The 122065-nt window shown below is 48.2% G+C and overlaps 6 protein-coding genes, 1 long non-coding RNA gene and 1 pseudogene across 21 annotated transcripts; 2 read left to right on the top strand and 6 right to left on the bottom strand.

The window, feature by feature from the left end:
* Positions 1–378: 378 nt before the first annotated feature.
* Positions 379–1544, bottom strand: LOC149343129 (uncharacterized). Its single transcript, XM_089542300.1, has 2 exons — positions 908–1544; positions 379–784 (listed from the first exon to the last, which is right to left on the bottom strand). The coding sequence occupies exons 1-2, from the start codon at positions 1507–1509 to the stop codon at positions 721–723; spliced, it is 666 nt and encodes a 221-aa protein (XP_089398426.1). The 5' UTR covers positions 1510–1544; the 3' UTR covers positions 379–720.
* Positions 1545–4021: 2477 nt separating this feature from the next.
* Positions 4022–17108, bottom strand: LOC149343127 (uncharacterized). 2 transcript variants are annotated; one of them, XR_016282697.1, is made up of 2 exons: positions 16160–17108; positions 4022–4119 (listed from the first exon to the last, which is right to left on the bottom strand). It is a non-coding gene; the product is annotated as an uncharacterized LOC149343127 (long non-coding RNA). The 2 variants fall into 2 exon arrangements; XR_016282696.1 differs by lacking the exon at positions 4022–4119 and adding an exon at positions 15696–16036 and having other exon boundaries at positions 16160–17001.
* Positions 9191–13271, bottom strand: LOC149343128 (uncharacterized). The gene is made up of 3 exons (XM_089542299.1): positions 13112–13271; positions 9958–10721; positions 9191–9837 (listed from the first exon to the last, which is right to left on the bottom strand). The coding sequence occupies exons 2-3, from the start codon at positions 10575–10577 to the stop codon at positions 9774–9776; spliced, it is 684 nt and encodes a 227-aa protein (XP_089398425.1). The 5' UTR covers positions 10578–10721; positions 13112–13271; the 3' UTR covers positions 9191–9773.
* Positions 17109–17726: 618 nt separating the features above from the next.
* LOC149343126 (uncharacterized) lies at positions 17727–19731 on the top strand (annotated as a pseudogene).
* Positions 19732–38247: 18516 nt separating this feature from the next.
* Tm1 (tropomyosin 1) lies at positions 38248–58324 on the top strand. 14 transcript variants are annotated; one of them, XR_016283096.1, is made up of 10 exons: positions 38248–38457; positions 41769–41894; positions 47761–47894; positions 48597–48714; positions 50782–50852; positions 53316–53391; positions 54265–54327; positions 55509–55578; positions 56175–56308; positions 58101–58240. XR_016283096.1 is itself a non-coding variant. In XM_089545648.1 (9 exons), exons 1-9 carry the CDS (start codon positions 38344–38346, stop codon positions 58181–58183), a joined length of 855 nt encoding a protein of 284 aa, XP_089401774.1. In that variant the 5' UTR covers positions 38249–38343; the 3' UTR covers positions 58184–58324. The 14 variants fall into 14 exon arrangements, 10 of the variants coding, with proteins under 10 accessions (XP_089401774.1, XP_089401776.1, XP_089401775.1 ...); XR_016283094.1 differs by lacking the exons at positions 48597–48714; positions 50782–50852; positions 54265–54327 and adding exons at positions 48785–48902; positions 50467–50537; positions 54425–54487 and having other exon boundaries at positions 38249–38457; XR_016283095.1 differs by lacking the exons at positions 48597–48714; positions 50782–50852 and adding exons at positions 48785–48902; positions 50467–50537 and having other exon boundaries at positions 38249–38457.
* A 12944-nt stretch (positions 58325–71268) lies between these two features.
* LOC149343124 (uncharacterized) lies at positions 71269–79204 on the bottom strand. The gene is made up of 6 exons (XM_089546893.1): positions 79167–79204; positions 77036–77336; positions 75075–75557; positions 73940–74167; positions 73151–73540; positions 71269–71456 (listed from the first exon to the last, which is right to left on the bottom strand). The coding sequence occupies exons 1-6, from the start codon at positions 79202–79204 to the stop codon at positions 71376–71378; spliced, it is 1521 nt and encodes a 506-aa protein (XP_089403019.1). The 3' UTR covers positions 71269–71375.
* Positions 79205–95189: 15985 nt separating this feature from the next.
* Positions 95190–101534, bottom strand: rod (kinetochore component rough deal). The gene has a single exon (XM_089545647.1). It carries the CDS (start codon positions 101430–101432, stop codon positions 95364–95366), a length of 6069 nt encoding a protein of 2022 aa, XP_089401773.1. The 5' UTR covers positions 101433–101534; the 3' UTR covers positions 95190–95363.
* Positions 101535–105483: 3949 nt separating this feature from the next.
* On the bottom strand, positions 105484–112759 carry LOC149343122 (lysine-specific histone demethylase 1A-like). The gene has a single exon (XM_089545646.1). It carries the CDS (start codon positions 112380–112382, stop codon positions 109983–109985), a length of 2400 nt encoding a protein of 799 aa, XP_089401772.1. The 5' UTR covers positions 112383–112759; the 3' UTR covers positions 105484–109982.
* Between the last annotated feature and the right edge of the window lie 9306 nt (positions 112760–122065).

Genomic DNA, 122065 nt, shown 5'->3' with positions numbered 1-122065 from the left:
TGCGACGAGCATTGCCTCTCCCATAGCATGTCCTGTGTCAATGGTACACACATTACTTGTTTCGCCATGTTAGTCTCAGTCAGAACCAGATGATACAAGAAAAATTTCACCTCCATCATTAAACGTACAGTGGTGAGCAGCCTTGTCTACAGCGCTCGGGCGGTGCACTTCCTTGCAAACAAATCCAGATTTTGTGGCAGCCTCTAGGGTCCAGCTGCAACGCTTGCACGGAAGTAGCGCCAGATAGCCTCGTAAACAAAGCAGGCACGAAAACTTTGCCCTGTAATGAGGGGCTGCTCTCTAATTTCGGTTTTTGTTACCAAGTGCGCACTGCTCAAACGCTCTAGACAAGGCTGCTCACCACTGAACAAGCACGAGAATCCAAAAAAGACGTGCAGAGAAGTTCGTCCGATAAGACATAGGAATCTGCCATCCATAGAGATAACGTTTAATCAATTTTTTATTTGCGAAAATCTATGCTTCTAAAAATAGAGCAGTAAAGCTCAGAATAAAAATAAAGCAATTGAAATATTGGAGCGCTCGTGTTGCCCCTTTCTCCGCACTTCAGGCCCCACGCAGTCTCCTCAGCATCTTGCGAAGGTGCAGTAGCCTGTCGGCAGCCCACGCCGCGAGTCGTGCGCGGCACCGCCGAGCTCTGCTCGGCACTCGCAGGCGACGCGCTGTCCACCGGCTACGCTCCTCGCAAGTGCGCTCGCTCTCTCACGCCTCCGCCAGCGTAGCTCCTGGTCGCGCACCGGGCAGACGAAGTCCCATCTGCCTGTGGCTGCACGGGGTCAAAGAGTACAGTGTAAGTGCTGAAATCCTCCGTGGCAATTTCGTTTGCGACCACAGCTGACTGATAACTTCATTCAGACGCGAGAGTGGTCTTAGGGATATCTGCACTTACTGTTCGACGATGTAAGCAAGCAGTCTCTGGCGGGTGAGGCGGGACCCCGGTACAGGCCGCAGCAGAAGCCGGTGGGCCACCTGGGGCAGCCGTGGCGGTCGCTGCGGACAGAGCGTCCGCCGCTGTGGGTGCAGGCATCCGGGCCAGATCGGCGAGCGGTGAGCGGTCGCCAAGCGTCCGGACGCCGGCAGCCTCGCTTTCCTGTGGGTGCTCCGCGATTTTTCCTTCCTGGTACCCACTGATGAAGGCCAGTTTTCCAACAGGCGCCTTTGTTTCGTGGACATTGAGGTACCGTGATCCTGGGCTCCTCTGTTCCCCTCGAAACCGGGCAGAGCGGCGTCCTTCCGAAGCCAGCGCCTGAGACGCTCCTCCTCTCTCGGCGATGTGGGGTCCAACTGGTCACGAGGCGACGAAGATTTCAGCTCCGGCAGAGTGGCCGTTACCATCCCCATCGAATCATCTTGGGAAACAGCCGCGTCACTCTCCATGCCCGCAGCCTTCCAAATTGTTGTGGCGCAGCCGGGCAGACTCTCGAATGGACGAGACAAAGCTACGTGGGAGGCACCGTCGGTGTCTCGTGGTGCGCTGCCCGGATCGAACATGGCTCCTCTTCCAGGTCAGCAGGCGCGTGACTAAACGTTCTATCCTTGCCTTCGTCACGCAGCGCCCCTGGCGGTCGCTGTCTGCGATCACCTGACCGCCGACAGGAACGTGCCCCGTGCTGCCTTTGCCGTCTAGGGGGTGTCCGCGTGCTCGTCATCCTCGTGCTCTGCGATGACAGCGAACGTTAAAGATTCGCAGGCAGTCGAAATTAATCCGCAGGCCTCCATTACGGCACCTTTTTCTCTTTCGCTCCCACCTTCCTCCATTCCCTCACATCGCGTTTCAGGTGTCCACCGAGAAGTGCGACAGCTACTGCGCCTTCCATGTCCGCTAAAGCAATTTTCCTCTGCCAGCTATGTGTATAGTTCTTAATCAGCGGTTACGTGACCACCACGTGAAGGTATAGGTAGTACTTCGAGGATCGCGCGAAGAGCGATCGCAAGGCGCGGCCAAACGCATTCAACTGGCTCACGGACGCTCTGTGCGCGTCTGTGTAGGGTTTTTGATAAAATTGGTTTTTGAGGAAAGTTTATACCCGAACTCCGGAGTCGTCACATAAACGGCGAGGCGGGTGGTTGCTTGCCGGATTACTCGGTAGACTGACTGACGGAAAAATTTTGATTTAGAACATGTACAGGGAGCGGGTGGAGCGGTCCGTAAGGGGCCGTCCCTTACAAATGCTAGGTGGGCTGCTCATAACAGGAGCCCATTGGCTGTAGCTGCTGCTTGGGCGCGCCTGACCAGGGCCTTTTGGCTCGCCAGGTCAGAACAGCCGAGCAGGGCCGCCTCCCAGTCGTCCCGGATAGGGTTGGGGATAGGGGGAAGGTGCAGAGTTTATTGGCATGCCCACACCATGTGGTAAAGGTCCGAAGACGTTTCCCTACAGTGCAGGCACTCCCATGTGCACGCAGGGTCGAAATGTTTGATGACTACCGGGCACAGCAGTGTTTTAGTATAAAGCCGAAGGAGTAAGCTTCCTCCGCCTTCGTGAGGCCCATGCAGGGCTTAGGAAATATTGCATGGCCGAATTGGTAACATTGGATGATTTCCTTGAAGGTAAAAGCCGGATTGGGGTCGGAGTCCCGATCGGGGTGAGGCGAGGGCGATGACCGGAGAGAGAGCGCGCGGGCAGCGGCGTCGGCCGCTTTGCGCTTTGCGAGAATGCGTTTGGCCTATTGAAGGGCCGGTTCAGGCAGCTTCTTTACCTCGAGCTTCGGGCAGTGAACAAAGCAACACTGTTTATACTTGCGTCCGGTGTACTACACAATCTGTGTATCGAAGCAGGCGACACGGACATTCATGATGACGGTGACCTCGACAGCACAAGCATCATGAATCAGCAGTGTTCCGCAGTGGTGCCAGACTGCACGATAAAGGATAGGTTCCTGCGGCAGTTGGGAGAAAACAAGCGCAAGTAGATTGCACACTACCTGTTTTCGCTCATGTAACCAGCATCCTTTATTGAATTCTCGGTGCAACGTGATGGTGGCACTTGTGTGCAATAAAATTCTTAGCTGTTCTGTGCCTTGATGTGAGTACTCTGAAATCCTACGTGAACGATGCTGCATAAAACCGCATATAAGTGTCCATTTCAATATATTTTACATTATATGCAACGAAAAGAACATTTGACACGCAACTGCAACAGTTTTTATGTACCAGATATGACATTATATATGTATATATATATATATATATATATATATATATATATATATATATATATATATATATAATGTGTGTGTGTCGAAGCGTAAGTCTTGAGACCTATTCGTTTCGTTGATCTGCGTTCGCCGCAGCAGTTCCATTTTTTCTTTATGGCGGCGCTCCCGCTGCTCCTCTCTGTGCATGTGGATTTTCCACATTGTTTCGGCCACTGACTCTGCGTTCCGCCTCTTGGTGGCTGATGCTTCAGTCTGCTCGGTTTCATTGCGTTGGGAGGGCGCCTTGCGTTCTACACGACCCGGTGCTCTCAGGAGCTCAGGTTCAATACTGTCGTCAATGCTCTCTATTCTTCGGAACTCTTCATCGCAGGGCACTGGCGCAGGATCAGCTCCGGAGGAGCTGTTGTGATTGTGACTTTCGGTTCGCCTTTTCTTTATTGTTTTGAACCGGTTCTGACATTGCTCTGGTGTCTTTTTCTGCCCGAGTTGATTATGAATATCTGCAGATACTGCTGCCCACATTGCCTTCTTGTTTTTGAACCGCATCATGGGCCCTATCTGCTTCAGATAAGTCTTGTACTTGTCGAGCAGAAAGGAGCTTTGTCTCTCCCTCTCACTCCACTGGCTTTGAATGGCTGCAGGGCTAGGGGCAGGGCAAGGGCTGTCAGGCCTTCCGAGGGAGTCACCCTGTTCCTTCTCACCGCCTGCAGACCGGAAATGAATTCGCCAACACCGAAAGAATTAAAAAACACTGCATGAGCTGCAACAGCAGGATGGACACTGTTCGCATTGGCATCGAATTGTACATTTTCTCGTGCATTTATTATTAATACAAGAACAAATGCGTACCACATACTGTCAACACCTTTACTGCAGCAGGGACAGCTCTTGAAGGTCCTTCGCCACCATTAAGGGCAGATCCCAAAGCTTGGAGCTTTGCCGGATCTATTCAGGAAAAAAAATATCGTGAAATGATTCGTTTGTACGTGCACAGCTGACCCGGTCCCTATAGCAGCAGCTTGGCTACGCCGATTTTTTGAAGCCTAAGCTCGAATACCCGCACACGTAGCATCCACAGTAGGATAAGTGTCGGCCGTTCTTCTTAAATCGTCACGTTACTTGTAAATACCTTCTTTCAGCACCAGCATTCTAAAAAAAATATGCAGCTACAAGCTTGAATTGAGACATAAAGAGTAAAGCAATCAAACGGAAATAAAATTAGAATGCAAATCCTTACTTAGAACTTCTAGGACCATGCAGCTGCGACGGCGGTCTATTGGAATATCGAACCACCGCAAGTAAAGCACATATACGCTCGAGATGCGCGGCATTTGCTGCAGCGCGTTAAAACATATATGGTGTTGCCGTATGCAATCTATATCATTTTCCTTGCATCATTAAACCTAGGTACACCTACATTCATAAGCTAGATGGCGGATTTCAGTTATCTTGCAGCCACACATTGCGTAGCTCGAACCGGAATACGAGCGTGCCGACCTAGGGCGTACCGCGATTTTCTTGGACCAAAAGCGACTCATCAGCCATAAGCTCTTCTAAAAGCTCCTTTGTCATGGTAAGACGATGCGCCTTGCCATCCATAGCGATATGAACGGTTACCGTTGCCATTTCCGAAGCAAAAGTTCCCTCAGGCTGTTGCTGCAAAAGCTCGAAGAAAGCAGACGACGGTATTCGCAATTCCGGGCCAACGCCACCTACGCACGCAAGGCGGCGCTCGGAACGGGCACCGGCGCGATGCAGTTTGTATTCGATGTTGCCCCGGAACGGTGCTCCACTACCGCGGGTCCTTGAGCACCGCAGTGGTTTTGGGGCAATTCTGGCATAGAGTTTCTTACTGTTACCTGGAGGGAAAGCTGGCGGCGCTGCACTTCAGCCACCATGGACGCTCAAAGCATCATGGGGCGGTGAGCTACTTGTTGCGGTACAGTCGTAATTTTTCGGGAACACGGAGCGGCACTACTGAGACGTTTCAGTCCGAAAACGCTGTTCGTGTGTGCGCAGACGACTTTCGCGCGAACGCAGTGTGCAAAACCTATAGTAGTGAAAACGCAACGACACACGAGGCCAATAAAAGGTTTTACTTTTCTGAAATGCCATTAAAAACCTCTTATAGTGTTTAAGCAACAACATTTTTTTTAAACATATTTACTTTTAAAAGTGCGCCTGTTAATTACGAAATATTAGCTTTTGTAGTGTTCATTACTGAGCCAATAGGAGAGCTAGCCATCCTTATTTTGGGCGAACTTTGCACTTAAATGCTTTTCTGCTCGTTTGTTGCAATTTACAGACAGGATATTGGATGTTAGGACATTCTTGATTATCGAATAGCGCTTATTTTTGCATTATTTTTTGGCCAAAAGTGTAAGTTCTGCAGTCGGTAGCTCACCGCCCTATGATGCTTTGAGCGCCCATGGTGGCTGACATGGTGGCTGAAGTGGTCTCGAGGGGTCCCCATGCAAACTCCCATAGACGGGCTGCCAGCTTTCCCCCTAGGTAATAGTAAGAAACTCTATGAATTCTGGTACAGTTTCCAAAGGCTTCTAGTGCACTGTAATTCTGGTGCGAGTTTATCCAAGATGCCACAAGGGAAGGAAAATGAAACGAAAATTGGTTTTAAGGAAAGAAAACGACGCCTGTCTCTCTCATATCTCGGTGGATACCTTGAGCCGCGCCGTAAGGGCCTTATCGAAAATGAAATGAAATGAAAATTGGTTTTAAGGAAAGGAAACGCGTTTCTCTCATATCTTGGTGTACACCCGAAAAGAGTGACGTCACAAGCTGCGCAAATAAAAAAATAAAGAAAAGACAAGCAGTGCGTGAGGAACCTCTCATATCTCGGTGGTCACACGAACCGCGCCGTAAGGAAAGGAAAATGAAAACAGAATTGGTTTTAAGGAAAAGAAACGACTCCTGCCTCTCTCAAATCTCGGTGGATACCCGAACCGCGCCGTAAGGGCCTTAAGGAAAATGAAATGAAAATTGCTTTTAAGGAAAGGAAATGCCTGTCTCTCATATCTTGGTGTAAACCCGAAAGGAGTGACGTCACACGCTGCAGAAATAAAAAATAAAGAAAAGACAAGCAGTGCGTGAGGAACCTCTCATATCTCGGTGGACACACGAACCGCGCCAAAAGGAAAGGGAAATGAAAACAGAATTGGTTTTAAGGAAAGGAAACGACTCCTGCCTCTCTCAAATCTCGGTGGATACCCGAACCGCGCCGTAAGGGCCTTAAGGAAAATGAAATGAAAATTGCTTTTAAGGAAAGCAAATGCCTGTGTCTCATATCTTGGTGTACACCCGAAAGGAGTGACGTCACACGCTGCAGAAATAAAAAATAAAGAAAAGACAAGCAGTGCGTGAGGAACCTCTCATATCTCGGTGGACACACGAACCGCGCCAAAAGGAAAGGGAAATGAAAACAGAATTGGTTTTAAGGAAAGGAAACGACTCCTGCCTCTCTCAAATCTCGGTGGATACCCGAACCGCGCCGTAAGGGCCTTAAGGAAAATGAAATGAAAATTGCTTTTAAGGAAAGCAAATGCCTGTGTCTCATATCTTGGTGTACACCCGAAAGGAGTGACGTCACACGCTGCACAAATAAAAAAAATAAAGAAAAGACAAGCAGTGCGTGAGGAACCACTCATATCTCGGTGGACACACGAACCGCGCCAAAAGGAAAGGGAAATGAAAACAGAATTGGTTTTAAGGAAAGGAAACGACTCCTGCCTCTCTCAAATCTCGGTGGATACCCGAACCGCGCCGTAAGGGCCTTAAGGAAAATGAAAAATTGCTTTTAAGGAAAGCAAGTGCCTGTGTCTCATATCTTGGTGTACACCCGAAAGGAATGCACGCCACAGTACATGTCTCTAAAGCAACCTTCTAGGACAGCACCGTATTCACTACACGCGCGGCTCCTCCTCCGCCTTGCCCAGCTTTCCGTTTCGAGATATACAGGCTTAACCTTAGCAAAGCCACAGCCAATTTTTTTGAGGAAAGGAAATGGCGCAGTAATTCTCTGTCATCTCGGTGGACACCCGAACCGCACCATAAAGGAAGGGAGGAACGCCACCACCAGTTCGGCGCTGTGCCTTGCCCTTTGAACGCGAGGGTTTTTGAGGAAAGGAAATGGCGCAGTAATTCTCGGCCATCTCGGTGGACACCCGAACCGCACCGTAAAGGAAGGGAGGAACGCCATCATTCGGTTCGGCGCGAAGCTACCGGCGCTTGTATGCCGGTCCTGTAGGATGGCTTAGAGAGTCTCGTTAAATCTCGTACGGTGCCCGGATGCTCTCCTTTCAGTGCCCGAATGAGTGGAATTCAGTGCCCGGATGTTGGCTCTCGGTCTCGGCGTGACGTCACCACACTGCAGACAACGAGAGCTAAAAGCATTTCACGTTTAAAAAATACCACTTTACCGAAGAGCAAGGCGTAGAGCCGAACGGGCGATGGCGTTCTGTAGACTCCCTGGCAGCATTGCAAGACGCTGTCTCGTTCCACTCCGATGCGAAGCTTAACATCTTAACCACACATCAGTAACAAAAGCAGCAACACCGAGCCTAAGGCTTTCCCCTCACCACACTTTAGGTCAACAAAGTGCCTCCCTAAATTTTTGGTATATCTTTGTTAAGCATGTCGTTATCAGCTTGCTTTCCTAGTAAAACCTTGAAATTCCGGTACGTGTAACTAACTAAATTGATGAGACAATGAAGAGTATCGATAGTGAAGCGTTTCTTCATTGAATGTGGCTTCTCTTGTACTCCTCGTGGGGAAGCCACATGCCGTCGGCGTCGCTGAAGCCATGGGCCGTCGGCGTTCGTTGTGTTCATTTTAAGGAAAGGAAGTGCGCATAATGGCTCCTTCGGTCAGTGGACGCCTGAATCGTGCTTATAGGTGCATGGAGTGATGATAGAGGGATGTGGCTTCACTCATTGACAAGGTTGTGCCAGAAACGCGGCGCTGAAGCCGTAGGCTGTCGGCGTTCATTGTGTTCACTGCCGTCGGCGTTTTTCCTCCATGGAACACTGCGCAGTAGCTGTGCATCCCCCCACATTTATGCACGCGGAGCAATCTTGAAGCGTGCTCCATCAAACATCCTCGTCCATGTTCATGTAACAAATTTGTACTTACTCGAAGCCCCCTTACTTAATGGGCGCCGTGGCTCACTATACCTTGATAGCTTTCCGAACACACCACGAAGCTCTGGCTAAACACGTCGGAGCTGTCCTAGCATCATTGCTATTTGCGCTTGGCGTTCCGTTAAAGCCGTTAAACCTCTCGCCCTGTGTCACTGGTGGACGCTCCGGTATCCCTCGCTTCGCCTTCAACTCGCCTGGAGGTTTGGTTTAGGTTTGGTTTATTAGGGTTTAACGTCCCAAAGCGACTCAGGCTACGAGAGACGTTGTAGTGAAGGGCTCCGGAAATTTCGACCACCTGGGGTTCTTTAGCGTGCACTGACATCGCACAATACACGGGCCACTAGAATTTCGCCTCCATCGGAACTCCGCCGCGTCCGGGATCGAACCCGCGTCTTTCGGGTCAGCAGTCGAGCGCCGTAACCACTGAGCCACCACGGCGGGGTTCAACTCGCCTGAAGAAAAACAAGTTCCACACCCTGGTGTGTGCACCAGGCAAAATGGCAGCAAAAGATGAATGCAGCCAATCCATATCGATCCCGGCCGCGGCGGCTGAATTTCCATGGAGGCGAAATTCTAGAGGCCCGTGTACTGTGCGATGTCAGTGCACGTTAAAGAACCCCAGGTGGCGGACTGGCTGACTGAGAAAAAAAGATAAGGAAAACTGCACGGGCATGCCGACTGGCTGCAGCTCAGCCACCACCGCTGCCACGTGCAGACAGATGATTGAAAGATACGATAGCAAGACAAAGACATGCGTCGCAGTAACCACGTCCGCCGAAGCGGAGACACTGGTTGCAACAGATACTCCAGGTGGTCGAAAATTTCCGGAACCCTTCACTACGGCGTTCCTTAGCCTGAGTCTATTTGGGACGTTAAACCCCCATAAATAAAATCAAATCAAACCGATCCACATCGTTCAACAGCTCCTTGACACAGCCCGTAAGCCTCCATGAATTTGATATATGCGGCGAGCACTGCCTCTCCCATAGCATGTGCTGTGTCAATGGTACACACATTACCTGTTTCGCCCTGTTGAGTCTCAGTCAGAACCAGGTGATACAGGAAAAATTTCACCTCCATCATTAAACGTACAAGCCAAAGTATCCAGAAAAGAAGTGCAGGGAAGTTCGTCCGGTAAGACATAAGAATCTGCCGTCCATAGAGATAACGTTTAATCAATTTTTTATTTGCGAAAATCTATGCTTCTAAAGATAGAGCAGTAAAGCTCGGAATAAAAATAAAGCAATTGAAATATTGGTGCGCTCGTGTTGCCCCTTTCTCCGCACTTCAGGCCCCACGCAGTCTCCTCTGCATCTTGCGCAGGTGCAGTAGCCTGTCGGCAGCCCGCCCCGCGAGTCGGGCGCGGCACCGCCGAGCTCTGCTCGGCACTCGCAGGCGACGCGCAGTGCACCGGCTACGCTCCTCGCAAGACGTGCGCTCGCTCTCTCACGTCTCCGCCAGCGTAGCTCCTCGTCGCGCACCGGGCGGACGAAGTCCCATCTGCCTGCGGCTGCACGGGGTTAGAGGAAGTGTAAGTGCTGAAATCCTCCATGGCGATTTCGTATGCGACAACAGCTGACTGATAACTTCATTCAGACGCGAGAGTGGTCTTAGGGATATCTGCACTTACTCTTCGACGATGCAAGCAGGCAGTCTCTGGCGGGTGAGGTGAGACCTAAGTACAGGCCGCAGCAGAGGCCGGTGGGTCATCTGGGGCAGCCGTGGCGGTCGCTGCGGACAGAGCGGCCGCCGCTGTGGGTGCAGGCATCCGGGCCAGATCGGCGAGCGGTGAGCGGTCGCCAAGCGTCCGGACGCCGGCAGCCTCGCCTTCCTGTGGATGCTCCGCGATTTCCCCTTCCTGGTACCCGCTGATGAAAGCCAGTTCGCGAATGGGCGCCGTTGGCTAGCGGACACTGAGGTACCGAGATCCTGGACTCCTCTGTTCCCCTCGAACCCGGGCAGAGGGGCGTCCTTTCGAAGCCAGCGTCCGAGACGCTCCTTCTCTCTCGGCGATGTGGGGACCAACTGGTCAGGAGGCGACAGAAGAGGTTTCAACCCTGGCAGCGTGGCCGTGTCCACCACCATCGAATCATCATCTTGGGAAACAATCGCGTCACTCTCCATGCCCGCAGCCTTCCAAATTGTTGTGGCGCAGCCGGGCAGACTCTCGAATGGACGAGACAAAGCTACGTGGGAGGCGCCGTTGGTGTGTCGTGGTGCGCGCTGGCCGGATCGAACATGTCTCCTCATCCAGGTCAGCAGGCGCGTGACAACGTTCTATCCTTGCCTTCGTCACGCAGCTCCCCTGGCGGTCGCTGTCCGCGATCACCTGACCTCCGACAGGAAAGTGCCTCGCGCTACCTTTGCCGTCCGCGTGCTCGCCATCCTCGGGCTCTGCGATGACAGCGAACGTTAAAGATGGTTTATGGTTTATGGAGGAGGAGGAGGAGAAAAGCATTTATTTGGTAATGTACAGAGAGGTGCTCGGGGAGAGGCCCCTAGTGGGTCTCACCCCTTACAATACTAGTCGGAGTCCCTCATTCCGGGATCCCGTTGGTCGAGACCGCTACACAAGTCCGCCGAACCAGGGCCTGCTGGGCCGATAGTTCCTGGCAGCTGAGTAGGGCCGCCTCCCAGTCCTCTCGGGTAGGGGAAGGGGTGATTGGGGGGAGAGAAGGATTTTTTCTGCATGCCCAAACCATGTGGAAGGTGTCGGCCACCTCCCCACAGAATGAGCAGCGGCCGTCAAAAGAAGGATTAAAGTGCTTGAGAACCGCCGGGCACAGCAGGGTGTTTGTAAAGAGCCTGAGGAGAATTCGTTCGCCAGCTTTACCCAGTCCTTTCATAGGAACTGGGTATCGCCGGTGTTCGGCAGGATAGTGCTCAGTAATTTCTTTAAAAGAAAGGAGAGGGCTGTGATCTGGGTTAAGCTCCTCCCAAGGGACGCCTGGTGCCCGGTGAGTGAGTGCGCGGGCTGCCTCATGGGCGGCTTCGTTACCTGGCATGCCTTGGTGGCCGGGGACCCATATGATTGAGCGATGAGTTGGATCGCCGTCGCGAGTACTGCGGTGCAAAATTTGGTGAGCGAGTGGAGTGATCCAACCGAACTCAAAGTTACGACAGGCTCCTCGAGACTCTGTGAAGATGAATTTAGAGTCGGGATGGGAGGCTGCGAGGGCGATCGCCACCTCCTCCGCATGCGTTGAGTTGGGCGCTCTGAACGAGAGGCCGTCCACCTGTTTTCCCTCGTGTATGACTGCAGCCGTGTACCATTCCCCCCTGGAGCGGTAGGGGCCTGCAATGTCGACGTAGAAGACGTGTTTCTTTGAGCCATAGTGGCGGTGCAGGGCATTCGCCCGCGCCTGGCGCCGGCCATTATGGTCCTCCTTGTTCATCTTAGTCGGAAGGGGTCGAACGTAGAGGGCGCTTCTCCACAGTTCTGGCACTCGAACCCGTTCCATGGTATGGTGATCATGTCTGATATGTAACCGGTCCAAGAGGCGGCGACCGGACACGGTCTGGGCGAGACGCGTGTATTGGTTAACGAGATGCGCCTCGCGGAGTTCTCGATAGGTGTTCACCACCCCCAACGCGAGAAGTCGCGCGTTGGAAGTGAATATCGGGAGGTCGAGGGCTCTCTTGAAAATTTTGCGAAGTACAATCTCCAAGTGATCTTCGTCATGTTTCCGTAAGCGGAGGTAAGGAGTCGAGTACAGTACTCGACTTGTTACGAAGGCATGCGAGAGCCGCATCGCATCCTTACTTCGCAACCCTCCTCGCTTGTTGGAAACGCGGCGAACCATTCGGCCCACCTGGTCGCCGACTTTGCATGGTTTATGGGGTTTAACGTCCCAAAGCGACTGAGGCTATGAGAGACGCCGTAGTGGAGGGCTCCGGAAATTTCGACCACCTGGGGTTCTTTAACGTGCACTGACATCGCACAGCACACGGGCCTCGAATTTCTCCTCCAAAGAAATTCAGCCGCCGCGGCCGGGATCGGAACGTTAAAGATCCGCAAATGGTCGAAATTAATCCGTAGGCCTCCATTACGGCACCTTTTAAGGCGACAGCTTTTAATGTCTCATACTGTCGTTAGCAGCTGTGTCGGCAGCCGTGTCGACAGCCGTGTCGGCAGATGTGTCCGCGTTTTGACGGGTGTCTACCGAGATATGCGAGGCAGTTACTGCGTAATTTCCTTTCCTCAAATGCAATTTTCAAAGGAAATGGCGTAGTAATTCTATGTAATCTCGGTGGACACCCGAACCGCACCGTACAGGAAGGAAGGAGCGCGACCACCCGTTCGGCGCGATGCCTTGCCCTTTGAACGCAAGGCTTTTTGAGGAAAGGAAATGGAGCAATAATTCTCTGTCATCTCGGTGGACACCCGAACTGTCTGGACACCCGAAGTACAGGAAGAGAGGAATGCCACTACCCATTCAGCGCGAAGCTACCGGCGCTTGTATGCCGGTCCTCTAGGATGGCTTAGAGAGTCTCGTTAAATCTGGTACGGGGCCCAGATGCTCTCGTTTCATTGCCCGGATGATGGCTCTCGGTGTCGGCGTGACGTCACCGCACTGCCGGCAACGGGAGCTAAAACTTTGGAGAAATTCGAGGCCCGTGTACTGTGCGATGTCAGTGCACGTTGAAGAACCCCAGGTGGTCGAAATTTCCGGAGCCCTCCACTACGGCGTCTCTCATAGCCTTAGTCGCTCTGAGACGTTAAACCCCATAAACCAACCAACCAACCAACCTAAAAGGATTTCATGCTTTAAAAACCACTTTACCGACGACCAAGGCGTAGAGCCGAACGGGCGATGGCGTTCTGTAGACTCCCTGGCAGCGTTGCAAGACGCTGTCGCAATCCACTCTCAGAGGCGAAGCTTAACATCTTAACCACACACTAGTAACAAAAGCAGCAACACCGAGCTTAAGGCTTTCGCCTCACCACACTTTAGGTCAACAAAAAAATTGGCAGAGGCTTAGCTTGGTTAAGCCCGGAAGGTTGCGAAAGCAAATTACGAGCAACTTTAGCGACTAAAGTAGTGAAAGGCGAAAGCCTTAGTGCTGCACGGAACGCCGGAATTAGCTTAAAGTGGTATTTAGGTGTCCACTAGTTGGTAAGGCGCCTTCTGGGAAGGCACCTTTCCTATCCTCCAAATCAACGCAGTCTACAACGCTGTCTATTTCAGAGCGCTTCAATGAACGCCGGAATTAGCTTAAAGTGCTATTGAGGTGTCCACTAAACCACAGAGCTGTTAAGGCGCCTTTCCTTTCCTCCAAATCAACGCAGTCTACAACGCTGTCTATGTCAGAGGGCATCAATTAACGCCGGAATTAGCTTAAAGTGTTACTGAGGTGTCCACTAAACCACAGAGTTGGCAAGACGCCTTTCCTTTCCTCGAAATGAACGCAGTCTCCTCTCTTACTGCCTAGGATCTGCGGCGCTCCGTGGCTACCGCTGGCACCGCGCCGACGAAGGTAGCTGATTTTTCACCTCGGTATGACGTCACAGACGCGAGCGCCTCGCGTCATCAAACTGGAGGCCGTCTAAAGGTCAAACGTAACTACCGCCGGGACCACGCTGAAGGCTCAAAACCTAGCTTAGTATTGTTTTCGCAATAAAAGTGCCTCCCTGAATTTCTGGTATACCTTGTTAAGCATGCCTTTATTAGCTTGGTTTCCCCCGTTAAACCTTGAAATTCCGGTACGTGTAACTATGACTAAATTAAAGACGACACAATGAGCAGTATCAATTGTGAATCGTTTATTTATTATGGTTTCTCTTGTACTCCTCGTTGATGAAGCCACAAGCCGTCGGCGTCGCTGAAGCCATAGGCCATCGGCGCTCGTTGTGTTCATTGGCGTTGGCGATGACGTTTTACAGTCCGATCATATTAAGGAAAGGAAATGCGCATAATGGCTCCCTGGGTCAGTGGACGCCTTAATCGTGCTTATAGGTGCATGGGGTGATAAGAGAGGGATGTGGCTTCACGCATTCACAAGGTTGTTCCAGAAACGCGGCGCTGAAGCCGTATGCTGTCGGCGTTCATTGTGTTCATTGCCGTCGGCGCTTTTCCTCCATGGAACACTGCGCAGTAGCTGCGCATCCCTCCACATTTATGCACGCGACTCAATCTAGAAGCGTGCTCCTTCAAACATCCTCGTCCATGTTCTTGTAACAAATTAGTACTCGAAGCCACCTTACTTAATGGGCGCCGTGGCTCACTATACCCTGACAGCTTTTCCGACCACACCAGGAAGCTCTGGCTAAACACGTCTGAGCTGTCCTAGCATCATTGCTATTTGCGCTTGGCGTTCCGTTAAAGCCGTTAAACCTCTCGCCCTGTGTCACTGGTGGACGCTCAGGTATCCCTCGCATTGCCTTCAACTCGCCTGGAGGTTTGGTTTAGGTTTGGTTTATTAGGGTTTACCGTCCCAAAGCGACTGAGGCTACGAGGGACGCCGTAGGGAAGGACTCCGGAAATTTCGACCACCTGGGGTTCTTTAACGTGCACTGACATCGCACAATACACGGGCCTCTAGAATTTCGCCTCCATCGGAACTCCGTCGCGTCCGGGATCGAACCCGCGTCTTTCGGGTCAGCAGTCGAGCGCCGTAACCACTGAGCCACCACGGCGGGGTTCAACTCGCCTGAAGAAAAACAAGTTCCACACCCTGGTGTGTGCACCAGGCAAAATGGCAGCAATAGATGAATGCAGCCAATCCATATCGATCCCGGCCGCGGCGGCTGAATTTCGATGGAGGCGAAATTCTAGAGGCCCGTGTACTGTGCGATGTCAGTGCACGTTAAAGAACCCCAGGTGGCGGACTGGCCGACTGAGAAAAAAATATAAGGAAAACTGCACGGGCATGCCGACTGGCTGCAGCTCAGCCACCACCGCTGCCACGTGCAGACAGATGATGATTGAAAGATACGATAGCAAGACAAAGACGTGCGTCGCAGTAACCGCGTCGGCTCAAGCGGAGACGCTGGTTGCAACAAATACTCCAGGTGGTCTAAATTTCTGGAGCCCTTCACTACGGCGTTCCTCACAGCCTGAGTCTATTTGGGACGTTAAACCCCTATAAATCAAATCAAATCAAACCAATCCATATCGTTCAACACCTCCTGGACATATTCCGTCAGCCTCCATGAATTCCATATATGCGACAAGCATTGCCTCTCCCACAGCATGTGCTATGTCAATGGTACACACATTACCTGTTTCGTCCTGTTGAGTCTCAGTCAGAACCAGGTGATACAGGGGAAATTTCACCTCCATCATTAAACGTACAAGCCCGAGTATCCAGAAAAGAAGTGCAGAGAAGTTCGTCCGATAAGAAATAGGAATCTGCCATCCATATAAATAACGTTTAATCAATTTTTTTATTTGCGAAAATCTATGCTTGTAAAGAGAGCAGTAAAGCTCAGAATAAAAATTAAGCAATTGAAATATTTGAGCGCTCGTGTTGCCCCTTTGTCCGCATTTCAGGCCCCACGCAGTCTCCTCTGCATCCTGCGCAGGTGCAGTAGCCTGTCGGCAGCCCACCCCGCGAGTCGTGCGCGGCACCGCCGAGCTCTGCTCGGCACTCGCAGGCGACGCGCTGTCCACCGGCTACGCTCCTCGCAAGTGCGCTCGGTCTCTCACGTCTCCGCCTGCGTAGCTCCTCGTCGCGCACCGGGCGGACGAAGTCCCCTCTGCCTGTGGCTGCACGGGGTCAGAGGATACAGTGTAAGTGCTGAAATCCTCCATGGCAGTTCCGTTTCCGACAACAGCAGACTGATAACTTCATTCAGACGCGGGAGAGGTCGTAAAGATATCTGCACTTACTGTTAGATGATGCAGCAGGGCTGCCTGTGACAGGTGAGGGGAGACCCCGGTACAGGCCGCAGCAGAAGTCGGTGGACCAGCTGGGGCAGCCGTGGCGGTCGCTGCGGACAGAGTGTCCGCCGCAGTGGGTGCAGGCATCCGGGCCAGATCGGCGAGCGGTGAGCGGTCGCCAAGCGTCCGGACGCCGGCAGCCTCGCCTTCCTGTGGGTGCTCCGCGATTTCCCCTTCCTGGTACCCGCTGATGAAGGCCAGTTTGCCAACAGGCGCCTTTGTTTCGCGGACATTGAGGTACGGTGATCCTGGGCTCCTCTGTTCCCCTCGAACCCGGGCAGAGGGGCGTCCTTCCGAAGCCAGCGCCTGAGACGCTCCTTCTCTTTCGGCGATGTGGGGTCCAACTGGTCACGAGGCGACAAAGATTTCAGCTCCGGCAGCGTGGCCTTTACCATCCCCATCGAATCATCTTGGGAAACAGCCGCGTCACTCTCCATGCCCGCAGCCTTCCAAATTAGTGTGGCGCAGCCGGGCAGACTCTCGAATGGACGAGACAAAGCTACGTGGGAGGCACCGTTGGTGTCTCGTGGTGCGCTGGCCGGATCGAACATGGCTCCTCTTCCAGGTCAGCAGTCGCGTGACTAAACGTTCTATACTTGCCTTCTTCGTCACGCAGCGCCCCTGGCGGTCGCTGTCCGCGATCACCTGACCTCCGACAGGAACGTGCCTCGCGCTGCCTTTGCCGTCTATAATAGGGGGTGCCCGCGTTCTCGCCATCCTCGTGCTCTGCGATGACAGCGAGCGTTGAAGATCCACGGGTGGTCGAAATTAATCCGAAGACCTCCATTACGGCACCTTTTTCTCTCTCACTCCCACCTTCCTCCCTTCCCTCACATTGCAATTCCCTCTCAGGTGTCCACCGAGAAGTGCGACTGTTACTGCGCCTTTCATCTCCGCAAAAGCAATTTTCCTCTGCCAAGTACGTGTAGTTCCTAATCGGCGGTTAGGTGACCACCACGTGAACGTACAGGTATCGCAAGACGCGGCCAAACGCATTCAGTTGGCTCACGGACGCTCTGTGCGCGTCTGTGCAGGGTTTTAATAAAATTGGTTTTTGAGGAAATTTTATACACGAACTCCGAAGTCGTTGCATAAACGGCGAGGCGGGTGGTGTCTTGCTGGATTACTCGGGAGAGGGAAACCTAGAATGAGATTTCGGTGGCGGAGGTGGAGTTTGCAATGGGGCAGTTTCGTACTACGTCGGCAGCGGGTCCGGACAGGGTTACTAATAAAATGCTGAGGTACCTGGATTTCAGGTCAGTGGGGGCGCTCACGGACTTGAACAAGGGCGACCGGAGAGAACCCGGCAGAGTGGAAGCATGCTAGGATTACATTTATTCCTAAGCCAGCTACGAAGGTCTGTATAGAGTATCTGCGTCCCATCTCGCGGACGTCCTGCTTGGCCAAATTTATGGACCATGTGGTCCTCAACATTTTGCAAGGATATGTGGAGGACAAGGATCTGATACTTGAAACAATAATTGGCTTCAGAGCTAATTTATCAACGCAGGACGTCATGATACAGCTCAAAAAGGACGTGATTGATCCTGGGTACGGCGCGGGCACCAAGGCTATCTTGGGGCTCGACCTCACTGAGGCCTTTAACAATGTTACCCATGAGGCAATATGAAGAAACATAAAACATAGGACCGGTGGGTAGAACCTTCCGGTACATCAGATCATTTCTGGAGGGTAGGACTGCGGAGATTGCAGTCGGAAAAGTTAAATCGGATCGCTTCTCATTGGGGAAGGGTCGGTTTTATCGCCCTTTCTGTTCAATCTCGCCTTGATCAAGATACCGCCGTGGCTGGAAGGGATATCGGGACTTAAATATACATTTTACGCGGATGACATTACTCTATGGGTAACCAGGGGCAGCGACGCGCAGTTGCAGGAAACTCTACAACAGGCAGTGAATATTGTGGAGGAGCTACCAGGGGAGGCAGGACTCTCGTGCTCTCAGCCCAAGTCCGAGCTTTTTTTTTTTTTTTTGCTTAGGGATGAACCAAGAGGGATACATGCGAGGCACTATTTGCCGCCACCCCCGCTAGAGGTGAAAACGGGCGGAGCACCGGTCGCTTAGGTCCAAACGATCAGGATCATAGGTATGTATCTGCAGACTAACAGGAAGAATAGAGAGGCCTTGGAAAGGCTTAAAGATACGGTCAGTGCTACCGTGAGGCTAAACAGGAGAATCGCCAATCGTAAGCGAGCGGTAAAGGAAAAGGACTTGTGTAAGCTGGTACAGGCGTTTGTGCTCAGTAGAATAGTATATGCGACTCCTTATATGAAGATGGACGTGACGGAGAAAGCCAAAATGGAGGCTATGACTAGGCAGGCATATAAGGCGGCCCTTGGGTTGCCTAACAATACGTCTACCGAAAGGCTGCTGGGATTAGGGGTGCAAAACATACTGGAAGAGCTGCAGGAGGCGCACGTGGGGATGCAACTCAGTAGGCTTTCAAAAACGAGAGCAGAAAGGGACATATTGGAGAGGATCGACATTGGAGTTGATGCTCCTGCCGGGGACATGAAAATTAAATTGAGGCCAGAAATGCACAATGGCTTATACATAAAACCTTTGCCCAGAAATATGCATCCGATATACACGAGGACCGCAGGAAGGCAACAGCCAGAGCTTTACATGCTGAGTATGGGAAGTACAACGGTCGCCGACCTAGATGTCGCCGAGTATAAGGACAATGACGCATTTGCAGTTGCGGTGGTGGACGGGCGGGGACGCTTGGTCACCTCTGGATCAGTCAAAACCCGCTCCTCAGAAACTGCAGAGGAGGCGGCGATAGCGCTAGCTATAGCTAGTACTAAAGCTGACCTGATTTTCAGCGACTCAAAAACAGCCATTCGAAATTTGGCGAGCGGCAGAGTATCTGTTACAGTGGCACGATTGCTGAATCGGGCCAAGGGGCGAGGGATTACGGAGGTGTAAATTGTCTCGGTACCGGCACACTCTGGGAACGATACGGCTCACATGAATGCTCGAGGTTTCGTCAGCCGAGAAGGTGAGCCGGATTTTCCGGGGAGGTCCACGAGAGATGGGCTGGCGTCCTTCCACGACATTACTAACCATAACAAACTTGAGCGGAGAATTTACCCGCCCTGGACAAGCAGTTGATAAAGGCACAAGAATACGTCTGGCGAAGATTGCAGACGAGATCGTTCTTCTACCCATACGTGTTAAACAAAATCTGCCCGGATAGGATAGGAAAACTTTTAATGTCCAACAGAAAGAGCTTAGACGACGGCCGAAAGGTCTTGACTCTCGGCGGCGGCTTCGGCCAGTCGGACGAGTTCAGCCGGGATGCAGATGGTGTCAGGAACTGGCAACCTATGACCACATATTATGGAGCTGTAGCATAGTGCCGCCACCGGTGGATATTATTCGTGGTCCTTCTCTCGAGCAGTGGCAGGCCGTGTTGGCCAGCTCAGATCCGGTCGTTCAGACCAGGCCCGTGTAGTCGGCCACCCAGGTCGCTGTCAGCCATGGGTTGGTGGCCATCTAGCACGGAATCGTGCGCGCATGCGTTCTGATGACAATAAAGTTTTTCCATCCATCCATTCATCCATCCATCCATCCATCCATCCATTCCTTTACGGCGCGGTTCAGGTCAACGTTACTAGATTACTTCGTTCAGGTGTCCTCTGAGATATGTGGAACAGATACTGCACCATATCCTTTCCTTAAAATTATCTGCCTCCCCCGTAACCGAGAGTAGAGTAAGCATGAAATGCAGGACGATGCAAAAGCGTACGCGGACACGACGGTGGTGGTGGTGAAAACTTTTATTTTGGGAAAAAGAGTTTGTGAGCCACAGAGTGGCCCCGCTACATGGTCGGCGTCCCTAGTCCGGGACACCGCACGACGAGGCCCCGTCTCTCGCCCGTTTCACCAGAGCCCTTTGGGATTCAAGCGAGGAGCAGTTGAGGAGGGCAGTCTCCCATGCCTCTCTGGAAGGGGTAGGGGAAGGGGGGAGGTGGGGATTTTGAGTACATGCCCACACCATGTGGAAGATATCACAGGTCTCCCCACAGTGTGGGCATCGCCCATCCGTGTTAGGATCGTAATGTTTTAAGGCGGAAGCCTTTAATGCCTCATCGTTGTAAGCAGGAGTTGTCGACAGAAAATGTCACGCTTTTCAATTGGTCGATATGCTCGTGACGTCACAGTGCGCGAATTTCAAATGGGGCCAATTGTACTTTGGCTAGTAACCATGCAACCAATCAAAGGGATCGTATAGTGATGCTCCAACTAAGTGGGACTGAGTTTAATTAATTGCTTAATTAATCAATTAGCCTAATTAAGATAGAGGAGAATGAAGAAAGAGGAACAGAAAAGAAAGACGCGCGTCGCAGCGACAGCAGCGTCCGCGGAAGGATACGCTGCTGAAAACACAGATAAGTACGAAGCCGCGTCCGCTCCACCACCACGCACTTCCCCACTCAGTTCGACGTTGCTCGTTTCATATACGTTGTGTCGAACATCCCAGACAGTTCCAACAATTGACAGGTTAATGACAGAACACGATGGATAGAAATACAATAATATAAATATGAAATAGCCTAATTAACCTTTCTAGTTAGACCGCATAAATCAATAAAACCGAGAACAAAATTGGTCGAGTTGGGGAATCGAACCAGGGTCTCCGGAGTGCGATACGAGCACGCTAGCCACTCCGTAATGCCAGCTGAATGGTTTGGAATGAACAAAGGCGCGTCTAGCTAATACGGCGTCTTCGTTAACTCCCATCTTCCCCCTTTCCCTTACGGCGAGGTGCAGGTGTCCACCCAGATATGCGAGAGAGATACATTTCCTCTCCTCAAAAAAATAAATTTACCGTCCAGCAAGGCGTTCAGCCGAATTGGCGATGGCGTTCTGTGGACTCCCTGGCAGCGTTGCAAGGCGCTGTCGCGTTCCACTCTTACAGGCGAAGCTTAACATGTTAACCACACATCAGTAACACACGCAGACAGCCAATGGACGCGTCATTCGCTGGCAGCACTTGAATCATCATCCACAACCACATTCGTGGCAGAATGCTGTATTCAGGCTTTCGCCTTGCACCACTTTAGTCGCCAAAGTGACTCCTAATTTTTTATTATTGCAGGACAGAGTAGAGTACCTGTCTGCAGGCGCCTTAAAGTTCGCTCCTCCGTCTTACTCAGCCCTTTTGCAGGGGCCGGGAAAAGGCGGTGGTTGTCGCTATAATGTGTTAATATTTCCCTGAATCGCAGCAGCGGCTGGTTAGTCTCCGAGCCAGAAGAGCTGGGATGAGGAGCCCGGTGAGTAAGCGCTCGGGCAGCCGCGTCAGCGGCCTCATTACCTCGTAAGCCCTGGTGGCCAGGAGCCCAAATGATTCGTTTGGGTGTTGGATCAGTGGCAGTCCGTCGTAGAATACAAGCAGCTAAGGGGGAGATCTCCCCTGCCAAGTAATGTTCACATGCTTTTCGGGAGTCCGTGATGATTATTCTCGAATTGGCGTGGGCGGCAGCAAGCGCTATCGCTACTTCCTCGGCCCGCATTGAATTCGGGGCTCGAAAGGAGAGTCCATCAACGTGCATTTCCTGGTGAACGACAGCGGCCGAGTAAAATCCCGTGGGCGATGGCCCTGCTACGTCAACATAATATACACCGGGTCGGGAGCCGTGTTGTCTCTCAAGAGCCCGAGCCCGCGCTTGTCGTCTGTTTTCATGCATGTCGGTGTCCATGTTACGGGGGAGCGGGGAGACCCAGAGCATATGGCGCCATAGTACTGGGATACGCTCCGCCTCCTCTGGAGTGCAGTCGTGTTGGATGTGTAAGCGGTTTAGCAGGCGGCGCCCAGGAGCCGTCTGCGTGAGCCGCGTGTATTGGTTCACGAGGTGGGCCTCCCGCAGCTCCTGGTAGGAGTTTAGCACCCCCAATGCCTTGAGTTTGGCATTAGAGGTAGCCACCGGGAGATCCAGGGTTCGGGACATCGTTTATAAACGGTGGTTCGGGACGCAGGCCTGACAAGAATGTATATGCAGCGCGTTCGAAACTGTCTAAAGTGCGTAGAGGCGAAAGCGTTTTCCGCACCACTTTGCCTATACTCCGTCTCACAAGATGTTTGCAGCACTACGAAAGGTACAGCTCTCTCGTCCAATCAGGATGGCGCGCACTACATTAGTGTGTTCCTACGCGCCTGTGGCTCGATCCACCTGATGTCCAGGTGGCTTCTTTCTACCTCTAGCAGGTGGCGCATGATGTCTTTTTATTCTTTTTTTGGTTTGTTTTTGGACAGGCGGACGCCCGTTCCAAAGGCACTATAGCCCCACTTTTTTTTTTTTGTCGCAACCTGTTCTCATCAGTTCCTCTGTTGTCGCGTCGCAGTAAATATCAGTAATCGTTTCGTCGGTGAAGAAAATATGCCTACCCTGGCGTCGCAGCTCCGCTATCTGGCGCAGGTACCGGCGGCGACACTGCACAATGTGCGTCGCTTCGATTAACATCGCATTCCGAGAGCGCTTCTTGTATCGGAACTTGTATCGGAAGCCAAGTTTCTTCAACATCCTCTGCATTGTCGCTGCGGACATGGTCGGTAGCGTTTCGTCCTATTCGAAATGCGCAACCACCTTCGCGATAGTTGGAATTTCCCCTCTCTGGAAAAAGGTGTGTACCACCCTTCGCAACACGCTCAGGTCAAAATCGTCCAGCTTCTTCGTCCGCTCGCGGCCTCTTCCGCCAGAACGCTTCTTCGGTGACAACACTCGGCCCGCGTTCAACGTCTCCGTCATCCACTTGTAAAGCGTTCACTCGCTCACCTGCGTGAGTTTTGCCGTCCTCTTGATGAGTGCATTTGTACTCCAACTGCCCCCGCACTCGACGCGAAGCGCTTCAAGAACATTTAAAGCCACCTGCTTCGCCTGCTTGGGGAAACAGCGCACTGTCGGTGTAGAGCACACAGGAGACACAACAGACTCGACCGACGCCATGTTGGAAATTGGCGACGCATCACTACCTCGCAGCAGGCCTCCGCAGAGCTGTGTCCGTACGGGCTTTGTCTGGTAATTTCACCAGTGATTGAAACACTCCCCACCATTTAAATATACCTGTCCAAATCATGTTTTTAGTTGCAATGCTTATTGTTTTGATTAATAGTCATACACTCCTCAAATATTCAGGGACTATTTTCTGCGTTTCTGCAGCCCTGATTGGACGAGAGAGCTCTACCTTCCGTAGTGCTGCAAACATCTTGTGAGACGAAGTATGTGTGACACTGGTGACGTCACCACTGGATTACGTCACACATAATTGATGACGAAGTAATGACAAATTACTAACTAGGGAATAATTACTGATTAATGACTAAATACTAATTAACTGCTAATTAATGACGCTTAAGCTTCGCCTTTAGGAGTGGAACGCGACAGCGTGTTGTAGCGCTGCCAGGCAGTCCACAGAACGTCACCACTCGTTCGGCGCGATGCCTTGCCCTTCGAACGCGACGGTTTTTAATGAAAGGATATTACGCAGTAATTCTCTGTCATCTCGGTGGATACCCGAATCGGACCGTACAGGAAGGGAGGAACGCCACCACCCGTTCGGCGCGATGCCTTGCCCTTTGAACGCAAGGCTTTTTGAGGAAAGGAAATGGCGCAGTAATTCTCTGTCATCTCGGTGGACCCCCTAACTGCACCGTACTGGAAGGGAGGAACGCCACTACCCGTTCGGCGCGAAGCTACCGGCTCTTGTATGCCGGTACTGTAGGAGGGCTTAGAGAGTCTCGTTAAATCTCGTACGGTGCCCGGATGCTCTCGTTTCAGTGCCCGGATGAGTGGAATTCAGTGCCCGGATGTTGGCTCTCGGTCTCGGCGTGACGTCACCACACTGCCGACAACTGGAGCTAAAAATTCAGGGGGCACTTTGACTGTCTAAAGTGGGTAGAGGCGGAAGCGTTTTCCGCACCACCTTCGCTGTTTCTGTGACACTGGTGGCGTCACATGTAATTGAGTACTAATTACTAAGTGATGACAAATCACTAATTAATGGTTAATTACTGATTAATGCCTGAATACTAATTAACTGCTAATTAATGACGCTTAAGCTTCGCCTTTAGGAGTGGAACGCGACAGCGCGTTGTAGCGCTGCCAGGGAGACCACGGAACGCCACCACCCGTTCGGCGCGATGCCTTGCTCTTTGAACGCAACGCTTTTTGAGGAAAGGAAATGGCGCAGTAATTCACTTGGCAGCGTTGCAAGACGCTGTCGCGTTCCACTCTTAGGGGCGAAGCTTAACATCTTAACCACACATCAGTGACCACACTTTAGGTCAAAAAAGTGCCCCCCTGAATTTTGTGACACAGTTACTGCGTAATTTCCTTTCCTTAAATACAATTTTCATTTTCTTCATTACGGCTCCTCTTTATCTATCTTCTTTCACTCCCACTTCCTCCCTTCCTCTACGGTGCGGTTCAGGTGTCCACCGAGAAGTAGTCCATAGAACGCCATCGCCCATTCGGTTCTACGCCTCGCTCGTCGGTAAATTGGTTTTTGAGGAAAGGAAATGTATCTGTCTCCAACGTTACTAGATCTAGTAACGTTGTCTGTCTCTCATTTGTCGGTGGACACCTAAACCTCGCCGGAAGGGAATGGAGGAGGATGAGAGTGAGTGAAGACACCGTATTCACTAGACGCGCCTTTGTTCATTCCAAACCATCGAGCTGGCATGGCGAAGTGGATAGCATGCTCGTCTCTCACGCCGAAGACAGGGGTTCGATTCCTGAGCTCGACCAATTTCTTAATCGGTTTTATTTATTTATATGGCCTTACTAGTAAAGATAATTAGGCTAATTGGGTAATTAAGCAATTAACTAAGCTCAGTCCCACTTACTTGGAGCATCACTATACGATCCCTTCAATTGGTTGCATGGTTACTAGCCAAAGTACAATTGGCCCCGTTTGAAATTCGCGCACTGTGACGTCACGACCGTTTCCACCAATTGAAAAGCGTGACATTTTCTATCGACAACTGCTGCTTACAGCGATGAAACATTAAAGGCTTCCGCCTTAAAAGCATTTCATGCTTAAAAACCAATTTTATCTTTACCGTACGTTTACATCTGTGTTCTCCTCCACATACGCCCCTCACCAAGTGCACAGCCGAAATGGAGCCGAACGGTTCCGAAAGAGTGGAAACACGCGGAAGTCGTTATGATACCCAAACCAGGCAAAAAACTGCAGATAGAAAATCTCAGACCTATCTCGCTAACATCGTGTCTGGGCAAGCTTTTCGAAAGAATCATCACTAAAAGAATACAAAGACACCTAGAAGACGGAGGATGGTACCCCAACACCATGTTCGGTTTCAGGGAACATCTATCGACCCAAGACGTGCTGCTTCAGCTCAAAGAAGAAGTACTAGAAACAATGCCAAGCAAAGGGGAAAACGTAGTCATGGCCGTGGACATCAAAGGGGCCTTCGACAACGTATCCCACGCAGCAATCATGGAAGGCATCAACGCCCCCAACTGCGGAAAGAAAACACACGACTACGTGAGAAGCTTCCTCACAAACAGAACTGCAACGGTGGGTTTGGGAGACCTACGAAGCGAGGTCTTTCAAACACCATGCAGGGGAACTCCACAGGGCTCAGTGATATCACCAGTGCTCTTCAACATATCAATGATCATCCTAGCCAAAGAGCTCAGCCAGATACAAGGAATCAGACACGCAATGTATGCGGATGACATCACCATATGGACCAGCGAAGGCTCGCTAGGAAGCAAAGAAGAAAGTCTACAAGCGGCAGCCACCTGCATTGAAGGATACATGAAGAAGAGGGGACTAAGGTGTTCCACCGAAAAGTCCGAACTTCTCAGAGTAGGAAGGCACCCTACAGAGGCTAACCTCGAGGTGAAACTAGAAGGGCAGAACATACCGGAACAAAGAATGATAAGAATACTCGGTATGTGGCTGCAAGGTAGCAGGAAATGCAGCCACACACTCAGCCTGCTACGCAAAGCGGCGGAGCAAGCAGGCCGAATGATAAATAGAGTAGCCAGCAAAAGGCATGGCATGAAGGAAGAAGACACAATCAGACTGGTGAACAGCCTGATAGTCAGTCGAATAACATACTCACTACCATACCACGTAACCATCAAAGCTGAAAGAGAGCAAGCAGAAGCTATCCTTCGCAAAGCGTACAAGGTAGCCTTACATCTACCAAGGAACACGTCCAACGAGAAGCTAATGCAACTAGGGCTAAACAACACTTTTGAAGAGCTGAGTGAATGCCAAATAAAGGCACAACTTCAAAGACTCAGCGACACAAGAACCGGACGAGCACTTCTGACTAGGTTGGGTCGGGAGACGGAGAACCATCACAACAACAGGGCAAACATACCAGACGCACTAAGAAGAAACATAAGCGTACAACCCATCCCCCGCAACATGGACCCAAACCTCCATGCCAGCAGGAGGAGAGCCAGAGCAGAATACTATGAAAAAACAATAGGGCACAGGGACAGCACGGTATACACCGACGCTTCCCCGTACTATGGTGAACGAGGAAATAAAATGGTGGCGGTAGTCGTCAACCACCAGGGAGAACACATAACGAGCCTCACGGCCAGGGCATCAAATGTAGCAGAGGCGGAGGAGATAGTGATAGCCCTAGCAATGAGGGAGGGGGATAGAAAGGGGAGACCCTTGAATATTTTAACAGACTCACAAGAAGCGTGTCGAAACTACACAAAAGGAAGGGTAGGCAAAACGACACTCAGGATCCTCAGCGAGGGGACACCCTCGGGGAGGAGAGAGAAACATAACATAATTTGGATACCAGGCCACGCGGAGGTCTGGGGCAACGAAAGGGCGGACGAACTAGCTCGAGGGCTTACTATCCGAGCTGGGGGGTCACAAGCCCCGGAGGAGCTCTGGACTAGCCTAGGGGCTGGGTACTCTGAAACACTAAGTTTATACAGGGGGCTAAGATACAAATACCCCCCACCACACAAAGAGCTATGCAAGGAAGAAGCCGCAAAATGGCGGAAGCTACAGACAGGCTCCTTCCCCAACTTATATATACTAAGCAAGATGTTCCCGACACAATACCGCGCCACATGCCCTTGGTGCGAAGCGAGGCCAACACTATACCACATAACATGGGAATGCGACAGAAACATATCGTTCCACAAACACGACACACCAAGTGCGGAGCAATGGGAGAGCCGGCTCACCAGCTGCGAGCTAGAGGCCCAAAGGGCACTCATAGCACACGCAAGCGAGGTGGCCAGACTCAGTGGAGCCCTGGACTAGGGGACCACCCAAGGCTAGGAGGCAACCTCAAGACTTGAAGAGAAGACTTGAAGAAGACCTCCACCGCAGGCTAAATCTTATAAATCAATAAAGTTTCTACTCACTCACTCACTCACTCTTGAGACAGGTCCAATCCCTGAACATATCGAAGTCCGGGTAATGGGGCTTTTCATACATCAAGACAGTCGGTCATAAACGACGCTGGACAAACTCTGTAAGGTGGGGAAGCAAGTGGGCCAGACGATTAGCCGGGTTTCTAACAAGCGTGGGAGGGGGGTACGATGCAAGGACGCCTTGCGGCTGGCGCATGCATTTGTACCCTGTCGAATTCTATATTCGACTCCGTACCTCCACTTGCACAACCAAGACGAGGATGCACTTGAAGTCATCCTCCGCGGAAATTTGAAGGGGGGCCTGGACATGAACACCTCCAACCAGCGCCTCTTGGGGCTGAGCATTTCGGGAGCTCCGGGAAGCCCACTTGACCAACCAGTATACACGTCTCTCGAAGACATCGTCGGGCTGCAGGCCTGCATTCAGCCATGATTACCAGATCGTTGGATGGTTGTGGTGGTGGTGGTGGTGGAACTTTATTTCCAGCGGATATAGAGGAGCGACCCGAAGTCGCCCCCCGCTTAAACGTCGGCCGCTATCCCTTGGGCAGCGGCGGCGTCTTCAGCCAGCTGGAGGAGCTTGATCTGTGTCCCCGGGTCAGCGCTGAGCAATAGAGCCTCCCAATGATCAGAGTCGGTAATGAAGCGACTCGCGGGTAGGGACTGCGGGCAGTTCCAGATCATATGATTTAGATCGGCTTTGGCATCACAATTTTTGCATTTGTCTGAGTACAGTCCATCCGAATAGAAGCTACACAATTGGGGATTTGGATAGGTTTTAGTTTGAAGTTTACGCCAGGCTTTCGCCTGTTGCTTGGAAAGCGTTTTATCTGCTGGGGGAAATCTGAGTCTTGCAAGCCTGTAGTGCTGCAGGATTTCTCTGTAAGAAAACAACCTGTCCTTGCCGGAGTATAGGGCGGGTGTACTGCACGACCCAGCTCGGCGGGATAGTTCTCGAGCTAGGTTATGAGCCGCCTCATTACCAGCAAGGGAGGCATGAGCAGGCGTCCAGATTAGGCGAATGCGCCGCGTGGGCTGATAATTTAGCAGAATCCGTGCCGCTTGTGGAGAGATTCTTCCAAACGTGTAGTTACGTATTGCCAATTTTGAGTCGCTGACAATGGTTTCTGCCGAGGATCCCGCAATGGCTAGAGCAATGGCTGTTTCTTCTCCAACATGTGTGTGCTGAGTGCGTATAGTGCCCCCCGTAATGAGTGTACCACATTCCGTGGTGACCACAGCTACCATCTTGTCAGCCGAAGAATCTGCTGCATCAACATATACCACAGAGGTATCATTAAGGAAGCGTTTGCCTAATGATTTGGCTCTCTCTGCACGACGTTCAGCGTGGAAATCGGGGTGCATGTTCCGAGGTAGTGGAGGAATGACCAGAAGCTGGCGTATATGTTTGGGAAGGTCAGTTGTTGGTCCGCCTTGTCGTTCGTATGTTATGCCGAGTGTGGACAGAATGTGTCTGCCAGTTGGGGTGGCCGTTAGTCGTTCGTACTGCGAGACGGTTACCGCTTCAATAATCTCACTTAGGGTGTTATGAAGACCGAGACCTAAGACTTTCTCAGTCGCTGTGTGCATGGGTAGCCCAACTGCCTGTTTGACGCATTTTCTGATTATGGCTTCCACTTTCTCTTTTTCAGCTGACTTGAGATGTAGGTAAGGGCATACGTAAGCGATGCGGCTGATCACAAAGGCTTGTACTAAACGGAGAGTATTGCTTTCCTTCAAGCCCGAGTGGCGGTTACTAATGCGGCGAATGAGTCGCATAATTTGCTGCGAGGTTCCCTGAAGCTTCTGAATTACGTCACCATTGAAGCCGTGTTCTTGTAGAATTAGGCCCAAGATTTTAATTTTGGGTACTCGAGGAATGGGGACTCCACGAATACTGAGTTCGATGGCCGGTGGGGGTTGCGCAAGGGATCTGATTTTGCGGTATATGAGAAATTCAGATTTGGCTGGAGAGCACCGCAGCCCCCTGGGGTCTACATAGCTCCCCACGATATCGATGGCACGCTGGAGTCTCTCTTCGATTTCGGCATCACTGCCCTCGGCGGTCCACAAGGTGATATCGTCAGCATAGAGGCTGTGGTGGAGTTGCGGGATCTGCGCTAATTGGTGTGGAAGTTTCAACATTGCAACGTTGAAGAGAAAGGGTGACAGGACCGATCCCTGCGGGGTACCCTTGTTGCCGAGGGGGAAGTCACGCGAGTGGAGACCTCCTACTTGAAAATGCGCCTTTCTACCTGAGAGAAAGTCGCGGATGTAGTTGAAGGTGCGGGCTCCCACCCCGAGTTCATGAAGGTTCTCCAAGATCGCATCATGTATGACATTGTCAAAGGCCTTTTCCAGGTCGAGTCCAAGAATTATTCTGGTGTCCCGCGTTTTTGCCTCAATAATCTGATGTTTGAGCTGAAGCATTACATCCTGCGTAGAAAGTTTTGGTCGAAAACCAATCATGGTTTGGGGGTAAAGCTCGTTCTCCTCCATAAACCGGTTGAGGCGGGTATGAACTACGTGCTCCATGAGCTTACCCACACAAGATGTGAGCGAAATTGGCCTGAGGTTCTCAAGGCTGAGTGCCTTCCCAGGTTTTGGAATGAGAATGATCTCTGCCGTTTTCCATATTTGTGGGATTGAGCCCTCCGACCAGCATTTCTGCATATACTCAGTTAGTGATTGTAGCGACTGTTCATCTAGGTTGCGGAGGATCTTGTTGGATACTGCATCTGGGCCAGAGGCGGATTTACAGTTTAGCCTGGCAATCTCTGCCCTAACCTCATCCACAGTAATCGGGGAGTCGAGCTGCGTGTTTTCCGGACCAGCATAATCTGGGAAGGCTTTGAATGGTTGTGGTGGAAAAAATGTACAGATACACCTCAGGAGGTTATGCATGAGCTGGCCCAGAGGGGCCCAGCCCTTACAAGTACAGGTCTCTAGTTCGGGACCCCAGTGGCTTCGGCCACCGGCCGGGCTCGCGCGACCAAGGTCCGTTGGGCCTGCAGGTCAGAGCAGCCGAGCAGGGTCGCCTCCCAGTCCTCCCAGGTTGGGTTGGGGTGAGGGGGGATAGCAGGGTTGCAGGGGCAGGCCCATACCATGTGGTAGATGTCCGAAGACTTTTCCACACAGTGTGGACAGCTGCCCGAGAAAGAAGGGTCGAAGTGTTTGAGAGCTGCTGGGCACAGCAAAGTATTGGTATACGGCGATGCAGAAGCCGCTCCTCCGCCTTTGAAGGACACACGGGCGGGGATAAAAACCATGCCCAAGTTGATAAAGTAAAACAATGTCTTTGAAGGAGTAAGCTGAAGTGAATTCGAGTTCCTGATCGTCGGGATCGGAGGGGAAGATCGTTGGAAGCTTCCAGGGGTAAGTGGAATCGACATTGATTAAAGTAAAAACACAATACACAGTACCTGTGGGCGACTTCAACGCCAAGGTAGACAAGAAGCAGGCTGGAGGTCAGGCAGTGGGCGACAATGGCATAGACTCTAGGAATAGCAGGGGATAGTTATTAGTAGAGTTAGTAGAGCTAAATAATTTACGAATCATGAATACCTTCTTCACTGACTGATCCTACAATGCATAGAATGGAGAACGTTTAATTCGCAGAACGATCGTGAAACATGATGCAGTAACACTGCGATAGCAGTTTTATTTACCGTCTATGTCTATTTTGATGCTTTTACTCTACGGGCTGTTTTTACTGTCGGCCGAGGCTTCATACACGCGACAAATTTTCTGGAGGATAAAGATAGGCAAGGGATGGAGGATGGCGCTTGTGAAGGGTGGAAGTTGGAAGTGGGTCAAAGAGACACCATTGTTAAAGCTTTGCGCAGTTTACAATACTGTGCAGTTTAGTCGAGGCCGCCGCAGTGGCTCAGTGGTTATGGTGCTCGGCTGCTGACCCGAAAGACGTGGGTTCGAGCCCGGCCGCGGCGGTTGAATTTTTTTGGAGGAGAAATTCTAGAGGCCCGTGTACTGTGCGATGTCAGTGCACATTAAAGAACCCCAGGTGGTCGAAATTTCCGGAGCCCTCCACTACGGCGTCTCTCATAGCCTTAGTCGCTTTGGGACGTTAAACCCCATAAACCAAACCTATTCGTCAGGTTTTCATACACATAGGTCAGCTGGTCACGCGCTTATTGGTTGACCTGGTAGCCGGTGGATACATCAGTTACAAAGTCACAACCTTTACGCAATGCAATGACCAGTTAGCAGGACCCCGTCCTGCCCGACAAAAAGAAAAAATCAAATCCAAAAGGAAAAGGAAAAGGCTGGAATACATGACAAGCACATAAAAGAACACCGGACACATAGGGTACAAAAATACTAAAGAAGCAATGGTTCAGACATGTCATTCTTGCATTGTTGCAGAGCACTATTAATGATTTTCACCACTTTTCTATTTTTCAGTGTTGCACATATCGGCACTAAGATCGTCAGATAATGCAGGGACATAACAGTTCCTAGTTTTTTGTTTTTTTATTTGCCGTAGTTTGTAAAAACCCTGGCTTAACCCTTTAGCCCCCAGCGTACAAAATTCACGCCCCCAAGCAAGAGTGGAGCGCAGTAGCCACATGTGCTATGGGGAAGACACGGCGTACTATAAAATGTACGCTTGCGTAACTTCGGAACGAATGAATTAATCCTAACAAAATTTAAGTAATCTGTTTTTTTCTTTATAAGAGAGCATTATGCTGCTAAAGATTAAGAAAATCCCTCCATTCGATTTTTCTTGGTCCCTAAGGGGTTAATGTATCTTTTTCCAAATGTTACTTCTCTGTGTACGGGTACTCTTAAATCACTTGCGGTATAGTGCCGCGTAACCACTAACAGTCGAAACATCCCGCGTACCTTGAGTATGCCGAGTTTGGACTACTTTTCTTTTGTAGAGAGTAAACGAGAAGAAAACGCGAGTACATCCGCGGTGATGGCGGCTGCCACGTAGTAATTATTTGTTGTTTCAAATTTAGGTTAAACTTTCTTTCCCTGTTACATTATGCCTAATGGCAAACATCTCGAATAAAAAAAAAAGATTAAACTCCCACCAACAGGACAAGCATCTGTGGTCGTGCACGTCATAGCATACCGCCTGCGTCAGGCGCTGGTGACCGCTGCAGAGCTGTCATGTTGCTCATGAGTGGTCACATTACGTCGTATTGCAGATCTCTACCGACCCCTTTTGTTTAGAAGTTGTGGTCTGTCACCAGCCTGTTCTGCGAGTCGTGTGATGCCGCACGACATCACATGCGTAAAATAACATGTATAAAATCAAGAACATTGAATATATTTAAAGCAACTTAAGTGAGGTAGGCTCAAAGATGAGACTTTCACCAGTCACTCTGTTTACGTAGGTTTCATGTAAGCTTACGAAACCTCTTAAATGTAGCTCCGGCGGTCATATATCCAACAGCTTACATGAGATACGGACCTTTGTTGTTTTTCGAGAAGCCCATATGCAATATCTCTCCTTGGTTTCCGGTCCGCAGAACAAGATAAAAACTGGTTGCAAGCAAGCACACGTATGCCTGTTTTTTTTTTTTTTAGTTATTGGTGCAACAAGCAGCCAGCTGTGACACCGAGTCCTTACTGACAGCGGAACAAGCGTTTTGTGCTCCATAGGGCGCTTCATGACGCTACAGCTCACATGAACGAACACTACGATCGCAGCTGGCTTGTGGGGCTAGACCGGAACGGCTGTGATCGTTCCAAGCCGTATTCTTTTCTTTGGGCAGCCTGAGGTTCGCATGTCAGCTCTGCGACCTGTGCCCGAGCATGAGTTCATTTTGTTTTTTTGTTTTGTTTTTAAGCAATCTCGCAACATTCAGTCTTGTCGAATAAAAAGAAACACGAAGTGACAAATTAAAGGGCTTGGAATTAGGTCGAGCAATTGAGAGCAAGGACCTCGCCCTGCTGAAATCGCCAAGCTAAAAATAAGCTGGACATTTCGTTGCATGCGAAGCCACGGCGCCCCTGCAATCCCTGGACAGCTGCCGACGAGGGACAGAGCTGAAAATAATAAACGTCGAATCACTCTTCCAGCTGTCTTTAAAAGTGACAGGAGCTTGTCGGCAACGTGATGGATAAGTTAGGTCAATTATTTCAATACGATTCGAAATACCGACTGCTCCCAGAGGCAGTCAAACCAATACGTATCGCAGGTGTTGCTTTCCCCAACACATAAGATGATCCGCTGTTCTCACTACATGTGTGCGTTTTTTGTGCTAGCACCTAAGTCACTTTCTCGTGCTGTGGCAGGAGAAAATATTTATTTATTTATTTATTTATTTATTTATTTATTTATTTATTTATTTATTTGTTTGTTTGTTTATTTTTATGTATTTATTTATTTATTCATTCATTCATTCATTTGTTTATTTATCAAATGCCTGGGCAGGGGATTTACATGAAGGGTGGGCGGCTTCAAAAGAGAAGGTTTTCAATAGCGGTCCTGAGATTCGTCGCGCTAAAGTGGTGTACCGCTTCTTTATGCAGATAAGTCCAGACTTTCGCTGTTTGCAGAAAAAGACGATTGAAGATGCGATGATGTGCATTCGTGCGGAATGTATACAGGCTTGGAATATATCTGGGCTAAGAGACACCGCGTAGTGGAAAGAAGGGCTCCTGAGCAATCTCGACCACCCTATGTTTTGTGTACCGCTAAAATCAACTCCATACACACTATAATACTGCAGTGGGTTTCGATGAACGATGAATTAACGGGCGATTTCACGCTGAAGAGATACGTTAAGAGTAGCCATAAGGATGAGGTGGATTTGAAATCGAAGAAAAATGCTAAAGTGAAAATGATTTTCTTTTAATTGCCCCGCCGCGGTGGCTTAGTGGTTACGGCGCTCGGCTGCTGACCCGAAATACGCTGGTTCGATCCCGGCCGCGGCGGTCGAATTTCGATGGAGGCGAAATTCTAGAGGCCCGTGTACTGTGCGATGTCAGTGCACGTTAAAGAACCCCAGGTGGTCGATATTTCCGGAGCCCTTCACTACGGCGTCCCTCATAGCCAGAGTCGCTTTGGGATGTTAAACCCTAATAAACCACACCAAACTTTTCGAAATGCCTCTGACGGAATGATTTTCGCTTTGAAGACGGACGTTTCTTTCATTTCGGCATTTCGCTGTCCACCTTTGTTGACTCGTATGGGCCCAGGCATGCCGTGAATTGAGTTTCCAATCGTGTTCTCAAGCTATGCTGCCTGGCTTTTTCAACCAATTTCAATTTCTTCATTGTTCTCGTTTATTTTTTTCTTCCAGCCTTTCTCGGTCTTTTCATACGAAGTGCTGCAGTCATTAAATACATGCTACCTAATAAAACGCGGCCATCTGAGTGTACGTAGGTAGACTGATGCAATCGAGGACAGGGTGAACGAAACAATTATCGTATCTTATCTGGCCGACACACAAAGATTCACGGGGGACGCGAATGATAAACGCATAGCCTCAACATAATCGAGCTCGATTCTCCCTTTATCATTTATGTTAGCTCTTGCGCGAGGGCACTGACGGAATATTATGGGCATCTCTTGCATTGTTTCTCGTATGTTTCCCCTGTGTGAACGGTGTCCGCTGGACGAAATTAATCAGCCTTGAACAGCACTTTATTAAACAATATTACAACGCTGTAAAGATGAGCGCGATGCGAGAACACTGCCTATATTTAAAACACTGAAATAATGGACCAGGTAAAGCGAGGAAGACGTTTCAATAAAAAAAAACTAACATATAGAACGGCGTTTTTGTGACCTACGAGTGTCATTCGCTACCTCGACTCATTCGGGACATGCAAAACCAGTTTCGAGGAACCGGTATTCAAATAAAGGTTGCGTTCAACAAGTAGGAACAAACCAACCCTTTGTTCACTTGAGCCGCCGCGGTGGCTCAGTGGCTATGGTGCCCGGCTGCTGACCCAAAAGACGCGGGTTCGATCCCAGCCGCGGCGGCTAGAATTTCTTTGGAGGAGAAATTCTTGAGGCCCGTGTACTGTGCGATGTCAGTGCACGTTAAAGAACCCCAGGTGGTCGAAATTTCCGGAGCCCTTCACTACGGCGTCTCTCATAGCCTTAGTCGCTTTGGGACGTTAAACCCCATAAACCAAACCAAACCTTTGTTCACTTGAAATATATTGTGGGCGTTTTCATCACTTGCGCTCACTAGTACACAGTGTACAGACGATTCGGCAGTAACGATGTATGCGCTGTAAGGCACATAATCGCCAATACCATTGTGCGCGAAAAACTGTGCTGTGATTCGAAGTTTAGCTTCCGTTCCAGCTGTTATCCTTCGGGATTTCCTCCATTCCCAGCACACACAAGCCGTAACGGGGTAGCTTGGTGCGTTTTTCTATACATGAGTGGCGGGTGGCGTGCTTACAGCGCGCCAGACTCAAATGGGCTGTATACCAAAACTTTAGCTCAAAACTGCTCTCCTACCACGAACGGTAGGGTTCGTACTCTTCCTGCCAGGGGCCCTTCTTAGTTACAGTTACCCAATATCTAGCATTTAAATGCATACTTCCCGTCGAGGGCCTTTCTTAACAGTTGCCCAGTTATCAAGCATTTAAATGTTGACAAATCGATTGCCTTACTCAATATGAAAGCATAAACATGCGCACGTGTCTAAATATCCAAACTGTATCGAATGAAAGATGAGCACCTAACCACTTTCACGATGGAAGCCAACTGTGTTGTTCGCATTTGTTAACAGGCACATTTTCGTGCCTTCGTCAGTTGCCCATAAGCGGTCACTTCCCGCCCAGTGACTGTTTCGTTGTTGCTGCTTGTTGCTACACCAGAAAAAAGAGACAATGATGCAGGAAATGGAACGAAGCGGAACCGACAAGCTGGGAAGAAAAGGGCTGAAAAGAAAAACAAGGTTATGAGATTTAATGACGCAGGCTTCCGCTGTTCTCAGTACAAACGGTGGCCGTTGCAAGCTTCCGATATTGGTTTAAGTTTCGCTTCGTGCGGTTTGAAATAGTAATAGCGTGATGCATCAACTTATCTGTAGCTTCGTAAAGCGTGGTTGCGAAAAGTAAACGAGGACGCGTAAAATAGGCATAAAGAAAATAAGTAAGGAAAAGAACAACGTTCTCGCATAGTCTAAAGCGAATTCAATCCGTGCGCACGTTTACGGTAATCAATTCCGTCCTTGCGTTAGATTAATAAAGAAAAATCTTGCTTGCAATCTGCGACGACCACTATAAAAGTGTGCCGCTCAACGTCGAGTCCTCGGCGTACCGCTGTCTTGGCGCACGCCTGCAGAGGATGAGATAGCGCCCCGTACTCAGGGGACGAAGACAGGAAGCCGGGGTTTCAAACATCCGCTTGTTCCTTCCGTGAAGGGGCTGATAGACCGACCGCGCATATTTTGCCTTCCGAGGCAACCGCTGACTCGCTGCGTCGAAGCGCATAACTGGGCGTTTACATCATGCACAACGGCGTAGTGACATCGCCCTAAACACTGCGTTGGGCTACGCTTCGAGCTGACAGTACTTTTGCGTTCCGATCAGCAACAACGAGGAAGGGACAAAATCGCACTTCTTTCTTCTGTTTCCCGGTGAATCACGCCCTTCTGTATACCTCAGGACACGACGCTGAGTCACTGCTGACCCTGTTCTATAACTTGGCTTCGGAGGCGGAATGCCGACCTCTGACGGGAAGACCCGGTTTCGACAACGGGACCTCGTTCCTAAAGTGATCGACAGCTCATGATAACCTATCACAATAGCATGGCCAAAACCATCACAAAATTTTTATTCGCAGGCTGTCCACTATTCCCGGAGACTAAACGCGGACAAGAAGGTTTCGCAGAAAACAGGAAAGAATGTATGCCGCCGCTAGCCGCGGCCCGAACTGGGTTAAGGTCAGGCCAATGTCGGATACGGAGCGCTCAGCATAAACAAACTTGACGAAAGCCCGATACTTCGCGAGCAGAGCTGTCTGTACTTTCGATGGCCTCACAGAACGTCATTCCAAAGTTCCACTCGAGGTACGAACAGAAATCAACGACCGAACTCGGGAGCCAGTATAGTGCACCATGTTAGGACCAAGTCAGCCGGAGTGGACGGACAACGAATCCGAAACCGGCAAGACACCAACACAAAGGAACACTGCTATCCAATAACTGCCCAGTATCCATAACAGGGAGCGATTCCGCCGGTAGCTTCGTACAGGAAACACGCAACAAAACGTAACACTCAACGGGACCAGTAGCGAAAGGAAAAGGGCAAATCTAGGAGCCAGGGAGGATGGCATTGACCGGGCAGCGTTACCTGCAGGCTGACATCGCGCGAAGTTTGGAAGAAGGAGTGGTACAGCACTATTACACTACTGCAGCGGTCGTTGATGCGGTGACGCGACGGCGGTCGGAGGAGGACAAGGTTACGCGTGGCGGTTGTCGACCGTTGGCGGCGGTGTGCAGACCGCGGGGTCCGAGCCGAGAGAGTGGTGCTGCCCGGCGGCAGCCAAGGCATTCCGGAGCGGGACCTCGGCCGTGCCATATTTGGCACGGGCACCGGGGGAGGCCGAGGGGCAGGAAACTCGAACCGCGTGACGTGGGCGAGCGCCAGGGGGCGCCGGCGTCGGGCCGCGAGGGATCTGAGGAACTGTCTTCTCGGCGTCCGGACTCCAGTCGTCCCAGGGCGTTCTCAACGAGTGGTCCAAGCTCCGTTCAGTGCTCAGCGAGCCAACCCGAACACCAGCCAAGATGGAGGCCATCAAGAAGAAGATGCAGGCGATGAAGCTGGAGAAGGATAATGCGGTCGACAGAGCAGAGACCGCCGAGCAGCAGTCCAGGGAGGCCGCTCTGCGCGCCGAGAAGGTACGGACGCGCGCACCGTGCACATGCAGTGCGTGAGAGTGCAGGCAGGGCGAAACTGTGCCGTTAAACACACGCCCACTCGTGTGGTGCAGATTTTGCTTGTGTGCAACAGTGCGATTCCTTGTAGAAGTCGAGAGCACGAGTGCCGGCGTTACGGCCTTGATCGCGCGGTGAGGAACTGTGTGCCAGGAGCTCGGAAAGGGCGTGCATAGCTAGCGAGAACGATAGCAACCACTTCTGTCATGCATGTTTTGAACTCCGCTCGTGGCATTCTTCGCCACACGGCTTCTGTTGCTTAGCTGTTTCATTGCCAGCTGTTCGGCGCGTGCATTAGTCCCTAGTAATCAAGGACTGAGTGAAAGAAACTAAGTAACCTTGTATTTGACTGTCGTAGCCGTCGCTAGAATTGTACTCAGTTTCTGTGGTTGTGGAGGGCTGACGTGCCCCCATATATAAATGGAAAATTGCTCTCAAATTTCCCCAGCAGCCTGCAATCGAAATTATGGAAAGTAAAACACGCGTTTCGTAGGTGAGTGGTGTCCCCTTAGGAATCACCTAATGCGATCGGCCTTGTTTTAACACTGGTGAACATTGGCCTGGTTGTGTGCTTTGAAAACAAATACGGCAAGGTTAAGAAGTGTCCAACGAGCGCCTGACTACTGGAGCAGTTGAGCATATTTAGCTAGCTGAACAAATGGAGAAAAAAAAGTTGAACAACGTCGTCCGACGTCCAGGCAGTCGCATTCTGGCCGCGCTCCCACTAAACGAACCCTGTCCTTTCCAACCTAAAGTGGCAGATCGAGGCGGGAGGGCAGACGAGCCGGCGGCGCTCGCATCTGCAGCGGATCTATTTCGGACATTCTAAATCTGGCGCCGCGAACCTAAACATGGGCACGCGTCCCGGCAAATACCTTTTCGGGTTCCCCCGTCGTGCAACGCGCGCCGGATGTGACGTCACGGCTGCCGGCATTCTTGCGCGCATGCGCTTTGCCAGATACGAGCGGTCCGTTTTTGTTCCGGCCGGCAAGACAGCGCCGAGCTCTGAAACTTCCCCGCTCGCGATTTTTGAGGAGATAACTGTGCTTCGGTTCCGTTTTAGTTGGCATCAGAACATTTCCGGATGAAGCACCCAGCAAGCCGATGATGTGTACAGGAAGGCGTTTAGCGTACGCGCCTATGTTTGACACTGTTTCTCACTGACTGCACACAAGCATACTTCACCCTTGAATGAGGCTGTGCCCTGTCATCGCGTCGATGACGAGAACATATTGCTCGTCGATCTTAATTAGCGAAACACCACAGCGTAGTTGAAAATAAGAATAAATGGATTTACTCCTACGCCAGATGCATCGAGGTTACACGAGCCTGAAATGCTGACCTTTGTGTGGTGAGCAGAACGGGTATTAACACGAGTGCATTGTTTTCTGTTAGCATCGAGGCATGTTACGCCGCACCTCATAGAATGCTACCAAACACTAATGTCCGCTGTGACATATGTCAGGAAACCGACACGATCGAACACTTTCAATCTTTTCCGCCGTATTTAGGTGTCCATCGGATATCGTTTTCCCGTAGTATTCAAATAAAACGATTAGTACAGAGCTAAGGGACTTAAAGATATTTTCGCCTCCTGATGCAGGAGAGATATTTCAAATGTATTGTGAGACAAAAAAAAAATAAGGTTAAAATGTTTCAAGGACAGAGATATTTCGGTAGTATTTTGTTATCTGATACCAAGGGCATGAGCTTCTAAGTGCTTCAACTTTCGAGCCTGTGTTACGCTTACACCAACATGGCAATCAATACATGCACACAGCACTGAAATATATATGCCCAACCTCAAATTCCAGGGTATATTTATGACATGCACATATGTATCTCAAAATAACACATACATAACTGCTATAGTACGTTTTTTCTTTCTAATATTTAGTGATGAGAAAAACTTTAATACTTCATTGGCCTGTTTCATTCAGCTGCTAGGAATTAGAAGAAAATTCCATTCACCGCATAGTTTATTTATATCCTGCAGCATTTCGGCATTTGCATCATCTGCGCTCAAACGTACTGTATGCCGTATCTTAATTTTACATTCGATTTGCTATTAATGCTCTTATTTGTACTTTAGTCAATTCTATTCGCTTTTTATTCTAGAATTTCCTCCTAGTGTCCACAGTAACATTACCCGATGGGTCAAGTTTCATGAACTATAAAACAAAACAAAAGCGACACCTTGAAAAAGAACGAGCAGATCAGCTAATCGTTTTACCTCGAGCGTGTTCTTCGTATCTTACGGTTATCAAACTTTGTATTTATTGAGACTGCCCGTCAAAAAGGGTATCTTTTTTACTTTTTTTTTTGTAACGCCAGTAAGTCAGTGGATTCTAGATGCCACAGCGTCATCTGCGCCACACACTTTATTTTTAATTCTGTTTAATAATCCCCACCACTCTAAAACAAAACATCACACGCCACCCATTTCTTAAAAGAATAATCAAGCACATCGGTATACCCACGTCTAGTGAGATACGTGTGCGCGTATAGCAACACGGTCTGTTTCGTTGAGCTCTGCACGTGAACTTACACTCTCAAATGTATGCCCCCAAGATGCATCTAAGTAAACTTTTTACATGGGGCGCATGTCGCTTGTGCTACAAAAGAAAAAAGAGAGAAATGCAAAGTAGTCGAGATTTAGAGAACTAACAGCAAAGTAGTCGAGATTTAGAGATGCAGGGGCGTTCCGGAGAACACACCAGAACCATTGAGTACAATTTAACTACATTGCTACCTTTCCCACCGGCTACACGCTCACGCAGATCGCACACACGCACAGGTGAACACACCCTTGAGCGCTGCGTTTGTATACGTTTGCATACAAACGCAGCGTTCAACCGTGCGTTCACGCTTGTTCAGCGTAGCGTAGGAGGACTAAGCATTAACTCCGAAGTCCTCCTGTTCTGCCAGCGTCAGTAGAGCGTGAGAAAGCCGCTCTGCATGCCTTCCAGGCTTCGACTGTTTTTGAGTAGCATCTCATTGATGGAAGCATAATTGCGCCCTCTCCGAAGCACGCGTTCATGCTCTCCAGGCGAGCGCACGTGAACGCGTAGCCGGTAGTGGAAAGTGCACGTGCAGCGCAGGAACGCGGTGCGTAGGAAGGTCAGAGGGCGACGCATGCTGCCGCACGTAGAACGCAAATTAGTGTGCACGAGTGGTTGATAGTAGAAGGGATAACTATGAGTGCGCGTTGTTCGTGGAAGTGTCTTCCTTTGCTGACCGTATGCCTTGGCCGTCGTGTCCCTGTCCCCCTGCAGGCCGAAGAGGAGGTGCGCAGCCTTCAGAAGAAGATCCAGCAGATCGAGAATGAGCTCGACCAGGTGCAGGAGCAGCTGTCGCAGGCCAACAGCAAGCTGGAAGAGAAGGACAAGGCCCTGCAGGCCGTGAGTATGATATACTATACATGAGTGTGAACTAAGTGCAGAACTGGCCTTGAGACAGTCCTTCTGGTACGAGACATGATGGTGGCGTTTCGGGTTTACAGGTGATATGTAGCTAACAGCACTTCCGTCTGTATACGATGTGTTCCGATACGAGCTAACCGTTCGGCGGTGCGCCTCGAGATGAGACCTCTGGTTTCCGCTGAAACCTGGAGTACAGCTACCACTCCCCCCTCTTTTCGCAGTAATCGGCGTCTATTGCTTGCCGGTGTTGTGACGCAGATGCGAAGGAGTTAAGCGGAAATTTATGCTCCGTGAGGTTAACGACATTTCGACATTAGGCGAGAAAAAAAAAACAAATTGTTCTGTCGCAAAAATTGCTATAACATATAGTCTTCAAGTGATCCTGCGGTGTCAAAGGCCCCGAGGCGCGACTAGCCTAAGGCTATCAGTCCACACAGTGTGCAGATGGCGATTCTCATACGTATTTCTGCAGACGCGTCCTTCCCGAAGAGAAAATGAAGATTGTTGCAAAACCCTGCAGACTCATTATTCGTGATCATTTTGAGATCGAAGGCAAAAAAAAAAAGCAAAAGATCGCATCATCATGCAACATGCACGTGTGCGTTCGATGAGCAGTTCCTCAACTCTTGCGGTCTCGCGTGTCCAGTCATCCGATGTCGAGATAAAGACAGCCTCCCCCGCTCCCCACGCAGTGTAGTGTAGTACATTGCACGTTTACGCTGCAACGCGCGCTTCGGCGTGCGCGGTGGCGAGGAATGCCCGTCGCGCCATTTGCATGCATTCCAGCGTGTGACGGCGCTGGCTGTTTCGTCGCCGACGCCGCGTCGTCCCTGAGCGAACGACGAAAGCGTGGCTAACCCAGTTCGCCTCGGGGCCCGCACTCTGCCGAAGCGGGCACAAGGGCGCCCCTTTGACGCGGCTGAAAGCCGACACCGCGACCGTCGCGCGCGCAAGAGGGGGCACGTGCGACTGTCGTACGGGTCGACCACGACGTGGATACTGCGCTACGTGGACCCCGCGTGCTTCTTTGGCCGCGTCAGGCGCGACGCTTCTGTTCTGCGATTGCGAAACCTGCCTTCTGCGATGACCCGATAAGGGCGCGCTAGCTCCCGTTCGGTGGTTCCTTGTCTCGAGCACCGCGCCACTGTACTGAGCCGACGTATCTGCCTATATCTATCGAAGCCGCGCTGGGTGAGGGAAGCGCGGTGAGACGAAAGGAAGGGAACCAAAAAGGGGAAAATAAGTTCTAGAGGAGTAGTAAAGAAAAAATGTTGACCGTAAGCAAACTCGATCGGGGCAGGGAAAAAGTATCGATCGCCGGACGTGACCTGACCACACATGACTGTAAAGGTCCTCGTCCTCAATCTAGCCGGTGGATTGCCGTAAACATGAGGTTTTGTGGATAACGAACCAGCAGGAGTGAAAAACGTTCAGAGTGAGAAAGTATCGACGCTGAGTGGGGTCGAAACCACTTTTCCACAGAGCCCAGAGTTCTCGACATGGTGCTTGTCGCCGAACCGTTACCGCGTCTTATCATGCAGGTGTTTGTTTGGAGTGGTTGGCTGGTATCCCGCTGGTAGCCCGTAAAGCGCTCTCTAAGGGCGTTCCTATAACAAGGGTGCGCGCGATGCAAATGTAAGGCGGCGGGACGCGGAGAGGTGCTGCCTCGTAAGGCGCCCTACCGGCGCCACCGTCTCGCCTCACCTGCGGTGGTCCCACGCTGAGAAACATCCGTTGGCGATTTGCAATTCGTAAACGGTTCGAGAGGTGTCGACGGGGTTAAAAGCGCGTTATCAAATTTCGATCGCACAACATGCGAGGCCCTGTACACTGACCGCATGCAGTGTCTAGCCCCTAATTTGACGGGATCCAATGTTGGCCTTTAATTCCCTGCCATTCCGCCTTTCCGCTGTCCTTATGAAGGCAAGGAGTTTTCACTCGCCTTAAACAAATAAAAAAGAGAGAAATAAAGGGTACGGAAGTACACACTGCGTCATATGGCACATTGCGATGTTTGGTTTATGGGTGATATTGCTAATGTAAGGCTTGCATGGTACTCATGTTTTGCAACTCGTATTTAATTAAGAACATTAATTTGCTTAGCTAGTTCCTAGCTGCTTCTGCCAAAACAAAAAAAAAAGCACCGTTTTCCGACTTATATAGGAGCACGAAATTTCCTTTTGAAAGGAGTGTATTCTTCAGGCACATTGTTAAACACTTTCATGTTTCGTATATTACAAAATAATTGGGTATTAAACGTTTATTATGCGGCCACTGAAAGCCGGCAAGGCCGTAGAATAAATTTCTGCATTATGATTTAGTCGCGAACATCACAGCAGATTTCTGGCCACTGACAGCCTCGGATTGTACTCGAACAAGTATTTTGTTGGCAATATATCGTAGGGGCAAAGGGGAAACGGTCGTGAATAAATATTTATTAATTTTCCACCAAGCTGCAGCGCACACATGAGTCCCCCCAAATGACTTCATACTGACCACTGGAAAGAATCTGCGGCTGCTTAATGCGATCCTGGCCTCAAAATCAGCGTAGAAAATATATTATTCATCACGGACAATGTGTTTGCGATAAACGTTGCACATTCAAAATTCAAAAGCCCGCCTCAAGGTAACCTGAAACTGTCAGGGAGCGCATCGCACGGCTTATGACGCGCACGCCAAGTTTTGGTGTGAAAATTCAGACAGATAATCCCCAGAAGTGCTTCAGATGCTGTCAATGGTGAAAGATGTTGCTTGATACTGCCTTTTATAGTCGCTTATACGCTGCAGGAAACACAGTTATGACTAAGGAGACTTCTATGCTGAGTAACTACTTTCTGCGCGCGCGCGTGCTGCTCCGTAGGGCCGCTGTACGCACGCGGCCTCGCCCATCACGACCTTGTATACATGCGCCGCTCGGCGACTTCGTCCACGTTAGGCCTGTAGCGGGTGTGTATCCCCACCCAGTTGTCAGTATTTCGGCGTCTTAGCATTACCAGTCAAAATGAGCGCCGTCCAGCAGGGAACGTTGCTAGAAGTGCTCAAGAAAAAAATGCGGGCCATGAAAGACGAGCTGGAAACTGCAAAAGAGCAAGCAGAGGACGCACAATCACGAGTTATGGAAGAAATCCGGCGTCGTGAAGAAGTGAGTGGCCAACTTTGCATTGTAACAAGAGTGCGGTGCCGGAGATCGCATGTTTCTGACTTGCGAGCGTCCGTAAATCCCGATCAGTGAGTGCTGTGCAATTTGGGCGACGTATTCGCTTGTGCGAAACTTTATTTCGCTTTCGTCGAAGCCTTATAAGGACCGAGTTTGTAACCCACATTACGCAAACCATCCCGGTCTTGTTGCAGTTGTGTGTTATTTTTGCCCCTTCGAAAGTGTGGCCGCCTCGCGTGCCATCGGCCGGACACGTAGCGTCAACTCGGTGTGTTTTGGCACATGCCATAGCGTAGATTGGTATGCGTGCTGAGTTGCCGCACCTTTGGAGATTTGTTTTCTCAAGTGCCGCTCCCCGCTCGGCATCCGGCGCGGTATTCTAGACGGACCGACCTTGGAGGAGCGCAGCATAGCGCTAGCGCGAAAAAATGTCGAGGAAATTAAAACGTTCCGATACCATCGAATACCCATTGGCTACCGGCGGTGGCCCGCCGTGGCCGGCTCTTCACCTCCCCCTCCCATCCCCCCTTCCTTTAGTGCCCTAAGCTGGTTTTTACGCTCTGGTATATTCGACCCGGAATTTGTGGCCGGCCGGTTTGCAGCGTCGCTGCGTTCCGAACCACAGGCCCGCAGATGCGTGTCCTGAGCGCCTGTTACGGGGCTACTGGCATTCCTGCCCCCGAAAGTCGGTTCCTAAAGCACGTATTGGTGCCAAACGATGCTGTGTGTCGAGGTAGTCGCGCGGACTCCGGCGTTCGATGTCGATCGTAATATAACACCTAGCGCACGCATAGCTTATGCGTCCGTGCGTTTCCGCGCTGTAGTTGTCAAGTGAAATTTACGCCCGTTGTGGGCTCGCCATGCATCCGCCGGTGTGAGCCTGGCTCGGTTCTAGCAGTTGGCTTGCTTGTTTAGTTCGTAAGACACGGCCTGGGACGAGAGTCCGCACCTCGATTGTTTGCCGACGTCGTTCAATTGCCTTGTCCTTCGGATGCGGTAACGTCGGTCTAAACGGACGACGTCTACCGCCACAGTCATGTATGTTTGTGTGTGTTATTTTAACATCTACACAGTGGGGATTTGAAAAGTAGTAGTATTTTCAGGCAACAGGGGTGAAATTTATCCATACATATAGTCAGACGTTGCTTACATAACTTTTGTCCAGCTGTTGCATTGCCCTGCATTGAATTATCGTCACATTATCTATATCCGTTTCCAGCAAGATTATTTATCCATGACGTAAATGTCAAGGTATCGGGTTGCCGTATGCTTTCAGTGACAAATGAGAGTCTTTAATGCATAGAACAGCACTTTCTGAATGTGCCAGTGTAATGAAACACGAAAGAAGCTTTTTTAATTGCAGTGAAGGTGGTATCTCTAGGATAATGTGGTGATGTTAAGGCGTGCTAACTTGTTAAAGGGACCTTGTAACAAAAGCAAAGCATGTAGCACATAAAAGAGTTGTAGAGTGCATGTCATGCTTTAAGTTGTCTTGGCTACAATACACTATTTGAAAATATCTTTTCGCTGCAGGTCGTGGAAAGCTTATGCAGGGTTTTTCCATTTTGTCACTCTGTTAAGTGTGTTGGCATGTAAGGTAATGATAAATGCTGTTGGCAAAATACAAAGCATGTGTAGGTGATCATGACATGGCTCCATTTTTTTCCTGTTTGATTCTTAATGTCAGAAAGGTCGCTTTTAGCATCAGTGTCTATATCTTATGGCATGATAACATTGTCCTGTTGGCTTGGCTACTGGAGATTGCTTTGTCAAGCTGGCAAGCATGGGCATCGCAGACATGTTTTTATTCACTTTATTTTTATTGCTTTGCGAACAGTCGATGGCTGTTTGTCAGTGACTTTTGACAAGGCGCTAGTAAAGGTCCACCCCCTCTTCAAGCCACTGTTAAGCCAGCTTGAATTCGGAATGTGAATGAGCATCGTTCATGATTTGAATTGCCAACATTTAACGGTGGCTCTAATATTCGTTGAAAAATGTTCACAGGAGTTGAGAGATGTTTAAAAAACTCCCTGGAGCTTCTGTCACACCATTTGCTCGTGTACTATGCGATGTCAGTGAACGTTAAAGAACCCCAGGTGGTCGAAATTTCCGGAGCCCTCCACTACGGCGTCTCTCATAGCCTTAGTCGCTTTGGGACGTTAAACCCCATAAACCAAACCAAACCAAACCATTTGCTCAAGTGCTCATATTGGACACACCAGCACACCTTGAACCATGGTACCACATTTCTGATTTAGTAGTGTCGTTAGTAGTTCAACTTGAAACTTCACTGCGTTTACTATGTTCTTATTGAGTATAGCCTCAACTGTACCAAATTAACTGCAATTTATCTGGCCTGACTTGCTTGTAAGGTGTGGCTGATGCTCCATGCCTAATTTAGAATAGTAACCTCATTGAAAAGGTACTCCGCTGTGCCATAGCCATGTAACACCTGTTGCATACGGCTTGTGTTCTTGGTGTAGCTTGTTTGCCTTCTCGAACTGGCATTTACTCCCAAACAGCCTCATCTTACTGATCCTGTTGCTTAGGCAGAAGCTGCAGTTCTGATATAATGCATTATGGCAGCAGAAATACTCTACGTGCACTTAGGTTGTGATGGTGTGGCCGTCATGTGTGCTTGTCATCGACTCATCGCTGTTGTCTCCGAAACTTTCCAATTGTGTGCAGGCTGAGGCTGAGGTTGCTGCCCACAACCGGCGCATCCAGCTCCTGGAGGAGGACCTGGAACGCTCTGAGGAACGACTCAAGATTGCCACCCAGAAACTGGAAGAGGCCTCCCAGGCGGCTGACGAAAGCGAACGGTACTTTTGGGCTGGACTCTTAATCTGACTCCTTTTCATTGATGCCTATAGTTCCGGGCAGCAGCTGGAATACTGAGGTGACATTTCAGTGGTCAGAAGAAATTGTGCGGCACTGTAGAGCAGCTCTAAAGTGGCTTATGTGCCCCCAACCTTAGGAGACAAGTTTGGTTAGGACCAGATGGCAATTTAGTTTCTTTGCAGAATAATCTTGTTGTGCCTAATTTGGCATTAATTTTACCTATTATGAAGCCAGGTTGCTTGTTTTCTCAAATATTCATAAAATCGGCATTATTAATGTGTTAAACTTTCTTTTTTAGCTCTTTTATTGCCACTGTTCTCATTGTAACACATAGTCGCATATGCTGGTGTAGTTATTTTATTGTAGCTTTTCTCAAAGCTGTTTCTTTTCTTAGACGTTAGTACTGCTCTCTTGTCGTACATTGTTTCAATCATGGAATATTTGTTCGCGGCTTTTGTCCATCACGCATGAAAGTACCTGTCTTGCTGGAAGCTTAGCTTTCTTTAAAGGAGGAAATATCTAAGGCACCGCATGAGCATCACCAGTATACTTATGCTCAGTTTTTCTTCCTTCTTTTTCTTCTGAGTTGGAAAGGTAAAAAAAAAAGAATTGAGGTGAAGTGCTCACAGCGCTCGGTGTCTCCTCTGTGCTGCTTTCAAATGTGCATAACTTCGCTCATCAAGCATCCGCAAGGCGCTGGAGAACCGCACCAACATGGAAGACGACCGGATCACACTGCTGGAGAACCAGTTGGGCCAGGCGCGCCTCATAGCCGAGGAGTCTGACAAAAAATATGAAGAGGTGAGGTCTCGAGGCCAGCCGGAGCTGACCGCGGCGTCCTTTCTTTCTCTCTCCCCACTCTCGCGAACAGCATGCGCAAAATGCTGGAGCACAGGAGCATCACCGACGAAGAGCGCATGGACGGTCTCGAGGGGCAGCTCAAGGAAGCGCGCACGATGGCTGAGGATGCCGACAGGAAATACGACGAGGTGACTTGGCTCTGAGAGAGAGTGGAAGCGTCCTGGAGGGGCAGCATGCTGTGTGCACTGCTGCACACTGCCCTCTGCTCCGTGTGTGCCCTCCTCGCTCCTTCCAGCTTCCCCCCTAACAGAGCCACGTACACTCTTGTCCAGTGTTTTTCGCTGCACCCATCTGTGCACTTGACATAACATGGTGTGTGGGCCTGCACCAGTGTGCCTAGTAGACCTCGCCACTAGGGCGACACGAGTGTGTCTTCCAGGTGCATGGTTTTCCTGGCGTGTTCCTTCGTTGCGGTCTGCTGCAAAGGGGTTTTCGTTAGCGAACTTGCCGTAGTGAGACTGTGTCGCAGAGTGCTTTTCTCTTTCCGCCCTCTCTAATGGCAGTGTAGTGTAGGTGGTCAGGCTTGAATGAGTTTTAGTTGTGAGTAGATTCCTCTTTCTGTGTGTATGTGTGCGTGCAAGGCACAAGAAACTTCACTTGGAGTCTGCAAGTGTGTACCAAACATTTACTGACCGTACATTCCTGAAGTGAAGGTGTAACGAGGCAACTACTGCGCTTCACCATGATATTTATCTAGTATTGGGGTAACATAACTTTTTTTTTTCTTCGTAGATGTAATCGTAAACTATTAAGTCGTATTATGTTGAAAGCTCCTTGACTTGTTAGACCCCTTTGATTTCTGCAGTAGAGGGCATACCGCAACTGATTGACGTTTGGAGTGAATTTTTTTTTCTTTGCCTGAGTGTGCAACATACTTACGTCCACTAACTCTGCACGTTCCTCCGTGTTTGTTGCTGTGAGCTGAACTGCAGTGACATTGTGAGCAGTGGCTTTTGGTGCTTGCACAAAGAGGTAAAACTGCTATAATGGTCATGAAGTCCTTTAAACAAGAATGTTTATTTTCGTACTCACCAAAATATTAAGTAAATCGCATGCCTGTTTTTGTAAACCCCAGTCTACTGTAGTTGATGATCTCTGAAGCATCATTCATGTGCCTGCATGGTGGAGATGCACATGTGTAGTGATTGTAATGGCAGCAGAAAATGTAGATTATTTATTTATTATTTATGTAAATAAAATATTGCTTGTTATTCAGGAGGCTACTTACTGAAAAGTGCACTGCCTAATCTTGGTGTGAGTCTACTCAAAGTCAGCCAGTTAGCTATGGATTTTAGTTTAAGGGCTGTAGTCAGAGTGCAATGAGGACGTATTATGTTGCGGGGTGAAATAGTTGCACCATTGTGCTTTTTAAGCTCACTTACCATTTTTTTTGCTTGTTCTGCTTTCTGCCTACTGTAAAATCTATTTGATCAGCTGAGTTTTCAACAGAAGTAGGCATTGCTGTGACAAACTAAACCTCTGTTTTTTTTTTTATTTTTTCAGACAGTCGGATCTGAGGTTTAGTGATCAAAACTAGGCAGCAGTTATATTTGTCCTCATGGAGAGCAAACCAGTGCACGGTAGCTGAACCTGCTTTACTTATCTTTAGGATTCGTAGAGAAGTGCTAATAATGGTTAGGGAACGTTGCCGAACACTGCCGAGACTAAGCGCTCTGTGTGTGTGTGGCACAGGTGGCCCGCAAGTTGGCCATGGTTGAGGCCGACCTCGAACGCGCTGAGGAGCGTGCAGAGACTGGTGAGACGTAAGTTGTTCCGCACGCAGCCCTCATCGTGTGTGCCAGTTTGTGCGTGTGCGTATGCAGCATTGATGGACCATTGTGAGCGTGTGTTGCGCGTTCCTTGGGCTTGCACCTCGCTCACCATTTGCGTGTGTTTTGCTCTTCCCGTCTCCTCGCTGTGCCCCAACCCATCCATCTTTCCCCGATGACTGCCCCCCCCTGCCGTCGTGCAACGCATGTGCGCATGGTGTGTGGTGGCACATAAAAGATGGCACGCCGCATTGCCCTCCTGGAGGCCGACCTGGAACGAGCCGAGGAGAGGGCCTCCACGGGCGAGAGGTGAGGCCGTGCCACGCTCTTCCTGTTTCTAACTTCCTGCCAGCTCTTCGGTTGACTGCACCAGTTGCAATGGGTTAGGAGTCCAAGTCACATCCCTGACTTCTCCCGTCTGAGGATGGTTGACAGGAAGCAGTGCCATTGGCTGTACGAGCTGTGTTCTTGCCAGTTTCCTTCTCGAGAAAAACTAATCCATCAGTTCCTCGAATAGCGGTCACATGTTCAGTACCCTGTGACCATTGGGCAATCGATGTTACCTTGACCCATGCTAGCAGTTGCAACTGTGATGGTCAAGGAGCTGCAGTCATTTCTTACTTCACATCCCAGCTAAAACCTTTGCTGGAAGTGCTGCATGTTTTCACAGTAGGGTTGGTGTATTAACCACTCATCTAGTGGCATGGGGGTGTTTTTTTTTTTTTTTTTTGTTTTTGCCTTTGTAAGCATGTAGGAAAAAGAGGGAACTTGGGAAGTACAAAACAATCACCCGGCCGCGGCGGCTGAATTTCTTTGGAGGAGAAATTCTAGAGGCCCGTGTACTGTGCGATGTCAGTGCACGTTAAAGAACCCCAGGTGGTCGAAATTTCCGGAGCCCTCCACTACGGCGTCTCTCATAGCCTCAGTCGCTTTGGGACGTTAAACCCCGTAAACCGACCAACCAACCAACTTTAGCTTCAGGTCCAGTGTCAGTTTGGAGGGATGGGGTTTTTTCCGAGTTTAGTTGCACTGGAAAATATATGGCAGGGGATGAATGGTAAAGGAAAATGGCTGGTGGGACAACTTCCACTTGTACAGTTCGGCTGTATCTTTTTCTTTTCGAATGGCACCCGACGGCTGTGTCACCTTGAAAGTTGTCATTTGGCCTTTCGCCCTTTCGGGCTTGAAAAAGATGCTACTCTTTAAAGGAATCATGCCCTTAGTAGTTGTAGTAACTGCTAAAAGTATGAGGACGAGCTTTGCTTAACACGTTGACTGCGGCAGCAATTTTCGGATCCCAAATCCCTGTGCGTCCTGGGTCTTGGATATGGCATGACCCACCAGTTAGCTATAGGTATACTTGCCACGCCAGCTTATATTGAACCGCGCATGGGTGGGAGTAGCCGTCTGGCATGTGTGCATTTCGTGGGCTCCCTGAAAAATCTCAGCTGTACCAGGGGTTCGCCTGACCCAGTATTTGCGGCCTCACAGCATGAATACAAGACGTGGCCCACTGGTGTCCCACGACGCAGTGAACGTGTTAAGGCTATGCCTGCCACTGATGGCCTCCATTGTTGTAATATAGTTGTAATGGAAGAACAGTGCTTCAACTGAGGTAGTCTCGACAGCCGTGACCATGAACGGTTTTGCATGAAATAGCCAGGCTAGTGTAGCCGCAAATGAAAAGCTGTGAAGACCAAGTGGCCATTGGAAAAGGTGCCTCTCCTGTGTACCTTACACAATGGTTCAAGTGCTAGACTTGTTTCATGAGCAGTTTTCTAGTAGTCAGCGCAGAATTGGTACCTCCGGCATCTTAGTGCTACTGCTGCCTCATAATATCGTTATTAGTGTTGTACTGTGTATGAGAAAAACACAGACATGATTTAAACAGTTTGCTTTAACTTTTCTTGTTGGCACAATTGCAGTTTTTGAAATAGATTAGTAGTCAAGGGGGGCCTTATAGGGCAGGTTGGGGTCTCATTATCATCAGCACGTGTTAAGGTGCAAGACCAATAAGGTATGGGTAAAAGATTTTCTCTGCATTATTTATTGGCTAAAACTAAGAATGTTATGGTACTCTTGTTTTCTTGTGCAACACATCTTCCACTGTATGCAAACAGGCTTACAAGGGGCCGTAGTTTCTTGGTGGTTGTCATTTTTCAACTGTTCGCAGAAGTTAAAGCAAGCGCTCGTACTCAGGGCCATGCACAGTGGTAACATGTTTTTCAGTCTTGCATTTTATCACAAATAACAAGGTCCGCTTGCATGTCATTAATTTTTGTGTTACCTTTGTCCATGTGTATTACTTACCAACAAGTGCATTTTGAACATGAGCACTGCGTTGTATTGTTTTACTTTACTCCTGCCATATATATATATATTTCTTAATTCCACGTCAGGATACCAACACAAATTGTTTGCGAAAATTCTTTAGAAATATTTTTTGCTTATTGGCCCTTTGGGGACTGTTTTGATTTTGCTTTCTTTCCTCTATTCTGTGAAAATTGACATTTGTATTGACGGATGATTCTATGCTTTCTGGAATTTGTTAACGTCGTGGCTAATTCAGGCAGCCCCATGACGTGCCCATTTCACCTGTTAAGAGACGTGTTGAGCCACCTTGTACTATCAAGTACCTGGTTAAACTGTTTCTGAAACACCCTAGTTTGTCCTTCCCCATGTTGATTTCTGTTGGTCTCGTCTCAGATGCAACATTGGCAGTATTGGATGTGTTACTGTCCACCTACCTCACCATGCATTTCTTGTGTGCAGCAAAATTGTGGAGCTTGAGGAGGAGCTGCGCGTTGTCGGCAACAACCTGAAGTCCCTGGAAGTGAGCGAAGAGAAGGTAATGCACAGTTGCCGTCACTTCATTTGTGTCAGCGGGATTGAGCAGAAACATATGGTCCAGACATTTTTAAGTGCAGTAGTCGTTGTTATTGATCAGTACTGTTCTTTTGTCAGGTTCATAGAGGCATTGATAGTGGGAAAAGTTGTGGAAAAACTTACCTTGCTTAAGGTGTATGTATGACCGTTACCTGACCTTTTGAGATTTGGCATGAATCAGTGTATGCTAGAAAGGAGTGAGATTCTGCCCAAGAGTGATACAAGACTCGTCCAAAAGTGGCACTGGGCGCTCTTTTACTCATTTAGCATTGCACGGCGGACTCTTTGTTAATTTGAACTGATATTTTGTTCTGGTGAGCAATCAGTGTATTTAAACGGCTCCTGTTGAACACTGCATGATTCAAACATATTCTCAGCCGTCCTTTAGTTTGAATTATCGAGAGCCGATTGAACAGTGTTTTGTTGGGCTGGTACCATTTAATCAAGAAGCCACCTGATTTTTAGTATGTTATTGTTGGCTGATCCTATGTGCATTACTGTGGAACATTTGTGCCTTGTGTGTTGTTGAACTTGTTAAATCTAGCTTGTCTTTGGAAATAAGTAGCTACCACTGGGCCTTGGATTCACCACTCTGCCTTAGGACTGGCTCTTCGGGTCAATCTTCGGGCTGACCCATTGTGGGGTAAACTGCAAACGGGCGACTGTGAGCGTCCCGCTGGCCTCACTTCCTTCTCCTTCTTTTTCATGGACTTCTTCAGCTGTCAAACCTCCTTCTCGGCATGCATTGCCAGATCTTTTTTTTTTTTCTTCTTCTTCTTCTTCTTGTCCCATAATGCCTCTCTTTTCCGGGGTTTTGGGGTGTTGTGAACCACAGGCCCAGCAGCGTGAGGAGGCGTATGCGACTCAGATCAGCACAATGACTGCCAAACTGAAGGAGGTAAAGTGTGCCCTTACGTCCTAACTCCGCTGTGTGTGTGTGTCTCTCTCTCTTCGTTCTCGTGTGCCGCTGTTGCCGCTGGACGGACGGGGTTTAGGCCCTGCAAAAGGAGGAGACGTACGAGGGCCAAATCCGGCAGATGACTGCTAGGCTGCAAGAGGTACGCCACACTGGCACCACCCCCCCTTCGCTGCGGTTGTTGCCCCTCGCCACCGTCGATTGCTTGTTGTGGTGGCCCCCCCCTTCGTTTCTTGCACACTCTTCGAACTACCTGCTCAGTATATTTTTCCCCTCTCACCGTCTTCCTTTTCCCTTTATCTCTACCCGTAGCCTAGCAGAATGACCGCAGCCCATGAAGCACACGCCTGTAGCTGGCGTTACGATTTCTTGCACCCCAACTTTTGTCACCTGCCGTGTTGAAGCATAACGTAGCTGTTTAATGAACCCCATAAGCTAAGAAGCCTGCAGTGTAGCGTGTCGTGAACTAACTCTGCATTTTAGTCTTCTGTGGCAAATCCTTAGATTCCATTTACTAATGGCTCTACAGTTCTAGAGTATGTGTGTCTCACTTTGTCATGTCACCATGTAATGTTTGCTTGACTAGTAGCAGCTGCTTTGATGCATCTCCGCCGTTGCGTTAACGGGGCAATAAACTGTCCCACTTCCTATTACCGAGATTTTTCATGGTTTGTGCATTTATGTTGAAAGCTATATCTCTGTTGTCCCTTCCTTTCTTTCTCTTCTTTCTTTTGCAATTTCAGCTTTTTACCTAGAATTGGAGCGCTACCTATTGTGCAAGTCAAATTTTTTTACAAGTAGCCTCCGCTGCGTGCTGTGCTGCTCGAACTTTATCAGCAATATTAGGTCTATTGTTTGCGTTTCTGTTGTGGTCTTTCAATTTGCCTCGTTGTCTGGAAAGGCCATGCACAGCATTTGCATGCAGTGGACGCACTTGTACTGTTGCAGATAAGTAGAAGCAGTGCATGATTTCAATTAAGCGTATGACCTTTACCGTACCTGTTCTGTTACTGTGTAGACAATTAAAGGCTGAGAGGCTATAGTAATGTTAAAAATACTTTGCAGACTAATAAGAACATGCAGGTATGTAAAGGATATCTTGGCAACGTGATTCGTGCTTCCTGCTTGTGTGATGTACGTTCCATTGTTTCTGCCGCACACAGGCTGAAGCCCGGGCTGAGTTCGCCGAGAGGTCAGTGCAGAAGCTGCAGAAGGAAGTGGACAGACTGGAAGGTAAGTACTCTTCCAAGAGATGCATGCCGTTGTTGAGTTTATCTGCATGCAGGCAGTCTAATTCATTTGGTTTGCAGTGGTTTCTCTCAGTGCATGAAGTGATTAACCTAGGGTAAAAGCGCGGAAATGGGGATATCATTTCAGAGCAGTAATCAGATACAAGAGCAGGCTTAGCATACAAATGTACGCTGTCCGCTGCGCGGCGGTACCTGTACAAGCTACTTTTGTGCATTTTTAGTTAAGTTCACGTACACTCTCTCCCGCTAGTTAATAACTGATTGAGAAAACTGTTCGTTTAAGTTTGGTTGACAGTTTGCTCATTCATGTTTTGAAAAAGAACATGGAAGGACAGATTTCCCAAAGCTTTGCAGTTAAGGCGGTGCCTTTTCTTCTGATGCTTTGACATTGCATAAGGGAGGCATCTGTCAGTTTGGAAGTTAGCTCTAGAAACTATCTCCTTTAATTTCCGAGACTTGTTTTTGAGATGTGAGAGATCGCCAAATGCCGAGGGACTGCACAGACAGCATGTTGAGAGCAGTAGTGGCCAGCAACATGGAGGCGCAGTGGGAGGCAGCACGGCTCTTCCATTGGCACAGACGAGCTGCTTGTGGAGCGCGAGAAGAACCACATGCTTCAGGAAGAGGTGGAGACCACCCTGAAGGACCTGCAGTCCATGTGACCGGGCTGCACGGCGCTCCACTCTGCCTGCTTTCTTCCCCCCTCTGTCCAGGTGTGACTAACCGCATCCCCTTGTCCCCCTCTCCCGCCCCCTACTCTAGGTTTCTAGTGTGGTGCTAGATAGAGGCAGCCACCACCTGCCTGCGCCATCTCTTGTCAAAAGTGTGCATCCAAAGCAGTAGCCTGGTCGTGTGGCATGTCACTGCTGCCATGTTAAGGGACCAAAACATGTCAGCACGGCCAAGCTCGTTTGATTACTGCTCTGGTCTCTCATTACAGAGTAGCGTGAATACTTTTGGCAAAAGATTGCGCATGCAGTGCATTATAACAACAGTAGCATCAGCATCTGCTTTGTGAATAAGGATGAGACAAGCACGTTGGAGAATTCTCATGGATGTCAGGTAATGAGAGCTTGAGGACGAGCAGCGCAAATTTAAACAGTACTACAGAGCTGTCCTCACCGTTGTCAGCTAGGCAGAATATACGTGGCATTTGTGCAGTTTAGATGGTGCCACGTGTATGCCCTGTGGGTGAAATGCAAAAGGCGTTTTAAAAAATTATGTAAGCAGCAGTTGTTAAATGATAATCATCCTAACGAAAGATTTGAAACACTAAGGCCTTTTTCAGGGCTGTAAAGTCATTGAAGCACGGTTTGCAGGTCAGTTTATGTTTAATATAGTGCAAGAATCTTGGGCAAAAATTCAGGTGCAATTAAAGAACTCATAGCAATTAGCGCAAAACATGTTTTGTTTGCGACAAAGAAAAAGTGCCACTGTTCTCAATTGTTAGCAGCAGGGAAAAGGTTGTTGTGGTGGCCTGCTGTTGTGGTGGCTTGTGGTGGTGTTGTGCACGTCCTTGGTTGGTTTGGTGGTTGTGTGTTGCTGTGCCGAGGTTTGCGGTGAATAACACTTACAGGGCCAAAAAAAAAATGCTAACTGGACCGAATTTGTGGTCTTTTGCTGCGCTGCAAACTGCCTTGCTGTGAAGACTTTAGTGCGAGGTGTTTGTGCTGTACTTTTGCAGTTAGAAGTTTATGGAGTGCCATTGTTTCGAAAGCAGAGGCTTTTAACTGTACTGTGCCTAGAGGTCTGATTATTACCAGCTTTAGCACTGTTACCAGTCACAGCAAGGCATTTGTTGAGAGTAGTGTACTGCATGCAACACAAATGAAAATTTGTAAACTGATCGTGTCACAGCTGAAATAAATCTACTTGTATTTACTATGTCCGATATGTACCATTAACCTGTATGTGTTGCATGGCATGTGTGCCCCTTGGTTTTATAAACAGCGATTTCGATACATGTGGCATCTGTAATCTTTTCACTCTCAGCATATTGGTCAGACATGTGCATTTACGAATTAATGTGTAATTTGTGAACACCCTTTCACAGTTCTGCTCATTTAGTTTTATCATTTAGACTTCAGCTTGATATTGAGCTCACTAAGCTTTTTGAGTGATATATGTTTCACTTGAAATTGAAGGCTTTATTTTTTTAAACCTGGTGCCTTGGTGTTAGGGTGTCATTTTCTGGGATTTTAACAAGCTGGTATATCTGATGGCTTTCACCGCCGGTTATCATTCCAATTGGCAGATAAGTATTCACACCAGGATAGAATAGCACCCGCACATGCTTCAGTTGTACCTCCTTTCTCGTCTAGCTTGGCATGTCGTTGTTTGATTCATTTTGAAGAAGCGTCAATGTTTTTTCAGTCATGGGAAGCTTGATGTGTACACCTTGTAGCTTGTCGGGAGGAACTTTAGCTGTGCGCGTTTGCTCATTCTACTCTCGGTTACTTTAACGAGACCTCGAGCTTACTGTTGCCTCGCTGTGCCCGCCCGCAGACGAGCTTGTCCAGGAGAAGGAGAAGTACAAGGCTATCTCGGACGAGCTGGACCAGACCTTCTCCGAACTCACTGGCTACTAAGCTCCACGCAAAGGGACTGGCGCCACCGTTGTTTCTACCGCTGCTCTGCCGAAGTTTCACTCTCACTCCGTCGTTGTCGTTGGGGGGGTAGGCTAGGACAGCAGGGGGACAATGCCTTTTACACAGATGGAGACTGGGAGAGTAGGAGGGGCCTGTTGCGACCGCTGCCACGACGTCCACCCGAATCAACACAGGGGCAGGGTTGCCGCTTTGCCGGCAATTCGGTCTCGCCGCATTGTTGGACTGCCGGTTTAGGGAAGGAAGGAGCACCGATTTCTTCTTGTTTTGTCCTCTGTACTCTTGTTATGTTATGGATAAAAAAACGACAGTGCCTCTCCCCTCTCACCTTTCTCTCTCTTCATTGCCCGTTGTTCTTCTCGAAAGACACCGAACACGCATACAGACACAGAAGAACTACTAGCTCTCTCTATTCTTTTTCTCAGCTCTATGCATTTCCCCTACTTTCTTTTTTTTTCTTTTATCTGGCAAGGTTGTAAGTTTTTACATCTTGTTTTCCTGCCAATGTGAGGATGTGTACCGAGTGCTCCCATGCTTTTTTTTTTTTCTTGGGATGGGAAGAAAAAGGACAGTGTTAAGTTTTGTGCCTAGGAATTCGAGGAAAGTGTTGTTTTGACACGTCATGCTGTACTCTGGACACGATTGGACGCCTCCATAGTGTGTTTGCATCACAGGCGCCCCAGCCGTTTCTAAGAGCAAGCAAGGTTGATTGATAAACCAAAACTGCCAAGCAATTTGTATGCCAATATATCTGGTAATAAAAGAAAACCATATTTAAAGGTGCTCTGGCAAAATGGTGTTCACTTATTGTCTTATGTGCAAATCTGAATTGCCGTGCTCCTGCCAGTGTATAAATCGTGTGAAGCAGAGGACGACCAGTAGGCACTTGTGCGAGTTCCAGGGTGATGGAAATGGTACAGGAGCATGTTAGTAACAACTCTGTCTTTATGCGTACAAATATCTGTTTGTTGCTTGTTTCTCATAACTTTAAGTGTTTATAGTTCTGGCTTTATAGGTAACTTGAGGAGGTGTGACAGCCTAACACAATTTTGCACATTTTACACATGCCACCCTCCATGAAGAAAAAAAAATCTATTCTGGGAACATGCGCTGAAATCTTAACGTTACAGGACCAAAAGCGACTGCTCACAGCCACTTGAATCACTGTAAAAGCAAGGCCACATTAAAAACTAAGATGAGTATGCACCCTACTCAGCATTCCTTGCTGTGCTGCTCTGAACATAGCTTGACAATGTAGGCACGCACTACATGTGGCTTGGGCAGAGTGTGCACACTCTTGCTTCGAGATATGTGTTGGACGGTGGCGCCTTGAAAACTGCTTGTTCAGGTCAAAGCTGCTTCCCCTGCTCGCTGAGCTTTATGTGCTGAAGCACTGTGATCAACATGGAAACCTCCAGCACACAAATAACATCAAATAATTTTGTCTTGATAGTCTTCTCGCCAAAACTCCAGGAACGCTGTAATCAACCTTTGTCTCATGGAAGTGATGTTGGAGCTTTCCACATGAACGGAAAGCTTTTGTTAGTGGGCTGCGCTTTTATTGTGGTTCTTTATTGATGAGTTTTAATTCATTCATAGCAAAGAAAGTTCTATTGTAAGTTTGTATGTTGTAGGCAAGCTAGCCCTTTATTTTGTGCTGTGAATGGCCATTTCAGCACTTGCGATCGAGTTGTGAGGGCTACATGCTGATGCATGGCTTACACACGATGGCCTCTTGCAAGGGAAACTCGTATCGTTGCAAAGCTATAAACCCATTCCATGTACTTACAGTAGAGCACATGACATGTGGTAATGCAAATTAAAGCGCATTCTGCCGTACTGAGAGGCAGCACACAGTCAAGCTTACTACTTTGGCCACTATTCACCGCGCAAGTAAACAAAGCCTATGTCCTAGACAGGAAACCCCGTAGAAAGTACCTTTTGAAACCAGTGGATGGTTGGTTGACTTTACATCTAGCCCTATAAAGATTCAAGCTGCTGCTCTGACTGCCTCTAATGTGAATTTCAAAAGTTGAGTGTGCACAGTCTCTCACAGTGTGCCAAAAGGACTGCAGTAGTTTTCCACAATTGCAGCCTGTAGCATTTAGGTGATTTTGCGTCACTTACTTGAAGGAATGTATTTTAGGAAACCAAATTCTTCTATATTTCTCCACAGTTCTTAAACGGACAATTGCTGCACAATCTGTTAATGCAATTCACAGTATGTGAGGTTTACTGTCCCAAAACTGCTCATGGGCTATGAGAGACACTAGTGGCGTGTTTCAGGTTAATTTCAACCACTTGAGGCTCTTAACAAGCTATAACATCGCACAGCACACGGATGTGTTTACATTTTGCCTCCTTCGTTGAAATGCGGCCATCGCGTCCTGGTTTCGATCCCGCAACCTTGGTCCCGGCAGCCAAATACCATGGCCGCCAAGCTAGAGTAGCGACTCAAGAGCATACCTCAGCACAATGAGAGCTGGCTCAATCACACTCAGAACCATTCACAATCGCATCCACTCACATTTACTCACTCGAGCTTACCTTTACTCACTGTTTTCATGTTTTCTGACAGTGAAGGGGACGAGAGATTTACTGCCGCAGCCGACGATGCTTGTGGCTCCCCTAGCATAGCCTGGGTCACATGGATGTGGTGATGAGCCACCCGGGGCTCTGTTGGGTTCTTTGGCCAATTTTCACAATTTCGATGGTCAAAGGCAGTGGTCACTTATCACGAGTCTTCTATGATCCGTGCCAATGTTAACGCACGTGTGCTCCCACACTTGCTGCTGAGATGAGTGCCTGTTTAGCGTCAGTTAAGACGATTATAGACACGTTTTTGAACCGTGTATAAGTACCGATAATGAGTTTGCCTCGACGTGTTGGTGAGTCTGCATGAACACATGCACCGGACGCATGTGGCAACTATGAATGCTTTCCGTGGCATGTGTGGGAATTGGAAATCTAGAGTTCCTCATGAAACGGGAAATGGCTGGAATGGGCCGCAAGTACAGATTTGCCCTGCAGAAAAAGGATGTAAAGGCGAGTGGCCATTATCAATCCCTCTACAATAGCCTAATGGGCTTTCCTTAGGGATAAGAGCACGGCTGGCATTGTCTAGCTAAAGCAGGTATGCGTGACCACTCTGTGGACACGCCTGCCATGCAGTATGTTGTCTGCACTGCACATAATCCGTGGCTGAAGGAGGTTTGGGAAACCAGCACAGTATTCTCGCTTGAGGGCACTGCGTACAGAGACCACGTGCGCATCTATGCGCTAACATTGCACCTAATTATTCTCCCACAGTCCGCCACATTGTTGGTCGAGGGAACTTCTGTCGTGGAAGGATGTGTATGCAGTTAACTTGTCAACCATTTGCCGTGCATGCCCTTCTGAAACAGAAGGACGTTACTAAAGCCATATCCAGAAGGTCTTGGAGGAAGTCGTGATATCTGGTTCAAAGCATTGCTCATGCAATCCAGATATCAGTGTGGGGTATAATTGATGAAATTGGAGCATGCAAAAAGAAGTTATTCCGTTTGCAATATTGAAAATACAAATATAAAACAATCATATTTCATACGTCTATTTCACTCACCCAGTACTGAAGATTGGGCGCCACAGATCAGAACTGCACCTTGCACGTGTAGCAAAAGCTTGTATGCAGGTGTTGACTTGCCACAGCAATCCACAGCAGCCCAAATTTCCAGTGGTGGTGTTCCCCGTACATTTTAATGGAAGCTTTTCATAACCCTCAGAAAAACCAGTTTTTTTGGACTCTAGGGAGGATGCGGTGGAGCTTAATCCTCAACTCTTTTCTGTTCTACAAGTACAGTCCAGTGTCCAACATGCCGGTGTCCAACAGTGTTCCAACCATTTACAGAAAACTACCTGCAAAGTGTAGGCTGTACCGCTCCGCTCAAATCGACACACGGTGCCAACCGCAGAGCAAACAAACGCCTTCCTGGGAGCCTGGATAGTGTGGCAAACAGTGTTGACGACAGTTTCACGCTGCTGCTTTGTTGTGCAGTTGTGCAGGTAGAATTCTGCAGGAGGTCTGTTAAAACAGTGCTCCAAAAAAAATATAACAATGTTTGGGCATCACCACTATCACTGCTGCCATTTTCTAAGGCTCCTCTGCAACTGCCGTAGACGAGCAAGTTGACGAGCTAGTTGATTCTGCATGGCAGATAGGCAGCGCAAGTCGCAATGAAAGAAGCACACAAACGCCTGAGTGTCTCCCAGTTTTTGTTTGTTTATTCGCTTGTTTACGGGGGTTTAACGTCCCAAAGCGACTCTGGCTATGAGGGACGCCGTAGTGGAGGGCTCCAGAAATTTCGACCACCTGGGGTTCTTTAATGTGCACTGACATCGCACAGCACTCGGGCCTCGAGAATTTCGCCTCCATCGAGATTCGGCCACCACGACTGGGATCAAACCCACGTCTTTCGGGTCAGCAGCCGAGCGCCATAACCACTGAGCCACCGCGGCGGCCCCAGTTTTAGTACCTTGTCATTATGTCTTGTGTTGTATATTCACCCCACCATGGACAGCATCACCATGTGTTCTGTCAGGATGGGTACTTGAGCTCTTCTTGTAATCTTCTTGTAAGTTTTTAGCGCTTCTTCTCGAGTCACCACTCTTGTTCAGTAATTCATAGCCACAGCAAGGCTGTGTCTGACCTTTGAAAAGTTCATTTTGGCTTGGGGTCATGGTGTCCACCAGTCATCCATTCCACATGGAAGTACACCACTTATTGTTTGAAAGCAAATCTTTTGACTTCTAAACTGGACAAGTGTTGAGGTCATGCTACCCAGCATGACAACACGCCCATGATTGTTGCCTGTGAGACAGCCATCATGGTTCGATGTCACATTGACTAGGAACTCATCACCAGTACAGCGCCATGCGGAAGCATAGCTTCATTTTCTTCTCTCAAGTAATTCTGAGGTTGTTAGTGTTGTTTATCATTTTTTTCAGCCAGGTGCAGTAACTCCAGAGGGCAACAGATTTGTGGGAACAACCTTGGGCTTAATGATGACTTTGGGCTGCAGTTGCATACAGTTGGTTAAAGCGCAAACTACTGCAACGTTCTGCCTGTCGCATTACACCCGAACTTTGAACCTTTCTTCTGAAGGTCTACACTCAGCAGCATTTCAAAACACCGGAAAAAATTATAATATGACTCAAACAAAAAAGATCAATTCACAGCTCACATTTGTAAGAATGTAGTTTTAACACATATCCTTTTGTATGTGTACTAATGATATTACAATGATATCTTTTATTAATCATTGTCAGGCCAGGAAAACTGTCGGGCCAACCATTTTCTGACATTCCTTAACAAGTGTACTCGTCTTCCATATAAGTGCATTGGGGATGCAGCATTAATAATGACCTGTTTGCTACTAAGATTGTAAATGAATCTGCTTAAAATCGAGCCGTGGCATGCAGGAAGAGAGTTCAAAATGTTGGTATCCACATAGATAGAAGCAACTTCTGTTCACAAAAAATAATACTTCATATTACATGCTGGTTTTTGTGGTACGCTATGTGACAGTAATTCTCGCGGGTTCAATGCATTGTTTTCAAAGGCCGATGGCATGACACATGTTGAAATTTCAGCAGTTAACGGCTTCCTGTTTATGAGCAGCAGGCAGCCACTGGCTGAGGGTTGTTCCCCTCTAAAGAGAGTGCTTGTGTATTCATGAACCAAGGCAGCCATCGAGCTCTCCTTTCGTCGGTGAACTTTGCGAGATGCGTTTGTAGGCTGTACTTGTGGTCTCTGTTGTAGCAAGCACAACTCGTCAGCTCCTTCGACCAGTCTCTGCCGATCTCTTATGATCTCTTCTTTGACAGTATTTTGCTAGCTGTGCCCTGAATGACTGTCACAGGACGCAGCTAATCGTGATAGGAGCTCTCGGTGCACTCATGCCTTTTGCAGCGCTGTGTGAACTGGTTGTAAAGGAGCGCACAAATGGCGAAGCGGTGACGAGAGGGGGAAATTGGGTGACGACAAAGGAGGAGAAAAGGAAGTCTGCACTGCTGTGAAACTGCACTGCAGGGCTACATTCGCGTCACTTTGATTAACCCTTTATAGGACAATGGGACACATTGTCCCTCCTTGTTTCCCATACTAAAGGGCCCGTAAGAGACAGTGAGATGCAGGAGCCCCACTTATGCTGTTTTGCCATCTATCTTACAGTTTCAATATGCTTTGTTTAAAAATGGTTTCAACCTTGTCTACTACATAAGGTAGCGAATTGAGACCTTGAAACATTCTTTTGTTTATTTCGGGCGCTTTGCAAGTTTTTGGCTACATTTGATCTGGCAAAAAAATACCCGGTGAGTGAATTTTTTCTGCGTAGAAAAGAACTCTAGATCATAATGTGCACTTGTTTTGAAGATTTGAGATGACAAATAATAAGAAGAAATCACTTTTTTTTTACCATACTGAAAATAGTTGGACATTTAACGACTGATTATTGAGTGGAAATTCTCAAACACCGTATGTAGAGTTTGTTTTTGGGTTCTAAATCATTAATAGCTAAACATTCAGAACCGCCAGCAGCAATATGCCCTTCCAAATGAACATGGAGGGTGAAAAAAATGGCCAGAAATAGTTGGCGTCTCAGCTGAAGTTATGCGCATCGGCAAATAACATCACCCCGTGAAACATGAACAAAAATGTAGATGCCAGTGGTGTTCCACGACAAGCACAATAGTGCGGACAAGTCCAGCAACAACCAATATGGTACTCGTGGCATGATTAGTGCCTCGCGCCCTCTCTTACGGTGCACCGGTTTCGGCGCCAAAAAAACGAGGCAGAGAGATTTAGCATGGCAGATACATACTAGCTTAAACGTATACCGGATACCTCCTGATACTCAGCATAGCAGAGACTGCGAACGCGCAGCCACCGTCCGGTACGTTAATTAGTAGGCCTCTGCTGTGCTAGAACTCTCTCTCCCAGTACTGTACAGCATTGTTCCGCCAAGGCCTGTTTTATAGGCGGGGAAGCTTATCGGGCCGCCGAAGAAACGGATGCGCACAGCGAGGCTGACGTATTCGGTCTCTGTATGCGGGCATTCGGTCGCATCAGCGGCTGAATATGCTAGCCCTGCCTTCTGGGCGCAGAAGCGATACTGCCACGAGTGGCGGACTAAATGCCAGCTATATTGCCCACGGTCTGCTCTGTGGTAGCTAGGTAAGCCCGTTGGTCTGCAAAAGTTGTGGCCGAGGTCACACATATGGCTATAACGAAGAAATAGTGGGGCCCCTTCAATTTCGTTATAACAAGGTTCAACTGTAATTTCACCTGTACTTGCGGCATACATTACCGGCTTAAACAGGGTGTTTCACTTGGCTCGTCACCGTAGTGGAGGCAGACTTGGAAGGATGGGATGGACAAGTGAAAAACAAGAGATGATTGATTCGAACGGAAATGGCAGACTTTTCGTTGGTCAAGTTGTTTGACGGATGTTGCATGTGATAAGAGTTATTCGAAAGCAAAATGAACTGCGCTACTATGTAATTTTTAATGTCCATAGCATTGGTCATCTTTTCACTTTAATGCAGTGTTCATACGCGGAGACAAAAATGACAGGACACGGATGAATAAGACAGCAATTGGTAACAGTGGGCCACGGCCCGCCAGGTCCTGCATTGCCCCGCTCACCAACCACAGCAGTAACCAAAATCAGCCCTTTAATGTTCAACAATACAATGTTCAATTTAATGTTCAACAAACAAGCGGAGGCATCAAAATTCGTAACCTTGTAATTTCGTCTTATTTGCTTCTTGTTTAGGTGACAAGAAAACCTGCTTTCTTGTCGTGGAATTCTGTGTAGCGGCTCTGAATGCAGACGAACCTTCATTGCAAACTTAAATTTTATCTGACTAAGCATCAGCTGTACATCGGAGAAGAAACTTCCTCTGATTCGCTACCGCTGAAATCTGCTGCCAAATGCACTTCCATTTAACGGCAGGCCGCGAATCAATCGAGGAGATGCCATGGGAGTTGCGGAGAGGACGGCAAGAAGGGAAGGCAAGCTAAAGCCCCGCAATGAAACAACGCCCACAGCGCCCCCTTAGTCTTAGCTCTTAGAAACACCGGGCGAGTACAAATGGAGAGGAGAAGGCAATTTCGTCGCATCATTTCGCTATTTCTGCCTTGCCTTAAATATCCCTTCAAAGTAATTTAAGCTAAATAAGTGAATTTAAAATTGCATCTCTATAAGCAGTGATTTATGAAGAGGTCCTTAGTACATGAACACACAGCAGAAGTGAAAGGTCGAAAACTGACGGGCCTAATTTGTTGCCTTGTAAAGCTTTTGGTGCTTGCATTTGAAATATCCTATTCATTTTACACTTCGGAGTGTTACAGTCGTGCCTTGTTAATATGGACAATTTAAAAGTTCCCGCGCTTAACTGTCCATAGCTGTCTATAATAGCGAATCAGGAAGAAGTCAGAAAAAAAAATATATGGTCCAGCTAGCTTGCTTATGTGCATGGCGGCGGGCACTGCAGTGGAAGTCAGAAAAAATCTTGCCAGCTTACAGTGCATTATTATAGTCGCCATTCTCTTAAAAACAGTCCTATCCAATGGCAATTCAATCCAATGGCATGGTGACGTATCCCTAAATACGACTGTTAACATATCACGACCCAATAGTACGTACACGTACTCAAGTTGGTAGACAGCAGCTTTCAACACAACACAAGCTGCAGAGAAAAGTTTCTTCACAACATTCGTGCAATATGGCAAATGGCAAGGCGCATGGACAAGCAGCTTCAAACTGTAAAGCCTGAAACAACCAGAAAAACACTGAGGCAGCGTATGAGTATCGAGTGTTAGCAATATTGAATGAATATTGCATCATTAGTCATCTTCGCTATATCCAGTACAAATTTTTCATTATATCCCCAGATATGTACTCTTTTGATGCAATAAGACAAATCATTTGACACCACCTCGAATGTCCTACGTCAATTAGTTTGGCTGTAATGAAAGCTTGAAGTTTCAAGAGGTCACGTTTGGGGAACCAAAGGCCGTTGGTGCAAATCTTATGATACGCTACGCTTTGATTCGACTATAGTGATTTTATGCTCCGTAACGTGCTGAATCGTTTGATACTACTACAAACATTCTATGCCATTTGGGTGGTCCACAATCTGTGTACCACTTGTCCCACTTTAACGATCTTGTGTTTCGTACTAACGCGACCTTGAGTAATGCGAGTATTAGCCGCCGCGGTGGCTCACTGGTTATTGCTCGGCTGCTGACCCAAAAGACGCTGGTTCCATCCCAGCCGCGGCGGTCGAATTTCGATGGAGGCGAAATTCTAGAGGCCCGTGTACTGTGCGATGTCAGAAAGGGGACTGACACTTAGTCAGGCATTCGTTGCCTTTTTGTCAGCCTCCTCGACATACTTTTTGTATTTCTGTCCAAATAAACATTCATTCATTCATTCATTCATTCATTCAGTGCACGTTAGACCCCAGGTGGTCGAAATTTCCGGAGCCCTTCTCTACGGCGTCCCTCATAGCCTGAGTCGCTTTGGACGATAAGCCCTCACAAACCAAAACAGTTATGCGAGTATTAGAGCTAACGCAATTAAAAGCCATCACTCAAGCATTTGCACTTTCCCGTTGCGTTCCACTCGTGTCCTGCTGTCAGAACGCAAGAAAGGAAAAATTCAGGGGGCACTTTGACTGTCTAAAGTGGGTAGAGGCGGAAGCGTTTTCCGCACCACCTTCGCTGTTTCTGTGGCACTGGGCCCGTATTACGGAACTTTGTCAACAGTGACGTCAAAATGACGAAACAATGTGACGTCGACGCTTGACGCAAAATTGACGTAACGAGGGATCAGCCAATTGCAGCAGAGCGGCGCCCCGGAAGCATTTGTCTGCACGACGAGGGACTGTCTGCTAAATTTTTGCTAAAAGGGTAAAGAAATGCTCAACGATAAAAATAATTATTATTTTCTTTTGCCAAAAAAATATGTTTAAAGATGAAAAATATAAAAAAATACAAGAAGCGCAAGAAGTTAGGCTATTAAACTTCCTGGTGGGTAACTTTTGCTGCCGCAGGGGTGCGCAGACGGCGGTAAAACGTCAACAAGCCGCTTTGCGCGTGAACAGCTGTTCGACGCCTTGATACTGTTTTCTTACGTGGCGACGAAAATCACGGTACTGTGCGGTTGTTCTAAGTGCGGAAAAATTGACGAAGCCAACTTGTTAAGGTCTGTGTTGTTCGGCTCTTACGATCGATGAAAAAAGTGTCAAAGCGTGAAGCGTTGTATGTGATGTCTGGTCGTCTGTTTCTTTTTCCTCGACCGGTAAACAGAAGACGACCACGAAGTGCGATTTGCAGGGGAAAATAAAGTTCTTTGCCAGCATAAGCATGTTTTATTTGTATGTAGCTGTGGCACAGAGGTGTCGTCGGCTGCCGAAGCTTGCATGAAAGCCGCCGGTCGCAAATAACCGCCGTGCACACAGCACCCGCCGCTGCACCGACAGCGCATTCGCACGCAAACCTCCAAATTCATCGGCGAGTTCGTCGCATAGCCACACCGCAGTCTGCCTCTCCAGTCGAAAAAGGCGTCGGAACAGCTCGTCCGGCAAGTCAAACGCGTCTTCATGCGCCCTCCTTCGCCGTTGCTCGCGTCGCCGCAGCCGCCTCAGCCACATACGACACCGCTGCCGCCGCCGCCATTTTCTGTCAAAAACGAACGGTCCAATTTTGACCGCCTCGAAGCCGTCAAAAAAAATCGTCAAAATGCGCCTGCATAATTAGGCGTGCAACGTCACCACTTCTGTCATGTCCGTGACGTAAACGCCAGCCACCCATGACGCAAGAAAGCAACATGGCCGCCGAACACAGCCGACCAATAGGAGCGCGACTACGGCGGGGCTTTTTGACGAGTTTTTGACGCGTTTTTGACAAGTTTTTGATTTGACAGTTCCGTAATACAGCCCCTGGTGGCGTCACATGTAATTGAGCACTAATTACTAAGTGATGGCAAATCACTAATTAATGGTTAATTACTGATTAATGCCTGAATACTAATTAACTGCTAATTAATGACGCTTAAGCTTCGCCTTTAGGAGTGGAACGCGACAGCGCGTTGTAGCGCTGCCAGGGAGTCCACGGAACGCCACCACCCGTTCGGCGCGATGCCTTGCCCTTTGAACGCAACGCTTTTTGAGGAAAGGAAATGGCGCAGTAATTCTCTGTCATCTCGGTGGACACCTGAACCGCACCGTAGAGGAAGGGAGGAAGTGGGAGTGAAAGAAGATAGATAAAGAGGAGCCCTAATGAAGAAAATGAAAATTGTATTTGAGGAAAGAAAATTACGCAGTAACTGTGTCACAAAATTCAGGGGGGGGGGGGGGGGGGCACTTTTTTGACCTAAAGTGTGGTCACTGATGTGTGGTTAAGATGTTAAGCTTCGCCCCTGAGTGTGGAACGCGACAGCGTCTTGCAACGCTGCCAAGGTGTCCATAGAACGCCATCGCCCATTCGGTTCTATGCCTCGCTCGTCGGTAAATTGGTTTTTGAGGAAAGGAAATTATCTGTCTCTCATTTGTCGGTGGACACCTAAACCTCGCGGGAAGGGAATGGAGGAGGATGAGAGTGAGTGAAGACACCGTATTCACTAGACTCGCCTTTGTTCATTCCAAACCGTCGAGCTGGCATGGCGGTAATTTTAAGCTGACGAAGCCAGTCTCGTGCTGGCTGACCACGACAGTGTCGTATGTATATAGCGTTATGTGTATTTTTGTTGTGCACTGTCATGAGCCAAAGACAGGCAATAAAGAAAAAAAAAAGCTGGCATGGCGGAGTGGATAGATGCTCGTCTCTCACGCCGAAGTCCGGGGTTCGATTCCTGAGCTCGGCCAATTTCTTAATCGGTTTTATTTATTTATATGGCCTGACTAGTAAAGCTAATTAGGCTAATTGGGTAATTAAGCAATTAACTAAGCTCTGTCCCACTTACTTGGAGCATCACTATACGATCCCTTCAATTGGTTGCATGGTTACTAGCCAAAGTACAATTGGCCCCGTTTGATATTCGCGCACTGTGACGTCACGACCGTTTCCACCAATTGAAAAGCGTGACATTTTCTGTCGACAACTGCTGCTTACAACGATGAGACATTAAAGGCTTCCGCCTTAAAAATCTGATTGGGACAGTCGAGATTTTGTTCTCATCGTTGTCCACATTAACGCGACCAAAATACTTGGGCCCCAATGGGCTTTTTCTCCCTGTTCATTGTCTACACAGCGAGTCGTTTCCAAATTAACGAGGCTTAAATACACTGAAGAAATTTGGTCTTCAGAACAACTGTCCATATAATACGAGTCGTCCGTATTAACGGGGATCGTATTAACGAGGCACGAATGTATACATATTAGCCTCTTTTTAATCGTTTATCGGAAGGAAAAGCGCCCGAGGAGAACATTGCGTGTTATAGAAAACTATAACTCGTTCTGAAGTGTGCCGCCTAAAGTTACCAGAGCAAGCGACAACAAAAGCGCCACTATTCTGTGGCCAATCAGCTACGCACTGCATGCCGCTTCAGGGCTTCCGCCTCGCGATGCCCTTGAAAACCCGTGGTTCACGAAAGGTCTAGCTATTTGCACAAGTTCAGGCGCAAGGAGAATTGTTGATGGCGCGCAGCCCGTTGAGGCTGGTAGCGTAACTATTCTCCCTGGGGCTAGAAGTGAAAGCTTTTTATCCTGTCATCTGTTGCGAAGGTCGTTCTTGAACGGACCGAACGTCGAAGCCACCGAGGATTTGTCGGCCATTGGATGATTTGAGTTAAACTGCTGGTATACTGTATTGCTCGGTTCGTCATTTTCCGCAGCACAGACGTCATTTGCCCGTTTGGTCTTATCATAGTGACGACAGGGAATGGAAAATTTCAAACATAGTGTACACTCGTAATTTATGCAGCGTCGTCTTTGTCCCTCCTCGGCCATAGCAAAGTTCAACAGCAAAGGCATGACTCCGTACTCTGAAAGGGTGTATTTTCTTTATTAAATAGGTGCATCAAATACAGCTAAAGCGAATACGCGCGTTCTGCCACGCGCTTTCGGTCAAAGGCACGGCTGAGCCCTCCGTGAATCCACGGCAGCCGTGACGTGCACCGTGGTGGCATGTCCTCATGGCGCTTGCTGGTCTGCGTGGCCGTTCATGTTGACGTCGGCGAAGACGTCAGCGCTTGGCGAGGCGAATACATGCACCTGCGTACGCACATCAGAAAGAGCTTGAAGCTCCGCATCGCATGTACACTTGGGCATGTGTCCCTCCCTTGCAATGAACGCAGCCATGGGAAAGACCGCCTGTCTATGCTACGGACACCAGAACAGGACGCTCTCAACCTGGACGATGTGGAGGTCGCAGCGGAAACTCCGCACGCCCCCCCTTCACGTATACTATCCGCGGGCACACACAGCGCTACACTGCAGGGAGTTTTAGCTGAAGCCCCTCGAGGGGCTTTAGTTTCATCAGGGGCATTTATCGCACCCTTCGCCGTCCTCCACACAGGCGCCGCGCCCGGCAAGAGGCGGCTGGGTACGTGGTGCATGCTCCAAGCCCAAAGCTACGCATCGTTCACACCTTTTCCCCTTCCGCCTACCCGCTGCACCCATCCTGCTGCTGCGAACCGTCCTTCAACCACACCACATGTGCCTGGCGCCCCTCCCACACCCGCTTCCTGGGAGGCTTGGCTGCTCAGCACTACTCTGGAGAAGCAGCGATGATTGCTTCAGCGGCTCGGACGAAAGCCACGCTAGTAGGAGGCCTGATGCCGTCCGTCGAGTCAGTGGCGTCAATGCTGATTGACGCAAGCTTTCTAGCCATGCTACAGAGTATTTATTTGTATATGAAACGCTGAGCAACCCACTGTGACACTATCCGTGCCCATGCTCTTGATGTAGTAGTAACGGACGCGTCATGTTTGTCAGGTGGCGGCCTGGTGCAAAGCGATTGGCCGCGTCGTTATGGCAGGTCACTCAGGACATTGGTTGAGGCCACCTTTGAGGGATTGTGTATCCGAGTACAGACCGATTCATTTTCAAGGAAAAGAGACGGGCGTTGGCGCGAGGAGAGATGGAAAGGCAAAATCGGCATTCTTAATAAGAGTTTATGGTGCGAAATTGACGCTTTTGTTGTGCCGCGTAAGTCGCTAGAATCGGCTAGCTCACTTGTAAACATCGTCTATTTTTTTCTTTAATATCTGCCCGCTGTTTCATCCCTTACTTAATCCCTTACTTCACGGTGCGCTCCGCTGTATTGTGCGCCTTATGACTACTTTTAACCACTTCACAAACGCACACATAGCTTTCGAATGCGTTTAAAAAGTTGCACGGGACCCAAGGCACGGGCTGCGTGCGCGGGGTGGTTAGCCAATCGCGGGGAAGAGCTAAGCCTCGTTGGCGGGAGCTACGCGGCGGGAAATCGTCCCATAAACAGTTCCCGATGTCATGAAATTACGTAGGGCACTAATGACTGCTTACATGCTGTGAATGTGAAAGCATGCACGCGGCGTGTTCGGCTGCGGCGATGATGTACTGCTATATAATATAGTGGCCAGCGAAGCTGATCTGTTCGCGCCGCCCGAATGGAAGTTATGACGACGTTACCCAAACCCAGCGCGAGAGAATTTCAGTTTAACGCGCGGGGTGTTGTGCTGCCGTGATTGCGTAGTGCTCTAATGAAGTGGCCAGCGAAGTTGATCTGTTCGGGCCGGCCTAGGTTCGCCCACTTCAGAAGATAACTTATTTTTCTTTCTTTCCTGATGATGTACGCCCTGCCGATGAGGTCATGTGGTGGTTTCGTACCTTTTCTCGTGGACGATCGGTCAACGCCGGATTTTCTGGTTGCTGAACCATACAGTGATTTCGCATTAAAAGACTAGAAAGCAAAGGCGACGCACCTGCGGTATGCGTGCCACACGCTGCAGGAAGTTGACCACCGCGCGGTGTGAATGCCCTCCGTAGACGGTGAGCGTGAGGTGCTGCAGCTGCGGGCAGTGCTCAGCGCACAGCTCGGCGACCGCGTGGGCCTCCATGGCGTTCATGTAGGACAGCGTGAGCGTGAGCCTGCGCAGCTCGGGGCACAGCGGCAGGAGCGCCGAAGCGTCCACCATCGTCATCAGCTCGACCTCCCGTAGCGAGCTGGACAGCGGCCTGCTGCTGACTGCAGGAGGCGCCGTCGCCGTCGAAGGGTCCGAGCGGCGCTCGTCGTTGGCGGGTGCTGGTCGGTGCCGTCGGAAGAAGCATCGCGCCACCAAGGACTCGAGCGCGGGGCAGGCGTCGATGAGTGCCTGGAAGAGTGGTATACGGTGAAGCCATCGAGACGGCTTCTCGACGCGCCATTGCTGATGCTATGGATCCGACTCGAAAGGCGCATTTCTTGGACGACCGCAGCAACATTTTCCTATTGCGAAAGCTGCACCAGTGTCACAATGCGAAAGTGCCGGCATGACGCGCAGGCTTCTAGCCTCGGAAAGAGAAGCTTCCCCTCCAAAAGCTCCACCCACCAACCGCCTTGCCTATTGATCACCAGTGGGAAAGAAATGCCATGGTGCTAGAAGAAGTGCACCGTAAGAGGGAGAGAGAGAAAGAGTGGACTAAAACTGCTTGGCAGTTATTGAAGTTTGTCTGATCGCACGCGTTACATTCGATGTGCGTGGGCAAGAAAGGAAGCGCTCGCTCTCATTCACCACAGGCTTCCAAGCCGGGCGCACGACAAAGACCTGTGGCCGTATGTACGTCTCGGTGGGCAGTTCCAGGTGGCGCAGGTTGGCCGCGGCGTCCCCGAGCGCCTCGAACAGCGACTCGTCCAAGAAGTGGTGCATGCCCGTGCCTCCGTAGGAGATGTACAGCCGCTCCAGGTGCCGCAGCCTGCCCAGGGGCACGAGGTCGCGCGGTCTTCCCGCACGGACCACGACCTGCAGATACGCGCTCGCTTAGTGTTCAGTCGTGACCATCATTATGTCGTTCGAATGTCCCCTGTGGCACACATTACGCTGAAGAGTGATCACCTCTGCTCATATACTTGCCCTCCCCCCCCCCCCCCCCTCTCGTCCAGTTCCGCACGCTGGTTGAGGCAACAGACAAATGCTGCAGTATGAACGTTTCATGTAGCAGGTATCTGTCTTATCTATACGTGGATTGTATTACGTAAAGCTCCATCTTTAAAGACAGTCATTTATTCATCCATCATGCGTGTCGTCTCATGAGAATCGGCAATTAAAAGTCCGTGTCCCGTTCGAGCGCCTACACTTTGACTGATTCATTTGAGCAACCTCTTTTTTTGCCTCCATTTCTATAATCTATGGTACGGATAAGACTCAACAAAGAATCGGCAAATGACGCTCAGATGAGACCTTCCGATCGCTAATTGGGGCCAAGGCTAGGCTGGAAAGGGAAGGAGACGAGCCTCTGCCCTTTGCAATGGGGAGTGGACTACCTCAGCCCAAGCGACCCCGTACCGTCTCTCCAACTTCCTCCCTTCACTCCTCGGCACCGCCAGTGCGAACAACCCCACGGTACGGGTACAAAGGCTCATATCATTCCCTTTCCTACCTAGGGTTGGATGCAGAGCCACAGAAAGCAAAGTGGTTGATCGCGACGTCTTGACAATAGATCGACACCACTGGTTGGAGAAGTTAAGTTGCAAGGCGTTTTTGAAGAGCATTTGCCTCCTGTTTTTTTTTTTCTTAAGTTGTACCGGTGCTACACGTCTCAGGTGTGAGGCGTTCACCTAACTGCACTCTTATCCGTTGCATCTGCGCGCCTCGAGAGAAGGAAATAAATCGATCGAGAGAACTCAGGCAGCTGCGTAGCCCCACGTACCTCTCTCAAGTTGGGGCAGAGCGCAGCGAGAAGCTGCAGAGCAGGCGTGAAGGGAGCCAATGGCGTAGCGGGAGCTGGTGATTCGTGCGTCACCTGGGCCGCTTCAAGCCTGGCGGCCATCGCCTCCGCGTCGGAGTCCAGGGCGCCGATGGCCTGCGACACGTCGCAGCGCAGCTCCCGCAGCGCGGGCATCTGCACGAGCAGGACGCGCAGCTCGCGAACCGTCAGCGAGTTGCGGTGAAGCGCGCTCGCCGGCGACGCGATCCACACCAGGCCGACGTGCTCCAGGCTCGGGTATGGGCCGCACGCGGCCATCCTATCCACGTCGACGGGAAAATCGGTGCGCAGCCACTTCAGGGACTTGGCGCGGCCCAGGAGCTTCGCCAGGCACTCGACGTCCTGTTGGCGTTGCTGGATGCAGCGTTCGTCGGGGCCCAGGTTCCAGCCTGCTTCGGTGGTCGTGTCCTGGCACATGCATCGGATCTGCAATCAGACGGCCGTCCAGAGCGCACGTATACTTCCTGTCGCTGTTCAATCGCTGCATGACCACCTACGCTGGTGGGGGACAACAAAATTCAGTGTACAGACATAAAGCGCCTCAAGATGAGCCGTGGCGTGAACACGCGCTTCGTCTCTCTCTGTTCACGTATTTCTGTACCACTTAGCGCGATTTCCTCAATAGGAAACACCAACTAGCCCCCGCTTGCCTTGGTGGCAGGAGAATTTTTATCCACGTTGACCTTTAACGGTTAATTGATTTGATTTACGGTTTAACGTCCCAAAGCGACTCGGGCTATGAGGGACGCCGTAGTGAAGGGCTCCGGAAATTTCGACCACAAGGGTTAGTCGAGGCGTCTGTTCACAAGGGCTATACAATCCAGGCATTGACAACATAAACTTTCAAACACCTTAATCTTGATGTATCTCAACCTCAAGTTGTCGTAAGAGGGAATTGTCATCTTGAAGTGACCGGCATAAGACGCAAGTGCTTGTATATATTGCCCTACTCATCAGTTTTGCTGTATGACCGACCTGTCAGGCGCGGTGACGGATCATCCTGCAGAGAGAGATCATTGCTGGCTGTCGTCAAAAGCGTACCCGAATCGTTTTCCACTGCAGCCTTAACTGTTCGATGCGATAGATGAATACACCGTAAAGGAAAGATTTTGCTACATATGATCTTCAATATTTCCATAACAGTGTGTCACAATTTTTCAACTTTCAAAATGTTTGCCCGAGAAAGCTGGACATGTATTCTTCAAGGCCATCATCTACGCTCATACAGCCGCACAGCTAGGTTCACCTCACCTGTGCACACGGTGGTAGATTGACTTTCGCACAAAGTAATGCTCCATGCCGTAACAATTAAAAAATTTCCCCCAGTGTTAGACCCAAAGATCCCTATTTCAAGCCTCTTTTCCCCGCAGCAGCTTGAAAACTCCGTCAATCTCGAAAACGTGAGACAATTTCGACTCTTAAAAATCCCCAGAACTCCGCGAAAATTCCCTTTTCACCTCATATTTGCTCCTAAATTTACCTGAAAAAGAGAAAATTCCCCGAATAGAACATCATTGTCGGCACAGGTGTGCACCTGTGGAACTTGAGTAAATGGACTCAACTGAACCGGCACGGGAAAAGCCAAAATGTAACCGTATGATGCATTTCACGTATTGAACTGTGGCTGTTGGCTTCTCTCATATTTATAACGAGCCCCTCATGTCCCTTCCCTTATTCGCTTAATATCGAAGGTATAGTGGGATACCAACCCAGCAAACCAAAAACCTCTCAGAGACGTCTAGCTAGACGTCTCTAAGAGGTTTTTGGTATGCTGGGAACAGTGTGGGTTATCAGGCTACTCCCACACTCGGTGGTGGTTTATCTATATGTGCAGGCGGGATTGGCCTTGTCAGCATTGCTCCGCTTGAGTCGGTGCAGACATGCACGCGGGGGAGCGCGCGCACCTTGTCGACCCTGAGCCGCGTGAGGACGCGCGGCTCGACGGCTCCCAGCAGGGCGCGCAGGTCGTCGTGCGTGAGCAGCAGCCTGTCGAGCAGCAGCTCGTGGAGCCTGGACTGCGCGTACAGCGGCGCCAGGTCCCGCCAGAGCACCTGGCGCAGCGGCGACACGTCCGCCACGCTGTCGCCCAGCTGCTGCAGCTCACGCCCGGACAGCCGCCACAGGCTGCCCAGCACGGAGGGCGAGCCCCGACGGAACAGCGCCGACGCCCGCGCCGTGCACAGCGCCCGCAGGGTGTCCACGTGCCTGCGCGCCGTTGAAAAGCTGAATCATTCCGTGCGGTATAGGCCTACCTCGGGGACCGACAGAGACAGTAAACTCCTGCAACCTGGTGACGATGATGATGATGAAAACGTTTATTAAAGCCACAATGGCTTAGTTGAAGGGAAGGCTGATCGGGTCCCTAGTCCGGAACGCCGTTGGTAAAAGCCGCTGCCCGTGCTCTGGCGACGAGGGCTCGTTGTTCCTCGAGGTCCGAGCTGGACAGGGCCGCCTCCCAGCACTCCCGCGTTGGCTGATTTATGGTGTCAATGCTGTCATTTTTCTGACAAGCCCATACCATATGGTATAAGTTTGCCTTCTGGCCACGAAATTTGCACTGTGCCGAAAACGACTCGGGCTCAATGGCGTGAAGAGCTGGATTATTGAAAGACATAGTTTGTAGCCTGCGGAGGTGACATTCCTGATTTACTAAGACCCTTAGCGGGCCTCGGGAGTGCCTGCCTTTCAAGGCGCAAATGTTGTAATATTTCTGAATATGTTGTTAACGAAGAGGGGGGAGCCTGAATCAGGAAGGGGGGACGTAGAAGGATTCCGGGGAAGAAAAGCTCGGGCCGAAGCGTGTGCGCGCTCGTTTCCTTCAACTCTCTGGTGACCTGGTACCCATATTAATTCCTTCCGTTCAGCTAAAGTCCTACATTGACTAAGAATTTTTCAGGCTAGCGGCGTGATTCTGCCATGCATATAGTTTCTGTAAGCCGCCTGGGAATCTGTAACTATGTATTTCGATGCGGAGTGCGTTGGGGCTAGGGCTATCGCTACTTCCTCCATATCTTGTGTATCCCCGTTACGAACTGAAAGCCCGTCCACGACTTGCATTTGGTGCACCACTGAGATTGTTGATATTCCTTGTACAGGACCCGCAGCGTCTACGAAGAAGGCTCCTTCTGTTGAATAAACGAGTGGCGAGGAGCAAGAAAACCTGGTGGCGAGTAGACGCGATATCTCGACGCTGCATGCTTCACGTGGGTCCTGTGCAGGCATAACTACGCTAAAGCGAGCCGGACGTGTGAAGGCACTTGAGGTAACATCGCCTCAAAGTCAACCACATGCAAGATCAAGGTCGAAGTTCAAATGTTGAGGCTCCACGCATACCCCGGGTTTTTCGAGCAAATCCGGGTTTTCCAGCCTTGCTTGTGAAGTAGTGCTTTAATTCGCACTGAAAATGTTTCCTATAGACCGGGGAAGGCTAAACAAAAATGCACCGAACGTTAACTCTTGTAGAAATGTGAACTACAGCGATGGCTGGGTTGGTGCGAAATGCTGATGCCAGTCAGTGTGTTTAGTAGAGTAGGCAGTGTGGGTCAGGGTAGGTGCGCGTCCACTTGCGTCACAAACCGTCACGCACAGTCATGCGCCCAAGCATCACGCACTGTCAGGCATGGTCGCTCGTCCTTCCGGCGTGGCAGGCGCAAAGAGGGAAACGGGTAAGAGGGAGAACCAATCTGTGGTGCACTGCACCTGTAGCTCTCTCTCCCTGTGACGTCACTAGACGGCGAGGGTGTCCTGACCAACTGGCGTGGCGCACCACACATGTTCCAAGTAGCGCCGAACTTTAACGTTATGAAATTGTTGTGTGAGTTGCAATAACGTTGCAAGTTATAGGTATAGTGAGCGTTATGCTAATATTAAAAAATAACAAATGACGTTTATGTAGCGTTCAAACTAAACACTATGCTACTACTGTGCTCGAAACGTTTTTAGTGCGCTAGCACTTTCGTGGTCATTCCCCGCATTTAGCCGTTGTGTGTTTGTCTGTTTATCTGAAGCCTCATGCTCCTTGCAAAGTAGGCTCACGATTGCCCGGTCTGGCCATGCTGGGGTACTATTACCATTTTGGAGAAAGTTGCATAAAGTTGTTTATATGTTTAAGGTTTCGAGGTTATTCCAAAGATAATTTGTAACGTTTCACAAATACTGTCAAAAGAGGACATTAAGAGCAATTCTAAAAACGTTTCGGTGTTACGGTTGTCTCTGTCCCTATTCCCTTTCCTCTTCGAACTCCTTCGTGTTATGCCGACGACGACGCTGAACCGAGAAATATGGCCTTAACTCAACAGCTGCGTCTCTATAATTTGCATGCACACGCAAATCGTTAGGTGCTAAAATTCATTCCCACCACTTGCACCGACTGCTGACCGTGTGCTAGACTTCTCACCTTCTTCTTAATCCTGAACTCGGCGCCTTCCTTCGCAGTTTTCACGAAGAAGTTTTGTAGCTTTCCTCGGTAGCCGTACGGCTTCTCTTGGGTGGATGCTAGTGAGCAATTACTCCTTTTTTTTTTTTTCAATCTTACTCCACATTATGGATTCCTTTTACACATTTGCCCAACTTCGTTCCTTTGGAGATCAACTCAACCTCACCCTGCGCCACTTAATTGCTAGCCGCGTTGGTTGGCTCACAATTAGTCGGGCGACTGCCGCCCCGAATAAGCGGTGGTCCCGGGTTCGATCTTTTCTTAAAAGAAAATTGGCAGTGGTTTAGCTCTGGTTAAACCTGGTGGATTGCGAAAGCAACGAGGAGAGAGAGAGAGAGAGAGGCGATGGAGAGCGCGGCCCCGGCAGGCTAGCTATGCGCTGCTACTGGTTGCACTCACCGCGCTCACCATGCAACTGGTGAGCGCGGCGGCGGCGGCACCTCTGAGTCACCCGCGCAGCGACGGTGACGGCGCGCGCCAGCTGTGCACCGTGCGACGTCACCACTCCTCACACATGCGCAGTATGGCCTTGCCTCAGCTCCGCGAAATGGCTCGATCGGCGACTCGCGTAGTGTTGCTTTCGCAAAAAAAAAAAAAAAAAAAGATTTAACAGCAAGGAAGTCATTTATAACTTGCGCTGGGAATGTGTTGCCTTTTACTTTGCATCCTAAGACGATTTTGGGACAAAGATCACAGTTTGAACCACGAGCTCGAAATCAGTCATTTCTTTCTTTTTTTTTTAACCATCAATATTACGGGCACGCTAATCATAAGAAGCTTCAGTGGAAGCTTTATACAGGGTGTTTCACCTAAGACTTTACACAATTTTTAAAAATAGGCTTTTGAAGTCAGAAGAGCGCTTTATTCGGCATAGCATTGTGACGTGCTAACAGAAGTATGTTTAGCTAATGATGTATAGTTAACTTTTAGCTGTTACTGTTAGGCTCCTTAGTTATTGAGAAAACAGTTTTTAGAATTTTGTAAACGCGGTTACCCTCGGCGCTGTGGACCAACAAATTATGGCTGTTTCGACTAGTTACGTGCACTGGAGAGGTTTCTTTGCCTGCAAGCTTACCGAAAGCGCATGTATTTTGGCGCGATGTAGCCAAAATTTGTTGGCCCAGAGCGCCGAGTCGAGTAACCGCGTTTTCGAAATCCTATAAACTGATAAGGACATTAATTACGGTGGACTACACGTTTCTCAATAATTAAGGACCCTGCCGCGATGGCTCAGTGGTTACGGCGCTCGGCTGCTGGCCCGAAAGACGCGGGTTCGATCCCGGCCGTGGCAGCTGAATTTCGATGGAGGCGGAATTCTATAGTAGAATACAACTTAAAAATACAGCAGTTGCTAACACTGGGCTGCGGTCCGCGGAGTCGCTTTTCACGTCTCGTGAACGACTCACAGTGCAGCTGACCAGGAGGCATTCAGGAGTTCATACACGCTTCAGCCGCTGTTCGCGAGCAAAGTTTTGCGTGAATGCCGTGGGCGGCACGCAAGGCACAACGAAGACTGGCGAAGGTAACGCCGGAGTGATTTCTTTCAGCAACGCATACGTTGTCTGAGGAATGAAGAACTCAATCGAAAAAGTAGGGCTCCGACTGTACCTGTTTTTATGGACGTAGCAAAAGCGCCCATCCAGAATCTCCACAGCGTACATTGTCGCTTCCAGTTTTCTTCTTCTTCTGTTTTTGCCTCTACGTCGTTTTTGTTATCCTCATAGGTCAGTGTGGATGTCATTATTCTGTTGCACTATAACTTTTCACTTACTTTATTTTAATTGTACCCTAGATAAGTCAATTTTATTAATGCGAAATCATTTCTAGGTGGGTTCCGCGTCCGCAAAACGTGTCGGCAGTGATTGCGGTGAACTATAAAAATATATCGTTTAAAGAGTGGTTGTAACCGAAGCGGGATGATGTGAGGATGCAGGGCAAAAAATTTGGTTCCGATCGGATCATTAATTAATTAATTATACCCAAAAAGGTGACCAAAAGTGGGCGTGGTCGGGCCGGAGTGGCGCGAAATTTGAATCACCGAAAGTGCCGTACCACGTGATGCTTCCACATGATGTACCATGTGACCGATAGTGTGGTCGGAGCCAACGCGGCGCCAAATGTGAATGCCGGAATGAATACTTTGCGTGAACGATTGGGGAAAAGGGGGTGAGGGGGTGAAATTAATCCAAGGCGTGGTGCCAAATTTGAAAGTTTGAAATGAAGCGTGGTGGGAATTAGACGAATTGCACAGATTCTTTCACATTCATATGATTAAGTGATCGATGAGGAATTGATACGTGATTGATTTGTGATCCATAATTGTGTCCGATAAGTGATCGATAAGTAATTGATAAGCGATCGATAAATAATGATACATGGTTGAAAACGAATGGTAATGGTAGATAAGTAATTGATAAGTGACCTCTAAGGAATTGATAAGTGATCGATGCGTTTTAATGGCCAATTATGTGTGTGATATAAAATATGTGTGTGCCAAAAAGTTGCCAGTGAGATTTAGGGTGTTGAGGGAGTAACATTCCGACGTGCAAAGGAGGCGTCAGTGCCGCCGCGGTGGCTCAGCGGCTATGGTGCTCGGCTGCTGACCCAAAAGACGCGGGTTCGATCCCGGCCACGGCGGCTAGAATTTCTTTGGAGGAGAAATTCTAGAGACCCGTGTACTGTGTGATGTCAGTGCACGTTAAAGAACCCCGGGTGGGCGAAATTTCCGGAGCCCTCCACTACGGCGTCTCTCATAGCCTTAGTTGTTTTGGGACGTTAAACATAAACCAAACCGTGCTTTCGCATTACTACAATTCAGGTTGGCGCAGTGCCCTCTAACATTTTTGGTAATAAAACCCATTGTAGTAGCAAATTAAGCTCAAAATATAGTGCTTGTCGTATAGCCAAAACTTAAAAAGGTAGAACTAGAAAAACAACGAATACCTCAAAAATCTGAAATACCTGAAAAATATGCGTAGTGCAACAGCGTATTTTTATGAACCGAAGTTAAAATATAAATATACATGCGCTTCACTTCTCCAGAAGGAAGCTCGAGCATGGTTCTTGCTGTAATTAGCGTGTTATCTGCCACTCTCAGAAAATTAAGGCGAACATCGTCCGAACTTGGAATCGAACATATTAGGGAGAACCTGACACTGAACAATGAACTGAACTTTTTCGAAATATTTCAAAATTTCCTTGACAAATTGTATTAAACAGAAAAAAGATTATGAAGGACACTTACTTACATGCTGTGAATGCGAATGCAAGCAGGGTGTTCGAATGCAGCAGCCAGCGAAGCTGGTCTGTTCACGGCGCCCGAATGGAAGTTGACGAAAACGACGATACCCAAACCCAGAGCGAGAGAGTGGCAGTTTAGTACTTGGGGTGTTGTGCTGCGGTGATGGCATAGTGCTCTAATGAAGTGGCCTGCTAAGCTGATCTGTTCGCACCAGCCTTCGTTCAGAACACACTTTGGAAGAAATTTTATTTTTCTTTCTTTTCTGATGTTGTACAGACTGCCGCTGACATCATGAGGCCACGTGGAGGTGTCGGTCCGTTTTCCGTGGACAGTCGGTCAACGCCGGATTTTCTGACTGATGAGCCATTTAATATGCTTTCGCATTAAAAAATAATCAACCCCGGCCGATATTTGAACCGGCGGTGGCACAGATCAGCTTCGCTTAGACGTACTATTGTCTGTTCAGGAAAATACAGGAGTACGCCAACTGTGTCGGTTGGTGTGGTATCAAAACTTATGGGTTTTCATTTTGGCAAGGACAGTTCAGTGACTTGATCAGAGCATACTTGGGTCTTGAATGCATCATGCAGCTTGTCTACCTTTTCAACAAAATAGGTGCACACAGGGTGGACATCGGGAGCACAGTCTGACTTCACACAAGTCCACCAAATCGCAAGCAGGCAAAAAAAAAAAATGCTCATCGTATAGAACAACATCCGGCAACCGAATGCTCGTGGGCGAGATCGAGGTGTCCTTTCATTTCAGAGCGCAGCTCTTAGGCGCCCACTTCTGGATTCCGCGTCGTACTCATCGACGTAATTGGCATAACACACCACCTGACGTCACACCCTGTCACCTGACAGGTGGCAGGTGGTAGCAGAGAGAAACGCCAGCTGCCACGGCGAGAGCAGAGGAGCGGACAACCAGAAGGTGGCTGCCAAAGGAAGGTCCCGTAGGATGGCTAGCAGGCCGCCTGGCAGCCGTGGCATGAAAATACGTGAAGAGGTGCGCTCAAATTTTGCATTACGGGTATCGTAATCGTCTACGAACCTTGATGTCCCAGAAGATTACAGCGTCCCAATAATCCAGACATATACTCTAAACAGAAAGGACTAAAAGGGAGTAAGCTGTCCTTTAGCACACTCCCTTTTATAAAAGCGAGTGTGCTTACTCCTTTTTTACTCCCATGCATTCCACAAATGCATTTAATAAATCATCCTTGCGCTTGGCTATTGATGAATGGAATTCACTTCCCGAAACTATTGTCCATGAGCGTGACAACTCAAAATTCAGGCAGTTAACATCCGCTCATTTTTCTAAATAAACTGATGAGCAGCAATAGGATTTCATTTTTCTTTTGCTTTACTTTTCTCTAATACACTGCATTTTTTTGTTCAGTACCCGATTGCTTTTCCTTTTTGTGTGTGAATATATACTGTTTTGTTGTTTGTTAAAAGTATGCGGACCATAACTGCCTGTGTAATATTCGTCCGTTTGTTTTCCCTATATTTCAAAATGCACGGATCATAGAAATGCACATACATCACCATGCCTCGTTGTGTTTTTTTTGTCTGTATAAATATGACCATGGCCATACTTTCTTGTCCCCCCCCCCTTATGTAATGCCCAAACCAGGGCCCTTAAGGGATAATAAATGATGATGATGATGATGATATGGGCACATTCATGTTTAAAGTGTACATAGGAAGGAGTTTGTACCCCATGGCAGAAACACACCTCTTTATTAGCGTCAAGTTTAGAGTGGCAACGTAATGGGGCTCAGTTTCAACATTTTAAATCCAGCTGTGGGACTATCAGTTTTTTTTTTCACCCGTTTTAGTATGTTCTCTCCTTGGCTTGCACTGTAGAGGAATTTGTACATTGGTTCTGGGAATGTTTGTATGCTCCTTCCACATTCAACTTTTCGCGTTTCACATTTATGAAGTAATCTCATGTAAATCGTGCTGTCTGAAATCTACAAGCACTAACTGCTTCCCGCTAACAGCGTATCCAAGACAGTCTTTAGACGAAATGATTATGTTTAGAATAGCAGAAGAGAGGCACAGCTGCAGAAAAGTGGGAAGAAAAGGTTCGCGTTGGTCTCTGAGAAACTAAAACCAGGACACCAACTATTTCACAATTAGATTAGGTAACGCTGTAGGCCTCCATCAGCTAAAGGCCAGAAGGGAATGTTGCAGCAGGTTATCTCTAAAGCCGACTGCCACACAAAATCACAAACACTCAGCCTCTTGCACTGTGCTTTGGAATTCGTCATCTTCATCATCTTTCATCCATGCTTTCTGCACAGCGAGCGTTGGCGAAGACCGCGAAAATTAAAATGAAAATCAGTTTTGAGGAAAGGAAAAAGCACAATAACTGTCTCAAAAGAAAGAGGTGCCGTAGTAGCGTGCTCGGAGGAATAATATCGACCACTGGGGATCTTTGAAGTCGCACACCACAGGAACGCATTATGTGCGTTTCTCCTCCATGGAAACACGGCCGTCGCAGCCGGGCTTGAGCCCGGTCCTCCGGCTCAGATAGTAGCCGAGCGCACTAACCAACCACGATGGGCACGAAGCTCTACCACTCACTCGGTCGCACTTATAGTGTTATGAAGAGGCTGGTGACTGCGTTAAGAGAGGGGTGGGGGGTTGTGAGTTGAAGAGTGTCAGTGGGGTGATGAGCAATCACACACACTCAAGCTCTAAACAAGTTTTGAGGGAAAAAAAAGAGCAGTAACCAACTCACTCTCGGGGGACACATCAACCACACCATGGAAGGGAGGGATATGAAGGAGCGAAAATGAAAGCCAAAAGAGAAAGAAGGAAGAGATACAGAGGCACCGAAGTGCAGGGCTACGGATTTAGTATATTAGGTGTAATAATAGTAGTTGTACATCTGGTGTTAGCGTTTTTATTTAAAAAATTAAAAAGGCAAAAAAAGATAGGTATTGGCTGCTCAAACTGCCCCATATAATTCTCAAGCATGTGACACATGCAGCCGGCATAAAGAAAATACGCACGAATGTGAAGCAAAGATTGGAAGAATAGCAAGAAATTGTAGCGCTGTAATCACATGCACAGTGCAAGCACACATGAAAGTATAAAAAAGTAACTGCTTGACTCCATTTTAATTTGAAACTTGCAGTAGCTCCTCCCCTTCTGTACTATATCCCCATGGTAGATGTGTTCTCATCCTTGCGCGGTTGTACCAACGGTTAAAGATATAAATGTTGGGTAGTACGGGGTTCATGCGCAGGGCTTTAAGCGCGTTGTTTGTGAGCTTAAATTTTTCTTGAACAAATACATGTTTTACAGCAGGTTCAGTGGCAGAGAAACATCTATCTGATTGAAATACGTGATTATGAAGAAACTGAAGCGGCACTTCGAATTAAGCGAGCTCGAATAACACAGCTTCATAGCAGCACAATTTTGAAAAGCTTCGTTCTAAAAGCTTTCTTTCGCACTAGTCAAGCGCAGGAAACATTGGAGGCTCCCGATATTTCCTATGGTATTTCCTATGGTATTTCCTTTCCGGATATTTCCTTGCATGTGCTGATAGCGAAGCGACTGCACCCGCACATTATGCTTCAGAAATCTATACATACTAATGCTTTATTCAGACAAAGTAAAGCAAAATGCAAATGCAGAAAATATAGAGCATAAAATCATTAGCGAGCCGAAAAGCCAGCCTAAAGCAAAGCGAAATGAATTGGCACAATTTTCAGACGATGGGATGCAGTAAAAGAGAAATGTATCAGATGGAAAATTTGCATCATCCTAAAAGGACATTCTGCTTAAGCAGTTCATTGCAGCAGACCATTTCAGTGTCTGTCGATTTTTCCTTTCACCTTTTCCGATTTCAACTCCCTTCTGTTTGCACACAGCAGAAATTATAGTCGCCTAGCTGGTGCCAGTCGACAGGAGGCTCCTTCACTTCCCTGTTTCCATTCATTCATTTCTATTGCACAACGTGGCTAGCTGCATCAGCTGATGGGAGCTCCATTGGGGCAAAGAGGCAATGGTGAGTGACATCTTGGCATACCGTTCAAGAGGAGGTTGGTATTGAAGGACTTGCCTGCTAGTTACATGTATTCCTTATCTCTCCCCTCTCAACTCACTGCACATTTCAGGCATCCACCCTGAATGAGAACGCTGCTCTTTCCTTTCCTCATCATGGGTTTGACTACAGGGCAAATGCCTATCCTAAATCTTTCCAATTAGTGGTGTCCTGCACCAGCCATGGTTGCCTTATCTTCACAAGCTTCTTGATCTCGTTCGACCCACCTAACTTTCTGCCACTCCCTCCTATGCTTGCCTTCACTTGGAATCCAGTCCGTTACCCTTAATGACCCTCGGTTATCTTGCCTTCACTTTACATGTCCTGCCTAAGTCCATTTGTTTTTGATTTCAACTAGGATGTCATTAAACAACATTTGTTCCCAGATCCAACTTGCTCTCTTCCTGTTTCTTAACGTTACGCCTACCATTTTCCTTTCCCTAGCTCGCTGCGTTGTCCTCAATTTAAGTTGAACACTTTCATATAGCTTCCATGAGTACCAATAAGATATAGCTGCTATATATATATATATATATACACACACATACATACACACACACACTTCTCTTGAGAGATATTGGTAAACTGCCGTTCATGATCTCAGAGTACCTGCCAAATGCGCCCCACCCCATTCTTATTCTCCGTTATTCCACTCTCGTGGTCCGGATCTGCGGTCGCTACCTACCCTAAATAGACATATTTCCTTGCCACATCTAGCTCCTTGCTATCAATCGTAAACTGCAGTTCCCTTCCGAGTCTGTGGAACATTACTTTAGTTTGCTGCATATTAATTTTTGGACCCATCATTCTTCTCTGCCTGTCTAATTTTTCATCTCCTGAGTGACTCAGCAAGGCAATGTCATAAGCGTATTGCAGATTACTAAGGTATTCTCCACTAACTGTTGTTGAATATAACAAAGTGAAAAATTCTGTTCTATTCATAGGCAATCTTTATGTTTGATTACACCCTTACAGAATGTGAGCTGTGCTACCAGCTGAGAAAAAGAACTAAACATTGTTATGGAAGCAACACACCTTTATATATAAATGAACAACGCCATCATGAAGCTTATAAAGAAAGGGGTCAGACAAAATGAGAGTTTACTATAACTCTATATTCCATACAGAAATAGAAGACTAGTGACAAGGTTACCGTAACTGCAAGGTTTTGCATGAAATATTTCGCAGTCATTGTGCTAGGCTGATATTTTATCACGTTACTGCACAAAGAAAGAACAAAATTATGATTTTCAGTACAGTTTAATGGCTGTAATTCTGGTGGAATATGTTCTTGCCCTTGAAGCACATCAAAGAGTGTTTTGCCTGAGGACAGAGGTAAATAGCAATGCAGCAGATATAGATGGAACATTAGCTAGGTTACATGGTGCAAAGGCAAGAAGGTGGATAATATGTTTCGTCGAGGTAATGCTGGAACCTATGGAGTGCTTTGAGGTGATCAGCTTTGCTACAAAGGTTTAGAATGATTTTAGTTGGGCACAGCACTGTAGGAAGGGCCGAGACAGCATACATGGACAATTATGGGAACACGAAAGGGAACACACTGCATACAATCAAGTAGTGTTTGTAAAACGCAAAGTTCTTGTTTTTTATAATTAGTTTTTCTTGAGGAATGACACAAACAGCATGCTTTGAAGTTCTATGCAGAACTAAAATAAGCATGATTCTTCGGTGTGAACGAAGGATACTCACATTCACATTGCTTATACAAATACGTATGATCAAGGTTTGACTGCATGAATGTCTGGTATGCTAAGCTTTCTTCCGAGAGATGGATATTTGAAATGGTGGTGCTTGCTAATTGAGTATATGTAGGGCCCTTTGTTTGCATGTAAAATCTAGTTTCACCCAATTCTTGCATACCGAGCTAGGTCCTAAGAATCAAGTTAACCCGATTTCTGCATAAAAATACACCGTAAAGAAACTGCAGTCTGTCAGTGTACAAAGTAAAATGCATTGCCTGAAAGATAGGGGATTTCATCTGTATTTTCAGAATGGCATTTTCAGTTAGAAAGCAGAAGGCACCACATGGAAGCTAGAGGATGCCACGTGCATTTTCAGAGTGGTGTTCTTGGTTAGTTGATGATGAGTTTAAACGTTTCTTTATGATTGTTATTCATGGCATGGTTTAATGTGTGGATAAGTTTGTAGAGTACGTCTTAGGAGTAAGGGGCCAGAACATAGGGACTGACGGGACGTCTCATCGACATCATTGTATCAAGCGTTATCCATGCTAATGACATCCTGTTCTAGTGCTACAAGGAGTTTCATATGGCCACTGTATGCTGAATGTATTCACAATGTGTGAAGGCTGCCAGGTCTCGCAAAGATGTGTAAGTGCCGTACTCGAGGATAGTTATGTACAGTCTTTGCCAAAAGTAACCGGATACAGGTGGTTCGTTTCTTAGCCGCGTAGCAAAGCACTCATGGCAGCCCTTAAGCCCTGATTCTGTGTAAAGTATGATGAGCCCTTGCCCTCGTGTTCTGACACCTTTCGGTCTTTAGGGGTGCCTTGAAGGCTCCCCCAGTCAAAAAAAACCATTGGATTGGACGAGTTCAGTTTTCAATTGGTTCCAATTGGAATGGTGTTCCAATTGGATGGTTCAAATATACTATCCAATTGGACAATTTGGGTTTCCAATTGGTGAGCCCAATTGGTCTTACCCATTGCATCCAATTGGTCCGCTGAACTGCATCCAATTTATCCAATGAATGTTTGCATGTTTGACGAAAAAGGTAGAACTAATATGGTACTTACAATAAGAGCTATCAGCAGCTTAGCCTAATAAATTGTACTCATCACCTACACTACCACTGGAGCTGAAATTAAATTAAATATCTGTGCTCAGTGGACAAGCGCCACCGGCCCCAGCATGAGAGCCTAATAAATTTGGTATATAAGTTGGAGCAGAAGTGTGTTCTCTGGATGTACTATCGCGCTCAATATGAGTTGCAACGCGCGGTCATCGACCGGGGTTCGTTCCGTGGTGTGCCTCCTCCAAACAGTCGCTCGGAATTCTGGGCAAAACTGCTGTTCCAGGAAACAACAGCACCCCCGCTCAGGAAAAAGTTTCTCCCAGAATTCCGAGCGACTGTTTGGAGGAGGCACACCACGGAACGAACCCCGGTCGATGACCGCGCGTTGCAACTCATATTGAGCGCGATAGTACATATTGAGCTAATGTATGCTACTAGAGCCTGAATGTGCAGTGTTGCTTGTGTGTGATGCATGTGTGTCTGTTGGCTTTGATTTCCAAAAAAGCATGTTAATTTCAATTCCGTAGAAAAATGTTGATTGGCACTAGGCAGTGTCTCCCCGCAGTCCTCATAAATCAGTTTTTTTTTTTGCACATTACAGTGTGTTAAGTTGTAGAAAGATTCATCCGAGATCCTAGAGCATATTATTCAAACATTTAGCAACCTTTCTCAATGAACGTAACATATTTTGTGAATATTTTCTGGGTCAAATAACTGCCTGGCCTAAGGGTCCAATTGGCTAGTCCAGTTGGATCCAATTGGTCGGGGCTAAAAACACAACTGGAACCAATTGCTTCCAATTGGGAAATCCAATTGGAAGCAATGGGAATGTCCATTTAGTTCCAACTGGAATGTCCAATTGGTTCCAATGGTTTTTTTTTACTGGGCCGTTATGCGGTTGACAAGCAAAAACCTGTTGCTCAGTTACTTTTGTCAAAGACTGTACATGACAAAAAGTTATGACAAAAAATTAGAAATGCCTGATGTGGAGAGCACTTTTTTGATGCAAGCTGTCATTTCTAGACTTTTTGTGAAAGTGGTGATCAGAAATAGGTAGTTATATGCCCTACATCCCTATTGTTTTATTTCCCAGGCTTGTACGCTTTGTGAAGTTCAGAAAAACACACCAGCAAGACTTATTTATACCGTTTCCGCTCTGAACCTTCCTGCCCTAACTGCCATGAGCTCTACACCAATCTTGCACATTCTCTCTTCTTAATCACATAGGTAACTGCACAAACACAAAACAAGGACATGAAAGGAACACGACCGCATGACCTTTCATGTTCCGTTCATGTCCTTGTTTTGTGCTTGCACATTTACGCATGTGATTATGAAAGACTGGCTCGCCCAGCAATGTGCTCTATTAAACTACATTTCTTCTGCAGTGGGCCCTTTCTTTTGTGTTTCACCTTCAATATTTGATTATGAATGACCGACTCACCTAACAGCATGTTCTCTCTTCTACTGTCCTGTCGCTCTTGTTTCTTTTCTACCCTCATCCCCAATCCTCTCCTGGCATGCTTGGCTGGCTTCTTTTTATGAAGAGGATCAGTTCAGCCTGGTGCAGGAGGTGAAGAGAATTTTGAGCATTTGATATGTGTTTTAAAATAAACTGTTTGACTACTACGTCTGAAACAGTGCCGCGTGCTAATGGACACTTATATTTGCTAAAAAAATAACCTTAGAAAACTTGAATTGTGAAAATCTTCGCTCAGTAATCCCATTTCCACCTCATACTTTACTATAAGATGCACTAGTCGATTTCTACCTCCTGAATTTTGAAAAAATAAATGCAACCTAATAGCATGAGATACATTGCTAGATGCCAGTTTTCTGAGGGCTACCATTTCATGTGCACAAAAGGCTATGATATCATGAGTAAACAAAGATAATTGACAGTTTGAGAGCTTATGTGATATGATACGTGCCTAAGTTACAGAATATTATGAAAAATTCATAAAATTGTCAATCAAAGATCAAGCACCAGCTAAAGTTAACATCTAATTCCTGCTGAATCCTACAAGTGTATAATATGTAACTATTTATAGGCTAAAATGTAATACTGTCATTGACCAAAAGCTATAATAATGTTTTCAAGTTCGTCATTAAAGGGACACTGAGGAGAGCTCTATTAATATTTTTTTTAGAGCAAAATCCGATAGTTCGGCATTTCATGGCTTTGTTGCCACTTGGCCGGCAGCGAAAGATGCATTTATTTCTAAGAAATTTGGATTCGAAGTTGAAAAAGTTTTTCCCGCCGCTCTGATTCAAACTTGGGATTCTCCTATGACGACACAGGACTAAGTGACGTGAAACATGACGTGCACATGACGTAACGCAGACTCCGTGATTTCTGACAGCCAGCAGTGCGGCCCAGCAGCAGCCGAAAAGAAAGCTACCGCCGGCCGCATGTTGAAGGCATCTATCGGCTATTGCGGCCGTCACTTCGTTTACGTTTGCACCGGCGTTTTGCCAGCGTTACAATGTATCCCGTTCTCGAAGTCGTCAATGAAGTTCTCGCAAATAGTCACCTTTAGCATACCGTGTACCTTGTTACCGTTAGCGGAATACCGGGAGCCCGCATACCGCTGTGAGCAGGCGCTGATTGGTTCCGGCGCTGCAGGAGCGCGCGTAGCTGTCAGGTATGTGGCGCCATCTGGCGACGTCAAGAAGATTTGCGCATGCATTGGCTGTGCCTCACTGATTCGTGGCTTCTCGTGTTCTAGTGTTGCTAGAACCATTGGTTCTAGCAACACTGTTTTGTCCTATGACGTCATCACGCTTGTACTTGCAAGTTTGGCCTGTGGCGGCGATACCTGTATTTTGGTTCTTGCTCTTTTCTACGTTACAAGAGCTTTGTTGCCAGTATGAGTGGCGTTTTTGTAATCAGGAGCTGGTATTCTGTCGATACAAGCCAACTTCAATTTCTCCTCAGTGTCCCTTTAACATCTAATTCCTGCTGAATGTTACAAGTGTATATATGTAACTATTCATAGGCTAAAATGTAATACTGTCATTGACCAAAAGCTGTAATAATGTTTTCAAGTTCGTCATTAAAGCATTTATGCATAATAAAAACAGCAATATATAAAAATCGTAAGAGAATATGTTTTGTCCAAATGCTACTACTTTTCTTTTTTGCAGATACTAAGTTTTTGAATGAAAACTTTTTAAAAACATCGATCATTTTCACCAGGTTATGGAAAACAGTACAGTGATATTATCAACTCCGTTGTGGGAGCATCATGAGAATCGAGATATGCAGCATTTGAAAACCTTGCTCTTTCTTGGAAAAAGCTGCCACTTTCAAGAATACACGCAGCCTGAGTTCTTACTGCACGAGGGTCACTCGAAAGGTGGCATAAAATCTACAAGCATGTGCTGTGCGAAAAATGTGAGCCAAGCAATGTTCAGTCAGGGCACTTTACTGATGTAGCCCACTGCATAGGACATTCAGACCTTCAACTTTTAAAAACTCCATGCAAATGATTGGCTGGCCCTCTTTTGTGCATCATTGGACAAGTTTTAATTTTCACTCCCTTGAATTAGAGTTACATGAATTTTTTCAAGACATCAGTACTGAGGAACTTACATCCCTGGCTAATGAAGACCTTTCCCTGCATGAGCCAGCTACACATATAGCCAGGTTCTCATGTAAAGGAAGTGACAATAATCTCGATATTGCACACATTTACATGACAACCTAGCTATACATGTAGCTAGCTCGTACAGGGAAAGGTTTTCATTACCCAGGGATGTAAGTTGCTTAGTATTGATGTCTTCAGTGGACAGCACACAGAAATGTCCTAATTTATTAACAGAGAAAGAATACTAACAATGCCATTTGGTTTCAAAAAGATTGTTGCCGGTAGCCTTGTGAATATATAGCTACATATGCCATCGAGATTTATTTGGATTGTGGGCAACATCTTGAAAGACATTGTGGTAATGTAAATTAAATGCAATTAAACATAATCCTGATGCATCCAAGCATACCTAATTGCAGTTACCTTTTGCACCATTTATGGGTTCTTCAAATATCAAGTAGCTGTACTTATGGGAAGTATGTATTCTAGACAGACTTTGGTCATTTTTTTACAAGGCAGGACAGATCTAAACTGCACTGTACGATACCCTGAAATTCTTAGCTCCCCACAGCTGCAAGCATATCAGTACAATCATGACTTGTTGATATGTATACTCTAGTTCCTGAGAAAAACTCCGTAAAGTGAGTCATCCGTAATAATGAATTGTGAAGAAAGAAATTATTCAGAATAAAATGATGGGCAATTAAGCGCGGTTAGGCCAAATGTGAATTAGGTGTGCTAGCACTTTGGTTTCGATTCCACCAGAGGGGACACTGTGATAACGATAATGGACTAATTACAAGATCTTGGGAGCTTATGCATTATCCTCCTTGCCTTTATTTTTAAAATAATGTGATGCAGGTTGAAGCACCTAGTGGCCTGTGAGGCACATGATGACATCTCATGGTGTGATGACATACTTACCATTACGACTGCTCACATACCACGAACCACTGGTACAGTCTTTGTCAAAAGTGAACAGGCTGCATGGTTTGCTTCTCAGTTGTATCGCAGGCACTTATGCCACCTCTCAAGCTCTAAATCTCTGTAAGGTAAGCAGAAGCCTAGTTCTCACCTTTAAAGAGAGGCTGCAAGGGCTCCACTATATAATTGAGAGGCGAACTACGATGTCTGGTTACTCTTGGAAAGAGGGTACATATCTGTACTAAGTCGGTGGACAGCTGCTGAAGGCAGCTTTCGATATAACAGAAGCCGCAGGGGTAGCATCCTTAGTAACCAATCATGCATTATGAAAAACAGCAAGGCACATCAAGTGGGCATCTACGCTGGAAACCACAAAACAAAGCCATCATTCTGGCATTTGCACTTTTATGCTGCATTTCACTCGTGCCCAGCTCTCAAAATATCAGAAATGAAGTATCTGGTTGGGCAGATCAAGATTTTGTTCCATCGCTGTTCATAACAACATGACAAAAATGCTCGTCGAAATGGGCTGTGTGCGTTTTCGCCCTGTTGATTGTCAGGATAGCGAGTTTCCATTTTAATAAGCCAAAGATACATTAAAAAGTTTGGTACTGAGAAAAACTGTCCATAATTCGAGCCATCGTATTAACAGTAGTAGTATTAATGGGGCATGACTGTACACAAATATACACCCACAAGTGACAGCAGTTCGTACTTGTCATTCTGAAGATCATGTCACAAGAAATTGGTATGCGCGACATCTAACACACTAACAAATTGTCACTTTTTAAACTTTGGCAGTTACTAGAGCATATCATTTTGACATTTCTCTGCAACCTTAATTTGTGGTATTCATCCTATTTTCTGCGCTCACTGCCTCTTTGTAAACAGCATAAGTATATGTTGGTGGGAGCTAATGCGATGCCATATTTGCATCACCTTTATTCACATCTTATTATATCTCTCACTTTCTGCTACAGCCCCTGATATAGTTTGTACACTTCAGATAAGTAAATAAATGAAATTACAGTAAATACAAGATAGCAATATCCTTTATTAAGGCCACATTGAGGTTCCACATGGTAAAATGCTACAAAAGCAACTCTTCAGTTGGGATAAAACTAGTAAAAAAATAAAAAAATAGTAAAAAAAAAATAATATAGTAAAAAAACTATATACAACTCACAGGGGTACAACAGCACAAGTCATCAAAGTCCCTCATGAAAGGCCTGAGCTACGCTTGCAAGCTTTAAAACGTTAAGCTGCACTTTACAAACATCTGGCAATTTTTGTGACTTCAAAGAAAAAACTTGCAACAACTCCTTAACACCACTGCGTACATTCCCACGGTGCCTCAGTAACATGTACACAAAATACAACAAGACACTTTCCTCAGTGTAGCAGTCGTCGTCTTCATGAAACATAGGCGGCAGGCTCCGGACACAAGGGCAGCGAAGCAGCAAGGGCAGTGCTGCCTTCAAGACACCAAACAAAGAAGAGTGCGCATTCTGGAGAATGTACTGCCAAGCAGAGATGAATGCCGGCTTAGACCACAACAGTGGGTAGCGGCCTAGCAAGGGCAGGGTGCGGCCAACGACGTCAGCAGCACCGGCACTTGTAGCAGCCAACAAAAGCGCCTCCCAAGTTGAGACAGCCTGCACGCCATACTCAATGCAGAGGTCAGATGCCAGTTCAAGTGCCGCTGTACCACAAATGCTCGAACAGAGAACACTCCTTGCAATTTCAGAGGCACTTTCTGCATCAACACTTAAAGGATGGAGTAGTATCCCGAGGCTCTGCAGCTTTGCTTTGTAAATCAGAGCCCTGAGGTCATCTAAACTGATTACATTGCATTTTGCTGCCACTTCCAGCGAGGTGGGATCTGTGGTTCCATGGCCAGCTAGCATGCACATCAGTGCGAGGGCACGCACCCCTGGCCCAGTGAAGCCGTCACTTGCTGAAACAATGCGGGAAAGCACTTCGTTCATCTGCTCTGGAATGTGTTGCATGAGCTGAACAATAGTTACAAAGCCGCTACATTTCTTCAGATTTCCTGTAGGACCCACCATGAAATTAAGTTCTAAGACACTTTCATCGCTTGTCTGTTCGGGAGAATGGAACCCAAGCCATCTCTTTACAGATTTGTCAAGGATGTCAGAAAAGTCTACCGGAGCAAGGCCATCAGAATCGACAATTTGATTCACACAGCTGTAGATAGCTGACGTATCGGAAACAACACGCCACCTAGCATTCTCAAGCAATGAAGCCACAAGATCCGATGAATTGCCACAGAGTGCCAAGTTTGAACCAGAGTCCAGACTGTGTTGCTTGAGAAGTTGCTCATTTCTCAGCTTTATGTACTTCTTGGTAAACTTTGCCTTCTTGTCACTTGGCTTAGATTTAGCCTCACCTGAAACAAAAATGCTACCTGGCAAAGAAGCGCACTCTTTAGCCACTCTTGTAGCCGTAGGACCTTTTGGCAAGCGCTGTATTAAACCTGCTAGGCATGCAACAGCCTTATCCTTTTGGCTCATTTGCTCCACAAGTTGTTTGATGCTTGACAAGAATGCCAAGTCCAGAATATTTCCTTTATGCTTTTGTGCACTCCACATCCAGACAGCATTGTGCACAGCCATAAACCGGATATCATCCTTATCTAGTCCAAGTATGTCTGCAACGTTTAGCCATGCATCAACAGTTTCAGGATACAACTCATCGTTGATGAAGTTCCACACAGACTTCTGCAACAAGAGACGAAATGGCAACCGCGTTTTCATGAGGGATGACAGTTCAGCCTGAGGATATTCTTCACACCACAGGTCCATCTCCTGTTCTGTAGGAGGACTGTACCTTCGGTATGAGTCCAGAAAGTGTAGTATGTCCATTTCCTTTTCAATACTGGTCTCAAGCTCTCCTTCATTGGCTTTTATATATTCATATCCAAATCGCAAGACTTCATAGCGATATGGGTTCACTTTTGCAAGGATCTTAGTCAGCACCTTCTGTACCGATGCACTGGGTACATGCTTGAGGACATGGGAAGCTTCTGCAAGTGTTTGTGACAAGCTCCAGTCCTGAGCACAAGATTCAGCCTGGGTGCAAAGTAGAAACTCAAGCCTTCGTGAGAGAGATGACTTGATGTCTAAGTTGAAGGAAGTGCAGTAACTCAACAGGTCATTGACATTAACCAACAGAGACTTCTCCATTTGCTCAAGAACCTTCTGTATGGTAGCAGGGTCTGGGTTTGTCATTGCTTGCGTAAAAGAGATGTTTGATTTTTGTAGCTTTTGGCACCAGTACACACCCTTCAGAAGTAATCGAAATTGAGATTTCTGAGCTGTACCACTGAACACCTCAAGGCCTACGGTGGCAACAGTCTTCAAGAGCCTGACATTGCCATTGCAGGAGGCAATAAGGCGCCTCAGTGTTGCCAGCGCATTTTTGGATTGTAGGCTGCACAGCAATCCTTGTACAAAAGGCAAATCCACAAGTTTTTGATTAGTTGATCGGGTGATACTTGTGACAACATTTTTGGTGACCTGATCTTCTGCAATGTCACAAAGTGCTCTGTGAACTGAATCTTGCAGTTCACTATCACAAAAAATCTGCAGAACTGCTACAACCACAGATACACAAAGTTCACTGAGTGACGACTGACAAAGGCAACGACAAGTAGCTTGCAAATTTAGCTTGACTTCTTCAAGACGTGCTGGCTGCTTGTCTGCTAACAAGTCCCATACAGATCTCCCCAGAGCTCTCAAGCATGCAAGCATTTCTTTTCTATCTAGCGAACACACTTGCCCTTCACGTAAGATACCTCGCTCCCAAGCTGGGCAGACACATATGGATACAGCTAGGCGATGGCTCGTGCCACCAAACAACAGTGAGGCCTGCATCAACATGCGTGCCCAGAGGCAAATGTTCACACTGCTCTTGACATAACTGCCTTTCGATGCGAGTCCTACACGGGAAGCGATCTGTTGTATTTTATCCACCAGACACAGTACATCTTCAGTCTTAAAAAACAACTCAGGCAAGAGAATCAAGACAGACTCTCGGATGTAGTGGAGCTCAAGTAGGCAGCCACACAGTGAGTCAACAATGTCGTCTCGTTTGAGCTCAAGTGCAAAGGTCAGCATGACTTCTATGGCAGACTGTTTATCAAGCTTCAGGACACCAGCAAGACAAAGGGCTTTCCTACAGATCTTCCTCGATGCTTCATGATCATGCACACTTTCATTCAAAAGCAAATTTTGAAAGCCTTGTTTCAAGATTTCATACCTACTGCTTTCGCAGCACAGCTCAGAAGCAGAGACTGTGATGCCAAAGTCCCTTCGCAGCACAATTCCCTGGCGTGCCCAACAATGCAGTGTATCATAATCAATGGCTCCATCACTCAAAGTCTGGTGCAAAACACTCAGCAAATACTGCCAGCATTCCATCAGACCACCAGAGCTAATGTCTGAATATAGTTTAGGGTGCCGAGGCAGAAGTTCAGCAAATACCAGCAACCTGGGAGCAAGCTCAACAAAGATCTCGTGGGGAACACTTTGTAAGGCACCGGAGAGCAGGTCGATGTCAGCTTTCATGCACGCCCGCTGCAGGAAGAGCAAGAAGACGTCACTTTCTGACATTTCACCCAAGTTCCTAACCACTGTGAGGGCATCCTGCAAGGCTTCTTGCTTTTCAGAAAGCAAAATGCATTTCACCAGTGCACTAGTCTTGTTAAGCAGCATCAAATGGAATGGGCTAACATCGTAGCGCATCATAATGACCTTGACATGCATTCGTCTTCGCTCTTGTTCGATTTCTTCAGCAGCTGAGCCCCTCAGCAGGGAACCCTGATCTGCAAGCTGTTCAATATTTTCACTCCAAGGCACATGAGCATAACTGAGGATTTTTTTAACAGCATAAAGCCAACACTCTGGGTGATCGATAAAAGCTGTCAGGGCAACCAAGCTGTCTTCGAGAAGCTCGTTGCGGATCAAGCTGGCCCCTTCGTGGATGAGAATTCGATCAACAAAGGACTGGAGCACTCTTGAGATGTCTAGTCCTTGACTTTTAACATATCCTATCAGAAATTCTTGCACAAGTGAAGTCACTTGCTCCCTCGTAATGGCTTCATCAAGGATGGTGAATGCCACTTCTTGCTTGTCAGTGTCCTGCAGCTCCTGCACAGTGAGGCGGCAATGGTACTTTCCCCACAGAACATCCAGGTCCTTAAGGTCCGTGCAGAGATGGTATAACTTGCATAGCGCACTTTTCTCGTCTCTAATTCTTCTGGGTGCACTGTGCACAGCTAGCCAAGTATTCAGAGGGAGGCAGTCTGCCTTGGCGCTCATCTCTTCAAAATGATCCAAAACAATTTTTGCGAGCTTCAAGGCTCCAGACGGCCAGACTGACTTGTTGCTAACTTCCATCTGCCGAACTCTGTCAACAATCCATTGGCAGATGCACTCAAGACCTTCAGGAAATGACTTGAAGATGCAAGGCAGAAAGCTACCACTGAGCCACTGCAGCAGAGCTGGTAGCTCTGCACTCATTGGAACTGAATCCAACAGGTTCTGCAAAACATCACAGTTCAGGCCTGGTGAGAGCTGGTCTTGGTGGCGCTCCCAGAGGAAAAACCCTGCGGACATGTCGTCGTTCTTGAAAAACACGCACATCTCTTCAATAAGGTCAGCCTGTGAGAATGAAAACCAGTCACTCTTGGAGTTGCTGCCACACAGAAATCGAAATGTAGTGGCCCTGTTTAAAAGTGACGCAATTTGTTCAGAGATAAGAGCCCGTTCTTCGTCATCCGGGCACTGTGCAGATGCAATGTGACCCTGCAAGAAAAGCAACAGCTCAGACGTGACACTAGGTGAAGCAATGTGCGTCTCAATGCAGCACCTTGCCGCTTGGAGAACATCTGGAAGCATCTCAATCAGGTTGCAAGCTTTGCAGACGAGGTTAAGCTCAGCTTCTTCGTCTGTCGGCACATCTTGCATCCTAGTACCAAGCTTATTAAGGACATACAGAAGGTGGTGCCAATGTACTTCCTCCACAGGCAGGTCAAAGAGTCGTGCAAAGTTTTCAGCTTCTTCAAACTTGTTCTTGTTTATCAGTTTCAGGAGTTGATTTGCTGGAACTGCCTCAGTAACTGACCGAACTCGAAGTTCGTTTACAGTGTCGTTGCTGTCACTAAACCCTTCCACGACCCAGAAATCTTCCAAGCAGTCACCGAATGTCATCAGGTGACAGGTCTCATTGACTTCCAATGCATATAGCATTACGAGTGCAGGAAAACTGTAAATTTCTAGTCTTCTGGCTGACGTTTCACAAACAGCCGTGAGCACCGCAATTCTGCAGTCCTGATGAGGTCCGAGATCGCTTTCTGCGGCGGCTCCTTCGGCGAAAACGAAGTCCTCGACAGTTCTTTCGCGCCAAATGTCCTTTATGAGAAAGGTCTTCAGGCAGATGCTGACCAGCTGGTTTGCTTCTGTGAGAACAAGCAGAGTGCAAAGGCTATCAACTAGACACATCTTGCTTGCTTGTCCACCAGCTACGTCGTTAAGGAGGTTGTACGCGCGGCTGCCGGAGCTCATGGGAATGCAGCAAAGAGCGCCGCATCCACCGGTAACCAGCAGTGTGTCATCCAGGAGGCAGACGCTGGCCATAGGCGTCAAAGAAAGCGCCAATTCCTGGGATGCCAAAAGTTGGCTAATGTCGACAACGCGAATTTGAAGTGGCGACAGATCTGGCTGGCCTGTGTCAGCTGCAAGGAGCGTGATTGCGGCGTCGCTGACCATGGCAGTTATCACATGGTGTGCAGTAAGCACGCACACGATATAGTTGTCACCGTTTCGTTTCACATCTACAGACCGAACCAGTGCACCGTCACTGTCACTCTCAGTCTTCGGAACAGGCAGCTTCACGACGCACTGGGCTGGCTCCAAGCTGTATAAGTGTAGGTTGGCGCTTCTTTCCGCGACGATGAGGAGTCCGCCCAGCAGATCACTGCAGATCGCGATGGCGTCGACGAAAGCTTCGAACGACGTAGAGAACAGAAGGCTGTCATAGCTAAATACGCTGACAGCATCGTCTATGGCAACGGCAAAATGTTTCTCTGATACAACGCCCTTCACAGCCGGTTTCACTGGGACGCTGTCAGTGTCTGCGCCGATTGTGAACCGCGTGTGCACTTCATACGGCTGCGATCCAGCTTGCTCTTCTTTGCGTTGTCCGAAAATTGAGGTTTCACCCCCAAAGTTGCAGCACACATTCGTCCAAATCATTTTGTTTCACTACTCAACCATGAATCAAACAGCATCGCATTTTTTTTTGGCGCCGAGCGGAAGCAGAAAAGCGCGACCGGTACGACACCATAATGATGATGATGATAATGTGAAGGTGGGTGCGCGCGCGATCTGGTGGCGACAGTTAAAACAGCTGCGTGTGCCAATAAATTTACTTTGATAGCTGTGCTGCTAATCTAAAAACGTTGGCTGCTATGGTGCTTCCCTCATGGCAACGTGATCAAGTGAGCTTTCCTCCACGCAAGTGCAAGTGTCTGACACTGCTGGCACCGTCTGCAAGAGAGTGACACTCTCATAGAGCCAATGGGGACGTTTTTTTTCCGAAGGCGATGGTGGCGGCACCTGGGAGAGGCGGTAAACGCATGAAAAATCCAATATGGCGGCGCGTTTAGGCGGCTGGTTGTGGCCGGTTGCTCGCGCTACAGTGCACTGTACTCGCGCGTTCCTGGTGCTGGCGGCCGCTAGCTCGATCCAAGTTTTGTAAATACTGGCGATTAACTGATCGCGCGCTGCATTCAAGCTTGATTTCCCAAGTACTTACGGAATCTGCTCGCTCGCTTTTGTATTTCGATGTGTCTGTTGATGTAGCATGGTGTATGGTGGCGAGCGGCGCGACTGCTTAGCAGCTGCGCTCGCTCGAGAACGAAAAGCGCAAATGGTTTTGTACAAAGAACAATTTATTAAGAGAACATCAGCAGTGACAAGCTATGTTCAAAAAGTGATTTCGGGCATCAATGGCATTGCAATATCAGTGACAGGCATCCTAAAAATCAAAATAAAAAAACGCCATTATGTAAACCTAGAAGACATAAGCGCACAGAGAATATATAGGGGATAAAAAAAAGGTGTCAAGGTAGGTACAGTATACATAATAAAATGCTACATGACTGAATATAGGTTTGTACACGACTTTGTAAGAGATTTAGGTAAATAGCAGGGAAGTAAAACATCTGACATGTATTGAAACGCATGAGTCTGTGGCTATGAATAAACACACGCAGAGAAAGGCAGCGAAAAGTTTCAACCTTTGACTCGTGTAGAAGAAATCACAGTGCGTTGGACTAGGGACAACACAATATGCTGCAGTGCTAGTTCTTAGTATAAAGACTCCAAGAAAAGCTCACTGTGTGACTCGACATGACGCCAATGACGATGCTGCAGTGCGAATGTCGCCGACGTCGCCGTTTTCACTTGCGCGGCTGACCGGCCGTCGTCTGCTTGTCGTCTGCTGCCGCGTTACCCGCGTCGTCATCTTCGCAACTAATTTCTTTGATATCTTATTTTTAATACCTATGGCTGGTTATAATTTAGTTCATAAGCACGTTTTTATTATTGATAGTGGTCGAAAAATTTCACTTTTATTAGGCTTAACTGCAGCCGCGTTTACCGCCGATACCAGGATCGCTGCAATCGTTTCGAGCGTGGCGCCACCCTCGGCGCGGACGCGCAACTTGCAACATGCCACAGCCCTGCCGTCTGCTAAACCACGGTCGCGTTTCGCCCGCTTACAGCAGTACAAATAATTGTGTTTAAGAAATATTTATTTATTTAAATAAATAAACAAATGTAATTTTATAAAGAAGCCGGAAGTTAGACGTGGACGTGTGGAAATTTTTTGATCACCAGTTGCGAAACTTTCTCAGCTGGCGTGTCAGCTGGCATGATAAATGCGCGCGGGTTTTACAAAATGCACGGAAATAGCATGCAAGCATAGCGTACCCAAAATGCTTCTAGCCTCTGCTCATTATGTAATGTCAGCAAAGGTTGAAACGCCTGGAGCCAGCTCTCGTGTAAAGTCTACGTTTTGTGTGTTTGGTATGGCTGGACAACCCTTTCAAAAGAGGACTCTCTCAAGATTCTACTCGACGGGCACAGAAGCACCACAGTGCGTAAGATTTTCCTGATTCTCAGTTTTGCGTTTAAATTCGAGCCTGAACTGACTCAATTTTGCACCTCAGTGGTGGTCTTGTGGTGCTAAATTAACTAACGCGCGCCACCACTGCGCGCCAATTTCGGAGAACCAAGTGAAATCAGATAGCAAGCTGTTTACTTGACACCAACGTGTGAAGAAAAGCTATGTCCATAGAATGCCTTGAGTATGCATATATATCGCCAAAAGACCAAACAATTATACGGCTTTGTTGCGAACTTTCTGCGCGCGAACTGTTGCACAGCACTCAATAAGTATGAATTGCACAGCACGTGATATGCCAATGGTCTCCAGAATAGTATTCAATCGGTATCTGACGTATAGATGCTTGGGAACGTAGGTAGAGGTTTCTGTCCTGCTGAATATCTAAAAGATTTTATGGAACACATATCCGTGGCGAAAATTCTGGTTATAATGATTCAGCTGTCATACTGCACTATAAATATTGATCTGTCACTGTGCATTGCACTTTAACTTGTATTCAGTTCTGATCAGTTGACCAATTAGGCTCATAGAGAAAATAGCAGATGTATGATCATCTTAATAACAGCCTGATACAAGTTACTTTGTAGTCAGACAAGGAAATGCATTGACCAGTACATAATATTGCTCATGTTACACAACACAACTTATACAACTAATACAGTTACACAACTAATAAATCAGTGCAGGTTTATATCAGAATTTTTATATTCAGCAATAAAACTATTCAACACGCAAACTAACGTCTATGTGCTGGGTTGTTCAATATGAAAGGGAGCAACCAGTCCTAATTTTTTGGTTATTTCTCTACAAAGCTGAAAATTATTTTTGGATATTATACGCCAAAAGGAAAACTAGTGAGAAAACAGGAAAAAGTGTGCTTGTCACTCATAATTATGGAGTAATCATTAATTGAATCCTTTAACTTTGTATGCTTTCTTATTTGAGGACTGCACACATGTATTATGACATCTGTGTAGTGTCCATCTATGTTATACATACACACAGCGTATGTGACATGCACGTGGTCTTGTATGTAGAAACTTAATGTCCATGAAACATCTTACAGACACTTATGACATAGACCTTTGGCTGAAAACCAACGCTTTTTTTGACCAGGTGCTTCCTATCAGGGCAGGAGAAGATAATTAGAAATCAGCTGCACCTGTGCACAATGCATCTGTTTTAAGCTAGCCAAATCAGCGTGACATACTGTGCCAAGTGAAATGCCTGCTAGTGTACACACAATTAATATACTTGAATATATATGGGTTAGCCTTTGCCTCTTGTAATGAGCCATGCGAGTCACCCAATATTCATATATATCCCAACACACGTCAGTTGACACCTTACTGTCATCGGAAAATTAAGAGCAAGAATGAAACCGCCGAAGTACTGCAGTGAGCTGTGTAGAGTTGGCGAAGTGGACTAGGTAAGATGATCATGCCCTTGTTTGTTTTTTATTTCTTCTGATGTAATCGCACTAGTTCATCAGTTTCACCAGTGTAACTTCATACAATGCTCAGTTCTGTCCCAAATATTTCTACCATATTTATTTTTTACCTACTGCTTTGGGCTGTATTGATGCACATGCAGTTCAGGGGCCGAATTACGAGTCGCTCTAAATCCAAAACAGCCTCAAAAACAGCCACCTCTCAACTAAACATGGCAGTTTATTTTTATGCTGCATTTATGGAGAATGAAACCACAGTCCACATAAAGCTTGCATCTACTGTATCGCCAGTGCAGCGAAGAACCACTGTGTATGTCCAAAAAATGCTTACACCAACGAAAAATTATGTTGCACATGTGTGTTATATTACAGCAAAATAGTTTAGAACAGCACTCCAGAAATGGGTAGAGAAAGCACAGGAGAATGGAATGCATTAGTAGAAACACGTGTATTTGTCAGTCTTTTCCCCTGGTCTTAACGCAGTTTTGCCATCCACTGTTGACACATTAAAAATGGAAAAAAAAAACTATCAGGGCACATGCACCATTACTTTCACTGTCTGCCTTGAAAAATATGCGGTGATGCCACCTTTATTACTGGAACCCAAAAATATAGAACTTTGTACACACTTAGCAAACATTCAAGAGCACTACAAGGCACCAGTAAATTTTGAAACACTTTATTCATCGTGAAACAGGCAAACAGGTTGGATTCAACGTTACACATCAAACAGGAAGGTCAGAAAATTTATATACTGTAACACGCTATAGAGGTCAGTGAGGTGACTGAAAGAAAAAAGCAGGCTCGGAGCTCTAATCGTTTATGATCTAAGTAGGCTCACATAACAACAAGTATGAGTGAGGAATGTAAAAGCACAATGCACGATCTATCGGTAACATATTGCACAAACAGTTATTGGGCAATAAGTTTAATGGTGCTCTCTATAGGACACAGTGGTGGACTCTCCCAATCCTGTCTCAAGACTACAGTTTGTGGGTGTTTCATGAACACAAGCGCACCTAAAGAAAATACGCTACGGTGTTTGCACCTACAGGACTAGCATCGAACTGCCCCAGTTTCTGCTCGACATCAGTGTAAGGAGCAATGCACACTGTTGGCCTAACGCTCACACTTTTTCCTAAATACGCAATGTATGGATTCAGCACATTTATGTGGAAATATAACAGAGATTCAGGAAAACAATGTAGAAATGTACAAAGGAAACTTGTGCACAGAGCTAGTGCAACAGTAAAAGAACAAACCAAAAAACGAAATATTTAACATGTTTACTGCGTCGTGGGTCACCGGCACTTCACGTCAGTTATTCATTTTGTGAGGCCTCGAATACTGGGTCACATAATGAATCCATGGGTCAGGCTTTATTGCAACGTCTAAGGAGGAGAACTTCACTATAAAATCTGTCCCACGGCTTCATTGTGGGGCTAGTATTCATGGATGCACAGCATAACAAAATGACCTGACCCACCGGTGACCCACGATGCAACGAACATGTTAAGTGAAGTACAACATTGCAGCAGGACATATTCAGTGGCCAACTGGTACATGCTGGACATAAATCTAAACCCGAGGCTACATTTTGCAACGGTTCTTGTCTTTACTGATTGTTAACCCCTTCTACTATTGGTAGTTGTAACTTGTGACATCATGACTGAAGGCCAAACAAGCACAGTCACTGAGCTCTGGTATCGAAGGCAGGGCTGACAAGTGGCAAGAAAGCAAAGGAATAAATCATGAAAAAAGAACTGTTACAAAATGTGGCCCTTGAATAAAAAGTCATGAAAGATGTGCTACAGAGATGGTACAAGCATCACTTCTTCACGACAACTCTGAAGGACATTTCGTGCCATTTACAGCTGGTTAAAGTTGCAGTCAAAATTCATGCTTCTACACCACCAAAAGCAGTACAGGATGACAGGTGAACACGACAATCACATGCTCGCAACTAGTGTACGAAGGCTGTGTGCACACTTATATGTACGCACTGAAACAAGCAGCACTGCCCATTATGGCTGGCAGCCTTACTAATATAAATTGAACTCAGGTGGTCAAAGCTAGCAGTGGAAAAAGTATCTAACACTGATGACATCAGCGCATTTGGTGGTAGGCTCAAGTTTTTAAGAAGGGAAGCATGAACAATCTATGTTATGCATTCGCTCGTGCTTTCATAAAAATATTTGTTTTAAGAGTTTCAGACAACATATAGAGTCGTTGCTATCAAGGGACCAACAACTGAGCCTTAAAGGAATATAGACTAAATTTGGTAGCATGTTTTCTTCTTTGTCATGATGTGCAAGATACTACTATACATGGAGCGCCACGTAGTACTCGCCTGTGAATAGTATTCGCCTGGTTTATAAATAAATTCCTTCTCTAACTTGTTTCAATTACAATTTAAACAAGTGAACTACGGCGACGACTTCAAAGGCCAGTATTGGTTACATGAGCACAGTTTTTTGATGCCTTATGTGACCTACACAAATAGCCATTGCTCTATTTTTGAAACCAAAAAGTAGAGAAGAATTTAGTCATAAATCATTTAACGGTTGAAGGCGTACGGTGATTCATGTATACTAATGTCTTACACATTATTACACAGCAGAAAACAAGCACCCAAACGTTACAAACCCCAAATTTTTGGTGAAATAAAAAACCTGCTGTTCGAATAACAAATCTTGAAACGGCCGAGTCAGAAATGCCTAAATATTTTAAGAGTTTTGTGATCAATGAATGCACTCATTTTATTTATCTCACTGATGGAAACCATGACAAGTGAGCACAATAGTGACTACAAGTGGACAAAAATGACAAGCCAGAAACACTATTCTGATCGGGAAACCCCGAGAAAAATGTTGTGATGTTTGTGGATTTGTGCGAAGTGAAAGAAACAAATTAAAATAAATCAAATAAATATCTGCGACTGGGATTCGAACCCTCAGCGGCGCGAAGAGATCAGCTTCTCCGGCCACTGCGCGAGAGCACAAGGCTATCGCCGGAGATGAACGCGCTTCGTGTTAAACTGCAACACACTCTCGCACAGTGCATTGCACAGCGTCTTCTTCAATGACTAATACTGCTATCAAACCAATATTCGCGCTTTGAGCTATGTGGCGGTAGTGACAAGAGAGATGTGCGCGGTATGCTGGTTTGGTTTATGCGGTTCAACGTCCCAGAGCGACTCAGGCTATGAGAGACGCCGTAGTGAAGAGCTCCGGAAATTTTGACCGCCTGGGGTTCTGACACCACACTGACACCACACACAACACGGGGCTCTAGAATTTCGCCTCCATCTAAATTCGACTGCCACGGCTGGGATCAAACCTCCGTTTTTCGGGTCAGCAGCCAATCACCATAACCACTGAGCTAATGCGGCAGACATGCGTTGGCGTGAGCAACGTTATGGCAGAAACATGGCACTATAGCTATACATGCTGCCATTGACAACACTGCTGTAGAAATGTAGAAATACAGCACTGGAGCATAGGCCGCCAGCGTACATTGGGTAAATTGGCATTGGCGATGAAGTGAAGACGCACATAACTGGCTCCCTGGGTCGGTGGGCACCTCAGTCACGCTTTCAGGTACGTGACAGTGGTGTCCACCTGCAAAAAACTGTGCTTTCGTATAATATTTCGTGCTTAGCAGTGCTAATACATATGCGACATTACGCATTTTTACACATGAATGGATATGAACGCACTGATGCACACTACCACATTACGAGAGTTGCCACTATTGTGCTCGTGGACTAGAAAACAGTCTTTTTCAACACAAACCTTCTTTAGATCTCAACACGCTCTTAAGAGACTTAAGTGTTACCATATTTCGACAAAAGCCATCTAAATCAAAGGAAACAATAGATTTAATATGCCGATGTTCACTTCATAACATCATCTCACCTAGCTTTATGCAGTCTTCTGTGCAGAAGTAAAATTAGAATTTTGCGTTTAACTCAAAATTTGTGCCTAGTAAGTCTATACAAAGCGAGATCTTTTCGTTTCGACCATAACCTCACAACATATTTTCATCAATTTCAGTCCGTATGTAGTTTGTGCATGCTTTGCAACAAGTAAAGTAGCAACATAACTTCAGGCATTATCCTAGAAGCAGTTCATATAACCAAGGTGCTGCTGCTATTCAACACTAGAGACATATATTGCCACGACCACTGGTAATGGAACTCAAGGTGTAGCTGTTATAAGGAAATGCGCGGTGAGCATCTCACTCCCAGCGCAGACCTGAACCGCATTATGTATGAGGGGATGAAGTAAGGATGAAAAATGGGGGAGAGAGCCACACAGTGGCGGGATTGATATTTTTATCATCTGGAATTTAACGGGCACCTTTACACCCGGTGAAATGATTGCAACTAAATGTGAACTCGCCATTACGAATGTATCACTGGCTCAAGTTATTTGCACTTATTTCTAAATACCTCGGCCAGTGGGTCAAACAGGATAAAAAAACTGACCTTGGCATTAGTGCACTATTGCTACTCGCAAAGGACTCCTGCGCATACTTTTATACAAAATGAATGAAGACCCCATGAGTAAACCTTGGCAAGGAGCAAATGGTGGAATGTTTGTTTGCATGGAAATCAATAACATGATGCTTCATAACTTCTAAATGGCAAAGGTGTCATTTTAACTCAGGCTGTCATATTAAAAAAGACATACCTGCCCTTCCTTCTTTTGTTCAGTCAACTTTTATTGTCATGCTGAAAAACGCGTTTGCTCATATTACAAGTAGGTGACGCGCCTGACAAAACCGAATCACTCTGTAAGCCAAAGCAGCTTGCAAAGTTGTCATGTCACAATCATTAAACAATCGCCAGGCATAAACGAGAACTAGCATATAAACCTCAACAACACTACGTAGGCTTTAACAAAAGCTTCTCATGACGCTTACGTTATTGTAGTGACGGGGCTCTACAATGACCTTTTCTCTCTCTTTTTCTCAGTATCGACATCCCAACTTGGAAAAAGCATTGCACTTTAAAGTGAGATGATCACAAAAGCTTTCTGATATGCAATAAAGAATTTCACACACATCTCTATGCCAGGAGCTCTCTTACATACTGCAATGCTATACAGCTAGCAATCATGAACTCAAGATACAGTTAGCACGGTCATCGGTGACTAACTGCCTACGGCTGCGGCTGCCTAGGAGGAGCGTAAGGGCAGCCAAGAAACTGGTCAGCTATGCGACCAGCTTCTCTCAACCCACTGAGCAATGCGCCATGCACTGTTGCTGGATAATTGCGAATTGTGTGTTCGCCAGCAAAGAACAAACGTGGCAGCGACTGGGGCTGCGAAGAGCCTGGTACCACAGAAGGTGGAGTCACGGGAGTTGCCAAAATGTCGTAGTCGCTTCCAGATGCCCCAGTCGCCACATAGGAATAAGAGCCCCTAGACCACGGGTCAGCTCTCCAGCGCGTCACAACTGTTTCTTTGGGCTGTGGCACACTGCCAAAAATGCCCTTTAGCACTGCTAGGCAGCGCCCCACAATGACATCATCACTGACATTCTCCATTATGGCGGCTGCCTCACCAGCCACCAGAGCTAAAAGCACAGGTGCCCGGTAAAGGTTCCAAAAAAGGAAGAGCTCCCCTCTGCTGGCTGTCGTACTGCCAACATGGCCAAAGAGGTTGGCATTCGGGTCCCAGAAGATACGGTCAAAACAAAGCACTACCTTATTCAGATTACCGAAGCCCAGCCGTTGGATGGAACTGACTTTCCACTCTGGAAGAGGTGGAATGAACTGGACAGTGTTTGGCATGTTAGGATTGCCTTGCACAGCTTGTTTCATGACACCAAGGGGAAGCGTGCTCAGAACGGCATCTGCTTTGAAGCTTATGAGGCCACCACTGCTCCGGGTGTTTGTGGCTAGCACTTCGACACCTGTGCTACCATGACGGATCTGTTTGACAGCAGTGTTTAGTCGAATGTCCAGTCCTTCTGCAAGTGCAACAGGAACGCATGAATAACCATTACGCACAGTTAGATGTGCACCCGTAAATTCAAAATCATCATCCTGGTCCCAGTGCTTCAATGACAGGTTGTTCAAGGGTGTGGCATTGGCAAACTCCAGGTTGGCAAAATGCCAGTCCAAGACTTGCCGATCGCGGGACGAAAGGTAGACATCACTTGGTGGAGATGCCTCAAGCTCTTGCAACTTGTCCTCAATCTCTTTCTGCTGCTCGAGAAGCTGATCCCACTCTCGACAGGCACATGTAAGTTCATGCTGCTTGCTCCGCAAAACGAATTCTTGAGTCACATCACGCTGTGCCTTGGAGGATGCAAGCTCCTTGTGCTGCTGGTGCAGGGCCTCAATGTGGTCTCGCAGCTGCAGCATGTGCTGCTGGTTTGTCTTGAGCTTTTCCTGCATCTCTAGAATAAGCTTCCAGTGCTCAATCTGTTTTTCTTTCACATGCTTTTCTTGCAGCTTGATGACCCACTCCAATGCTTGGCCAAGTGAAACTGGTTTGCCTTGCACATAGTTGAAATCAAGGTGATGGGACAGATAAGAAGTCGCCTCAAGCAGCCGGTTGAATTCACGCTCCACCATCTCGTCCTTATCCTTGGGTACGGTGGCACCATTAGACTCGTAGAGTGGGCACTTTTGGCGTATCCGATGCAGCTCCATCTTGATTTGACGGCTCAGTACGGCCACAGGATTGCCACCAAGCCCGGTGACAACCATGGCGCCAAGGTCAGCAATGTAATTACCCTTGCGGAAAGTGGCGACACGCCCGCCGACCCGGTCTCGAGCTTCAAGCACAATCACCTCCATGCCGAACTGCTGGAGCTGCTGCGCAGCAGCCAAACCCGAGATGCCAGCGCCAACGACGATGACCTTGCCGTGCTTCTTCGCCGGCGGGCCACGGATGCGCTCGTAGACGCCGAAGTTGATGAGTCCCTGGCGCTCCAAGTAGGCGTGCACGCGCATCACGAACGGCGCGTCGCTGTTGTACGGCGGTTCGATCTGCGGCAGCGCGTTCTCAAAGAGCAGCTGAAGCTTAGGGTTCTGCAGCCACAGCTGGAGCAACCGATTGCGGATGTGCAGGAAGACCTTCTGCGTCTGTTGCGGGCCCTGCGCCACGTCTGGGAAGCAGGCCGCTTCCTGAGCCGTCATCTTGTCAAAAGGGAGACGGCTCTGGAAGGCGGCCCCTTCCAGCCCCGTCGGGTCCTCCATCTCGCTGTCCACGTCCTGGGCATCGCCCTCAGAAGCCGCTACCGTCGCCGCTGCCGCCGGACGCTCGCTGCGATTGGTGGCGCCCAGACGTGCCTGCTTGGCGTGCTGGTTATTGCCGCTGTCCTCGTCCGAGACGTAGCAGGCGCCTTCTTCGCCAGGAGGGCCAGCACCACCGGCGGTCGCCTGCCTGTCGCCAGAGTCTTTCGGATCGAGCCGGGCCCGGCGCCTTCGCGTCGTGCGTCTACCCGTCGGGTCGTCGTCCCTGAGGTCGCCTCCCGTTGTCGCCGCTGTCTGGTCGGCGGAGAACACTTCCTGCGGACTGAGCCGCTTTCGGTCGTCGGCAGAACTCATCCTGCAAATCTGTGGTGTCTACCTGCCGAGTTGCACTTGCGACACACTTGTTAACTCGGCAACACGATCAATCATCGCAAGGTAAAGGATGCAGTTATGACAAGGATGCCGAAAGACGCCGAACGTGGTTGCTGTGGACACCGGTGCATTCGGAAGAACGAGCAGGGTAGCGTCGGGTCCGCGCGCGCTTTGGCATTTCACCGCTGCGGCAGCTGCTGATGCGGTCGCACTCTTGTGAAAGTGCACGTAGATGTTTAGCAGTAGGATAAACTGGACCTTCTTCTATTCGATTATTTCCTTCGTGGACACGCTCAACTTGTCACATTCATCCGCGATCACAACTGTTTCGTTTAAGCAATGTCATTGTTGTGTACCTGACAACCGTACCGATTCGCATCCGTCAAAATAAACATTCAATCAGCTCAGAGTGTTTATTCCCCGTATAAATAAGAAGAAATGTTGTATTTCTTTATCTTCTTCTTTTTAAATATTAACAAGATTTATGCAGCAGCGGATGCTAGAATGCATTACAGCTGCATGTAGTTGAAGTGGTTGTTGGGTTGTAGCCTCAGTGATCGCTGACACAGTTGATATAGATTTCGGAGGCAAAGCGTTATTTTCATCTTTAGTGGCGAGATGGCGCGACGGTTCTACAAATGAAATTTTTGTTGATGCTGGGGTACAGTGTCCGAGTGACCGAGCCGGTTCTGGTTCTTCAGCGTGCGCTGACTTTGCACAATATAGATAGATGTCTTTTGCGTTTTGCTTTCATCATATTATGGCTGCCGAGGCCGGGTTTCCGGTATCCTATACCGCGATTTCGTGTTTTTGCATGTACGGCGTCGTTTTGCTATGCATTGATACCAGCGAAATGGTTGCGCAAAGTTTTATAAAAGTGTATTTCTCGGGAAGACATGCGACTCACTTTAGTCACACGCGGTTTCACGCAGCGCGCGCCTCGAATTTTATTTCGTGTTGTCATGGGAGCATTCGAAGAACAATGATATCAGCATTGTATAATTTTCCAGGCTAATATTTTCGCCGTCGTAGTCGCCGTCGTAAAGTAGTTGGCCGTGCATACATTGTAACCAAAAGCACAATAACTTATTGGTCTCCTCTATTATTGTTTTATGTTGCTCGGCATCAGAATCGTTCACTGTAAAAACACCTGTGTGCTTTGGCGATGTCAGCGCACGTTAAGGAACCATAAGTGGTCGAAATTAATCCATTACGGCCTCCCTCATAGTCCACGTGTCTCTCCAGGACGTTAAACCCCGCAGTTAACCGTTAATTAATCTTAAAACCAGTCAAAAGGCACAACACATGATGAATCAGTAGTAGTTCGCCCAATCGTTAGCCTTGCTCATTTTTTTTCCAATGGGAGCTTCCCTTGGTCCGCAATTCACTATACTGGAAAGTTTGCGGGGCAGGAATTCCAACAGGAGCTTCAAATTGGTTCCGACTAGAGAATTAGAAATTTTCCCATTGGAAAACCCAACTGGACCCAATTTCGCTTTTTTACTGGGTTCAGCTATATTGGTTTATTCGGGTTTAACGTCCCAAAGCAACTCAGCTACGAGGGACGCTGTAGTGAAGGGCTCCGGAAATTTCGACCACCTGCACTGACATTGTAACCATGTGCGTCAGGAAGGGGGGGAGGGGGGGCGCAAGGAAGGGGCTCCCCCCCCCCCCCCCCCCTCCCTGGAATTTGATATTTTTTATGTACTAGCAGAAGGCAACTACACAGCTTGATTAGCACACTTAGGTGATAGTAACTTTTCACATTTTGCTTATTAAGTTTAATTATTTGTTCATCGATAAAATCTAGCGTATGTTTTCCAAGCCTAGCACTAATTTCCTGTTTATAATTTTTATTTCATATGGATGGTTTAGACCACAAACAGTGCTTCTTTGGTGCTAACCTACCGCCTCCCCCATCCCAGGCCATCGGGTGCCCCCCCCCCCCCCCCCTGCAAAAAGTTCTGCGGACGCCCTTGATTGTAACATTGTAACATTAACGTGCGCTGACATTGTACAGCACACGGGCCTCTAGAATTTCGCCTCCATCAAAATGCAACCGCCGTGGCCGGGATCAAACCCGCGTCTTTCGGGTGAGCAGCCGAGCGCCACGACCACTTATCCACCGCGGCGGCACCAGCGATGTGAAAGTGAATACCTCAATTAATGACCTACAGCTGACCATTATTTTATGCGAAGCATATTACTAGAGCTACACTACAGCCCGTCGAGCGCGGCGATGGAGCTACCATTGACCTTTAGCGTGACCACGTAACACCACGTGACAACATGACGTCACAGCAGAGGAGAGATGGGCTGCCGGCTCGCGCGGTCGGCCGCGGCGGTGGAGGCTCCACATCAGAGGCGCTGCAGCTGACCACGTGACGCTACAGCAGCGGTATAAAGCTGAGCTTGCCTCGCTCTCCGGGCACTTACGAGGCGGCCAGGTTTTGGGATGCCGCCTAGAAGCAGGGCTGATTTGAACGAGAAGCGAAAGCTTCAGCGTGCCGCAGAGACCGATGAAGAGCGGGATGAACGTCTGGCTAAGCGGCGTGCTCAATATGCGGCTCGGCGACAACGTTCTACAACAACTGAAGAACATACCAAGCCTAGCCATCAATATGCTTCGCATCTGACTAGGCTTAACCTTAGCTAAGCCTCAGCCATTTTTTCATGTGCAAGATAAGCATGTTTACTTTTTTTTTCCCTAATCTGGAGTTGCTTCAGCGGGTCTCATGGTGCTTTCTGGAATTATTTTCAGCAGCAAAAATAACCCTGAGTCTTGAGTTAAAGTAAGCGTTCCCTTTAATTTTGATTGGCATTGCCTTGTTTTGCTTTGCTCTGCTTTTTACCACGTTAGCGTTAAGGGTGCCGCACCCCGCCGCGGTGGCTCAGTGGTTATGGCGCTCGTATATCTAGTGAAGCAGCGCAACGGCACAAGGCCAAGGGAAGAAGAGGACAAACACAGCGCTGATTCTCTTCTGAACACCTCTTCTTCCCTTGGCCTTGTGCCGTTGCGCTGCTTCACTAGATATGTCAGACCAACTCGCCCACCAGTTCATGTTATGGCGCTCGGCTGCTGACCCGAAAGACGCGGGTTCGGTCCCGGCCGCGGCGGCTCAGTTTCGATGGAGGCGAAATGCTAGAGGCCTGTGTGCTGTGCGATGTCAGTGCACGCTAAAGAACCCCAGGCGGTCGAAATTACCGGAGCCCTTCACTATACGGCGTCCCTCATAGCCTGAGTCGCTTTGGGACGTTAAACCCCATAAACCAAGGGTGCCGTGTCGCAGAAAGCCGGCGTCGACATCGTTGGCCGTGAACGAAAAATCCACGACAAATCCCCAAAGAAGCAACCCAGGTGTCAGGTTAGCCACTTGCCGTCACAAGGTCACGCGATCACCTTGTGACGTCATCACAACCTGCCAACCGCGCCAGGTGGCAGTTAAATTAATGGTTGCTCGGTAAGAGCAACCTTGGTTACAGTGCTCTAGAACCAAGGTTCTAGAGCACTGTACCTTGGTTTCACAAGTCCTGCCGGTGGCAGCACCTGCCATCGCAGGGCAGTGGCGCATCATTTAACTGCTGCTCCACTGCTCCAGTCGTGGTATGAGGACTCCCAGGGATATATGAATGTTAAATAGAGAATGACCAATTCCGCATACATATAGGGTATTGCCATTCTGTCGCGTCATACCATAAGGGGCTCTGAAATGGGCTTCCGATAAAAATGATGTATTCATGGGATGATAAAAGACACCGCGTCACGAATATCCTCTTGCAAGAATTTTCTTAAATGCGTTTCGTGGAAGCTAATGCTGAATTCCAATGGCAGATCGAGACTGCTCCGTCGGATCGCGTACGGAGCGCGTCGGAGCTCGTAGATTTGCCACCTCCCAGTTTGCGATTGGAATGCCAGTGATCCCTCGGGAGCGCGACGCCAGCGCCGCAGCGGCGACCGCGGAAACTAGGCGCGCCGCCGGAGCGGACGCCCTGCTAGCTTCGTGTTCGAGTGCGACAGGAGTTGCGCGAGGCGCGATCTCCGCGTTGACAGACGCCGTCTCGGCGAAACAAAAAGGAAGTAGTACGAAGGCCGTAATGTAAAACCAAAACCAAAGCGTATGTACAGGATGGTCCACTCTCCGTGAACACGCGAGTATGCGGCCGCGGTCTTCGGAGAGCCGGTGAGCCTGTCCCTAGGTCCGTTCACGAAAGAAGTGGCGGACGACGCGCAAGCAAGTTGCTCGCTGCTCGATTTTCCAGCCTTGCGACTGCGAGACGCAAGCCGCTGAACCAATCAGCGAGACAGTCGAGCTTTCGGCAACGACGCCGCCCGCGGACACGCCGAGCGACGAACTGCGCTGCCCCACGGACAACGTTTCTCCCTGGCTGCCGTAGTCGTCGCTAAGCCTAACTGTTTTTCATCGATGCCGCAGCTGAGGGCGCTTCGGAATTGGCCAGCGCTATAGTAAAGGTGCTACTCGCGTCACCGTTTTACTGTGTTCCTCGTCTCATAATAAAATAAAGACATGATCGATTTCTGCGACGCCTCCAACAGCGAAGCTAGCAGACAGCAGGCCAGCCGCACTGGGCATCAGGAAGAAATTTGCTTGTAACGCAGTTATCACTTCTACCAGCAACTCGGTATTGGCCAACGATCCTCAAAAATGATTCATTTTTTACATTCCTCTACTCCAGGGCTTGTTATGAACGCGAACAAAGAATATTAGCGCATTTTTCTGACGCCGGCGGCAGGCATATACAGGCCGGCAGCTTCACACTCGCTGTCCGTTTCAGACGAATCTTCACTGCTGGGCTCTGAGCTTTCAGTGCCCGAGTCGGAACTGTCACTTCCATGAAGCAAAATTAGTGCCGCACGGCTCGAAGCAAGATCATTGCCGTCCACTGTTGACTGGAAAGTGCCCGTCTGTCCCGGCTCGCCACGTAGCGACGACAGGAACGAAGCGGCTGCTGCCGGTCGCGACAGGAAGCAGACTCGGCGGAAAAGAAAACGTCACGCGAGGTTCCGGTCAAATCCGCCGATTTCGGCAGATCAAGAATCGCTGCTCCACGGAGCGATCCGGGATTTACGCCTGATCCCGATCTGCCATTGGAACATACAACTCGCGCTCCCATTTTACCATTGGAATACGACTGATCCAAACCGAGCAGAAAAACTTGATCCCGATCTGCCATTGGAATTCACCATAAGTTATCGGTAGAGAAAATTTGAATTCCAGCGCATTCGCGCACCTCCCTCGCCTCTCGTCACTTTTTCCGTGCTCAAAGGTCGGCACTCCTCTGCTGGCCCTAGTCAAAGCCTCATGTGGCTTTGTCCCTCCGCGAAAATACCGGGAGGGGGGGGGGGGGGAAAGCTTCCTGACCCGCCGGAACAACGCTGCTCACTGGCCGCGGCCGAAGTAGCTGCGCAACGCGTGAGAAAATCTAACCAATCGCCGTCTCTTAAACGGAGGAAGGGGCGAGCATGCAACATTCGCCAGAAAGGACTCGCCAATTTTCGCGCACGATTGTGGTTTCTTTGCTACGTGTAGAAATGTATTATTTGATTTAGGTGTTCATGAGGAGAGAATGTAGCTATTGAGCAAGTTTACTGTACTCTCGCTGCCCACTTTTCGACGAACGATAAGCCGATTACACGAACGCCGCCAACAGCGCCCACATGGCACGAAAGGCGTGATTGCTAACACGAAGCAGCCGAGTTTTCAAGCAGCGAGCAGCACCGCTATCTTAGTGCAGTCCTCTTGACATTGTGCAAGGCCGTATAGATATGAAAAAGAGAACAACCTGCAGTATTTTCCGGGATTATGGCGCGCCTAGAGTGCAATACCGGATAGGTCGAACTTGCCAAAAGATAGTGAAACGAGCATATGTGGGGAACATGAACTATGCAGGTATCCTATGTTCGCAAAGCCTCGCTCGACCGGGAAGAGGCGGTACTGAAGAAATGTGAGGTGGCTATTGTGTGCTGCCGTTCTGTGTGGCAGAACACGGCAAAGGACCAAAGAGCGCAATTATTTGCCGCGGCATCAGCATAAGAGCAGCACCCCACTGATCGGGAAGGCCATCACGTGAACTCACTGGCGCCATTTTGTTGCCCAGCGCATAGCTTCAGCAATGCAGGCGAGAGCAAGTGGCGATAAGTCTACTGACTCGCGCGCGGCGGTCTTTCGTCGCACTCCACGGACACCAAAATGGCGGCCGCTACATCCGAGCGCGGCTCCCTCATCATGTGCACGGTGTAAGAATCGTGTGCAGCACGTCCCAGCTTGTACACTTGGCCACTAGCGCACGTGTGGTGCCAGGAAATCAGGAGAAATTTGCAGGGGACACTTAAGGTGCACCTTAACGGTATGACGTTATAGTGAAGTGTGTTAATTACCTTGTGTATGCAGAAGGTTATTCTCTACTTTACATACATAGATCCCTGGGAGCCCTCATACTCCTAGCTCCTGGCGCAGTGGTGCAGCAGTTAAGCGATACGCCACTGCCCTGCGATGGCAGGTGCTCCCAGTGGTGGGCTTTGTGCTGCCCAGGTTGCTGTTCCCGAGCGACCAATCATTCATTTAACTGTCACCTGCCATGGTGGTCCGTTCGCTCACAATTCGATGGGCAGGTTGCGATGACGCCACAAGGTCACGTGACCTAGGTGGCCTACCTGCCTCCTAGGTTGTTCTCTGGGGACCACCTGCCAGAGCCGTGCCCGTGATTTTAAGTCGAAAGCCTTTAATGCCTCATACTGTCGTTAGCAGCCGTGTCGGCAGCCGTGTCGACAGCCGTTTCGGCAGATGTGTCCGCGTTTTGACGGGTGACCACCGAGATGACAGAGAATTACTGCGCCATTTCCTTTCCTCAAAACGCGTCGCGTTCAAAGGGCAAGGCATCGCGCCGAACGGGTGGTGGCGTTCCGTGGACTGCCTGGCAGCGCTACAACACGCTCTCGCGTTCCACTCCTAAAGGCGAAGCTTAAGCGTCATTAATTAGCAGTTGTCATTACTTCGTCATCAATTATGTGTGACGTCATCCAGTGGTGGCGTCACCAGTGTCACATAGGCAAAGTGGCGCGGAAAACGCTTTCGCCTCTACGCACTTTAGACAGTCAAAGTGCCCCCTGAATTTTTTTCGCTCCCAACGTCGACAACGCCGACACCGGATTTTCCGGTGAACGGAGCCTTTAACGCTGTCGCGTTAGAAACTTCAAGCAAAGAGTGGAATATCCGGCGTTTCATGCTTAGTGTCGGGGGAAACTTATAAATTGGCTGATCGTGCGCCGATCACTGAACTAGGGGTGTGCGAATATCAAAATTTTCGAATACGAATCGAATACGAATACTTGGTTCCGGATATCGAATCGAATATCGAATAATTAAGAACAGACGCATTTAACCACTACAAAACGTTTATTTGAGCACCAAAGAACATCACAGTTCAACTATCAGTGATGAAATGAGCGCAAAAGGTGTGTGTGGCTGCACAAAAAGTACCAAAGTCTCGAACATTGTTCTTAGAAGAGTGGAAATATCAGAGAAGATGGCTAGTACACTGCATTGATCAAGGCTAGGTTGCCATAAGCACAAAAGCGCGTTGCTGGGATGAACATAAAAGGTTGTCGTGAAGGAAAACCGACTGCTCCACATGGTCAGGCAGAAGTAGTTCCCTTCTAGCTGAAACAACTTGTCCAGCCACAGAAAATGCCCTCTCAATTGGCACTGAGCTGGCTCGTATGGCGAGGTATTTCGTGCACAGCTCTGACTATACCAGCTTCGCAGGTATAGCCTCAAAGAAGCTCACCAGTGCAGTCAGCTACTGCATGGCCCAACGTTACGCACTGCTCTGGGCGCCGCCATGTTATGTGTCTCTCGATAGGACTTGCGGACCGAAATGAACGCCGGTGCTCGCAATAGAATATTCGACCAGATACGAATATTCGCGTCGTGTCGAATATTCGAAACAACACGAATACTTGGATTTCGAATCGAATACGAATACTAAAAATATAATATTCGAATTATATTCGAAAATTTCGAATATTCGCACACCCCTACTGAATACGTAGAACCGGCAAGTTCTTGGGATATGATTCTTCGGGATATCACCTGTTCCGTCCAGAATAAAGCTGCTACACGCAAGAATGTGTTAATCGGGCGGGCTTGCATAAGCTGCTGCTCGGTGTAAATGAAATCACTTGGCAATAACAATGAGGCAGTTGCTGGTGAGCCGCTTGAGGCATGCCTTATAAGCTAACGCCTCACAATATATATGGTCAACAGAGTTTCAACAATAAAGGTGTCCTCCTCGTCGGCTTTTTACGCACTTTATACCATAATCAGCGCATGTGGAATCATGTGGCCCGATAAATAGTGAGAACCTTATAGACGTCTTTGATCTTCTCATTAAAGGGACCCTGAAATGGCATTATCGGTCATATTTTAACGCAATAAATCGATAGAGGTGGTGGGGCGGGACGCGGTGCGGTGGCGCAGTGCCGATCTGTTTTCTTAATTTTTGTTCTTTTTCTCTGGCACGTCAGAGTGTAGGACTTGGAGGACAATGGAGCAGCATCATTTTTAATCGGCGATATCATGGCGTTCATAAAGGTGGCTTAAAATCTTTCGCGGTGCGGTGACGAGTGATGGGATATCGATCCCTGATGCGGTTTTCCTAACCTTAGTTATGTTGTGTCCCCTTATTGCTTTTGTGTGTGTGTTACCCCTGCAGTGCTCCGTCCTAACGACCACTTGCCCCTCGTCGCACCCCCTCTTGTGTGTTACCATTGCAGTGCTCCGTCCTAACGACCACTTGCCCCTCGTCGCACGCTGTCGCCAGATGCCCCCCATGGTGCGCCCCCGCATCCTCCTCCTGTTTTGGGAAGCCACTCCCTCCCGTGGACGCTTCTCCGCTCCCTCCTTTCTTCGGACGGCCAGTTCGGCTCCTGCCTCGGTCGACGCTGGTCGCACCCTCATCAGCTTTAAATAAACAAAGTCTTAAAGTACCGTGTGCGTCTTTCGCTGCATTCAACACAGCGACCGGACACGACAGTGGCGACGAGAAAGTGGATTCGACCCGCGCTACGCAACGCTATTGACAAGCCATGGCTACGCGAGGGTTTCCCAATCAGATACCAGAATTCAACGGCTCATCGTCGTCATCGTGGGTTGGACGCCTTCAGTTCTACTTTGAAGCTAACAACATCACAGACCCAACCTTGAAGAGGGCCAACCTGCTGACGCTGTGCGGGGAGCAGACCTACGATACTGTCTGCGCCCTTATTCAGCCAAGCACACCAGCGGCAGTGTCTTACGACGACATCGTATCAGCACTGCAAAAGCACTACGACCCAAGGCCATCCGAGGTCTACAGCCGGGCTCGCTTCCAACGACGACATCAACTGGGAGGAGAAACTGTGAGCGCCTACGTAGCCGCGCTCAAGAAGCTCGCTGCCGACTGCAATTTTGGAACGCTGTCGACAACAGCTACCGGGCAGGAGGGAGACGCAGCTTCTTCTGCTAACACCACCATGCTTCCCTTGGACGTGATGTTACGCGACAGATTTGTGTGCGGACTGAGTGACGAGTCACTGCAGCAGCGCCTGTTCGCTGAGAAGGACCTCACATTCAGCAAAGCTTACGACATCGCCGTTCGAGCGGAGA

Source organism: Amblyomma mixtum, chromosome 5 (genome assembly GCF_055824585.1).
Source record: "Amblyomma mixtum isolate Tamu chromosome 5, ASM5582458v1, whole genome shotgun sequence".
NCBI lineage: Eukaryota > Metazoa > Arthropoda > Arachnida > Ixodida > Ixodidae > Amblyomma > Amblyomma mixtum.
This window is presented reverse-complemented; position numbering and strand designations above follow the sequence as displayed.

What these genes read in the sequence shown, in the direction of transcription:
- LOC149343129 (XM_089542300.1), bottom strand. Translation starts at nt 1,509, where the DNA reads ATGTTCGATCCGGGCAGCGCACCACGAGACACCGACGGTGCCTCCCAC. An exon ending in CTTGCTTACATCGTCGAACA is followed by an intron (nt 785 to 907) that starts GTAAGTGCAGAT and finishes GACCCCGTGCAG; the next exon opens with CCACAGGCAGATGGGACTTC.
- LOC149343128 (XM_089542299.1), bottom strand. Translation starts at nt 10,577, where the DNA reads ATGAGGAGACATGTTCGATCCGGCCAGCGCGCACCACGACACACCAAC. An exon ending in CCTGCTTGCATCGTCGAAGA is followed by an intron (nt 9,838 to 9,957) that starts GTAAGTGCAGAT and finishes AACCCCGTGCAG; the next exon opens with CCGCAGGCAGATGGGACTTC.
- Tm1 (XM_089545648.1), top strand. Translation starts at nt 38,344, where the DNA reads ATGGAGGCCATCAAGAAGAAGATGCAGGCGATGAAGCTGGAGAAGGAT. An exon ending in GCGGCTGACGAAAGCGAACG is followed by an intron (nt 47,895 to 48,784) that starts GTACTTTTGGGC and finishes TCTCGCGAACAG; the next exon opens with CATGCGCAAAATGCTGGAGC. An exon ending in GGAAGTGGACAGACTGGAAG is followed by an intron (nt 55,579 to 58,100) that starts GTAAGTACTCTT and finishes GCCCGCCCGCAG; the next exon opens with ACGAGCTTGTCCAGGAGAAG.
- LOC149343124 (XM_089546893.1), bottom strand. Translation starts at nt 79,204, where the DNA reads ATGGTAATAGTACCCCAGCATGGCCAGACCGGGCAATC. An exon ending in CATGGCCAGACCGGGCAATC is followed by an intron (nt 77,337 to 79,166) that starts GTGAGCCTACTT and finishes AACGGCGCGCAG; the next exon opens with GCACGTGGACACCCTGCGGG. An exon ending in CGCGGCTCAGGGTCGACAAG is followed by an intron (nt 75,558 to 77,035) that starts GTGCGCGCGCTC and finishes GTCTGATTGCAG; the next exon opens with ATCCGATGCATGTGCCAGGA.
- rod (XM_089545647.1), bottom strand. Translation starts at nt 101,432, where the DNA reads ATGATTTGGACGAATGTGTGCTGCAACTTTGGGGGTGAAACCTCAATT.
- LOC149343122 (XM_089545646.1), bottom strand. Translation starts at nt 112,382, where the DNA reads ATGAGTTCTGCCGACGACCGAAAGCGGCTCAGTCCGCAGGAAGTGTTC.